The sequence below is a fragment of the Tachypleus tridentatus genome, chromosome 4 (genome assembly GCF_004210375.1).
Source record: "Tachypleus tridentatus isolate NWPU-2018 chromosome 4, ASM421037v1, whole genome shotgun sequence".
NCBI lineage: Eukaryota > Metazoa > Arthropoda > Merostomata > Xiphosura > Limulidae > Tachypleus > Tachypleus tridentatus.
Window position 1 is genome coordinate 61055683 of NC_134828.1, and position 144179 is coordinate 61199861.

General features: G+C 32.7%; 2 protein-coding genes across 13 annotated transcripts in view; both read right to left on the reverse strand.

The window, feature by feature from the left end:
• Nucleotides 1–333: 333 nt before the first annotated feature.
• LOC143249245 (photoreceptor-specific nuclear receptor-like) lies at nt 334–52578 on the reverse strand. The gene is made up of 8 exons (XM_076498748.1): nt 52133–52578; nt 28275–28620; nt 17771–17874; nt 11649–11828; nt 9466–9689; nt 8807–9053; nt 6999–7104; nt 334–1712 (listed from the first exon to the last, which is right to left on the reverse strand). Exons 1-8 carry the CDS (start codon nt 52200–52202, stop codon nt 1580–1582), a joined length of 1410 nt encoding a protein of 469 aa, XP_076354863.1. The 5' UTR covers nt 52203–52578; the 3' UTR covers nt 334–1579.
• A 75694-nt stretch (nt 52579–128272) lies between these two features.
• Nucleotides 128273–144179, reverse strand: part of LOC143249246 (homer protein homolog 2-like) — a 262984-nt gene continuing 247077 nt past the window's right edge. For all 12 annotated transcript variants that reach the window (XM_076498754.1, XM_076498753.1, XM_076498751.1 and 9 more), the window contains 2 exons: nt 136380–136451; nt 128273–128978 (listed from right to left, as the gene is read on the reverse strand). In XM_076498754.1, the coding sequence (XP_076354869.1) occupies nt 128793–128978; nt 136380–136451 (258 nt within the window). In that variant the 3' untranslated portion in view covers nt 128273–128792. The remainder of the gene's footprint in view (nt 128979–136379; nt 136452–144179) is intronic.

The window sequence follows — 144179 nt, forward strand, 5'->3', positions numbered from 1 at the left end:
CTGCAACAAAAAATGTTTAGCTTTTACTTTGTAAGTCAGTAATAAAACAACTGCTCGGTGTAAACAATAGATTTATAACCCAATTAACAAAAACACTCTCCCAGCTCCAATTATTTTTGTGTGTGTATGCGAGTGGGAGGAGATTAGGTGTATAGGCCAAATCTAAAATAAGTCTTAAAATTACATAAATAGACAGCATCTATTTGGGGGAGCCCATGACACTTGAGAGGACATGCTTCCCTAGGAGCAGGTCTAAAAAACGTAATCTCAAAAATGTGTTCAAGGTTTATACTCCCATGAAAACAATAAAATGACTCTAAACAAATACTGTACCATATATTTATTAAGCAGATAACCATAAAGGACAATATACAACGGTAATTTACACGTATAACACATTGAAGACACTCATTTGATTTACTTAAAGTAGGTTATATACGTACACGCAAAATGATGTAGTGTCAGACTATTTCATCAGCTCAAAACACATTTAAAATCCTAGTAAGTTAGATTAGTTCGAAAGAGCATGAGAACTTATATATACAGAAATATGCATACGTTTTAATTAACCAGAAATCTGAACACAGATTACTAAAAAAAACTCTTAATGCATTTAAACTTCTAAGTGTAAAAAGTTACGTCTAATGTCACATAAAGTTCACAAGACAAGTATTAACGTAAAAATGACCAGCAACAGTTTCTACCATGCCAACTTAGATACGCACTCTTCTAAGCCTGCTAAAGACTTTGCAAAAATAGTTACGATAAACCATATATGGTTGGTTTTTTTTCAAGAATGAAGTGTATTAGGAATGAATTAAATTCTCGAGCAGGCCAAAACACCAAATTTGCTTTAAGAGATTTACTTTTGACGGGATAGTTATGTTTGTGATCTATGGAGATGGGTCCAGATGATGGGATGAGAGTGTCTCAGTTCATCTTTACGATGAACTAACAAACAAAGTTACTCTTAAACCTAATGAAAGAAACGAATTTGTTTTTAAATGGATTTATGGAAACCTTTCCCAAGAAAAAATCTTGGATCCGTCCCTGCATATGTAACATCATTCAATATCTCACTGATCATAAATAGCATAAAATATACATGTAAATGAAATACCAAGCATTCAGTACTTTCAGATCTAAAGTAGATTTTCATGGTGAGGTATAGACTTCATACAAAACTGAGAATATTTAAAATCTGATCTCTTTACTAGTTTGTGTACAGTAAAATCAATATTCATTTTTAAAGAGTAGTGTATTCCAATTCAAATGTACAACTCCGGCGACTTATTTTATTTCTGGGTTGTATGGCTCCAGAACAGTCAATTATACAGTTTTCAACCAAAGAGGGTAGCAAAAAATCGTTATTTTATCTATAATTCATTGATGACGCTCTGTCTTGTGCGCGTGCTTAATAGTTTACTATTGGTAATATAACTTTCTTAAAACATTTGGTCTTTCACTTGCCCAAACAGTGATTATAATTAGGCCTAATATGTGTTAGTCATGCAGGAGACACATCAGAGAAGATGATTAACTGTCCATAATGACGTTAGACTATATAAAATTCCCGTGTTTAGCACTTGTACATGTCACACAGCAACTTCTCCATTGGGGTGTTGCCAATCGTCCTCTGGAAGAACAGTGTTTCTATTCTGTCTGCTGGAACGTACCGTAACGAGGGTAGCATCAACAGTAGCCTTCCAAATCTGAAAACATGGTTTTTATGGTTATTTTAAAACACTATGAAAATCTGCACAAACAGCTTCTATTTAATAATGGTGTGCATTCATTTGAATAGTTTCACAATGTTGTAGCTTATTCGGTTCTATAAAATCGTGTAACGTGTTTAGATAGTTGTTTATTTGTTGAGTTTCGCGCAGAACGACTTGAGAGCTATTTGTGTTAGTTGTGCATAATTTAGAAATGATATGCAGCGAGTCAATACCACCCACCCCAAACTCACGCCTACTATTTACCACCGAATGGTGACATTGACTGTCACATCATAACGCTCCCACGGCTGAAAGTGTGAGAATTTTCAGTGATGAGATTCGAACCTTTTTCATGCAGATTACGAGTTGAGTACCTTAACTGCTATATCATGCCAGGTCTCCGGGTGTAATAAAAGTGGTGTATATATATTTAAGATGTTCAAAACCGAGTTTTAGTGCTCTACAAGTGTAGAAAGTTAGTGTAAAACGGTAAATGTGAAACTCAGACTTCCAAACAATTTAAACACTACAAATCTCAAAATTTTCAAAACAGCATTAAATTCGACGAGCATTTCTCTGACTATTATGCACATTACTTAAAACAAATAAATATAAATAATGGCATTTTCAATGAATACTTTACGGTTCTGTGTATTTGAAGATAATGTACATGATGAATAAAAAGTTTCTTTAAATTACAAGCAGTTACTACCTACATATGGAAAATAATATTGTTATTCATAAATATGAAAAGGCTTGTATACAACCCATTTACTTTCTGTCTCTCTTCGAAATATGATATACTTATTCACAGTTACTTTATAATTAAAATAAACTGAAATATTAATAATTACGCTATAATTGGGTTGCATGCTGAATAATTAAACATCAGCTTAGATGCCGCCACATGCACCAAATAGGTAGAGAAGGAAATGGTAATAAAGAAATAGATAAAATATTAACACCTTTTTTTGTTTTTGTTTTTGAATTTCGCACAAAGATACACGAGGATTACCTGCGCTAGCCGTCCCTAATTTAGCAGTGTAAGACTAGGGAGAAGGCAGCTAGTTATCACCACCCACCGCCAAATCTTGTGCTACTCTTTTACCAACGAATAGTGGGATTGACCGTTACATTATAACGCCCCCACAGCTGAAATAGCAAGTATGTTTGGTGTAAAGGGGATTCGAACCCGCGATTCACACTGTGAAAAAATATATTGTTTAGGTCTCAAATATTATATCTGCAGTTATGAAATATTTCTAAACAAAAAAAAAGCTACTGTTATAATTGTTGAAGATAATTCGAGTTATAAGAAACAAAAATGTACAATTATGCAGGCATGTTAGAATCAATTGCTGGGTTGTGTCATGGCTTTGAAGCCTTATTCTATTCTGATCACAAGGTCCAACTAAAGTGACAAACTCCATCTAGCTGACCCATTTACAGTCAACCAAACTTATCAGCGACAAATCAGTCATCCATTAGAAACATGGATCAGTAACTTTCTGAGATCAACTTGTTGGCCATCACTGCAATTCAGATCCATGGAAATGCATTATAAAAACTTATAATTGAAAGTAAAGATGAATGTTGTAGGCCTACTAATATTTCAACACACCAAGTCTCTTGACACCAGAGTCGACGAAATCTTTCGCCCAGTACTAGAGCTTATCAGGCTAAAGTGGTATACGAAAGGCATAGTCATGGTCGAGACACTGATAACATAATCAATTATTTAAACAGGAGCTGTTTCAGTGTGAAATTAATTAAACTGGTGAACTGTACTTTTATCACATATATGTAAGACATCACACATCATAATTAAAAAGAAACAGCCTGGATTGTAAACAGCTAGTTAGATAAACTAATACTCATTTTTGTAGTTAGGTAATAACATATTCCTTAAATAAAATTCACGTTAAAAATTAAATTATTTTGCAAAACCTTTAGTGAATATAAATAATAGAGTGTGTGTTTTTTATAGCAAAACTACATGTAACTATCTGCTGTGTATACCGAGAGGAATCGAACTCCTAATTTTAGAGTTGTAAATACGTAGACTTACCACGAATCAAAATTATAGAAAAGTATATTTTAAGTGTTGTAGCGCAGTGATGATGTGTTTTGCACAGATACCTCATCTGTATAAATTCATAAAACAACCTCCGAGTGAGCAATTTTATCTTTTTTTTTTTTTGAAAATAGAAAATGCGTTTCTGGTCTCGTTTTTAAACTATCCCATTATATATTTTGTTACAATTTAATTATGACTGCAGACCTCAGATATCAACTCGTACTCTCTCGAGACTTGGGCGCTCTACGTTCTCTGAAGACTTGCGTATGATTCGCCTTACCTTTCCATCCATTTTCTGATGACGTGTATGTTGTTTGTGCCTAGACTTGTCAAATGTTCAACAAGATGAAAGATGTGTTGTTCAGTGCTATAATTCATTTGTGAAATACTTTCAAATTGGAATTGCTGTAATTCCAACAGCATTTCTTAAACGCAATTTAAAGGAATAGTGTTGTCTTTTACTCAGTAAAGTGAACCTATATTAATATAAAAATTTTGAAGAATACATAAGACTTATTCTACGAAATTGTTTTCATGATTTATTCACAGACATGCTGTTTAAGACACTTGCACGAATAGAAGCCCAAGTTTACTATAGGTGGCAGTGGTCACATAAATGTTGTACCTGATATGGTTATAATGGTTTTGTTTGTCTGTTGGTACAGCTTTCATCCCTTAGCATCAACGCAGCTCTCAAATTTACCTACTAATACAGGTTTGTGGTTGGAGTTATCCTTGGATCAAATACTTGGGAAGTAATCTAGGACACGTATGAAGGTCAATCTTATTGATAGCTCTTCTGGTAATTGACTGTTCTTCCTCTTGGAGTATATGTCTAGCTTTTCACAGTTCTACAACTCTTGAAAGCTGTCTGTCTATCTGTTTGTACTGTGATAGACACGTCTTCTACTGTTCTAGTGTTCAAATATAAAATTTGGTATTGAGACAATCCTGACAACGTTCAGGGACAATATTGAGCCTCGTTTTGTCCATTCTTTCTTCACGGCATAATTTTCCATTTTTTTATTTTCATCGGTTTATACTTCACTCTATTATTGTAAGATTTCCATAACGCGCTTTGTTTATTTTTACGGTTTCTAATATCTGCTTCAATTTTTAGTTCCACCCATGACTTTTTATGACATACGTTTTCCAGAAGAATTATTGCGTTTTTGTTGAATCCACCACAATAATAAACTGAAGTTTCACTGCTTTTCACATACAGAGAAATACAAGAAATACATGCAACACAACTATAAGTTAGACATAATTCTAATATAATTTTAACTGTAATTTAGGCTTAACTACGAGTTATATAACGTATATTCTTTTAGGAAACAAGTTGTCTCAAGTGACAAGATGTCTCTGGATATCTAGAGTTGTACAATTACTCATGCTAGTTTCTTTAACACATACACACAGGTCTCTATACATAAAGCAGATTTGTCTGTCTGATGTCTTACGTCACAATGTTGTGAGTAGCTGACCGACCTCAGTGGAAGAACATAAAATGAAGTTTAATTAAATGACCAATCGAAGAAACGTTTTATGTTTGGAAGCCTTTTCAATTTTTACGTGTAGCAAACGCCAAATGAAAGTAATGTTTAATCCTTCGAATAACACGAAAATTTTGAAGGGTGCCCGGCATGGCTAGGTAGTTAGGGCGTTTGATTCGGAGTCTGAGGGTCGTGGGTTCGAGCCCCCGTCCCATCATACTGCTCCCACTTTCATCCGTAGGGGCGTTATAACGTGACGGTCAATCTTACTATTCTTTGGTAAAAGAGTAGCTTAAGAGTTGGTAGTAGGTGGTGATGACTAGCCGCCTTTCGTTTAGTCTCACACTGCTAAAGTAAGGGCGACTAACGCAGATAGTTGCTTTGTGTGACGTTTAAAACAAACGTGGTGAAAGACGTACAAACGAGCTTGGCATATAACGTTCAAGAACGGCATCCATGAACTGAACATCGAATGTATATATCAATATATCTAAATATATTCATAAAAAATAAAGATAAATGATTAAGAAATATTAATGTAAAGATTTTAGTTCTGTTTAATATAATTATGTGATGATTAAATAAGAGGGTGGAGTTTGGAGTCTTGTAGGAATTGTAAGTATTTCTGTGCATCTAATAAAAAGGTGTAGGTTGGGAAACTTAAGTTCAATAAATTTAAAGTCGTTTATTTTACCTTTAAGGTTCTATCTAAATAATAAATGTCACTGTCTTCCCACACCTGGCTGCAGACAGCAAAACGCAGTAGGAATTCAAACGTTACGGGTTCAAGCATTCAACTCCTACGCCTTAACTAATTTTCCCCAGTTGCTATCTAGTTTGACATCGGCTTTTGAATATTGTCTGATAGATAGAATATCTCCAAAGTGTTTCAGGTGCTATGGCCACAGACTTTATCATTCCTAAGTTTTAATGATGACAACATGGTCATAGAAAATTAATTTTCATTTTTTACCCTGTTTTTAATGTTTTTGATTTATTATTGTTTTATAATGCTGGTTAAAAATTCTTCTACTTACAATTAATGTGCTTCAGAACTATTGACTTTTATATATGTACATATAAATATGCCATAAAATTTACGGCAAAATTCTGACATGAGAAACTAGAAAAAATATCTCACCCCAAAATGCCTTAACTGAATGTGTGTTTACATCATTCATAAACTATGTCAAACATCAGAATGTTGTGATTGTGGCTGAGAGCTGATTTGTCGCACGCAAGTTAAAAAACAACAACAAACAGCAAATAATTTGAAGATGGAGAAGAGAAGGGAAAGATATGGAAGTATAGTAAACGTGAAGGTACGTGAGAATCGCGGATAGTACTTAAATAAAATGGAATTGTACATTATAATTAAAAAAACACTTTCGAGGTTAGGCATAGAGAAGAGCCAACACCAAACTCTTCAAGCGTAAAATATTAGTGATAATGTTGTTCAAAGACTTATTTGCATTGAGTACCTGGTCTAGGTAATATAAATAAGTATAATGAAGACACTATCACACAATGTTTAATTACAATAAAAAGGTATAAAATAACAGTAATTGTTGCCGGTCGGTTGCCTCCTTTGTTGTCGGTGGTTCAGAATTAGTGACGTCACAACGCCACTTGTCTTGAGCAGTGACAAACATGAGGTGACATTATTCTCAATATGGTGTGCTACTGTACAAAAGTAACCAGTAATACCTGACTGGATGCGTAGGATGTTGTGTCTTGACGTGTTGCTGGAGCATCAGATGTGCTTGATCTTGCAGAACTTCCACCTGGTGAGCGTCTTTTAAACCACGAGAGTCTACGAATTGAAACAAAATATTCATAACATTACAAAACAAATAAAAGGGATAGTTGGATTATTCAAGATTGTTCCTGTATACTTAAAAGTAAAAACTTAAATCCATTTTTTTTTAGGAAATTGTCGTTACTGAACTGGTAGCCTATTATTATTGAACAAAACTTATTATTTAAACTAAGCTTAACATGTCTCTTTCCAAATCTTAAACTTGTGGGCTCTAGTTTTTTTCGCGTATGATACAGTCTTTATTACTTCGATCCACCAAATGATTTTGTAAACTTCAATAATACTACCTCTTACCTTTATTTTCCTTACTAGAAAATAAGTTAAGAAATCTTAACTTCTTCCTTATAAAATAATCCTTTCATTTCGGAATTCATCTTACTGAACTTCCTCTGAATTCTCTCCAGTAAGTAAATATTTTTTCTTCGACAAGAAGAACAAAATTACACACAGTATGCCAGGTGAAGCTAACTAATGATTTGTGTACAGAGATTTATATCTCTTATCATTACAAGAACACCCTAAAATCCTTTTAGCTTTGCTAATAGCGAAGAGCACTGCCTCAATAACTTAAGTGATTTAACCGCAACGAAGCCAAAATACATTTCCTCAGTTGAGTTAATCAAAGAGCTCCCATATATATTAAATATGGTGCAAAATTATGATAGCTCAAATGTATTATCTTACGCTTCTTATAACTAAAATCCATTTGCCAAATATCTTTCCAGTTAACCAGTTGATTCATTCCGTACAATCCCAACATCATCAATAGAACCAAAATACCCAAAAGTTTAATGTCGTAAACTTTACTAATTATGTCCTAAAATTTGAGACACTCCACTAGTTTGACTAAATTCCATTAATAAAAATCTTTGCTTTCTACCATGCAACCATTCCAAAATCCAGCTTAGTTCTCTTTTCCATTCCATATTGATGTGATTTTTTCAGCTAATCTATTAAGGAAAGGAATTCAGAAAATTAGTAAAGTTATTCTAGTTTAATTTACAAAACGGCGTTCCAAAAGATCGTTATATACGATGGAAAGTTTAGAAACAGGATGAAAAAACAAGAAAAGAAAGAGACAATTAATACAAACCTGCTCACGTTACAGTCCTAGCAAGAAGCTTTTTTAAAAACTGGAAAACTTATATTCTCAAAAGAAATACTCTAAGAAATACTGTGAATCTTTAATAAAAGAAATTGTTTGTGACCTAAGCATTGTTAGAATGTTCACGTTTATCCAGATTGGAGCAGTAAGAAGTTTCTTTTATTTATTTTTACATATTACCTTTGTTGTTTAAATGTCCAACGCGTGGCTGCATAGGAGGTTGTATAGGTTATGGAATTTTGGAAAGTCTGGGAATTTTTATGAATATTATTTCTAGTCATAACTTATCGAGTAAAAGTTACTGCAGAATATGCGATTGGACAATAGTTCTTGTTGGTGGTAAAATGTCATGGGCGTTAAAAAAACTATCATGAAAAATCATGGGATCGTTTTTGACCAAAGTGTAAACAAACCACGTGAGTAATCTGCAAAAAGAACGAAAAAAAAAACACGTGCACTTAGTTTATAACACACAACCTGTTCCTTGAATAAGTTCCTTTTCTTGAGACGTTTTATAGACATTCTAAATAACTGATGTCGTGGGATCAAACTCAGTCGAGAACAAGAAGAAACTCATTTCTTTTCACTAACCTGTTTTGAAAAGAACTATTGCTTTCAAGCAAGCAAACTCTGCAGGATCTACTCCAATCGCTTTGAATCTTGACATCACTTCTTGCAACGTGCGTAAATCCGCCAATGTTAGCGCTGCCTTTCCATTGGGCAAGCCTGCATGCACGTGCTCGCTGGACGTGAAGAGTGGGCTATGCTCAAGGGGCATACACCACTGAATGGCACACAGGAGAAAAAGCTCCGCCCATGACTCTTCCAAGAGAATAACCTGAGGGACAACAAATATCAAACATCTAGCTCATTCACCTGATGACAGTTGTTTTAAACATCAGGAATGGAATTCATATATTCTCATATTGCGGTAAAACATTCTGAATTTCATTATACTGTTCTTTCACACACACATATATAAATATCTATCTATAATATATGTATACATGTTATGCATATTTGCAATTAAATGAAGTTCACAAACTACTTCACTCAACACATTATGATTCAAGAAGCACATATTTTTATATGATGATGTATAACCATTAAATATCGGATTATGCCAAGTTAAAAATAAACTTAATTTATTACAAGTCTTATAATATTATAAACGTATGACATAAGACATTGATACACACACGCGAGGTATATATGGGTGTTATTTCCTTAAGTAATCACCATCACTTAACCTGATCTCGAAACGGTATGTTGGCAAACGAAGGAAGATTTTTGGCCCACTTTACTGCCACAAAAAGTAAGCGTGCTGAAGTTTCATATATCGTTTCCTGGCCAGGTGTCGGGCACGTGTAGAGTGGAACATCGCTATATGATGAGGTAGTTGATGCTACTGTAGCTACGCTGAGGGCGCTGGGCCTGCTTGATTCTTCTCTGCGATTTTCGGTCAAAGATTCGTCTGGTAAGAAAGATTACGAAAATTCATCTTAATAGCATGTCAACTTTGGAAGTTACACCTACAATATCTGATTAAGGAATTAAAGTACAAGACAGAGTTGAGTTGTAGGCACCATTACCACGCAAAATACCAAACATTCTGAAAGGCAAATAATTCGGTGTTACATGTTTATGGGACTGCGAACTAGGTGCGAAGAGCATACAAATAACTCCAATTAAAACAATGCAAATGTGGCCTAAAAGTCTTTCATTAGAAAAAAGACATATCTTATAGAATAACTCTTTGATGGTAAAAATAAAATTATATAGTGTTAATATTGGTACCTATCTCAGCTTTTGTACTTCAGCTAGCCAGCTTACAGTCACAAAGATACTATATATTAAATATTATGAAGTCTGGTGGGTACTAGTACGGTACTCAGTCATTTAGGATAGTTGAACAGCCCACCATTCGTCAAGTGTGCGAATTCTATTAATTTGATATGGATGGACAAGCAACTATAATTCAAAATTCCCATTATAAACTATCTTCAAATTTTGTACAATTTAATTAACACATAAAATAACTGTGAGTTAATCTACTGGACTAATGATGACCATATGCACAAGTTCTATTTAACATTCTTTAAGTTTTACGTATAATAATTTCGACATTTCATTCTGTTACGTCTGATTGTTATTATTATTTTTCTTTATACAAACAACAAAATACATTCTTGTTGCTATTAAAGTGGACATTGAACTTGGTCATAGGGACACATCCTTAGAAGAAAGACCATGCAAAACCATATTTTCTTATTTTAAAATTTTGTTACGCCATAATGAGCTCAAACCAGTTTAAACACCAGTTTACAATATACTTATGATCCGTATACGATACCTCATTTTTTAATTAATCATTTGTTTTAAAAATATTTCTAATACTTGTAATTTGTGATTGAAACATAAAAGATTGTTACCTTAAATGGTGAAACGGAAAAAAAAAATTGTAATTTTTCGACCGCTCAAATGAGTTTTGTTTATTGAAAGGAATTTTCCTTTTGTTCATTGACATTGTATAGCGATATATCATGAAAACAAAATATCCACCTTAACTTCGACTCTGGATGGAATAGCTTGATTTCATCTTTTTATACGTTTCATATCAGTAATTATGTTATAAGCTTTAACAGTTAGTGCTTTGAATCAATTTAAAAACACACATTCAAAACAGTATTATTTTTATAGTTTCACAAACGGAATTTTGTGAGACTTACCTGTCTGCATACTAAGCACCTTCAGAACAAATTTTACATAACGTATTCGGATATTATATTTTAAATACGTTGATGACTGAATATCGGTTTAGAGTTTAGCTATTTTTAAATTACACTCAAACATTTTATAAATAAGTAATAAGTTTTTTAACCTACATAGAATAACACGTCTAAAATCTTAGTTTATTCTTTCTGATAAGGGAAATAGTCTTACGCTTTGCTATTTAATATTCTACAACTTTGAGAGGTTTCAGTATTCTTACATATAAAAGGGAGTAATAATCATTTTGTTTTGAAATGTTATTTTTTTCTATATGTTTAAATCTATAAGTGTGATGCTTTGTAAAGAAAAGAAACGTTGGTTACGTCATCAATTTAAAAGCAAAACTCGGTGATCTACGAGTAAACGTGCGTATAACTTAGCTAATAATTTAAAGTTGTAAGTTGTTTGTGGTATGTGAAAGCCGCATTGTTTCATTACAACTGGATTACAGAAACTTTTATTTCTGATTACTTGTTGTTGTTTTTTACAATATCTTGGTTAACCAGTAAATCCAACAAACTTTCCCAGAGTCTAGTTGGCGAGTTGCACGAATTTCAAAGCTTTTTTTTTTTTCTTTCCAGTAAGAAAAACATGAAGATATGTGTTACATGTTTAAGCAGACGGGTATTGCTATTCTCACCTCCCAGCTTGTAACACTCACCGGAAACAGAGTGTGGGGTTATGCAGGATCCGGAGAGCGATGTCGTGATAGTAGGGGGGAAAACTCCTACAGCCACTGTTGCTGCCATACCCTCTCGGAACAAACGTTCATTGTTCATCTCTACCAGAGCCTCGGGCCGGATGGTGGCTGTATTGCGTGGTTGTCTTTCATTCTGGACCGCTGTGACACCAGCAACAGAAAATAGAGAGCAACATAATAACACACTGTTCATGGAAATATCAAATATCAGACTTATTGAGGTTGAAAACTAGCTAAGTTACGTAAATACATCCAGGAAAAACAAAGGGAATAGTAACTCACCATACTTCTTGCTCAGATATCGTCCAATACCTCCTGGTCTACAATGTCGATTAACTATGAAACCTCCTTTGTCTGATACAATACTGATTTATACATACATATTTATATTGTGATTTTTAACAGTATGCTAAACTAAACTATTTCGTGATTAACTGAAACTATCCTCTTTAGATCAAACCAGTTGAGCGGAGATTAATTACATTTTCTCACAAGCTCGTGTTTACTTGTAAAATCGATAAAGACTCAGAAAATTTGTCAAAATTGTAACAAAATGTACCATAATATGCTGATATTTGAACATAAAGACCTGTAAAGTTAAAAACAATTCCAAAAAATGTATATGGTGTTTCAAATATCACTTCTGCTGTTCAAAAGACTGTCTTAATGAAACCAATGGACCACACATTCTAAACTTCGATGTGTAGACCAGTGTCAAAGACAAAAAAACACAGCACACATGGGGGTGTGTTATAATAACACAGGATCACAATATGTGGTACCTATAGTTCACAGACTAAATGTATTTTTATAGCAGTTGATTGATATGGTTGCCATGATTATCATCTCCAAAGACTGTGGATGTTGTCTCTTGAATTGTTTACACATCAAATTTCAGAACATTAAGTCAGCCGACTTAGCGCAGCCGACTGAACACAGAAAGTGGCGTTTGAAGCAATCACCAGTTTACAGATTTAGACCGTTAGTAAACAATAGAAGCAGCATCTTTAAAGTAATATGAAAAACTGGTTGAGCTAATAGCTATTACATTTGTTAGAATGTAAATAAATAATATCCTTGGGTTTGTCTGTCAGAAACTTTTATTGTAAATTTCTGGACCAAGTGCTACAAATTTTATATTCTTAGAAAAGCTTTTTTCCTAGGAGTCTGGGTTATATATTAGCTATTCCGTTCAGAATAACCTTACGTGTGTTTTGTTTAGCCAAACTATGTAATGCAACAAGCATGCTACTCTACAGTACAATGTTGTTCTAATCACCTGACGACTGGCCTCGAGTTCAACTCTAGCTGATTTTTTTCTTTTCATTTGCAAAGTATTTCAAAGCTATACCACGTGCAAGCTTCTTAAAAAATAAAATATTACTCTAAATACAGTTTCTATGAGATTTCTCGACTAACCTAAGTCTAAAATATGCATGTGCAGTTCTGCAGTTTGTTCAAAACCATATGCTTACTAATTTATGAAACACGCATTCAGACGTTTCTGCATATCAGCCTCGTTTGCCTTCATTAGAACTCTACATTTACTTTACTTTGCAATAATATGATTTCGGTTCGTTTTATAGACTGCTATAAACACCTTTTCGCTTCTTTTGCACTTTTGCTACGGGTTTTATTTTTCGTTTTTATGAATTTCTTTGTTTTAACTTGTAAAACCGGTTCATACACTGAACGCTCATAACTGGTTCATGCCACGTACAATGTTATCAATACCATTGTATTTAAAGTTAAACTGAAGATAACCTATGAAGATCGAAACTTTATTTTAATTAGAGTTTTAATATCCATACCAGCCGTCTTAAGACTTCAAGTAGGTTTCTCGTCATCACGTATCAACACCATTACATTATTGTTTTTATTACGTGTATTATAATTAATCATGAGTAGTTTTATTAAATAAAGTCACGCTTAGGTCAATTTGTTTACCTGGCTGCCTAATGTTTTTGCAAATAAATAAATAAATCGTAGCTTGCAAAGCATGTGTGAAAATGACAGATTAAGAAAAAAATTCAATCGAAGAGCATGAAAAGTACCACAAATAATTTGTAGATCGAGGATAGTTATAATAACAAGTGTAAGAAGGTCAGATTTTAAAGTAAACGCTAGAAATACATAATTGATCAACCGATGAATGACTTTATTTATTTATCATAAAAATTAATATTAGCAAGTTATAGAAGGATAAGGTAATAAGGATAAAGGAGGTTCAGTAAAAGAAAAGAATATACCTTAAAAAAAAACCTATGTTGTGATCAAAACACGTTGATTGTAAATTAAAACTTAAGAATGAAAGTGGCTTAATAGAAGTAAAAACGTTCAAATTTTTGAGTGGCATAAGATACAGAAATTGTTTTAATATAACGACGTTTACAAAAAAAGCGAAGCGATACAAGTGTATCAAAATCGTGCGAGAAGAAATATATGTTCGAAATTACTAACAGCGGGAAGAAAAATAATTTAAGTTCTACACACTGTCATTGTTAACCAACAGAAAAAAATAGTTTATTTGTTTAAGAGTAAGGTTACACAACAGACTATATGTGTTCTGTCTATCGCGAGGAGTTGAACTCTGGATTTTAGCGTTGTAAGTTCATTGGTGATCCAACAAAGTACGCCACAAGGTGAAAGAGATGAACAATTTACGTAAACATTATGTTGAAATAATTAAGTATTATAAAAATTTGTGTTTGTCATCGTGTACTGTGGAGATAAAAAGGTTGAATTAACAGAGAAAAATCGAGAGGAATAGTAGCTTACCACACTTCATTTGTAAGTACAATTGTGTGAAAAATACTCAACTAGTTACTCGCATAACATCGATTCAAATGAAAGAATAAACTTTAGAAAACAATAAGTAACTAAGCTACAAAGTTCTGTGAGGTTAAATCCACGTTACAATCCCCTCACAAAGGCGTAAATTAAGAAGCGATCAAATGTTTCGTTGCTCAGTCTTTAACCTTAAACGAAAGCAACACGAGTCAGTTCCATGGGCTACAAATCATTAATTATTTTCGTATTCATCACCAATTATTAGTGGCTTTTAACCTAGAAAAATACAATTATATAGAGTTATATAAAAACATATATAGAACATATTTAACGAAAGATGATGACGCAACAGGATAAACTTAAAACATCAGTAAACGTTATTTCATCTCAGTAAACCAATTGCTGAGCTCAACTGTTCAATTATTGGTATGTATATAGAAATAGTTTTAATCTAGTTAGTTAAATGTATTTTAGGATCGCTACACATATTTTATTTTATGATTACAAGATGTAAGTCGTATCAAATGTTCAATTTGACTTCGTCGACAGATTTGAGATAAGATAAGCTTGCTTGTTTGTTGTTAAGCGCAAAGTCATACAGTGGGCTAACTGTACTTTACCCACAGCGGTTATGTAAACTTGATTATTAACGCTATAAGCCTTTAAACTTCTTGCTAAGGGACTGGAAAGAGGAAGGGCAACAAAAGCAAGAAATATATATGTCCAGTAAATGTAACACGTATTGTTCAATATGGTTTTCACTCAAGTGTTAAACAATCATATATACCGATGACGAGTGAATAAGCTATGGCATCCAACTTACACTTTTAACTGTATTTCGTTATAAAGTCACGAGGTTAACAAATTCGGTGTCAAGGTCACTTTTTAACAAGATCTAAGTTATTTTCTTCTTGAATGTATCCTAGTTATTTTGATACACCTGTACTAACTAGCAAACTTCATAGGTTGTATAATTCTTCTATTACTTATACGTTCTTCCAAAACTTATTTTACGCCAATTACATACATTATTTTAAGGATTTGTTGGTTTGTAAGATTTCACATAAAGCTACACAAGGAAATCTGCAGTTAGAACACGCTACCTTCCGCCAACTCTTCAGTTATTCTAGATATACCGAATAGTGGGACTTTACTATCACTTTTATAACGCATCCATGGCTCTGTACTGTGGGGTACGAATCCGTTTTAGTTTTAACAGAGCAGAAACTACATTATCTCAGGTTTGTATGGCACGCCAGTCATTTAAACATATTGTATGAAGAAATACTTTACTGTTACCTTTCTTCGTCTTTCAGCTATTGTATTTTATCTCTTACAGATTTTTAGACTGTAAGAAAATAAGAACAAGGGAAAACAATAACTAGTTGTTTCTTCAGTTGTTTAATATGCAAAGGGATATTCATAAAAATGTTCAACAGATACATCTTACATACAGTTAACGTGTTTTCGTATTTTGTCCACGTTCATTAGGAATCGTAATTGCATTTCTGAAAGCGTGCATCTCAACTAGAGGTTGTTTGTTTGCTAGAACGTTTCGCGCAAGGCCATCCCTAAGTTTGAGCAAATAGAGCAGACGGAATGCATCTACACAGCAGGGCCGAATTAACCAACAGGCAGAGTACACGGTTGCCTATTAACTTACGGAGTCAATATAACCACAATTATAACATCTTTTCTTTCCTTTTTTTTAAAATAATATATCACAGTTTATTTACGATGAAAAAGTTAGTATTTTAAAAGCATTATACCTGGTAAATGGATGTTTTGAGGGGTGAAATTTAAAGCATATAAAACGGGGGTTTGTGAAGAACTGATATTGTTTATGATCTTCCTGTATTGTTAATTTCATCATCTTAATCAGCAACATCAACCGCCAACTCTTAGGCTACTTTATCCAACTGAAGAATGTGATTTGATAGTTACTATTATAGAGCACTTAAGATCCAAACACATGGATCACGTTGTTCTTGTTGTTTTTCCGGTAACGGGATACGAACTTGAATCTACAAATTCATGATATAAGCACGCTAACCACTAGGTTACTTAACCCTATAAGTGTAGGCAATACCTATGTCAATGACATACATTTTGTTTTTATTTCATATGCCGTTTTTCATTACAAACCTAGGACTATAATTTCCGGGAAACAGTATTATTTTGTTATAATTCAGGTATAACTAATAAAAAGATAGAGTTTCTTCAGAAGATCAGGCTAAATCTTTGTTACTTGAAATGTGTCTTAGTGTGGTATTTACACAATTCAAAAGAGCCTCAAACCTCAAAATGATGATGGATAAAGGATAGAATTAGACGTTGAATTTTCATTTTTCCGCCTTTCATCTTTCATCTTGCATCATTAAAATAATACAGATATAATTTCAGAGACTATAGTTCAACACGTAAAAGATGTCAAAGGTTACCGTTTCGCGAAAGCAAGAAATATATTTTTCATTCAATCATATTTTCTGGAAACAGCATTGTTTTTCAGCAAAAATAATGATTAGCAAAATTCATTCAATAATAAAGTTATGTTATAGACATAAAATGTGCAAAACCAATGGCTAAACTAGAATAGACAAATTCAATGCATTCTACAAACAAAAACTTCACGTCCTTCCAGCCTTTACCACATCGAATGAGTTTCAGTAATTTATAAGATGTTTTTAGTTTTCAACGTATAATACTTATGATCAAAAGTTATCAATAACATTTAGCGGTATCAAAGGTATTTGTAGGCCTAGAAAGAATTCAACACTAAATCAGTTTTCTTTGAGCCTGTGTATCTTCAAACACGTAGTTGCTAATGATACGATACAAACAAGCTATAAATTTTCAAAAAAAACAAAAAAACTGAATAATTTCGATAATTCACAATTAACTAGCTCGTGCTTCTAAACAAAAACAAAATATCTTAATGACATTTTTGGTTGATGCGTTATATTTAATGTAACCCTAATATTTTTTAATATGATACATTAACTATACACGTATTTTTCCAGAAACTTCTACATCTCCGTAAAATTTTACTGATACATTTCTATAAAATATATACAAAACAGAGAGTATGCTTACTACATAGAAGAAACTCAAATGAACCTTAATAAAAAAAATAAAAAACTAATTTATATATTTCAGGACATTTATGCACTTTCATTGGCACATCTATTACCAACTATATCATTAACAAAGATGGCAGTTACTACACAATCCTATTTTAACAGTTCTTTCAGTTTTATACGGAAGACAACAAGTTTAATTCAAACTCTACCTACCATCTTTATTCATTCCCATTTGTAAACATTTCTTCAGCCGACATGCCTGACATTGGTTTCTGTGAGCCTTGTCCACCACACACGTTCCTGTACCTGCTTGGCATCTGGCAAGACGTCAGTTTAAAAAGTTATACTTGTTGCAAGTGTAACTAGGAACTTATCTATCATTGTGTCATTTGACATATGATAAAAGATATTTAGTACTTATATGGGAACAATAAAGCAGCACGTACACCCCTATATTAATTTCCTGCATATATACAAATAAAGTTAAATCAAAAACACACATAGAAATCTCATAGAAATAATACATAGTTCCTATTCTTACTGTATCGGACGATTTTGAACAAATGAGATAAACATCTGTATATATTTCCATAGTTATCTATTCACTAATAACTTAAATATCTTTCAGTTGTACATAAACTTATTGGTACTACACTAATTACGTTTTCGATTCTAATAACAAATTGCTTTACACGATCATTTCACCACTGAGAAATACTTATTTATCTTTGTGGTGTTTCTGGACTTAGAAGTATAAACATGTGCAAATAGTTCTCTCTCAAAGAAAACTTAGTGTTTAAAATAGAAGTTCTTACGAAATATTAAAGACTACTGCAGTTGACGCTCTGATGTTATTTTTAAAAAGTTTATTTGAAGTTTGGGCAAAGAACCTGTAGACAAACTCCCATATTCGTAAACGCGTTAAACGAGACTTATTATTTACCGCGTGCTTATCTAAGTTATGAGCTACATTTTAAAGTTTTCTATGCACATAATGTAATGCTTAGTTGTAAAAATTCAAAGAACAATCTACGTCTGCATGCGCCGTACTGCGCTTGCGTGAATCTTTTGTATCGTGCCCAAGTCAACAAAATTAAGAAGACAGTCGCGGACTGCCTATATGTTGATGAATTAACGTGTGAAGGAACGTTCCGTATTCCGTGGGTTCAGTTATAATGAAAAAGCACAAATACACTAAACATACCATGTGTATTGAATCTATCCTAAAGTGGACGACTTAAGGTAAAAATTGAGTTAGATAAAGTAATATATTTCTTTGATTTGTATCAACGCAAAACAAAAATAATTTGAAGAGTTCTAGTAAAATACAACAGAGAAAATGTTGGCGACGAGAAAAAAGAAGTCAAGCAACATATTGCTAACTTGAGCAACTGCATTTTTAAATATAAATATTTGAATATACCTACAGTCGAATGTTTATAAAACACTACAGTATTCTAATCACGAACAGTTTCAGTCGTTTTCAGATGGTAACTCTCAGAAGAAAGTTGGTTGGTTTGAAATTGTTCTTATGAAAGGATTTTAAAACATGCCCCCCAAAAAAGGAAAATAATCTTCAAAAACAGAGTAGAATAGTTACTAATAATTCGAGTTTATGTACTTGCTAACCCTAACGATTCACAGGATACGTTACCGATTTCAGACCATTTCTACCGCTTACCAATTTTAGGATAATCATTCTGCCTTATAAAATTTAATCCACGCCTTCCGTTGTTCCACAGTGGCTCAGCAGAAAGTCTCACTACCGACAACGTTAGAATACGAAGTTAGATATCCGTGGTAGACAGAGCATAGAGAGTCCATTGTGTACTTTTTTGCTTAGTACAGATAAAGATGAAACTTTTTTATTCGAATTATTTTTACTTAAATAATGTATTTTAGTCAATAAATTGGTGCGTATTAAGACAAACTGGTTGAGCTAATACAATTTCGTGCATTTTAGGTCACAGAACAACTGCAAACAAGGTTCATGGTCGCCCAATCAACTATGCTATTTTATCAATGAAAGCGGTTATTAATGATATATAAATAAAATAATGGCACACGTATGTTTATAGTTGATTGGGCGACCATGAACCTTGTTTGCAGTTGTTCTGTGACCTAAAATGCACGAAATTGTATTAGCTCAACTAGTTTGCCTTAATACGTACCAATTTATCGACGATAACACATTACTTAAGTAAAATAATTCGAATAAAATGTTTCATCTATATCTGTGAATTTAGATAAGTTTTATCAACTATGCACATACATGTTCCATTTTATCAATAACAATGGGCTAATTTCGTTGTGCCCATCACGGGAATGGAAACCCAGTTTTTAACATTACCTGCCACTGCTGAGCCACTTTGGGGCGATCGCTTTGGAAGTGTTAATCTATTTTGTGTATAGGATAGTATTATACTGTGTTGTAAATAGTTGTTTGCCACTGCCATTTAACTTAGTACCACAAATATAGAGATTAAGTATTGGGTCTCTTTCCACGTCAAGCCTTAAACCTAATAGAAACCGCTATGGCAAACACGGAGACAGTTACCACATGAATCAATCTCTTGATTTAACACACATCACTCTAGCTAGCAACTAACATTGAATCATTGTCTACATCAACTGTTTAGATCAACAAATATCACTCTACAACAAAATGGGTAGTCATTTACCATGTTTAGTTCACTATGTATCATAACGTATTTACTATGTTTCATTAAATACGCAATAAGATATCAACTAAACAGTATAGGTTGGCTACCACGTTTAGTTTACTACGCGCCATGATATATTTACTATTTATATTTCAACATGCAACATGATATCAACTAAACAGTGGATTACTTGCCGTTTTAAGTATCTTGAGAAAAAAAATACTGTCCAATGAATGTCGGCATTTACCCAGTGGTTAAATTGAAAATCTTGAACTGGAGAGTTAGTACCTAACTCACTACGTCATTTCTCTTACAAAACATTAACAAATCAATTCAACTATCCAGTGTAGTATTTTATAAACTTCTGTGTTACAGCAGAAAACGTCTCCACAGGTTTTGACGACAACTAGAAGCGTATATGACTTTTAATAATTTTGAGTGACAAGATAAAACCACGCCCATCTCTCGTGGATAGTTATCCACAGTTTTCAGTCCAATAGAAACGAGATTTCGCTTACAGCCGTAGGCTTCTTACTCTAGCGTTTCTACGATATTTCAGCTATTCTGTTGTCACATTTCAACTCTCCTTGTGCCATGTAACTAGAGAGAGCTTTCCATAACGGGTTTCTTAATTTCTTTGACCAATTGATTTACACTATTAAACTTTCTTTCACTATTCACCATTGTACTGACTAAACCCAATCATTTATAGCATCATTGTTTTAACATAAAATAGTACATACCACACCAATTCAGCGATTAAACATGCAAAAATTTCCACATCAAGTCTTTAGCAAAATATCCATTCTGTGATAGCGACTAACCGAAGAGCCAATTACTACACTTCAAGCACACCACTCAAGCATCTAAAAGATAGCAACTAAACATGAATCATGTATACGTCACATCAACCTGTTAGCGTTATGTACTATCCTAGCGACCTGTGTTGACTCAGCTCAAGTCCATAGGCTTATAACGCTAAATATCGGGGTTTGATACTCTCAATGGCTAGTTCATAAATACTCCAATATGTACCTTTTGGCTTAACAATAAAAATTATAATACTGATAATAAACACTAGAAATACTCAAGTATCACTTACTTCGTCAAGCGTTTAGCTTTTTAATGAACTTTACTCCAGCGATCTAAAATTAAGAAATTTTCCATGTTAAGTTATTATCACTACACGTCACAGAAACAATTATTCTACAATTAACAATTAACTTACCAAGTTACATCTTTAGCCCAATGCTCGCCTCTCTAGTGACTAAAACTTGGGGCTAAATGCCTGTTGCTCAAAATGCACCATGAGAGCGACTATACGTGGAACCATTTACGACTTCAAGTATTTATCACAACATGCAAGATTAATCCTTTAATTTAATAGTAGCCATCGTACTACCAACTCAACATGGAATCGTTTATTATATTAGATATTTAAATCAATGAACACGATTTTAGAGAATAAGCATTTACCCCAATACACGCCACTTTAGCGTTTAAACATTTATCATATCAACCCTTTAACGTAATTAACACGACCCTACGCTAGAGTGGATCTGAAGCTTTGTAGTTCGTGTTCTGTTACCGAGAAAGAAAAAGAAATCGTATTGCTCACACTGGACAGTGGCTGCCTTATAAAAGTGACAGTTAAATTCCCTGCTCCCTTAGAGTAACTTAAGAGTGGACGGTAGGTGGTGATAACTACCTGCCATCCTTCTAGTCTACCACTTCAAAATTAAGCATGGCTAACGCACAGTAGTTTTGTGCGAAATTCAACATGAAAAGCGACAAATAATTACTCATCTACTGATGCTTGCCGTTTCCTGAAACTTGACCAAAATAATGAAATATATTGACGTGTTCTAATTATGCAGGAGGTATATAATATTGATTATTTCGTACTGTTATATTGGTTTACTGTCGTTTTATACATAAGGGTCATTCCATGCCAATTCACCTAGGACTTCCCAGTTCATGTCATAGATTTCCTTGAAAACACTTAAGCAAAAACTTCATTTTGATTTATTCAGCCATGCAAAATCCTAAAGCTGTACTGCATGGCCGAATAAATCAAAATGAAGTTTTTGCTTGAATGTTTTCAAGAAAATCTATGACATGTATTGTGAAAAATTCTTTTTCCTGGGTGAGTTGGCATGGAATGACCCACATGTAAGATTGATGTGATGTTCTTCATGTTGAACTGAGGTATTGGTCTGATTAATGTGTTGCGGTTGTAGTACTGCGTATTCATATTACTGTGTTACGGTTGTGGTACTGCGTATTCATATTACTGTGTTGACATCAGATTCAGACCTAAAGGGTCCTATTCTTATCTCTGTGTGTTCAGTCGAATGTACAAACTACGTGTATTACAGATTAATCTGAGTGTGTTGGGTAATGTTTTACAATGTGCAAGTAACGGTTCTATGAAACATTTACTAATAGTAATTTTCAGTTTATCATATGTATATTTATTTTAAGGCTTAGTTTTCCGTGCTTCTGGTTTTAACCATGTTATTTCGTTTGCTGTAATGGAAATGTATTATTAGTGTTTTGTGTATTTCAGGTCACTTTGATTGCAGTTAAGAATAAAGTTACACACTTAGCTAACTGCATTGTGCTCACCACGACTGTGGAAACCTGTGTTTTTTAACATTACATATCTTAATATTCACCACTGAGCCACTTAGGACGAGCACTCTGGAAGTTTTCATCTATTTTATGTATAGGATAATTTGTTTGCTTGTTTATTTAGTCTTGTGCAACTTCACTCCTTGATATCAGTTTAGTATTAAAATATTTTTTCTTATCTTTGTGACTAGTGATACGTTTATGCATTACACCCTTATTACCTGGTAGCAAAATGTCCCTTTGAACGAAAGATAGACTCGTTGTTTTAGTTTTGAATTGAACATTCATGGTTAGCATAACAAATACAGAATCCACAATCGACAGTGCCTCTCTTTCCAAATTCAAACACTTGTCGTTGTCTCTAACTCAACTTTTGTTGTAATTTTAGAAATAGGCCTTACTATTCATTTCTTAAGGTCTTGGCTCATTTATACTATTTTTTTTTGCAAGTAATGAGCAATAGTAATACGTGTATATAAAAACAATATTTAGTTTTTATGAATGACAAGTTCAGGTACCCGTTCTTTGCCCGGGTTATGAACTGTAAAAAATTTGGGTGTGGATGTTATGGTAAATAATGTTAAAACCCCAACTTTTACACAATTTATTTGTGACACAACTCATTATTTAAGCATTCTTTATCGCCTCATTAAGGGTTTGGAAATTTTAATAATTTTTGTTTTGTTTTAGTTTGATGTCAGAACGTGGCGCTGTATACTAATGTATTTAACGTTAACTTACATAAAACATAATAAATGCTTAATAGTATCAGTAATAGCCGTGGGGGTTGTGAGCCTCCAATTAACACGCCCTTGTTCCAGACTATCATCTTACCAAGTTTCGTTGAGATTGGCTTAATGGCCTAGGAGCAGTTAGATATGGGACTAACAAATAGATAAATTTGTGTGCTTTATATATAGATAAATATTATAAGACAGTAATTTTAAATAATGGTTTATATATAACCTGTCTTTCAGTTGTGTATGTTATCAATAGCAGTGGCGTACAAAGATTCTTAAGGGCCCTAGGTTAAGATTTTTCTGTAAACTACAGCTTCATCCACTAATTCTTCCAGTCTAAATGGATAGGGCGCTCGATTTCAAACCTTCGAGAAATGGAATCGAAACTTGTTGCCAAACATGCCCGCCATTTCAGTAGTGGTGGCATTATAACGCTCTGGTTAATTCCACGACTCGTTGGTGAAAAGCAGACCGAAAACTGACGGCGGATGAAGGTAATTAACAGCCTTCTCTGTAGTTTATTAGATCAAAATTAGGGACGCCTCTCCAGATAGTTCTTGAATACTTTGCAGAAAATTCAGCAAATAAACAAACTAACTAACCTTTCTCTCATAGTCACATACGTAAAGTAAACCACCTCCTATATCTCCCGATTTTCTTTTATTAATTTATAGCTGACATGATTCTTGTTTTGTTTTCATTTTTGGTATCTACTTAACGGTTTATAAAAACGTAAACACATATTCAAGATGAAATCATAATCCAAACTTGAAAGCTAGTAATAATTTGTTACAGTTAACAGAACTAAATTATTAGTTCAGGAATATTAAAAAGGTGATCAATGAAAGTCTAATAATATCAACAAAGTTTGGTTTGGATTTCGCGAAAAGCTATACGAGGGCTTTCTGCGCCTGCCCCTCTTTTAGCATTAAGAGACTAGAGGGAAGGCAAATAGATAATACCCCCACCGCCGACTCTCAGATTACTCTTTTTCACCAACAATTCGGGATACTGATCGTAACTTTATAACGCCCACACGGCTGAAAGGATGAGCATGTTCGGTAACCAGGTCTGTCAGTAAAGTAGGAAAACGCAACATGTTCTATAGACAAAGAACGGTTGCTCGAGATACCCAGTAAAAGGTTTTGTTTTCCAAATCGGTGATATTTCGATTAATTTTCTATGGTTAAATCATATTAATCATTATTTCTAATGAAAAGTTATTTTCTTATAAAATACAATGCAACAACTGCCGCAACTTCTATATTGGAGAAACAAGCAGAAAAATGGAAACTAGATTCAAAGAACACGAAAAAAAACAACACCTACACACGTTTTTGAACACTGCAAATCAAATAAACATAACATAACAATAGAAAACTCCCACTAGAAAGTAAAAAAACAAATATAAACAAACACAAAATCAGAGAAGCCCTACTTATACAGCAACTAATATCAAAATTAAACCATTATCAAGGAACACCTTTATACCTATACTAATTAATAACCTAACATCTAACTGCAACTGCCCCTACAATTCCGTACCCGTTTATATTCTCGTCCCTAAGACATGTGTCCGGCAAAGGTCATTTGAAAACCCTCTTTGTTAACCTGAATATGACCTTGGAAGGTCGAAACGTTGTACTCTCTTTATCAATAAGTGTTAGTACCCATACCAGCTGTTCCGAGATACGAAAAGTTATTTTGATGAATATTACAAAACTGTAAAACAATTGTTAAAAACTTTCTTTTCAAGCAATGCCAGCTTATCTTGAGTGTACACAGTCGCTCTATTGGTTCCGACATAGAAGAGGGCAAAGCAGCAAAGACTAAATGACGAGGGATATATATATATATACACTATATTCTTACGCTAAAATCTAGGGTTCGATTCCCTGTGGTGTACGGAACCAAGATAGCCTATTGTGCACATACAGTTTTTGCGATAAAAATTATCTCAATACAACACTTACAAACGTGCATTAATTTCATAATTCGAATAAGTATAAAATTAATAATACACTTATTTAACAAGTATTGAGTTTATATACCCGTGGTGGGCAGAGCACAGATAGCCCATTGTGTAGTTTTGTGCTTAATTACATACAAACAAAAGATAAATATTTCAAGGTTTTTTGTTTTGTTTTTTCGAAATTGGCTTGTCTCTGAACGCATACAATAGGTCCGGCATAGCCAGGTGGATAAGGCACTCGACTCATAATGCGAGGGTCACGAATTCGAATCCCCGTCACACCCAACAAATTCGTCCTTTCAGCAGTGGGGGCGTTGTATGGGCGGTCAATCCCACTATTTGTTGGTAGCCCAAGAGTTAGCGGTGGGTAGCCTTCCCTCTAGTTTTTCACTGCCAAATTAGGGACGACTAGCGCAGACAGCTCTCGTGTAGCTTTGCGCGAAATTCAAAACAAACCAAATGTATACGATATTAAAAGAAAGGAAATTTTAATGTTTCTCAGTTGTTATAATTTTGTACATTATATTGTTCCTCCCTATTATTGCAATGATAGATAGTGTGTTATCATGTTTGTAAAAGAAAAATTTATCTCTATGCACTCATTACGGTAGCTTTGAGAAAATTTTATTTTTATTAGGTATACCATAACCAGCATGGAAATGAACCGAAAGTTTGTTCTATAAATGTACGAACCTGAAGAATAAAATCCCAGTTGTATTCTCATGTTTAGCCAAGTCCCACTTTGTTGTTTCTTTTATTTTTCTTTCTCCCATTCTACATAAAAATTAAAATAATTTTCGGTGGAACATGGGACAGTTATTCCACTGGAAGATATGATGAAGATTCTGGTTGTTTAGATTGGTGTATTTTATTTGTTCTAAACCGTAATGATGTTTGTTGAGTTATGCGGTTTCTTTTCCATCTCCGTTTTGTTTTATTCTGTGTTTGTCGTGTTCCTGTCACAAGAAATCCATGTCAGGTATCTTTCGTCTTCTGTAGTGTTAATATGTGCCAGTACTGTCTAAACAAACGTTGTGTAGTGACGTCTCGCATATGTCCATCCAGTATATCATCGTTTTTGCGTTTTCCATGACTGGAGTTCGGACGTGAATATCAAGTTCGCGTTTTAAGATTTTAATTTTAAAGTACAGTCAGCGTGAGATACAGAAATACAAAAGTTGTTGCATGAAATATTATCTGTGGAACTTCTTATAATTAAAAAACATTAAAACAAAAAATAAAACCATATAGCGCCTCGACATATAGACGTGACGTCATCATGTGAATGTCCACCTGTTGGTAGGGGTTAACTTTCTTTTGTGATATGAATTACGAGCATGTTTTAATCTTACGTTAACCTGTTTTACTGTTGCTACTGTATCTGTGTATAAAACCTTCGATTTCTTCATTTCTTTTTAAGTACTAGGAACATGATCGTCTGTTCTAAGCACAGTGTGTTAGGTACAGTTAAGTAGTGGTGTCCTCCCTCTAATGTTTACCCCTTGTACGAATGCGACAAGCAGGCAGAAAGATATTCGGGTCACATCCATTAAAAGTGCTTGAACTGAAAATGAATCCTAACTATGTTGGTGGATTCTGCGCTCTTCTTTGGTACATTTCTCAAACTCTACCATTAAAATCAAGGTATATACTTTTTTATCGGATGTTTTATATTAGATAACCATTAGGTTTATTTCAATCATAAGTTCAGTTCCCTTCAATTAATTTTAACTTTATGCAATAAAGTACGTGTATTTTACGTGTTTTACGTTTCGGCACGCAGTTTTGTCTGTTCATTTTGTTCGCTTAAACCTATGAATTACTCTTAGAAATTAAATTCATGATTCTCCAGTTTTGAATAACCTAAAAAGGCTGATTAATCTTATTCGGTACAGATTGTTTTGATGTCCATACCTGTGACCATGTATAACACATTAAGGTTTAAGGTAAACAAATCTAAGTCTACAGCTAATGTACGTAAAAGATTATATCTTATATACTTCAATATGAAATTGTTAACCTATCGTCAATATGCATCACGTTTTGCTGTTAAAGTATGATCATGTACAACATGGCTTTTGACCAATATACTTTATTCTAAGTACTATAAATATATTTTACGTCAAGCCATTGGTTCAGAAAACTTCATTACAGTGTTGCTATATTGTGCATCAAGTCTTTGAATTAGATTGTCTACACTCTAGTAGCTAGGTATAGGCCGTGCACCGAAAGCTCGCTCCAACGACTATGGTTATATAGCAAATAATTTTCTCAGAAAGTATGAAAACATTCTTTGGTTGGAAGTGACAGTTTGAATAACCACGTGACGACTCCGTGTTTATGTTACTGTATATAAATAAACATGAACGATTTATGTTTATTCTTAACTCGTACAATTACAAACTGAAAGTTGACAAAGTTTTTCTGGATTATGTATTCTAATAACTGTTAGTTGATTCATTACATCAGACCTTTTAACGTTGTTCAATGAGTAACAGTTACAAGTTATATTTTTCTAAGACCTTTCTGGTTCTGATATAATAATAATAAAAGTTAATTTTAATCTGATGTAAATATATACTGTTTAAATTTTAATTTGCTTATATCCTGAGAAAATAATACCTTAAAGAAACTATACAAAAGTCTTTAGTACTATTGATTGTCATGTATTTCTAACTTACTGTCTACGAAGCTATCGACTACCTCACCTATATATCAGTTTTCGACGAACACTACGTTTGAAAAAGCCACTGCATCCGTTACACGCCAGGATTCCGTAATGTTTTCCGCTTGAAGTATCTCCGCATACAACACAAGTTAAGCCAGGTGACCCTCGTTTAGCAGGCGGAGGGCTTCCGAGACTAACGTCTGGCTGCGTCGGTGTGTGATGATGTGAAATGTCCGTGGAAACCAACGTCGAAGCGTGAGAATGAAAGAAACTTTGCACCGACACGCTAGCGTGAACAGGCGAACACCTCGGCTCACGGATGTCAGGAGAGTGAACGTGCCTTTCGTCGCCAGCGGTAGGGCTGGAAACTGGAGAATTTAGGGAATCTGATGCGGCAATAAAAATCAGATTAGTTTTGTATAAAATGCAGTTGTGAATGAATAACATCGAAAAATTGCACGAAAAGCTAATATCCTTTAAAAAAAAGTTAATTGTCGGTCTCAACTTCTCGTCACATTTGAAAGGATTTCAAAGTTTTCTGTGCAGAGTTATTCCATCGTCTGCATCCTACGGACTTAACTATGACGAACTAATCTTACAAAAAAAATGGAGGTTTTGACTACAAATCATTATTTTTACTTCCTTAAGAGTTTATACTTGGTTTATTTTACATTTAAGCTTCCTGAAAAATTCACTATAACTAAAAACCTCTTTTTTTACAATATAATTCATTGGGAAAGACAATTGTTAAAAGCTTGCAATTGCCACGTATTCACGTGTTTTAAATGATCAAATTAATGTAGGTACAAGAACTAGTTCTGAGCGTCGTGTAAACGGTGTATATGCAATCCAATGGAAAATGAACGTTTCTTTAGAATCTCTGTTGCCAGCATGCCAATAACTTGATAGGAAAAACTAGACTGTGTTGTTGTCTAATCTTAATTTTTTCTTCGTTATTTTAATAACAACATTAAGAAAATTCTCTATTTGCTTAAGATGTGGAGTTTTGAACTCCTAAACTAAGAAGCACGTGATTTTTCACTTTTTGTAAATTCTTAATAATTTATGCAAGTTGTCTTAGACTGCAGTGTTTCTCAACTAGGTGAACTATTCACGAGATTTGGTATTTTTACTAAAATTCATGTCAGTATATACAAGATATTGCGAAGAACAATGGACATTGTCTGGAACAAATGATGGCCTCTTATTGATTGAGAGCCCCCAGCTAGTACAGCAGTAAGTCTACGGGTTTACAACGCTAAAATCAGGGGTTCGATTCCCCTCGGTGGGCTCAGCAGATAGTCCGATGTGGCTTTGCTATAAGAAACGCACACAATTATTGATTGATAAGTAAAAGTACATTGAATAACTTTTAAGCCTGGCAGTTCTAAACATCTTATACCACGTTCAAACAATACAACTTAACGATTCTCAATGTCCCCCTATTAAAGCGGTTTTAAAATTTAATCATTTGAAGTACGGCGATTTCGTTATAATAACCCAGCATACTTAGGGCCTAGTTCTAAATATTAATACCAGTTGTTATATTACCTATTCTGCAGGGGTTAAATGTTGACGAGGTTTGGGGTTTTATAAAATAATTATCATTTGTTCATACTTTTTTGTTTGTTTTTGAATATCGCGAAAAGCTACAAGAGGGCTATCTGCGCTACCCATCCCTAATTTAGCAGTGTGAGACTAGAGAGAAGGCAGCTAGTCGTCACCACCCACTGCCAACTCTTGGGCCACTCTTTTACCAACGAATAGTTGGATTGATCTTCACATTATAACGCCCCCACGGCTAAAAGGGCGAGCATGTTTGGTGTGACGGGGATTCGAACCCGCGACCCTCAGATTGCGAGTGGAACGCCTTAACCCACCTGGCCATGCTGGGTCCTTATTCATACTTGAGATTACAAGTCACTATGACGTGATAATAAAAAATTGTTATATTTCGTAACTTACTGTTCCGTAAAGTTCGAAAGTCGTAGTACAAATAAAATCCTTGATTTTTAAAAATATTGGAACATCTCTAAACGTCAATTACTTTCTCTAGCCCAGTCTCGAAAATCATCTTTGGTGTTCATCCATTATGCCACACAGAAAAAAATATTCACAATGCGTTTGAAAAACGTATTTATAACCTTGCTTCTGTAAACTTCAGTTTTAGATTGATCACTGTATTTCAAGACTTCCGCGCATGTCCAGCATCTGTAGATACCAACTACAGCAGAATATGAGCCCTGTGATAATTTTAAGATGTAACACAATATATAAACAAGATCTGAAGTACTTGACGCATTATCTTCAGATGTTTTAATCTTGTTTATTTGTAAAATTGAGGTACAGACGTTCTTTACATATTAAACCACACCGGTGTGGTAACTATCTTTTTTCATAGAAACCTTTCTGTCTGTCTGTTAGCGCATTTCCTTCTAAATGATTTAACCAATCCAGACTAAACATGCCTTGCTAACTTAATCAAAATCAAAATCAAAAGAAATTCATATTAAAAGTTCCCGTATATTACAAATATTTTATAGAAGAACCCGTATGTCGTTACTGTAGTAGCTATTGTGAATAGGAGAGTTTCAACAAAACTCACACCATAACAAATTATTTCAATTCTAATATTTGAAATAAAATTTTTGGCATTTTGGCTTTTTTGCCACAATAAACAAAATATACATTAATAAAAAATTAAGTTCCCTGCTAGTTTCTAATTCACACCATTTAACCTCCAATTTATATTAGAGCTAGAACAAGTGCTTAACTCGGAATTAGAGAAGTTTTTTATGATTAAAATGTTCCGAAAAATATTGGTTACTTCTTTATGTAAAATATAGTTTTCTGTAAAAACAAAATTCAAGTCTATTATTAAATTTAATGCAATAAATGTAAGAAGTTTAGAGAGTAGAAATCTCGACCACATCTCTACTGTAAAACTGGCTGCTTTAAACAAGAACTAAGGTAACTGAGTTACCATTTCCGCCAAATTTCTCGACTATACATCTACACTTCTGATCTACTTCCCCTGTCTTACAAAAATTTTATTATAGAATTAGAGCTACTGAACACCTTTGCAGAGATTTTGCTCATATTTAGCCATCTAGCGAGTGTTTTCAGCATTTTCAAGAGACAGAAAAGCAATGGAAGAGTGCAGTCTTCTTAATATGGCTTGAAAACCATTTAAGGTAAGACATTTAAAAGAAAACCCATTATGGACTAAGAGTTCAGTTTTACTTGTAGGCTTTCTATAGATCTGTTGGGTTTTAACCAAGAACAGAGCTGAGTATGTAATTTCCGTCTTAAAAATTAGTCAAGTGGCACATTGTTCTATAACCGTCTGATGCAGCTATGAAAACCTAGTTTTCTAGCGTCATCAGTAGAGTAAAGCAAGAGTATCGCGCTCTTCTGATATACTATACTTTTAACGGTATAGCTTATTCACTTTTTCTTATCTTTCTCTATTTTAACTAAGGAAATATTACAGTAGTAACACAAAATCACAGCTTCTTATTGAAGCAAACATTTAACTAACGAGTTCTGTTTGAGAGACCTACTATATCATTGTACCTAACATTTAATCTGGCCCAACTTGTTCTATGCAAGAGATCTAGTTCTATTATTGTACCTAAAATATGATCTGACCCAACGTGTTCCATGTGAGAGATCTACTCTGCTATTGTACCTGACATTTGATCTGACCCAACGTGTCCTACGTGAGAGAGGTACTTTAGCCGAAAAATGCAACTGAAGCTCAAATAAGGGTCGAATATATACGGATTATGCTAATACAATAAATATAAAAAAGGCTAATACCGCAGTACTTTATTAGTAATATATACATTAGTATTAATGACTTTCCAACGTTGCTCGGAAACTGAAATGATAAAAAGTTTAAAAGTTTTTGTGTATAAAACTAGCAGAATATCTAAAACGTACATATTATAATTCACTATCCGTCGTGTGATAGGTTCACCAATTACAACCGTCTCTTAAAACAATGTATGTTTAATAATTAACTGATAAGGAAAAACACTTCTCTAGCCTATGATATGGTTTCATGGAATTACAATATGACTTTCAGTAGCAGAAATGGTCCCTGATAGATAGAAAGACAGATTTATTCTCTGCTTCACTGATTAATGTATCATGATCCCATTAGCAGTGGGCGTATTATGCTGTCCACGTGACTGCTAAGGCTATAATGTCGATAGGGACTGATTAGAGGTTTTTTTGTTGTTTTCTTTTTTTGTATGCGTGTGCTCCCTTTTTGTAAGTTGGTTTATCTGGCATTCAGGGTTTTAGCTTCACTAATACGGTAATATCAGTTACTGACTGCCAGACGAGGGAGTACTCCTTTCCACCGAGGTAAAGCCATCACTTTCTATAATGCTCTGTCATCGTACAAAGGCGGAAGTTCCTGATCCCGTCGTGGCACGCACAAAGAAACAGCCGTGGTGCTCGTGCATTGACGTTTGAGAAGAGCGGATTTATCTCCGACATCCGCAGTCAGAGATTGAAAAGAAAAGTTTGTATTCAATTTCCGAATACGGATTTATTCCTGATCAAGTAGTATTAGACTGCTTTTGTGGATGTTCTATGTTGTGATCCCTTGCACCGGTAAAGTCGCGTGACACTTTGACAGCAATGCGCCACTGATTATATCGAAAACAAACTGTTCTAGGAGAGCTTACCGCTAACCATTTCTTAGGAAAAAACATAACTGTCTGGTACAATGTATTTTTCTTAATTTATGTCTTGTAAACCTGGACCGTTAAAAAATATTCAGTATCAGACCAGACAGAAGACTGAATATTGTTTGTGAGTTTGTAAATATTTTATATAAATTATTATTTGTAATAACTATTTGTAACAACCGTTAATATCAATTGTATTGTCATTTGAATATTAAAATATATTTGTGTCAAGAAAGAAAATCGCGTGTATCAGTATTGTTGGCAAAAATCATAAAGTTAATACACATTAAGTTATAAAATCAAATTTAAATTTCTTGTTATTTGAAGTCGTGATACATAACACACGTAACATAACAAGTCGAAAAATCATTAGAGATACATTATAACATGTAACAGGGTAAACTCAATTATTAATAATGTAGTTGACTTTGTCATTCGAATATATAATGTACAAATGTTCTTAAAATTGAATTTATCAAGAATTACTTAAGTGGGATGAAAACCATTTTATTGCTAGCTTTGAAATAAATGAAGATGACTTATTTAATCAAATGATGTGAAATTCTGTCTCATTTTGTCCTTAATTGTACACAAGAAATAAACATATTGACAGAATGTAAAATAAACAACACCTTCAGTGTTGGATATTTGATTTTCGAACTACCCACTGATGGAAAAAGATTTATTTGCAAAGCAAAGCAAAACTGTTTCAGAGATACTAACAGATAGGAAAGGGTAATACTTTCGCGCTGTAAGTAAAAATCATGTTCCTGTTCCAATATTCTTAGAATACTGACTAATTAAAGACATACTTAGACAAGAGAATTAAAAAAGTGTTTCTGTCCCGGTAATTCTATTTAGACGGAGAATAATTATATTTACACAATACAAGTAAAAAATGTTTCCGTTCCGATGTTTCAAGCACATGATTAAATGAAAAAATATATATGATAAGTACTTCTCGAGGAAAAATTAAGAGTTTTGCTGTTACAACAAGATAGCTAAATCAAAACAAGCTACATAAACATGAGATATAAACGTATGATTCATAGGTATATATATATCTAAATAGAGGAAGACTTGTTGAACAAAAGACGAGTAAAACGTTGTTTCTTTTCAAAACATACTGGCTGAAGAAAATAGAGTTACTTGTTTCAGGGAGGTAAATAAGCATTTATATTTCTGCTGCCTACATGCTGAAAGAATAGAGAAAAACTAACTTGTTCAAATGAAAAGTAGAAAATGTATTTATTTTTCAACCACTTGGACTCAACGATTTATATATATATATACACACAAGCGAGATGAAAAGTGTTTTTCTGTTCCAGTACTTCAAACATACTGGCTGAATAAAAGAATGGCATACTTGCATACACAAACACTGGTTGAATAGAAAAAGACATACCAACAATTGAGAGGTAAAAACTGTTTCTTTCACGTACAAATTGGTTGAATAGTAAAAGAGTTATACAGCAGAAGTAAATAAGTGTTTATTTTCTAAGCATACTGGCTGAGTAAAAAAAATATTATATTTACAAAATGTTGGTAAAATATTCCAATCATACTGGCTATCACAATATAATTAAAAATGTTTTATTGTGTACACATGAGCTTAACTGATAAAATATACTTTGTTGAACAAGAGATACAAAAGGGCATTTTTATTCTAAACATACTGATTGAGTGGAGAAAGAGCTACATGTACTTGCATAACAGAAGTAAAAAGTAAAGAAAATCATATGACATTTTTGTATGTATGTATGCATATATACATATATATATAAATAAACAGCGTAAGACAAGCGTATTAAGTTACGTGTGTGCCAGCGGCGTTTTAATTATTCGGGTGTTTATTATTGTACGTATGTATACAGCGATGAATGTCTCTGAGCATAGAAAATTATATTTACTAGAACTGATTGCAATTAAATTGGAAGTTCAAATACCACACACAGTTTTTAGACACCATTTATATCAACTGTATTTTATAGATTCTTCTTGACCATAGATAAAAACATGCTACGTTTGTTATGTTTTTAAAATCCTAATACAAGAAGACATCTTGTTAAGGGGTGAACTGATTAAACATGTTTTTCTCAACTTTATACACGAGAAGACATAATGTTTTTTTCAGTCCTTGTACATGGGAAAAACATCTTATCTAAAATTTGGCTGGTCAGTTATGAATGTTTTTACAACAAAAAAGGAAAATACTATTTAACAGATAGTATTACAGAGAAGGACTACGCAATAAAACTTACAAGATAATTAAATAATAGAAAAGGACTATGAAGGAGAAAACTTACAACATATTTATATTACAGGGAAAGACTGTAGAGTAGAAAACGTACAAGATATTGTAAATAAACAAATTGGCTAAAGGGCTTATGAACTCTTCTTGAAAATCTTAAATTCTCAGCCAGTATAGAAGAGTAATAGATAAAGGAAGACTTAGGTCAAGATAACAGGGAAGGACTGGAGGATAAAACAACATATCTATATAACAGAAAAGGACTAACTTATAACACTCTTAATGACGAGAAACCCACTTGAAATAAAAATGTATCTCAAAACATCTGGTATGGGTAATTAACACTTTTATTGATAAGGAGAGAACAACGTTTCGACCTTCCTAGGTCATCTTCAGGTTAACAACATATTTATGTTACAAAGAAAGACTATAAAGGAGAAAACTTACAACATGTTTATATTACAGGGAAGGGCTACGAAAGAGAAAACTTACAACATGTTTATATTACAGGGAAGGGCCATGAAGGAGAAAACTTACAAAAAAATATGTCACTTTTTATTTTATGTAAGCTTGCAGCCACATGGCCAAGAAGACTAAAGTACGCGGTATGGTTTGTACTAATGAGATTGAAATACAAAAAAATATTTTTGAATGAGGATTGAACAGCGTGCACGTGCGCCTGTGTAAATGTTTTTGCTGTTTGGCTCAGGAGATGTATAGAAAAATGGCATGTTTCGGTCAACACAAATATAACATTTCTACAACAAAATGTATAGGCCTATTCTTAGATTTGAATGTTAAGGTTATATTTTGTGAAATAATGAGATGCGTGTTCAGTAAAACTAGTTGACTTTCTTTTTAGAAATAATTTCGTAAATTGCGCAGTATGTTAGAGTTAAAGCTATAAAAATACTTAAACTTATATAACGTTGCCAATAAAAATACATAAAAAAGCATATCATTTGAAAATCAAAATAGAAACCGTGCAATTATGAGTTAGGGATAATTTGTTTATGAGAAAACGAATATCGTAATCCTGAAAAGCTCCAAATATGTATTGTAAAATCTCGCTATATATCACCAATATTGATGCACACGTTTCACATGAAGAATTAGGTTTCTGAAAAAAAAACATTTATGATAGAGACTTAATAATAAAATCTGTGACGATAGTGTGTCTTTTATATAAACATCAATATCATTTAAATCTTGCAAGTTACATTAAAATGTGCCTGACTAAATGTTTCACTCAATTTTTGCGAGCTTGTTCCATCTTGAAAACCTAACTGGTGACTGTTACAGCATCACGTTTCACAGATGATAAACTCCACCTTTACAAAATTCGTCATCCTATTACCAAAGATAATGTTTTACGTAACTGACATCCGAAAAGGTGCATATATTCTGACAAAAATCCTCAGAAGAGTAAAACGTTCTTAATATAAATAAGGTTTTTAAACTAAAAGATAAACCCAAATTGGCTGAAGGGCTTATGAACTCTTCTTGAAAATCTTAAATTCTCGGCCAGTATAGAAGAGTAATAGATAAACGAAGACATCTCGTTACATCCCGCTCGATCAGTGAAGTATCATTGGGAAATAGCAGGCCTTTGTAGCTGAAGGCTAAGACGGTTTTGGTGATAATAGTGTATTTAGTTTTAAGTTATTTTAGAATACTGATTAATTTTTAAGAATAAAAGATTAAGTTATGAGATTAAGGTAGAAACGACATATCCACTTAATAACTGATTTCAATCAAAGAATTAGAATAAACATGTCAAATCAACACAATCGAACGAAACAAGTGGGAGAATGTAGCTTAGTGGTTTAAGATCGTAATAGAGAGGCTGTGGATTCTAGGTTTGTCTGCAATATGGTGGTGTATCTTAGAGCAAGGCACTTTACTATAACTTGATCAGTAGCCCCAGTTGTATAAGAGGCACCAAAGGTTAACATGTGATATGCTGACCCCTTATTCAGGGGTGATGCGTCACCATTCCGATTCGCTTGTGGCACAGGAAACTTGTTCTAAGAGTCGGCTTTGTGTATCTTCCGAAGCTTGACAAGGATTAAATTACTTACTTAAATTAAATAAATGACGCTCCAAAACATTAAAGATGCCATTAATATAGAACCGTGCATCGTCATCTTAGGTCTATGATTCCTTGGTGATGATGAAAAACGAATATTACTAGGAATTTAATCAAACCTAATAATTACTAAAGGAGAGAGACACACAATTACAGCCGCCAGTAAAAATTATCATAATCTCCTAATCACTAATGTAGATAGTGATGAGTTCACACCCATTTCATGTAGATAGTGATGAGTTCCCACCCATTTCATGTAGATAGTGATGAGTTCACACCTATTTCATGTAGATAGTGATGAGTTCCCACCCATTTCATGTAGATAGTGATGAGTTTACACCCATTTCATGTAGATAGTGATGAGTTCACACCTATTTCATGTAGATAGTAATGAGTTCACACCTATTTCACGTAGATAGTGATGAGTTCACACCTATTTCACGTAGATAGTGATGAGTTCACACCTATTTCATTAGCATCTAACCTTGATTCCAGGAAAAAAGAAGGTACTTACATGTATTTATAAATAAGGGGTAAGTAATAACATGTGCTAATGTTGCCAAATTAGATTATTCTGACTAAGATTTTAAACTGAAATAAATAATCATAAGCCTAATATCGTACCTATTCTTTGTTTTCTCAGTTCACTTTTAAAGATTAAAAATAAATATATTTTTTTCACTGGAAATTGTGATATAAATGGAGTTAAACAGATTTTTTTAAATACAATTTTTTATGGAGCAGTTATAAAACTATTTGTATTTTCATAAACAGAGTAGAGATGAACGTACCAAATTCAAAACGTGAAATGCATTCGTTATGACTGTTTTGTTAATTCTTAAGTCGTCTCTGACATTTTGAGACAAAGTGTCAAATAAGATAACGTTATTGTGCTGAAATAACGATTCAAATATATTCGCTTCATTTAGCAACGAGTGAGGACTTGATTTAATCAGAGAAAGCATTAACTTCGTTAACCTCACCCGGAAGACTAGCTATGAGCACTCTGATATTTCACGCTCAAATTCTATACAACGTTAGAGATTTGGGTTCCCGCCGTCTTGTTAACTGCGCTATGAACAGATGGACACGTCGAATATAGGGAGAATCAGTTCACCAAATAAAGGATTCTCTGTAAAACTGCAAACATGTTTTGTATTTCTATTTTAAAATTATAATATTTCTATTCCTCTTTACATGAACACCGCGAAAACAGTCGTCTACACGTGTTGTCGGGTCAATAAGCAATCGATTTCAACTTAAGGCTATTACAATGTTACTTATATTCGAAAATTATTTTATTTTAATTTTAAAATGGACATTACTTAAAATAAAAGTGGAGAGTGATAATTCCATGCTGGGTTAGATATTCAGAAATATCCGAGATATAAGTAGAATGGTGGTCATTCCATTAATGGTTGAGTATTCAGAATTAGCAGAGATAAAAGGGAGACAGTGATCATTGTATTATGAGTCGGACTTTCACCTGAAAATAAAGTTGGAGAGTTATCACATCATTATGAGTTGGATATTTAGAATTAAATGAGATGAAAATGGGAAAGTGGTCATTCTGTTACAGTGTGGATACTCACAGTTAGTTGAGTTAAGAGTGGGAGAATGGTCATATCATTATGGATTGCATATTAAGATCTGCTTCCAAAGTTAAACACAGAAATTACTCACCCAAATCTGAAATGAATTTTAACAGATGAAGATCTTACTACCAACTTTTATTTGACAACATACAATGTAAGAGGGTTTATCACTAAGCACAGTAGTGCTCAGTATGTATGGATAGGCCGAGAAAATAACTGCCACAACATTTAGTCTATTACTTTATAATAGTAATGAATAATTGCTGAAGTTGGGTTATAGCCTTTTTTGAGCACTTAATTACCATTATCGAATGTTTCACAGCTTATATAACACTAATATTATTTTGTTCTTCTACCACACGTATTTCTGCTGGGAAATAATAAAAAGGAAAATTACTACTTAGCAGTGAGTTTAGTTTATAAGCATGCAATATTTCTGTTTAATATATAGCCGTATCATTTCTGGCCGCTAGATAGCAGAACAAACTGTTCTTATATAACGACCATTTGTAATTTTTCATTGAAGTTGGAAGGCGTAGGTTGTGTAAATATTTTCTTAACGTCGGTTTAGAGATCTTGAGTAATTGCGCCATCCTGGAGGAGCCATTGCAGCTTCACTGGTCCCAATGTAATTCAAATTTAAAGAAATTGACATAATATTAATTGTATTAATTGTATGTATTTTTACAGTTCAATGGAATTAATTGTTAAAATTGTTAAAAAATGAAAAAGGGAAGAAACAATTAATAGAAAATACGCAGAACTATTGAAGACAACTTGGCTAAACCACAGCCAAGGGAACCGACTTGGAGACGATTGCCATTGATTGTTTCTGAAATGTTACCTACAATAACATAGGTTTAAAAACTGAAGAAATTGAAACACGGCTTGAACAGTCGTGCCAAGTTGCTAGATTGTGAATATTTTATTTTTGGTACTTTGGTGTATGGAAATATGAAAATAAACATGGTAGCAATGAATATGCAAAATGTTTACATAACTAGCCAGTTAGCACTAAGTCAAACTTACCAGATTGTGGTTAACAACCACTGAGCTACTGTATTGCACTATTCAGGTTAAATGCTTTTATTCAAACCTAAGTTCACGCAACTGACAGAAATTCAACATTTAGTTGTAGGTAAAAGTTGTTCTTGGAAAGATTTGGCTACTTATTTTGTGTGGTTTTATGTTTTCATTCTTATCTTGTTTCTGAGCTTTCTAGCATGCCATCCCTACATAATACTTAATACTTGTAAGTTATTTTCATTGGTTGTAAAAACATCAAATAACTGACAATGGTAAAAGAAATTGACAGTAGTATTTTGTGCACTTGGCTTTAAATATTTGATGTTATGATATCGGGTAGACTCCATATGTATACAGGTACTACAAATACAGTACATTATATATGTAAGATTTACTATGGTAATGTATGCACAAATGCACCATTGTATTTTACTGTACAACTTACTACAAAGAGTTGTTAATGTCAGATAAGATACTTAAAGTAAAATCATGTTTGGTGAGCTGAACCTCAATAAACATAGCGACTTTCTTTAATTACATCTGATCCTTTAGTTCATTGCAAATATGGACGTTAACAGTTGATAACTTGTTCTTCATGTTATTTGGGTTTTCGACGTTTTTATTTCATGTTCTTGGGGTAATAACTAATGTGCTTTCTCATTTAACACCCATTCCTCAAAATTATCTCTGAACTATATTTTTGTATAATGCATAATATTGTTGGAAGTTTATTACTTATGCGTTGGAGACGATTGCCATTGATTGTTTCTGAAATGTTACCTACAATAACATAGGTTTAAAAACTGAAGAAATTGAAACACGGCTTGCACAGTCGTGCCAAATTGCTAGATTGTGAAAATTTTATTTTTGGAATTTGAAATAAAGTGAGTACCTGAAATGTTAGATATTTTACCAATACATTTAGATAAAAAAAAAAACAACCGTTACTCTTCACATAAGAAAAGACCAATTTTATTTCAGTTAATGTTTGCTACTGCGACTTGTATAGAGATAGTTCTACAACAACAAGTTATGAAGTTTGTTGTTGTTGACTGCGCGAAACTGTTCGCTGTAACAATACTCTGTACAGATTAAAAAGCAAAGACGAAACACCAGACCTTGTTTATACAGTGGATAAAACAATAGATCATGTAGATCTAATGGTATCACATGCATTCCACAACTCGTACAGATGTTTGCAATTGTTTGTGTTCCAATATAATTTATCTGCACCATGCTAGTATCACAATACAACATTCACAGACTGGGAAACAATGAAGGTCCATCTGGCTTCAGGCACATGTGTGTGTGTGAATGTTAGAAGTGGTCTTATTAAGGTCTTGTCAGGCACTTCGAAGTTCAAATAATAAGTGCTTGTTCCCCATCCCCGTCGTCTGTCAATTGAACAACACATGATTCCAAGTAATACAATGTAGAACTTGCACTGTAATCAATTTTTAAACAAATTATTGAAAGTAACGCCTTTAAAACTTATTCTTCTAAATTTTCATTGAACTATGCATACTGCCTACCGCTATTTGCCTCTTATATCAGTCAAAAAGTTGAGTTTATCCTTTGTTACAAATCATTGCATTACAATTTAAACTCGTAGAGAAAAATGTTTTTCCAGAAAACCAACCAGAGATACAAATTAGTAATTTACGTATCTCATACATTTGACTTTATATTTTATTATTCTTGACATAAACAATATACGTGTAGCAGATATACACTTTGTTATTTACATACTTTTAGTCATCATATACAAGTCAGGTCGTCATTACTGGACTAAACCAAAGCTAAGTGAGAGATCCAAGTCATATCAAAGTTTGCATAGCCTCAAACCATTATTTTTTGTGCTTCACAGTCTTTGAGAAATATATCAAATAATAGTTTGGTAAAAAACAATAACTTATTTGAAAAATGTTTACAATTTCTACAAACGTTCTCACAAGACGAATTGCCTGTTACAAAAGTCATCTCTAAGTCTTACGCAAGGTTAAAGTATTTAATATATCATGCATATATAACATAATCCATTTTCAGGTTTTATGAAAGGTTAAAGTAGGTAATATACAGTGCATATGACAGAATTCATCTTCAGGTTTTAAGAAAGATTAAAGTAGGTAGCATACCGCGCAAATCACGTAATTAATCTTCAGGCCTCATGAAAGATTAGACCATCGACTATACATGGACACTGCCCTGAAACGGGCCTGAGTACGGTATCATATTCTGGCCCAAAGTTATACCAAATACCACACCCTAACTATAAACGCCATCAAAGTACGGGATGAAGGAAGAGGTCTAGTGCACCTGACCCTCCAGGGTATTCCACATAATTACCCAAATACCAACACAGAGAAAGCGAAAGATTAGAGTATGGAATATACTGTTCACGTACAAAATCCGTCTTTAAATTTTCTGCTACAGCGAATTCATTATGAAATAACCAGGCGTTTAATTAATCAAATAATATATTTGTAATGGCAAACGCATCTATAGTATAAGTCAAACTTAACTTACTTTGGTGCTTACATTTTGTTATTATTTTACAGATGAAAACATACTACAATTCATTACTGTTTCCCGATTGTATTGTGAATTGCAATTCACAATATTCCATTCAAACAAGTTAAATGGATCAAATTCTTATACTAAATTAAACGTCTATAGAAGTTTATACATATTGTTTCAACTCATAAATTAAATGGTTATTTTGCATATGCTTCTCTGTTTCGTAATAAAATGTTTGTTTTTCACAAAAAATAAATAATGACTAACAAAGAAGAGGGAAGACTTATTTATTTGATTGAGCTGACAAGGAAGGTTATGGGTTTATAACTGGCAAGAAAGTGTTCGATCTGATGTTTATCTTTTTTACTTTTTTGTTCGAGGTGTGTGTTTTGTGTCGTAGATGTAGGTTTATAGATGGATTGCATTTAATAATGCGCGTGGGGTAATAGTAACACACAACAAACATCTGCCTCGTGTCATATGACTTGTTGGTGCACGTGTGGTTTAAGAGACGCGATGAAGCTTGCGAGTTTTGAAAAGGTGTTTTGTTTGTACGTGTGTAAGACACCTTATCATTACCACAAATATATACATGCTGGTTCAGTTTATTTTACAAGTCCTTGCTGTTTTACCATTCAGAGCTCGGTGTTGTGCAGTTTAAAAAAACAAAAAACTTCATCGTATGCGAATAACTGAAAAATGGTAATGTAGTACTTCACTGTAAGAGATCCACTTATTATAGCACCGTTACTTAGCTGAGTTCATACTTTGTTCGTCAACTAACAACACATTCTGTCATTTGCTATCGGGTTGAATAAGCGAAGCTGTGACAAAAATACGTAAGTGGAATATTACTCTTCCCGAAAATCTAAGGTTTATTTTAAACTTCAGGCAGTTTGCAGAAAGCAAACAAAAGAAACTACTTACGAAGCGTATATTATTATATTATCTCATGTTTGTGGTGGACCCTTCCTTTGAACATTTGCTTCCGAAGAAAAAAAAGTACTAGTCCCGATATCGATAGGGTTTGGGGTTTTTCTGTCTCTCTTACTGCTGGGACGATGCGTTGCAGTAAACAGCTACACATAAAGCTGTGCTAAAGGTAATTCTCACGGAGAGAAAAACAATGTGTTTAACAATTTTTAAATACTTTGTTTTTCTCGCACGAAAATCTTATAAGTGTTGGTGGAATTTATTTGTTATAACAACTTCGATTTTTCTATTAACTTCAACTACGTTGTCCACATACAGTGCTTACTCAGGTTTAGTATTCCAAGCGTACACCGATTTGTTCGACAGTTATTCTTAAATTGTCTTTTTGTTGTTGTTGTTAAGTAGTAATTCAGTAAACTAACTTCATCTAAATGCCACAGTTTTACAGATTTAGATTAACAAGGAAAAGGGAACGATTTGCATCAACTATTCTGTAAATAACTCAGCTTTATAAATTAATTAATATTTACGACGTAACCTAAAAATCACAATTTTTTTCTATCAGCATCACTATGATTATCAGCTACTTATTCTACTAATATTACCACAAATTTTGTTCCACTTAAGTTGATAAGAATATCAACATTTTTCTCTGTTTAATACGATAGAATATTTTGTTCCATATGCTATAGAACTGGCGGGAATTAGTCTTTGATTGTGCTATCATAAAATGCTATATTCAAATACAAAATCAACAATAATATTACAAATACAGTATTCATTTTTAGTAGAGAATTATACAGTCACTGTGCAGTTTTGTAATCATATGTCTATTTAGTCTATTTCAAGCCAGCAACTGATAGCGATGTTTAGAAACAAAATAAGAAGGATCCAAGTCTGTATTGATGCCAACGGGGGTTATTTTCAACATTGTTTATAATTGTCATTCATATTTACCTCCTGTATTCTATATTGAAACATGTCTGTTAATAAATATATAAGTGCACAGTGACTTTCCGAACACCCTGTATAAGACAAGTATATAATTGTTGTAATCCTTTTAACAATGCTACTTAGTTTATGAAAAACAATAGCTATAAATTATGTTAATAAGAATCAGAAATATGATTGAGTTTATATAATTAATTAACTTTGTTAATGTATAAATGTTATCCACATCTCATATTTATTTGTATTTATCTAGTAATGTGGCTTCATTTATTGTTACAGTTATGTTTAAAATCAAAACTCTTTTCTGGTTTCGATTTTCTTCGGCTTTGCGTAGTCTAATGGGTGTGCGTTAGATTAAAAGATCTAAGGTGTGAGCCTCGATATGCCGCTGTAAACGTTAGCCAGTTTCAGCCTTGCACGTACTATAACTATGACAGTCAACTCCAGTATGAAGTAAAAATAGCAGTGTAAAGGGAACGTTGTTGATTGGTTGCCATCTCTGTGGTCAGCAGCTCTAAATTATTGAAAGATATGTCTGACCTTTGGAATATCTTATCTGGCCGTTTAGTCTATGTGTCGCATAAAATGTCGTTCAGATTGAAAATACTAAACTTCTTTCTCAATTATTAACACTACTAAAGTAAGCAAAAGCCAACCAGTTACTGAACCTTAATTATAACTTGTGATTAATTGAAATTAATGTAGTAGCTACAATAAAAAGAATTGTTAGAGAACCCCGACACTGAGTGCTACGAATAGTTTAAGAAGTGGATTTTTCACAAAGACTATAATCAATAAAATTGTTGTTACACACAATATATTCTTAAGTATGTTTCTCGAACACTTTTATACTTTCTTGCTGGACTATTTACTTTCACAGAGTGTTCGCAAAAGCACACAGCCTAAGAGTGCCTCTATCTCTTAATTGGATGACTTTTTTTCACGTACAAAAGTATCGTCTGATAACAATATTATAAACAACAGAAAATCCATTACTTTCTGCATTTTTAGACTGATGGACAAAACCACTTACAAAAGTGTAGTGCAACAATTGGTCGAGCTCGTGTTTCCCGAAATTGGCTAAAAATAGAACATGAAATATTTCGAAGATAGATCAGTCCCCATGAGCATTTTTGGTTGATTAATACAACGTTTCGGTTCATTTATAAGACGTTGCATTGGCAAATTAAGTGCCTGAACCTATATTAAACTATAAATTTCAGCCAAAGGGTTACAACTGAACAATATACCACTGGCATTTTATGAAACTTTTGTCGCATTGAAGCCCCTCAGAGGCACAGCGATACGTCTGGGGACTCACACCGCTAGAAACCCGGTTTCAATATCCGTGATGGGCAGAGCACAGATAGCCCATTGTGTAGTTTGTGCTTTATTCAAAACAATCAAGAATAATCAATCAGTGTAGTGTGTTCCAACAAGTAATAAAGTGATTAGTTAGTATCGGACCTTCAGTTATGCTAATCGTTCACTTAGACGAACAGATCCGTTTAAGTTTAAATGAGACCTCTAGCAATTTTATTGTAAGTAAACTTTTTTTTAACCGTACCCTCAAGGATATTTACAGTTAGTAAACTGACCTAAGTCTGACCTCTACTGATGTGAACAACTAGAAAGCAGATCACTATTGACGTTAACAAACAGAAAACTTTATCTAAGTCTGACCTTTAGTGGCGTTACTGATCAGTAAGCGTCGTTTATGTCAGACTTTTACTAATGTTGATAATTAGGATCTTCGGGTAAGTCTCATCTATAATAACGTTACTAACCTGTAAATGTCTTCAATGTCCGACCTTTACTGGTGTTAACAATGAAGGAATTATGTGTAAGTTTGACCTCTAGTGGCATAAATAGTCAGAAATCTTCTTTTAAGTCTGATCAGTAGTGGTATAAATAGTTAATGAGTATTAAATATACATGTTTTTATAATGTTCTCCTCTTTTGTAAAATTAGATATCATTTTAAGTTTCATCTATTAATAAGTTTAACTGAAACAATTCTCTCATAAGGTTAATAGTTAATAAACTTGCCTCTAGTAGCATTCATGGCCCGGCATGGCCAAGCGTGTTAAGGCGTGCGACTCGTAATCTGAGGGTCGCGGGTTCGCATCCCGGTCGCGCCAAACATGCTCGCCCTTTCAGCCGTGGGGGCGATATAATATTACGGTCAATCCCACTATTCGTTGGTAAAAGAGTAGCCCAAGAGTTGGCGGTGGGTGGTGATGACTAGCTGCCTTCCCTCTAGTCTTACACTGCTAAATTAGGGACAGCTAGCACAGATAGCCCTCGAGTAGCTTTGTGCGAAATTCCAAAACAAACAAACAAACAAAGTAGCATTCATGTGCTTTAACTAATTCTAATATCCAGTTTGTTGTTCAGTTTTGGGTCAGTAATATTCATCTACATTATACAATTATATTAATTGTTTGCTAGGGAAGATATTTTGTATATTACATGTTTTAAAATTCTGTAAACATTATAGGGCATTCTTTTAGTTCATCTCTAAGGTAGATATTGTATCATCTTACTTTATAAACTACTTCATACACTGATGCAAATCATACCTATCACAAAACAGCTATTTCTACACTGAAATGTTGCAGATTTTATATTTATGTATAATTAGAAATATGAAGGATCAGAGGCCCTTTACTGAAATTATTTATAATGCTGATATTGTGGTACGTCATTGCAAATGTGAACTATGATGTTAGGGCTGGCATGTATATATAAACACACATAGATATACATATAGTTCTCGGTGAATTCCAGATCTTCTCTGGTGTCATGTCTTCACGGGCTGACAAACAGGTGAAAAGAAAGCCTTTCCGAAAAAAATATTTATACAGATAAATTATTGAATAACGAAGTGAAAGGATGCATTACTTTTTCGAAAGAAGGAAACCTTCAATACTTCACAGGAACAGGACTGACTCGCACAAAAGAAAGTTAGGGTAACAAGGGGCTACAAAACCATGCACCCAATCAATCGTGCGCAATCCCCTTCCCCTAATCCGCTAACTGAAGATTATGGTTACGTAGGAGCAACACTCGCTGACCAAGAAAAAAACAACTGTGACGAAACTGAGCGTACATCTAGGTACAGTGACAAGCTAATATACAAGGATTGTAGTTGACAAAGGAATACTAAAGTTCAATAAAAACAATTGTGACGAAATTGAGCGTATATCCAGGTACGGTGACAAGCTAATATACACGGATTTTAGTTGGCAAAGGTATATTAAAGTTCACAAGCCTCTAGAGTCTAGATATACCTCGAACGTCCATTTGACACCACACCTGTCAAGTTCTCCATACAGTGCAAATCCAATGAACTTCGTGTGCAGTGATGTGATATCTTGAAAATACGTTTACAATTGGCATCGCATTAAAAACCAATACAACCCAAGTACTCTCGACAGTTGGATCCATCTTCTTCAGTGGTAAAGCAAATTGACCTTGCCATACTTTGCAGATGTCTGTGAGTATGTAAATTGTGGTGATGAGCTTAGGGCGTAATAATGGCCATCAGATGGACCATGACAAACGGGATAGAGAACATCGACCTTATAAAATGATTAACCTCAATCATTATTAAAATCTCATTTAGACCATTCATTGGTTTTTACCTTTTCTAAAAGCAGACCTAAATGCGTTTATAAGTATTTACAAGTGAAGCTAGTCGAAATAACTGTTAAAGATTTTGGAGCCTGCTTAAAATGAAGTTATTAGGATAAATATGAATTTTACAATATCCGCTAACAATTATACTGCTAGAAGTATAAAGAATAATAAATTACCGAACAGATAATACAACACAGTAGAACACAGTATGTATTGACTTCAATAAAAATAAATTGAATTATTTTCTCTGTCCTTTGAAAATAAAAGAAGAGAAACATAAAATAAACTTACGTTTTTAAAATAATTAAGATGGAGCTATATATTTTATAATAATTTATTTTATATTCATAGATAACACCATCGTCAACAAAAAATTAACTGAAATATGAAGGTGTTACAACAACTTATGCGTGAAACTTAAAATAGAGTTCTAACTGTACATACTGGCATTTCTATCTAAATATCTTAGTTCCGCATTTCTAATTGTTACACTCGACACTTCAGTTTGCATTTATTTAGATAAATAAATAAGTTCTATTATTACACTTTAGGATAATTAATATATATTTTCAGTGATTTGTATTCGTTCGTTCTCTTGTATTGTCATAATATTTTGGTACCATTAATATGTTTCTTTACTACTTTTATCCTTGATGGCCTGTTGGAAGAGATAAAAGGTGTAATTTGAAATTCAAAATTATTTCGTTGTTTTAATTTATTCGTTGGAATGTATATAAAAATATTCTTTGGGTTACAAAACCAAAAGTTTAAATGTGATCATATGTTTTTAATTAGTTTTGTCAGCTACTACTTTTCTTTAATTGGTTATGTTTACAGAGTAAAATTTTATCTATAGTTTCATTCGTGATACTAAATTTATGGTATGCCTACAATTGCAGCGATTTTAAAGTATAAAAGCAACGGTTAGCTAAAGACAAAAATCAAATGAAAATCAAACAAATGAATGAAATTTGTGTTCGTACAGATAATTAATAAGTAAAAGTATATTATTATAAAAAAACAAAACAGGTACGTTATGTTAAGGTTACGTATTCATAATAAATTTATCCTATGCCGGAAGTTCAAACCGACAACTATATTCATATACAATGTAGTCTTCCTGTGATACCAAAGTAAAGCATGCTATATTATTTATTTATTGTTAGTTTCATTAACAGTAGCAGTTATACTATTTAGATTATTGAATGTTGTTATTTTTTCATTTATTATTATATTTTTAATATAAAAGTGGATTTGGATTGCTAGCTTAATATATATATTTAGGACTAACTTCAATCTTCTAAGACAGTCAAACGTTATGAGGTATTACTGGAACTATGGCCCAAAATACTGTTAACAGCAAGAGCGCCCAACTGAAGAAACATTGCATTCTAATCTCTATAACTAAAAACATAAAAATATTTTATTTAATTAGCTAGTAGTAAATTTCTAGGTTGATTTTTAAATTCGATCCAAGTACAAAACTTGCTTTAACCGAAAATTAATGTGAATATGTAATAAATATTTGCCATAAATTTTGAAATAATTTGAAGAAAATTCTCACAAGCAAAAATTATCAAATTGTCTTACCATTAAACCTTAACCGTATAACTCTGTCTGTAAAGTGCAAAACTACTCAATGGCCTATTGCGCCCAATACGGGTATCGAATCCCGGTTTTAAAGGTTATAAACTTTCAGAAGTACTGCTGAGCCACTAGAGGGTTCTAGTATAACTATTTCAGTTTGTGTGTTCTGCATTTGAATGTCTCTTTATGCACATAAAATAGGCTAAATGGCGAGATCAGAAACTCCCGTAGTTTGGCATAGTCATCCTTAAGTTTGAACTGGAGACCATACGGAAGGAAGCCAGCCAGCAGCACTCGCCGCCTTAAGCAGATACACGTAACCAAGTAAAATGTGAATAAACGCAGAATTCGTTTTGTTTATTTATGAATTATTTAAAAATGCTTACCGTAATTATATTCCTAAGTATGGAACGAAAACGGTATATGAAGGTAAAATACATTTCACTAACAAAAATAATTCTCACATTGGTGGCTGGGCGTGGCTTAGTGGTAGATTTATTCGGATTATTAACCCAAAGCATCATGGTAAAACCTCTCAATTCGCGTTTTAGAGCCTTGGTTACTCTATAAAAGTTAAATTCGAATCTCACTATTCGGTCAGCTAAAATAGTTTACCACGCGATGGGTGTAGTTAACTAGTTGTACTCCCTCTTCTATATCTTAAAAATGACGGGCATGCGCAGACAGCCCTTGGTATTGCTTTGCGAAAAATTTCTGGAACAGATTTAACTGAATAGCAACATTGATTGTCATTCTTATGAAGCACCCAAAACTGAAAGCGTGTTTGTTTTTTGTACTCCCACGTTCCAAACTTTGTCTCCTAGATCCGAAACGCTTGAATCTAGCTCTGAAATACAGGCCACACGAGCGTTTAAACACTTGAATAGAGATGAAATCGAATGACAAAGTAGCTGACAGGATTAAGTAATAATAACATTTGATGGTTTAGACTTATGTTTGATGTTATCACATTTGTTATTAGGTTTGGGATTGCAACATTGGCCTTTTATGCATAAGTTGTGTTAAAACATGTTTCATTTAGCAACGCTTGGAATGACCATTATGATTAAAATGAAGAAGAATGTGTAACAATGTGTCAATCACACGGTTTCTGCTATATCTTTTGTTCAATAACACAATCCATCAAGCCTGCCATAATACGCAAGACACTCCAGAAGTAGTTGAGACGGTTTTTTTAAATTATTTATTTCAATAATATCAACAAGGGTCTTTTTAACTGGGAAAAATTAGTTCAATTAGTACTTATGTGTAAGATACTGGGTAAATCATCAATATTTACTTCAATGTACGGGTTAATTGAACAAATGTTTATTTGAAGCTACTGTTATTTCAACCAACGTTTACTTCATAATACGAATTAAGTTAACCAGTGTTATCCTCAAGATACGAGTTATTACAAATAATGTTTACCTCATGGTACGGGTTAGTTGAGCTTTTCTCAAAATATGGGTTACTTCAACTAGTTATAAGATAATTATAAGATAAGTTATAAGATAATTCGACTAGGGTTTACTTCAAGATATGGATCAGTTCAACTACTATTAACCTTAAGATATGGATGAGCTCAACTACTATTAACCTCAAAATGTGAGTTTGTTCATCTGTTGTTAACCAGAAGACGTATAGGTATGTTCAAATAGTGTTCATCTCAAAGTAGGGTTAGTTCAACTAGTGTTATCCACAATAGAACACCTGATAAAATAATCACAGTGATGTCAAGAATGGTCATAGCGTTTTATAAAGTTTGAACTTTTTCAACTGAATGAAAACTTGAGACTGCTTAAGAAATACATGCACGTGAGAATACCCAAACTCTCAAATCTTTCTTTTCACCAGTTACTAAAAAATAACGTTCCAGCAGTAATTATTAGCCCCAAATTATTTATGGTCATTTTCTATTTGAAGTGATAAATCAAGATAAAAAGTATAGAGGTTTTAGAAATGGCACATCATCCTGAAAATTTGAAACTTTATCTCGAAAATAAAAACTAAGGTTAGAGAGGATTCGAACCCAAAGCTCTTCTTCACATGACAAGAGTTAAAGATTGGATCCTGAGAACACTTCAACCAACTTCTCATTAAAAAGTGAATAAGAATGAGAAGTTAGCTGGTTAACTTATCATTCTAAGAAACAAAGTAAGGAGTTAGAAGTTTGGTTTTACAGAAAGAAAACTTTAACATTGTTATGTAACTTCATAGCCAAACATATTATATTTGCTGAAAAAAGAAACTCTAAGATTCGACTTCAGGCTAGTGACAATTGTCAAAACATAGATCTGAGTCACGATTTTGACAAATCTGCTGTAGTTATTCTATGAACTTAAGAAAATTTCTAACTCTGTTATGTGCTTCTAAAAATAAGTCGTTAAAGATATTAGAATCAAAGTTTCGTAACAAGTAATTCAAACCTAAATTCAGCTATACACACACACACTCAAAATTTGGGGTGATTATGCCATATTTTTAACAATAAAGCAATTTCTTACAAGTAGAGAAAAAGCGACAAGAATCTTTGGCATAAACATATAAATCCAATACATTATCATAGAAAATTCGATGGCTTACGATGAAAAATTAGGCTTACCATCAGCAGAGGAGGAAGCTGCGCTGTAGGACCGAGGAAGATGCACCACGTTCCCTTCTGTATCTGTCATGATGACGTAAGTACGAAGGAAATAATATATATATATACGAGTGAAAGTCTATGTTATATTTTGTCCATCAGCTTTACTGATTCTCTAAATCGTTACAGTAGAAGTTTTGTTTTTGTGTTTGTGAAAAATTTCCGAAGAAGATTGATAAGTAGGTTTACTATGCTAAAATAAAATTAAAATACTTTAAGAAATGGCGACAGTTGAAGACAAAATCACTTCGACATTAAGTGTACATCATTTGCTGCTCATAAGTACCTGCTCGTGATATGAGTGTAGAGGAAAAGCAACAGTTGCTCCAACAGCTGCAAATAGACGACGGCCGATGAAAGAGGAACCGCGTTAAAAGATGAGACTATATACAGTCAGATATATGTCGTATAGACCCGCCCTACGACACTCGAGCTGAATAGCCGCTTCGTGAATGCTGGCGCCTGACTAGATGTTTCATTGGATGATCATAGTAATGCGTCGTTGGTGTCGCCCTATCGGCTTGCTTCGTCAGCAAACATCACAAGCTATAATTGAACTAGCTGGGACTTTTGTTTGATATAGGTGTCACATAAAAAATAAAAACTCTATGAGAAATACATTGCTGTAAATGACAATATTAACAAGCAAGACTTGTAAACATTTCCAAACTTTTATATATTTAAATTTAAGCATTAAGAGAATAACAAAGTAGGAACTTGCTCTCCTATCGAATATCACTATTTTATCTGTATGTTACGATAATCATACGCACAAAATGTGTTGTAACTAACCCATACTTTATTTACACTCAAGTATCTTAACTGGAAGAAAAGTGTGAAAATAAATTAAATCATGAAAAACCATGGCTTTCAATGCACAGATTACTCATAATATTATATTTAAGTAATTACCAGCTTAACAATAAATATCAACTACGTTTTCTGGATGTTTCAATGGTGATAAAACTTTCATAATGTTATATAACAAAACAAGTATCAAAATAAGTGTCAGCTACCTGCTATTAATGTTTCCTTTGTCATAGAATGTGTTTAATATTAGATCATAAAACAAACGTCACAACAAATATCAACCACGTTTTTTGGATGTTTTTTTATTTAATATAACTTGTTTGGTATCATATCATAAACGAAACGAGAGCTTTGAAAGAAAAGAAGTCCTTCATGCAGTGCTATCCAAGAAATGTGAAAGAAATTGTTATTGAAGTAAACAAAATAGTATGATAAAAATACTAATTTAAATTTTAACTCTTAACATCTTAAAAAGAGTAAATGTACAAATGTTCAGTTTTGGAAGCTTGTTATGAGAACATTTCAAACAGTTTGCAACAATTAACTAAAATCTGGACTGTTTATTCATCCAAAGATTTAGTGTTTAGAGAAAGTGGGAGTATGTTTTAGATGTGACAGATTTTCAACGGAGCCTTTTGCAATAAATACTACGATGCAGGACTATTGTCAAGATGCACGGTCGTCAGAAAGAATATCACAGTAAATAGTGCGATGGACGGTAACATGATAAGGCTCAAAACTTAGCTTTAATATACTGTACTCAATCCATGTAGTTTTATCGTCTGAAACAATTCATAGGCGAATGTCTAAAAAGAGAGAAACATGTTGTAAATGAAATGTACACGAATTTTTCAACTAAGCCTATCTTTAAACCTAACTCTTTCTTATCGCACACTGATATACCTAATATCCTAGTAAGCTACCTTTACACCAAATACTTTAATACTGCACACATGGCCAGGCGTTGCCTGATGATTAGAGTACTCGTATTGTGAATTTGAAAATTCATGGTTTGATGCTTATTGTTATAAAAATGTTCTGGGTGGGGTGTAGAAGGGACAGTACAATCCCAAGAGTTGAAAATAGGATTACAATCTCGAAGTCAGGGATAGCAAGGATCTCCTTATTCGAGTTTGCATAAAAATTTGAAAAAAGTTATTGCACAACGTATTTTCACGTTTACTTCTTCATAATCATTCATACTCTGAAATACTTTTGATGGTATAAAAATAAACATTTATTCCTTATTTCTTAACATAAAAATTAACATATGGACAAAATTGTTACTGTTGTAAATCTTGAAATATTCGTGTAGATGTAAAAACTGTGCCTTTAGCAAGAAAACCAATATTTTAAAATGCTTAAAAGTAGACTTGTACTTAAAACCAAAAATATCAATAATTCTTACATTCGTCTTATACGTAAGTTCGGATGAAACTTGCTTAACATTTACAAAGTGACTTTTTTCTGATTTAGTTGTAAAACATGATGCAATCAAAAATAATAATTTGATTAACTCATTTTATTAATCTTAAATTTATCGTAGCATTTTTCAAAAGTAAACAAAGAGATACGAAGTTAAACGTTTGTGCTGGGTGACCCTAAAAAAAGGAAAAACTGTAAACATGCAATTGCATTCAAATCAATGATCACTCAAATTTCAAATAATTACTTTTCTTACTCATTTAAAACAATTGATAAAGTGAAATATTTGGCAATTGATAAAGTGGAACTATTAGGCACTGGTTAAAATGCTGATGGGGCTAAAAAAACATTTTTTTGCTTGTCTGTTTTGGATAAAATTAAGAGGTACATATTTTCAATCGAAACAATTCTAATACTCTGCTTAAACACAACAAAATAAAAACAATGTAAAGTTACTTTGAAACGCCACAGATTTCAAGTCATAAGGATGGATATTCAAGTGTTTCTTAGTGTCTTATCAGCGGATAGAAACACTATCGTTTTATAACATTTTGTGTGATACATTCAACACGAGCTGTTTGGTACTGACATGTATAGAAAGTATAACCCCCACAGTGATTTTTAATTACAAGTACTGAAAGTTTCATCTGACACGGATATTTCAATAGGTATCGATTATATAGAGAAGAGATTTTGACACGCTGGCGAGGGTCCGTGACATGCTCGTTACGTATCTGGATATGTGATTGGTTTTGAGTTTTAGCGATATACATGATATACTTCCTACAGCTTCTGTCATGAAAACCTGTAAAAACATCGAATCTTTGCGAAAATACTTCATTTGTACCACCTATAGCGTTGTAAATAACTTTCCTAACGATTTCCCACCGCTCACTTCACGGTCTGGGAAGACGCGTTACGTTCGTCCATCATGATCCGAGTGCAAGCTGTCGCATGCAGGTGGCAGACAACCACAGGGTTTTCTGGTGTTTTATTGTTTTCTCTATAAACCGTCAGTTTGGTGATAAATAGCCTTGCACAGATATATGCAATCAGATTAAGCAGTTTCTTTTAGTGTACATTTTCATTTAACTGAAAAACTAATGACATATAATAAACGAAAGTTTCAAAACAATAGCAGGCAAAGATGACAATAACGATAAGGTATTCGATATTACAAACAAAAACTTCATCTACGTATGTAGTTGTTATAAACACATGTGATGATATACGTGCATTTTGACCAGTTATCGACTTTCTATAGTTTTGAATACGACTACCAAATCTTCTTCTGCTAAATTTTAAATTCTATGCTGACTTCTTTCACACATAGTCTGCTATTAGCTGGAACTTTGTCTTTTGTTACACTCACTTTGGCTATTGATAAAATATGTTAACACAATCGAAAAAAATCTATAACGACTGATAGCCAAAAGGAAAACATCACTAACAAAAGTGGTTACTAACAAAACACAATGATAAAACGTTGGACGGCTGAAAAAAACAACAGAGATTGTTAAAAGTTTGGTCATCAACTGGAATTATCAGAATCACCGATATCATTGGTTACTAACAACTCTGATAGGCAGCAGGAGTCTTTAGAGAGTCTAAGCCATGTTAAGTACTAGTTGATTTACCAGCAGGAGGAATTACTTACAAATCAAATCATGTACAGAAAACATTACTAATAAAGCTAATAATAGCAACATTCTTGTTCTATCGAATCTAATCACAAATAGGTAGAAATAAAAATAAAGATGTGACAGAAATAGTACACATTAATTAAGAGTCTAATAACAAAACGCTGTCTGAAATTCTAGCACCATTAAGAAAATCGTATTCTAAACAAAAGTCATAAATAATATTAAAATTCTAACAAAAACATACTAGCTATATTTCTGGTCGCCCACAAAAAACACTTGTTATAATTCTGATCCAACTAAACGAATATAACGAACAACACGGGACATAACTAACAATTTCATTTTCATTAAGATATATATGAAAATACAATAAGAAGAAAAGACTTCAAAGTATTATTTAATAGGAGGCATTAAAAAGAAAGTTTCAAACGCTGAACGTAAAAGGGACAACTTCAAACACTTTTAACAATCGTATTGATAAGAGAAATGCTTTACAGTAAACAGGAGACGTGCGTTGTAACAAGAAGTATAGCATAGTGAAACATACTTAATATCCAATAGACGGTTTACATTTAACTCACTTATAACACGATGTGTACTGTGAGAAATAGTTGGTGAAGTTAAATATATATATATATATGTATATATGTATAATTGATTAAAAGTGTATAACTGAATTAGAAATGTTACTGAATTTGGAAGTTTAGTAACTTTTGCCCAAAGATATATGAGATAAATGAATACATTTAATAATGTTATACATTCAGACTTTTCTGGCGTGATTTCATTTCAGATAAATCTCTGTAAACGTGCTACATGATCTTCATTTGCTTTCATTTTTGCTAAGTGCACAAGACTGTAAGGAATTCGCAAAATGATATCATAGTCAAATCTTCAATTATACATGTATAAACGACTTTGTTTCTCTCCAACATCTGTGAAAGGTTTTGTATAAATTATACAATATTAATTTCCCGCGGGTTAAAGCAGAATTTTATTTCACTATCAGCGGATTACCTTGGTTAAAAATCATATAGTATTTGTTGGAGAGCCGGGCATGGCCTGAGGGTTAACGTGTTTGGATTGTAGAATCCTGTTACTGTTAAAACTCCTAGGCCCTTTAGAACTACGAGAACTCTGTAAAAATAACGGATAAATATCTTATTGGATTACTAGCCCAAGCGTTGGCGACTAATACTGTTGTGTAGTTGCTTTACCTATGAAGTGTAGGTTTGAAATGAAAGACGGCCATGCGCAAATAACCCTTAGTGGAGTTTTTGCTCAAGACTGCTCAAACTAAGGAACAAAGTAATAGAATACATGAACATTGGAACTTACGTTATTATAAAATAAAAATATGTGATTAATTAGACAATTACTGTATTTCCCGGCGTCTAAAATGCACCTCCATTTTGATTAGCTAAATTTTGATAAAAAGGATAAACATAAGAATAACGTCACAACCACTTCCACCAATCTCACCAAGATGTTTAGTGACTTACGGTACATAAGTGCCCTCTTTGTTTTTTCTGAGCTATACGCTTATCATAACGTTATTCTAAACCAATTCTCTGTGTGCCTTTTTGTGTGTGTAGAAGTCATAATATGGGCTGCGTTAAAAACACTGATTCAGCTAAACTGTGACAGAGAACTACTACCGAAAACAGGTCTTTGTTTGAAATTGTTACACAACAACTGAACATAGTGGTCTGAACGGAACCAAAAACCAAAACTTACGACATTTTGCAAATGGCTGCTGTTACCAGGTGCTGTTTCCGTAATTTTAATTTTCATATGGTCTCATAATGTTGCCTTAACATCAAGATCGTTTTAGGTGAGTAAAAATGTCATCGTTTGATGGAAAACAGACAAATTAGACCATCGACTGGTTTATCTTAGCCTACTGCAGAAGCGCCAGTTAATTTTGTGATCAATTATGATTATATTTTTAGTTATTTGTTATTTAATACTAAGTAACTTATACATTTCATTCTGGGTCATAAAAAGAGGCTTGGATTACTATCTAATATCGAAACGCTTTCTCTAGGTTTAGGCCTATGAGTAACGTAACCTTTGGCCTGGAAGATGCATGGTAAATTTTTGAGACTTATTTTGGAGAAAAAAATAGCGTCTTCGACGCCGGGAAATACGGTACTACCCGTCTTATGATAACACAAGATGTACTTATTAAAAATATTTTTGCATGACTTTTATAACATGTATTATGTATTTTGATGTATTGTTATTCTTAAAATGGTGACTTTAAAGACGTATTAACTTTACTTACGATTTGTTTGACTTATCAAATGCTACGTGATTCTCTTACTATGTACAATTAGGGCTACGTTGTTTACAATTTTATGAAATAGCAAAAGTACCTGGCTATGACTTAAAAGTGAATTTTTAATTAGAGGCAGTAGCTTCTCCCTATATATTTTAAGTCATAGCTTATGAACCTAACCCTTCGTCGTATACAAATATACCAGTATTTTGTTCAGCACTATATGAAATATTCGTTTGTCGTTGGCTTCATGTATTTTGCTACTAGCCTCCTTGCTTAATTAAAACCCTGGTATTAAATATATAAAATCGAAATGGCTGCCAATAATCGAACCTTTCGCTCAATTGCTTTATACAATTTAATTATTTAGTTCCTAACTGCAACTTGTAATACTAGGTAGACAGACAATTCTACTTTATGTATTTATTGATATCAAGGTTTGGCGAAGCGTGTTTAATAAACGAATAATACTTTAATAATTATATAAACAAAACTTTAGTTTTCTTAGAGAATATAACATAAGGATTTTTTCTTTAAATGTTCCGTTAAATCATAATTTTTATGCAAGCATTACAATATTACAATCTTACTCAAATTTGAATAAAAAACTTTATTTTCTCTTTAACTCCTTCTAAGATATTGTACTTGGACTTGTCAAATATAGCTTAATCAATTAGGAACGATTCAGAATGAGTTAAGAAGTTATTTGTATTTTGAAATGGTTCCAATGAGAGCTTAGTATAAATTAGTCAGTAAGGACACTGATTGGATTTCTCCGCCTTCCTTGTTCAATACATGTGGTAATGAAAACTCACAATCATTAATGGCATATTTAGGACAGGGGACACAAGCATCCTTTATATTCATAGCTGATAAAACATTAATTCTTCTATTACATTTCATTTTCAAAGCCACTCAGTCATTTGAGAGACTTAGTTTAATTTAACGGTGACCACTCTCGCTCTTCCACCATTTGAAGTGGACTTCGATTTTTAGTTTGGTTTGGTTCGGAGTTCATGCAAAGCTACACGAGGGCTATCTGCGCTAGCCATCCCTAATTTAGCAGTGTAAGGCTAGAGGGAAGGCAGCTAGTCATTACCACCCAACGCCAAATCTTGGGCTACTCTTTAACCAACGAATAGTGGGATTGACCGTCACATTATAACGCCCCACAGCTGAAAGAGCGACCATGTTTGTTGTGACGGGGATTCGAACCCACGACCCTCGGATTATGAGTCGAGTGCCTTAACCGCCTGGTCATGCCGGGCCTGGACTCTGATACTACATCATCAGGACCACAATGGACGAATGGTTAAAAAGTGCTTCGAAAACTTCTTGGTAACATTAGATTTTAGAGAAAATAGAAAAAAAACAAACATCATGCTATTTGCATAATCGAGGATCAGCGACACACGACAACATTGAAACTAACAGATAGGGAAGGTGATGAAAGTTATATTACAATTATAGCCTTGTTCGTCACTCGAATAATGCAAAGTTTTTAGCCTAGAAGTTTCGAGAAGCACTTCAAGAAACAGGAGAAAATTAGTGAGAGATAGTACAGTGTATTGAGAAGCGAAATCTCTAATAATTCAAAACTGCACCTTAACACAGCCTCACAAGAACCTCTACTTAGTGTTAGTGAGCTCTTAGAAAAAAAAACAACTAGATGTATTGGAACAAAAACTGGATGAACTGGGATGACAATCAGGAGAGTAACAAAATGAAAGAATGCCAGAAAATTCCAAGAAGGCAAAAATAAAAGAGGCGACAAAAAAAAGAGTAAAACTTACTGACTAAACTACATTAAAACTTTCCAGAAAATGTGGGTAGGTGTCTAGTCTACCCATACTCCCGCAAATAATGAACTTATCCAGCGCCAAGAAAGCTGTGTCATAGCTGTGGAAAGAACAATCATTATGCACAATATTGCTAACCACATTCCACAGAAAGGGCGTAATAAGTAGGTTTAACAATATTTGGTTCATTCAACATAGCATGAGAGGACACTTTCAGAAACCCTAAAAGTTGTTTATTCTGCTCGTGTATAAAGCGATGACTAATTCGTCGTTTCCGTCAATCACAAAGATAAAATAGAATAGCACCGAGGAGAATCATGGTGATAGAAACTTGCACTTAAGACAGTGGAGCAACGGTTGACATTATTGATCTATAGGTTATAACAAATTATATTCATACGTCATAAATCAATGTTAAAAGTATATGCTTTTGGTTCAAGAAATTCAATATCACTAGCGGGATATTTTCAAGTGCCAATGTAACACCACAACGGTCTCTAAAGTAACACTTTAAATCACAAAATTGCATCGTAGATCGCTTCCGAGTTACGTAACGGCATCCGCTCTAGGGATTTTATCTATGGAAATTGTATTATCAATCCCAAATGACTCAGTAGTGGGTATGATAGCTTATAACTCTACAAATCAGGCTTCAATACCCGCGGTTTGTACAGCACAGATAGCCCATTAAGAGTTTTGTGCTTAATAACAAACAACTGTATTACATCACCTACATCTGGCAAGGACGCACTATGATACACCAACTTTGATAAACAAAAGATTAAAATTTCTATATCTTTTTTCTACAACAGAAATCTCAAAGATTCTCCCACGTTCAACTTAATGAAGAAATAAAAGCAAAAAAACTAGTGATTCGACTCCACAGGCGAATTTCATTCAACATTAGAAAATATGTAGAAAAGCATTGGCTTCATTAGAAATCCAATGAAATTTAAAACAGGTAGACTGACCAAGTCTAAAAACTCAAAAAATACCAAAATAAATTTTTATACAAATATCTTCCAAATCAATCCATTGAACGAGAGGGCATGCCACCCCAATAACTCATTAGATAGTACAACATGTAAAAGGAGTTCAAGTCTTTTAAAAAATATAGTTGACAATAAAATATCACCTACATCCTCACTTACGTAGGTCTCAGAAGATAAACCAGATAAATCATTGATATTATATCAGCTACAAAAGTTTTTAAAACGTCATACGCCAAGTTTTAGTTGGCATATTTAGCACCACAAACATTAAAGACGACATAGTAGTTGTACATTGTACTGATCTAACCACTGTTCAAAAGACCACGAAATAGTAACTCTTCTACAAGAAAATACAAGCTTACTAAATCTCTACTTGAATACTTTGAATACACATTCTTAGCAGAAGACATTTTCCATCCCTAACGCTTAAAAGATAAGAATTATTAAAGAAACATAATTTCCACTGGTTGCTTCTAAAATGCCAAGTATGTTTGGCCTTACAACCTATCGTGGATGTGTTGTACATAACAAATCTTACAAACATCACATATCCCCTGTGTGAGCTGACAAAAACAAATCGACAATTAATATGAAGAAGGGAACATAAGAATGTTAAAAAACATACAAGCGACAACATAGTGACATATTTTGATCTTAATCTACTCACAGAAGTAAATATTGACTCCTGTTCTATTGGACAACAAGTCATCTTAATGCAGAAAAATACACCAAATATAGAAGGTAAAATATTGGCCTATTACCGCAGAGTATTCAGTGATGTAGAACATATAAATTCACAGAGAGAAAATGAAAACTTTTGCCATAGTATACATGTGGACGTCACCAGCTCTACCTCTATAAATACCATTTAAGCTGATGACAAATTACAAAGTCTTGTAGTTCGTTTTCAGTACCCTAGATCCTGATCATCAGCATCGATTGAACGCTAGTAACTTTGACTACAACCCTACAACTTTCAAGTCATTCACATGCCAGGTAGGGACAAACCAGCTAAATGCGTGCCACAACATACAGTGACAGAAAGGGAATCTCTTAAGTTATTGGAATAGAAAAAGTCACAGAAGAATACATAGATGCCATTCTTCTTCACCGTAACGCTAAACAGCGAATTCATAGTCGTATGCAGTTAAAAAAAGTTAAAGAATAATCAAAGCGTCTCTTATAGTGGATAATTAGTTATCTAACCTATATAAAAGCCAGTGTATGTCACATCATGTCACGTTCGATTTCTCGAAATAGGAGGAATCACAAAACCCAAAATGCATTTATCCGGTTAGATCAGTTCGGTTACTGTCTGACCATTACGATTTTAATGACGGGGATAAAAGGGAGCAATGAAGGTGTGTGTATCGTGAAACATAATAAGTGTTGTTATAATGAGCCTGAAGTAAAGACACCCTATGGGATCACCTAGCCTAGAGCAAAGTGCACGAAATTTATCATGAAAGCAAAAATATCCATTCAGTTTTAAATTTTAATCGTTTCTAAATTAAGCTATTTTCTGTTATAGCACTAAAATTTTTCATAAAAACAAACCTCGTTAATCTCCAGTCTCCTTTTATTTATGATTCATTTTATACGTTCAGTATATAGACTAACAATGATGTTATACTTTGTTGTTGGGCAACGTGACATAAAAGCAATTGTTGGAACGTAGTGTTATAAAAATGCACTGGCTTTTCTGTATGTTAGAAATTCTTGATCTGATCTAATAATTATTCTATGAATACGCCACGAACTAATTTTATGAACGATCTTAATTTTGATTGACTTACAAGAGAATTTAGCGACGTTTGACTGTCTCAGTTGCAATTATTTACCTCTTTGCTGATTAAACTTGATTTCGCAAAAGTTATTGATTTCAGTCAGCTTTGAAATATGAAGTCATAGGATAACAATGGGGGGGGGTACTTGCCTGGTCATTTTTGCCGGGCTATATGCTGCTAGTATAAACATAATACTTGCAGATTGTTAACACTGAGTGGCGTATTAAAATTTGAATGTCATGTGGGTAAAATATAACTTCTTTTTAACGAATGAGAACTTTTGCAGAAAGACCCAGGTCCTGATCGCTACAAATGTGTAAGAAATATGCCATTAACAGACGCAAATTTCATTTTCACTTTACAGCTTACTAATGATGTGATTATTTGGAAGAGATCCCGCACCGTCTCCGTACATGTGATCACTACTTGATACAATAATTGAATACTGTAATACAAGGCAGGTTATAAAACATTGTGCCTAAAATACAAGCAATCTTATTCACAAAATCTATAGAACTAGCAAAGAGCCTAACGAACTACATTAAGATGAGGTTCTTCTCCAGGTAGCATAACGAGTGGATAGCTGTATGCTTACAGAATTACAGTGCTGAAATCCGACGTTCGATTCCCTGCGGTGGACGAAGCAGATATTCCGGTGTGGCTTTACTCTAAAAGAAACAAAGATAAAAAAAACACGAATCAACTAAATTATTAGGTACCACTAACAATTTGAAAGTTACACGGTTAAAATATACAAATAATAAAGCTTAAAATTTGTCGTACGTTAAGAGTCTCACTGGAAAAAAGCAGGGCACATCCACTCAAAATACATTCAAAATATACAAAACCTGCATACAACCAGTCATAGAATATGCATGTATGTATAAACACCGCACCATCAAAATACACCTACAAATCATTCAGAAGTCAGTATTAAGATTAATCCTTAAGAAAAAAATCTTATATATTACTGATAACTTTAAGGATGTCGCTACAAGGAACTGAATTCTGAAACCTTTGCTGTTCTACTCATGAGTGTCTTAGAAAATTCGAATCTTTTTTTTTTCTGCACATCTCCTGAAGCGTTGTTTCGCTACGTAGATGGAATTATGGTTTAGAATCTTGAAACAAGTTCCACAGATAATTATTTCCACTCCTCTGTAAAATTCAGGTTAGAATGCTATTTAACATGGGTAGAACCGTCCATTAATTTTCTTAACTCTACATTGACTTATGAAGTTCAAAACCTTAATATAAATATACAGAAAAAATATTGAAACAATAAGAACACACTTTTCATATCACTATACCCTACAAATAAAAAAGAGCCTAAACACTGACCAGCTATATCAAAAACAGATTTGAACCTCAGAACCTATTTTATAAAGTCGTTGTCCACCTCAGTTTGTAATACATATTCAACACTCTTTTGACCAAAAAAAAATTACTTCCACCATTTACGTTCCACAGTAAAATTAATTATTCTTTACATAAGCGAGAAGTTTGTTATCAGAATAATAAATTTAATAATGAAAACACATATGTATGCAATTAAGCCTAAAAAAAATACGAAGAATTTAGAACAATTGTTAATCCATACTTTATAAAATAATCCAGACCAGTATGTCTGCAAGCTTGGAACTCTAGAGTTCCAACTCTAGTTCCCCCGCTTGGGACAGCGATAAGTCTTCGGATTTACAACGCTAAAATCAGGGGTTCGATTTCCCTCGGTGGACATAGCAGATAGCCCCATGTGGCTTTGTTATAAGAAAACACACACACAGAGAACTCTAGAGACCAGGTTTCGATACTGCTGGGGGGCATATCACACATAGCCCATTGTGTAGCTTTGTGCTTAACTTCAAACAAACAAACTGAAATGAAAATTAATATATTCTGCAATAAAAATATTAACTCAACAATAGTATTTATCAAGAAATATATGATAAAAAACATCGCTTACTAATCGATAAATTTATGTAATATTTCGACTTTGTTCTTAAGCGCAAAGTTACAAAATGGGTTTTCTGTGCTCCCCCACCACGAGTATCGAAACCTGGTTTTTAGCGTTGTAAGTTCATACACATAGCGTTTTACCAATGGGGGATGCATGTTGGCTTCCACAAAATGATATCCACAGTACTGAAAATTATATTTTATCAGTTATTTTATATTTATTTCATGAAGATATTGCTATATCTTATTTGATTTTTCTGTTAGGATTAAGGTTTACTACTATATTTTTATTGAGTCATTTCTCCTTTGTTTGGTTTATAATAAACAGGGGCGTACTGTGATTTGTCCTGATGGGGAAGTTTGTGTTTGAATTTCTCGCAAAGTTACGCGAGGGCTATCTAAGCTAGCCGTCCCTAATTTAGCAGTGTAAGACTAGAGGGACGGCAGCTAGTCATCACCACCCGTTGTCAACTCTTGGGCTACTCTTTTACCAACAAATAGTAGGATTGACCATCACATTATAACACTCCCACGGCTGAAAGGGCGAGCATGTGTGGCATGATGGGGATTCGAACCCGCGACCCTCAGTTTATGAGTCGAGCGCCTTAACCCCTCGGCCATGCTGGGGAAGTAGAAACATTAAAGGTGGATTATAAAATAAAAAAAAAACGTACAGGATAGCTAATAGAAATAAAATTAATTATTTATGGTCATTAATCATATTTAAGATTAAGTAGTTCCAATTAACGATAAAAACAGGACATATTCAGCAACTTACTTTATTTATATGTTAATTCCATCCTTCTTTCCATTTGATTGAATAAATTTATTACATCTTCGTAGAAACTATGAGTCTTTAGTTCCTTAAAAATACTTTTTCTCAATCGTGATTAACGCTAAACTTGAAAGTCTTTCTTTTCGTTGTGCATTTCTGGTATAGCTGTGAATTCGTTTTAAATGAGAGAAAGAACGCTCGGGTGAGTAACTGGTTGCTAAAAGAGTCCGGATTAACTGACAACATTTGTAGGGCTGTATCCAACTTGCTATTTCGCAAAGAATAAAGTAATTGATTCACTGGTTTTTCCTTTCAAATCAGAGTCAGCGTATAAAACCGAAAGTTCATTTCGTGCATTTGCACATTTGTTTTATGTTGGCTATTTTGTTGGAATTCAATTCGTGATTTTTCAAATATAGCTAGGTTTAGAGCTGAAAATGTATTACTGGAGGAATTTCCATGTCTTTTAATTGCCTTATGTATACTACTTAAATAATTAAATCCGTTTGAGGTCCATGTCCTAAGTTCATTGTTAACTAATGAACACGGTCAAAAGAAAAGCTTCTTCAAGTTAGTGCAAGCAATTTACCAGGATGTCCTCTCATATTCGTTCACATGGAATCACTGCTTTTTTTCTTTCAGTGAGGCTTAGAACTGGCATCGGTCTACCATTTCTAATGATGCTTTGTTTTTCATTAAAACTCTTTGTACCAAACTTGTTCACTAATAAGCTTTAATTAATGCAATTACAATTTTTCCTATTATCCCTTGAATACATATTCAAATCTGAAGGATGACACTTCACAAAAAAGTATGCATACAAAAAATAATAGTATTATTTAATACAATGCTCGAAGCACCTGCGCATCACGTGACATTAGAGAGGTAACAAACAGTCACAAGCGTGAGGTGATGGTCATGAAAAAAACAAAGGTTTCCAAATATCGCAAGAAAAGTTACAATAAATTATCATTTATTTTTATATTATATTTTATTTTAATGTATATAATAGTACTTACGAAAATGCTAGCTTCTTTTTAAATTATTTATTTCGTTTAAATATTTAGTGACTTAAATAATTTCATATATAGACTATAAGTTGTCAACAAGTTCCCATTTTTCGTGTATTTGAAGTAATATGAACTAATAATTACTTGCTTCATGCCATATAAGGGGCCATTACAACATTTAAGATTTGTTGTTGTTTTTTAAACAAATAAAAGTATTAATTTGAATTTTTTTATTCAGAAAATTATTCATGTAAGAGGCATTTTATAGTTTAAAGAACATGTTATGTAACAAAATGTTTTTAATTAGAAATAAAGCCTTTTCTAGTAGGAAAAAAACAAACTAAAATCAACTGAAAAAGGAAAAATTTTGTGAGTTATAGTCCAGCTTTTTTGCAACAGTACTTTCGCCCGCATAAGGTGATTACTGATTATGTTCGGTATAATAGAGTGCTTCCGTATGAATCATTTGCTAGTTCGTAACTTCACATTTAGCTGATACTTAAAAAATAATATTTTAGCATATACTGGGGAAGTACTGCATCCCTTGCTTTCATGGACCTTACGACTTTGATAAGAAAAAACAACAAATACTCCCATTGTATTATAAATTTTCCTGCTCGTAAGGTTCTAATTTTCATTATTCTGGCATTTACCATTTGGTTACCCAGGTAACTTTTACATGGTTGAAACTGTTATCTCACTTAGTAAAATATTTTTTCTTAACTTTTTCATATGTTAATTATATAATGTATGCTTTGTTTCGAGTGTTGTTTTTATAGTCATTATTTGTAATAATCGATTTTGTCCCTAATGTTTAGAGTTAATATTCTTAATTATTTGAACGTCACTCTAACTTCGTACTAAAGCTATGTTGTCATTGGCTAAATAAAAGAAATATTTTGACCCAGTGATTTTTAAACTCCAACATGTTAATAACTGTTAATCACCTGTTTGTAAACATTATCTTTGTGTATAGAATTGCTATAGGAGACACCAGACTCGCTTTCAAAGACTCAATCTCAAAACGTCTATTTTCCGCAGTGGACACAGCAGATAGCTCAATGTGGCTTTGCTCTAAAGCAAACAAAAAAAACCAAAAAACGTCAGTTTCAAACTTAAAGTTTTCCTGGAATGTACGATCATATTTGACTTTACGGAATGCTTACAATATATTGTAGAAGAATCCACACACAAAACCATGACACTGGAGGAAACAACAAAAGACGAAATACCGCAATCAGTCATCACAGTCAATAGGCTTTTGCAAATGCAATGGGTCGTCAAAATTCCAACCGTACCTAAAGTACAAGAAAAACTAACTACCTATAAGGCATATGACAACAATTTGGAAGGTGCATGCATTGTTATATCTCTGGTTCATCGTATAATAAAACAAAGTCGCTAAGGTATTGTTACAACAAATAAAATCCTCTGAAAAAAAAAGTGTGTTTTCCCCTTTAGAAAAGCTCATGGAAGACGAAGTCTTAAAATATCTTGTTTTCGTTAGAAGTCTCGTTTTTCACCACACCGTTATCAGCGATGTTACCATTTCGTGGTGAACCGTGCACAGGGCTCAGTATCGACGGGAAAATACTTGCTTCTAATCTCACGGTATCCTGTCGTAGAAACTGTAACACCGACGTCAGCAAAAGCTGTTATATTAAGCCTAAATCACGTGCTAGCACTCTTCGGTATATCTCAAGTGCTAAAAATGGATAAAGGATCACCATTAAATATATGAGGCTTTAAAATATTCGACGAAATTCTAAGTTTTCAGCACAAGCAAAAATAAACCATATTAGTTCAGAGCTAATCTGAAGCAGAAAGATTTATGAGAAATCTTACGAAAGTATTTAGCATCGACATTTTACAGTAATACCCTGGCTACGAAACTACCAATTCATTCCACAACAGAGGGACTTAACAGCCACAACGCGCACGAAAATAAAAAGGGCAAATAACTTTACACCTACAATAATGTAGGTGCTGTCTAACTAGTGCAACACAAAGACTAACGAAACTCGTGTACTACCCTATTCGATCCAAAGCTTTGCACAGTCACATTTGATAATGAACTGCTCATCAATGTTGAGTGAAATACCACACAATCACTGGAAACTCGTCATTCTTTAAGCGTTCTTAAGAATCCACAGAAAACAAAATAATCACCATCACACAACTCTACTCCAACCAGTCCAAAACCGAAACATTAAACATAAGCAGTGTCCGTCGCTTATGTTTAATGTTTCGGTTTTAGATTTTTTTTACTTAAATATTGTACGTACACCTTAAGAAAAAAAGACAAACCTATGATCTCACAATTCAGTAGAACAATAAAACAGGAAAGGGAAGAAAGAGACAATAATTGATAAATATTTGTAATGTTCAAGTATCATGTGTGCTATGCCTTAACTTCTCAATTATTGCTTTCAGCGTTTAGTTCTATTCCTTATTTCAGACCGGTCGTCTAGTAAACTGTATCAAATAGTTTTGAGAAAAACGAAAAGAAAAAATATAATTTCATGTTTAACTGTACAGTTTTGGATTACAAACAAACTGCAATGCAGTACATATTTAACTGTTCGTTGGTCGAGAAAGGTCAGGAAACGGTCAAGGATTGTCTTTGTCAGATATAAATGTGGGAATAAACGTCTAGTATCTCGTGTATTTTAATTAATTATAAGAAGTCACAAAGACGTTACTACGTTATTTCAACAAGATAATGTACAATGCCGTAACTGTTTGTTAGATTTTTATAAATGTATGTACAAGGTGTGTATGTATTATTATACGCAAAACTAAATTCGTTCAGTACATCAAAAACGGATAATATAAATTGTAGATATTACAGAACACCAAAATATTAGAAAGATAACTGTGGCGATACCACTCAAACAGCGTGGGGAATATTCCATTTTCAATAATTTTTCAGTTTCTATGAGGGGGAAGACTAGTTACTAGAAACAGCTGGACAAGGAAGGGGTAAAACTAGAACGTTTAGAATAATATTTACAATTAGCAGAAGATATCCAGTAAATCCACTGTCGTGATAAACCTGTATTATAAAATGAATATAATGTAAAGTATTTACTGATATTTCATTGAAAAAAGAAAAAAATATCGACTTAAAAAAACTTACGGCATCTGATGATAAAGTAGAAAATAATATTGGTTTTATTTGTAAAACGTTTTATGATTAAATTTTTATGAATCAAAGTAATACTGATGACAACCTTTTAAAATACAATCTAAAATGGATAGCATTATCATTAATATATTTCAAGCCTCCAAAAAATGAATATTTCAGCTGATGAACATTTTCTAAGCTTCCTCTTCCTTTTGCAATCCAAAATTACTCTAAGTGCCAACTAAGTTCACATTATTGATTTTTGTATTTAATCAGATTTTGGATATTTTGTACGCAAAAATGATATTAACTGCAATACGTTTACTTTAAAAGGTTTTAGGATTATTCATAATAATAATACGATTCTAAAATGTTAAGCTTTGTAAATTAAAGTGGCTCTTCTTTACTAGTTTTTGATTTGACCACTTTATAAACTAAAGTAGCTTTGATTTGGTTAGAGGTTTCTATTTATCAGTATACTAGTTGTGGAAGACAATATTAAATTATCAAACTATAACTTCACTAGATATCTTTGGCTAGTTACTGTATTTTTGATACTGTATTGTTTTCAATAATAATATGTTTATGGCACACATTAAAACCCATGAGCGCCTATTTTACTACAAGTATTTGCTATTCTTCTATGATTTTATAATGAAGTATTAGTAGAGAAACAACAGTTTAATACTTACAATTTTAAATTTGCCTCTCGTATACTGATGATTTAGTTTCTATTAAGAATTTAATATTTAATTTCCTCAGCTAACTTCGAAATTCAGTGCAGCGATGGTTCCAGACATACTGCTAATTATTGTTTGTATATATTTGGATTTACAAATTATTTATCCGTCGTAATTTAGGAGTGATAGATAGAGGGAAGACAGCTAGTTAGCATTACCCACAATCTTGGACTATTCTTTACCAATGAATAGTGGGATTGATCGTAATAAAAGGACAGTATGCCCAGTGACATCATTCAGACCCACAAACATGAAATTGAGAATCCACTCCTAACCATCAGGCCATGCCAGGCCTTAGTGTTAAAACTAAATGGATATCATTGTTAAAATGTCGTGCTTTATTTAATATATAAAAATACTTCTTCTGTTTTTACAGGTAATGTTTTCCTTTTAAACGACAACTTAATCAGAAAGGTGATGGAACTGCTGATAAAAATAACTTTGTTATAATATGCAGTACCAGCAACGAACAATATGTCAGAATAGAAGAAACACTAGTGATAAAAACTCAAACTAAATTCATTTATATGTTTCAAGTGAGCGAATATGTCAACTTTATAAGCTTTTCCTTCTGGAATGAAAACAATAAAAAGTTTGTTCTGTATATTTCTTTAACTTTCATTTTCTCACAGTATTTTAAATGTCATTTCTTCCCAGGAGGAGTTTTTTATGGTTAACAACTAATAAAGCAATAAATCAAGCCTGAATGACTAACTTCAAGTAGCTAGCCTATTCTCACTATACCTCACTAGTGATATCAATAAATACAATTATATTGCAACATGACCTAAATGAGTTGTGGTTGGGTGATTACTTTGCATTTCATCGTAGTATAAATATAAGAGTAGTACTCTATGACTTTGCAATTTGGGCAGTATATTTACACACGTTTAAAAATTTAAAACCCTTGAGAAGAGGTGATTTCGTCGTACTCTTGAAAGGGTGTGTGTTTTCTTATAGCAAAATCACATCGGGCTAACAACTCAGCCCATCACGAGGAAACGAACCTTTAATTTTAGCGTTGTAAATGCGGAGAGGTACCGCTGTACTAGCAGGGAGCTATCGTTACATCAAGATACTGTAATTTCAATGTTAGAATATAACACTATTAGACTATCTCTTGTTAAGCTGTTATTCACAATTTTTTTTTTCCCCTGCACTGGAAAGATAACTGGAGAGAGAAGATATACCTAATAATCTAAGTTTTATATATGTGGATATATCCATTTTTTCACCGATAAATCATTTATAGTTTTGTTTTTATCATATTAGTACTATTCTTCTTTCTTCACTCTGTAATAAAGAACGTAAAATATTACAGTTAGTTAGATGTTTAATTAAACGCTTATAATAATGCAACACGTCATCTATAATACTAAAGTAAGTTCAGCTTAACGCATATGATTCTTAAGGTCATTAATATGTTATGCTGCACTTTAAATCTAGATCACGCAAACAGACGGATATTTTACAATTAATTTGTCGTTATTATTTTAAAATATTTATAGTTTACCTCTATATCTAATCCTTTTATTTTATGCTCAATACATTATTCATGTTTCTGTAAAAGTGTTCAGTGAATGTTATGTTCATTCTTAAGAATGTTTGTCACACTCTGCTTGTCAGTTCTTTATCTTTTACCACTAGATTTTTTAACATTTATTTCATTAACTTTCTTATGGTTGTTTTTGCTAAACGTAAAACAGAAAAGATAGAGTTTTTTTATTTCAATTCTACTGTTATGTTATTTTACTACTAAGTAATATTTTTTCATAAAAAAATTTGACTGGGTGCACTTAGAGCTGGAAAATACGCTCTTTGGAAATTTTCAGTTCGATTTTCAAACAATACAAACAAATAAATGATATCTCAAACATTTGATTTAAAACGTTTCTGTTTTGGTTTGGTTTGTTTTTTTTAATTTCACGCAAAGCTACACGAGGGCTATCTGCGCTAGTCGTCCCTAATTTAGCACTGTAAGACTAGAGAAAAGGAAGCTAGTCATCATGACACACCGCCAACTCTTGGGCTACTCTTTTACCAAAGAATAGTGGGACTGACCGCACATTATAACGGTCCCATGGCTGAAAGGGCGAGCATGTTTAATGTGACGTGGATTCGAACCCGCGACCCTTATATTACGAAAAGGTGTTTTCTTATAGCAAAGCCACTGCTGAGCCCACCGAGGGGAATCGAACCCCTGATTTTAACGTTGTAAAGTATTACGAAAAACGTTTCGGAGTTCCCCACACTTGGTAAAACAGTTTTACATTCTTAAAATAAATTATTCATATACCAAAGAACTTTAGGGACTTAATTGTATAGCAAATCTAAACTGAAATCGAAAACTACGACCAATTTGGGTTGTTTGAAAAGAGCTTGACAACGGTATTGTTTCTCGACGACAGTAAGAACAAAAATGTATTCTATTAAACTCTGTCACTTGTGTAAGCGAAAGAGTTAATGACTGTGATGTAGTTTGTATAAACATAAATTACTCGCGTATTGTAAGTCCATAATACGAATAACATAATGGGCACGTAAAAAACGAACAAATGCCAAATATATATGTATGAACAAGTTTGCTACACGACAATGTAATGCACTAGTTTTTATCTTGTTGAACGCTAAATACGCGAATAAACCGTCAAATCTTTGAATTTAAATATTAGATAAAAAAATAGAGATTTCTAAGAAAAAATATTCACTACTTTATACAAAGTTTCGAAAAATTAGATTAATATCAACATAAAAAGTAAAATTATGTTGTAATTATTGTATTTTTAATTCAAGCTTATTCACTACAATAAAACCAGTTTAAACTCTTTCTATGATAAGAAGTTAAAAAGGGTCCATAGTAATTGGTTTGTTTCTGAAATTTGCGCAGACCAACACACGTTATATTTATCTGTGCTCCTTGTATTTTATTTTGAACTAATAGATTATTAAAAGCAAACCCTAGAACCAGGTTTCGATACTCTTGATGAGAAGGGTACAAGTAGCTCATTGTGTAACTTTGTGCTTAATTCCAAAAAACAAACAAACTAATGATAAGTAGCAACAACACTCAACAAGACGCAAACCATGGATCTTCTGATTCACAGTCCGGTAAGCTACCTACTAGAGTAACTGGGCCAACCTCGCCCTTTCATGTTAATGAAAATAGTTCAAACTAAGTTGGTTCACAGTCATACTGTTAGTTCTTATCTTTTTTTAAGCTATAAGCCTGTGCCATAACTTCCATTCAGCTAATTTCAGTAAAGGTTGAACTAATTTTAGTTCCTATCAGGTACTTAGGCCCGGCATGGCCAGGTGCGTTAAGGCGTTCGACTCGTAATCCGAGGGTCGCGGGTTCGAATCCCCTTCGAACCAAACATGCTCGCCCTTTCAGCCGTGGGAGCGTTATAATGTGACGGTCGTTGGTAAAAGAGTAGCTCAAGAGTTGGCAGTGGGTGGTGATGACTAGCTGCCTTCCCTCTAGTCTTACACTGCTAAATTAGGGACGTCTAGTGCAGATAGCCTTTGAGTAGCTTTGCGCGAAATTCAAAAAACAAACAATAAGGTACTTAATAATTAGCTGCAACATTTAAATAAATAAACTGCAGCATTAAACAATGGAAATTTGTGTTGTTATTAACGTTACGAAATTTTAATATTACATAGAAATGAAATACGTGCATCTCAACATGAGAGACCTTTTTTTTACACCAATCAGGCTAACACCCACTAGCATTATTCGATTTCAACAAAGGTTTTGCACGTTCTAGTGGACTTAATGTGTTCAACTCATAATCTGAGAGCTACAGCAAGTATAGACTACTTTCTTAAAACTTCACGTAAAGCTTTGGATAACATCTGTAAACATATACGTGTATGTGTTTGTATCATGGACGCGTCACTAGTTACTCACTAAAATTACTAAAAACTGAACCGTTTTTCACTAGTTAATATACACAATGAAATTTTTGAAGCGGCATTGTTATCGATTGTACGGTAAACATAACACTAAAGCGCACAATCTTAGCAAAGTAAAGGTTGTGTATTAGGTTATTCTTGAGATAAGTGATCAGGCCTTTCCTCCATTCTAGATTACATAGTTCATGATTTCAATTAGGTTGTACAAACACTTGAATCGGAACGTTAACTTTTTCAGAGGATTCCGATGTTATTAAAACATCTGCTCCTCATTAAAATATTAACTATTCGTTGTTTTTAAACATCAAATACAGGTTTCTTTGCAATAACTAATGATTGAAGACTTTATCAAATGAAGTCATAAATTACTTTTCGCAGTAGTTTCAAAAGTCAAACGTGTTACGACGGAAAATCTTTGCAAAGAACAAAAACACTTTATCTCTGAGATTCATTGAAAAGCTTTCAAACCATTGATGGCCAACTGTACAAGCGTAACCTATCATAAAAACAACAATAACTACGAGTAAAAGAAATGGAAGGAAATGGACACACACCGATACCTTGAATGGGAATATTGTGCGGTTGTGGAACAGCAAATTAAATCCCAGCTTGTTTTGGAATGTTTTTTCTGTATTATGTTACTATGTCAATTAACGTCTAAATCAGTTACAAAAATAACGTATGCCTGTTTCACAAGTTTTTTTTGTTTTTTGTTTTTGTTCAATAAATAATGGTCATTGTCTTCTTGATGTTTGGGAAGGGAAAGTAACATCCACAGTTTTTGAATGTTTAATATTCTATAGGGTTTCTACATAACAGGCTGTTAAATCGAGCTCGAATATGACAGCTAAACTTAATTATGCAAACACCTTTCAATAATACTAAAATTTCACATCCTATTGTGAAGTGTACTCTTACTTGACTAAAGCTACATTAGTGGGCGGTAACAATATATAAATATTACTCCATGTCGTTACAAAGAAGCTAATATTGAGACGCTGTATAACGTTCCTTCTCCCTCACACATTATTGTCATAATAATTTCTTATTTTACTTGTTTTATAGAAGCAAAGAATCCCATTAAAGCTGATGATAAAATTTTGTCGCTTAATTTTCAAGTAAGATACATTTTTAGTGTTGTATTCACACCTCAATTCGTAATTTTGGTTTCCTGAATTAATAATTTATTAGATACTAAACCCAGCAAATTTCATATTTATTACAAAATAAACGAAAATTTTCATACTTCTTAAAAAAACTGTAATAATAAATACATATATATATATATATATCGATATGGCAAAAAATGCTACGGATAGTAATACAAATACGCATACCAATCAGCCGAAAGGGTCTAAACGCAGGTGTCATGTGAATAAAAATTAAAGGGTAAAAAGAAAAAAAATCTATGTTATACATTCTACTAAACTCTCAATGGCTGAGCGGTAACTTGATGGCTTATATCGTTAAAGTTCGGAGTTCGACCACTGGTAAAATTCGGATATGTAAAGTATTGCAGCATGAAAATTATTAACAGGTGTCAGTCTGCCCCAACAAAGCGTAGACCTAAAAGAAATAGCTCGCCTTGTCCCTGGTTTCTCTATTTGAATTCAAACATCAAAACACTATGATTAGTGCATCTTGTACAATCTGGTGTGCTTTTGATAACTTTTGTTTAATGTTCTTCACAAAATTGTTGGAAACAGAAAAATCAACATCAGGTAGATGAATGTTATAAGAAGGGTTTTGTAACGATTTTGAAGATTAGAACGAAATATCCAGAGTCTGCTTTTTCTAATGTAAGCTTGGAAGAGAAAATATTTTGTCCACTATTGTCAATAATAGTCTGAAGAAATCAATGTTAGAATAATTCCGTTATATTTTAACATGTACTTTTTTTTATACACTCTATTTGCACTGACACAAGAGCTAGAACTGGTGTGGTCCAGTAGTTAGCGTATAAGATGAGACCGGAAGGCCCAAGGTTCGACCTTAGATGTGTTGTTAATCGTGGTCCACATTGTCATCCGTGAAGAGATTACATTTGTGAGAGATAATGCTGCTACTCAGTTATAAATAGGAGTTAAGACAGTGAATGCTACTGACTGGTTCAATTTTCTCTAGTTAGCATTTCTAAATTTCGAAAGGTTTTATCTGAACCTTGTTGGGATTTGATCTGTCATTTCACCTCATGTGTTGCAAAAAGAACCTTTCAGGAAAAACTCCAAAACAATGTTACAAGGTATTTCGGCCATATGAGAATGAATTACATCTCCGTATAATTTCGTGTTTGTGCTGTAGGAAGTCGAGAAGGAAAAACTTTATTGCTTTGGTGTATATCTGTTAACAGACCTTGAATTATTCAAGCTGTAAATTATTAAATGTAAGGTTGTAATACGTTTCTATGAATCAAGCAGTTGTCGCATTTCTCAGTGTAATTATCTAGTTCCATTCAATAGACTAAAACTGCTTACAAACTCGCAGTGAAATGCTTATAATATCTATATGGCGATTGCGTGGCTTGTGGTCTGGTCATAAAACCCTTAGACACACTCTGATTTACGTTAAGTAATTGCTCTTCGTAATTGTGTTCCACAATTTCTCTTCATAATTTTATTCTATTCGTTTCCGTTTATAGTTATATGATATTATGTTCTTTTTCATGTTTCTGCTCTGTTTACGTGTATAAAGGTTATTCTCGTGTGTTTCTCTTTATAACTAATCCTGTTCTGTGTCTGTTCATGAATGGATTCACTTCTATATCTGCGTATAACGAATGCTACTGTGTCTTGTATATAACTATGTTATACTGGTTATGTTCCTAACTTTACTGTACAATTTCTGTTTATAACGGATTTGTACTCTATTTCTGTTTGTTTACAGTGAGTCAGTAAGATACTACAAATTAGGTACTCTAGCAAATAAAATTTAAAAGTTTATACACATCTACATTTTTTTTTTATTTCTTGTTTAATAACTTACACCAAGAGTAAACATATACTCTAACTGACCTTCACGTATTTGATATCTTACATCAAGAGCAGCCATACTCTTTAAATGATCTCCAAGTATTTTATAAGTTACAACAAGAATAATCATTCACTGTAACTGACTTTCAAGTTTTTTTGGTAATTTACATCAAAAATAGTCATACATTCTAATGAGCCTTTAAGTCTCTTGATAAGCTACATCAAGAGCAGTCATACATTTTAACTGGCTTTCAAGCAATTTGGTAACTTACACCAAAAGTAGTTATAACTTTAACTGACCTCCACGTCTCTTTCCTTCCTAAGCATAAAACCTTAGGCTATATTTTCCTTGCAGTTTTCCGGAAACAGGATCCTGAAATCTACATTTCTTTTCTGCTTCAGTAATGTTGACAGGGTATAAAATTTTATCTTGAAGAGAGATAAACTATACGTAACACCGCTTGCATTTTTAGAGAGAAGTAAAATAGTACTTAACGCTTGTGAGTATGAAGTTATGTGTTTTCTGAACGTCTGAAAGTGGAAGGCTGTTAGAGAAACAAAATTTCTAATTTTGTTCTTTAGAGTCGTATATGCAGAAACTTTCTATTCAAGTCCCGAGTAAAGTATCATTTGCCGTGATTCAAACCATTTCAGAAGATTAAACTCCGAGGTAGCGCGATCGATCCCGGCCTGTTATGCATGTAATCTCCGCCAACAAAACGCCGCCTCACTCCTTGGAATGGTAATAGGCTGAAGACTGTACAGTGGGACTAGGGTTCGAGGTGGCGGGTGACGTCTGTCGGGGGAGATATCACACTTAATCCCTTTGCTAGTCTCGCGTTTCATACACCACCTGAGACCAGCCGGGTCGTGACATTGGGAACGCCTTTTAGCTGCTTGACTAAACCCAGCCGCATCAGTTCCAGTCTGAACTGTTGTCTCTCGGGGATAGTTAAGACGCTCCCATCATTGGTCATTTGGGAAACCATGACGATAAGAACAGTTCGAGGATCTCACACTCTATACGGCTGCTATAGACTTTGAAAGTTCTGTTACTGTGTAAACTGCACTACTCTTGTATAAAAGGACTTTTATCTTTGTTCAGTTGTCCTAAATAATTACTTTATTGAGGTAGTTTTTATTTTCACTTTTGTAGTCAGTGTTGTACATATACCGCTGTTTAATACTAAAACGCCAAACATAATACAAACACCCAGGCACAATCTTCATATATTATGCTGGAGGATAGACTCTGTTAATAATACACAGTATTTCAGCTTTGCAAAAGTAATATGACACACTAAAGCTCGTCAGTAAATAATAATTGATAGAATGTTTCAAATGTTTAAACATGAAATATCTGCGAATGTTTGAAAAGCTAAATATAATGTTTTATCTACTACTGTGTCAAATGTTAATAGTTTAATTTACTTTTATTAAAACTTGAAGTTTGAAGCTTCAGTTCATGTTTTAAAAGTTGAAATATAATGATTTAACTAAATATTAAACATTCAAGTAGAAAGTTTTATATACTATATACTATGCTAAAAGTTGAAGTAAAGTGATACAGATAATGAAATAAAATTCAAAACGTGGAGTTTCTGCTCATGTATTAAAAAGTAAAACACAACACTTTGTATATTATTCTAAAAGCTGAGTAATAACTTTTATTTAATGCAGTAAAACTAGTATTATAACGCTATATTACTGAAGTAAAGACCAGTAGATGGATGATTTACCTTTCGTTACTTTAATACAACTATTATCAACAAGTTCCATTATACGTTTTAAGCCAGAAGTTCCTGCCACTGTGAATATAATTAGCACATGAACTTATCTTATCTTTAGATATCCTAAACCGGAAACATTGTCATATGTCACTCTAAGAGGAATTAATACCAACTGTTTGTTTGTTTTGAATTTCGCGCAAAGCTACTCGAGGGCAATCTGCGCTAGCCGTCCCTAATTTAGCAGTGTAAGACTAGAGAGAAGGCAGTTAGTCATCACCACCCACCGTCAACTCTTGGGCTAGTCTTTTACCAACGAATGGTGGGATTGATCGTCAAATTATCACGCCCTTACGGCTGAAAGGGCGAGCATGTTTGATGTGACGAGGATTACGAGTCGAGTGCCTTAACCACCTGACCATGCCGGACCTTTAATAACAAAATAGCTCGTCTTACAATTACATACTTTTCACCTGGAAGTTACTATCACCCTGAATGAAATTAGTAGAAAATTACTATGCATATTATCACGTAGAGCAGGAAACGTGTAACTTCATTTTCACTGAAATTAGGCGCATGATTGGAAGAAAGAAAAACACTACTTTAAATTGTATATCATGCTACTACTTCCTGTGAGAAACAACTTCAAATGATAAAGTTCTACTCTTTAAACAAACTTTGTTTAAACAGTATGAAACGAAACTTGATCTCTAAGACATGGACTACTATGCTTTAGATTTGTTCTTGTTTTGAGGTTTTTGTATACAGAATATTGTAAAATTAACGTTTACTCTATATACAATATCATGATAAGGTAATTTATATAAGAAGTAAATGATCGATAGAAAGTTAAGCTCCGAAGTAAACTGTTAAAATAAGTGTTTCACGATGAGACGAAGAAAGTATATCTCTGTGTTCGTGTATTAAACTGTCTCTAATTTTAAACTGACGTACTAGAAAAAAGGATAATTACTTAGTCAAAAGTACCCACAGCCAAATCATTGGCTATTCTAGTTGAACTGTGGGATTTGACGGTTGCCCTTACTAGTGCACCCATCGTCTCAACGTGCAGATCTCCAACAGTGGAGCCTCGGATTGGCCATCTAGCAGACTGATCATTGGGCCACAAGATAAAGAAACGTAACGTACGTGTATAAACTTCTGTTCTGGTACAGTTAACAAAAATAAATATCCGTTACATTTTGTAGTAATTAATAAAAAATGAAACTGAAATAATTTGATACGAAACTGAGTTGAAGTAAAGAGAGAAAGGTCAATTTAAGGTAGAAACAGGGCCGTAGGTTGATACATAAACAATGTAATCACAAGCCCAACAAAAAAGTCGAAGCAGTACCTGCAAAGGTAACCAGAATCAACCTAAAGAATGCATGTAGAACTACAGTCTAACCAATCAGTTCAGTTCATGTGTCTTTCCACCTGCATGTGAGAATGTCACAAGGAAGAGAATAAAATGTCCTGATGTTGTTTTTGAGTTGTTTGTTTGTTTTTAAATTTCGCACAAAGCTACTCGAGGGCTATCTGGGCCGCCGTCCCTAATTTGGCAGTGCAAGACTAGAGGGAAGGGAGCTAGTCATCACCACCCACCGCCAACTCTTGGGCTACTCTTTTACCAACAAATAGTGGGATTGACCGTCACTTTATAACGCCCCCACGGCTGAAGTGGCGAGCATGTTTGGCGCGACGGGGATGCGAACCCGCGACCCTCAGATTACGAGTCGCACGCCTTAACACGCTTGGCTATGCCGGGCCTGTTGTGTTTGAGATAGCGCTTGTTTGATACAACCATAAAACTTATAACCCTAGAACACTTTTTAAGAACAGGTTATTTAGATCCCACGACACAAGCAGCAACTGAAAAATTAAATCATTTGTACATCGGATTAATTTTGTGAAGGTATAGAGCTACGACTCAAACATACAACATTAATATAGAGGCCAACACGTGATATTAATATCACTTAATACAGAAATAAAAAAAAAAAAACTGGCTAAATTTTTGCTTTATTTTTGTTTCGTTGGGTTTAGAAAATACAGAAATATTTTTCTCAGTACACCATGTTTCAGAGAAAGCGATGAAATAAAAGTCAAAGCATATTACTGACTATCTTCAAAATGATTGAATCCCAGTAGCTCAACAGTAAGATTCAGGGCTTATAACGCTAACATTTGAAGTTCGATGCGGCTGACTTAACGCAGATATCCCATTGAATAGTTTTGCGCTAAATCAAACAATCGCCCTTCAAAATGATTGGAAATGTGAAACTATCAACAGTATGGAACTTAGTTTACCAGATCATTGTACAGTAATTACATTGATATCAGTACATTTTCTATCCCGTTTTGACACGCCACATTTTGCAACGACTGAAAACAATTCAATGTGTTTTGATCAGCTATGATTACAAGTCACATTTTTAAAGAGGTTATTTTTATTGAACTACGTTTTGAACTGTAAGCAAGTAAAATTACCTATTTTAAGTTAGCTATTAAATTGTCACACATTTTTATGAAACATTTAAAAACAAATACCCGTGTGTTTTAAAACGAACAAAATATGTATATGGTGGACTTTTTTAGTTAAAAGTTACTTTGTGAGCTACTGGAAAGTAATGATACTTGAAATGAATGAAGAATATTTACAAATCATAATGTAACGTAAAAGTGCTATAACATGATATAATAAAAAATTACATTAAGTAAAGACAAAAGGATGCTTAGATCGTAAGTAGGAAGACATCCCCGTTTTTAATGAAAATTACTAAATAACCTTCACTAATATATTAGTACTTTCAGCACATCAAACACGCATAATTCATATTAATATAATATGAAACATTGCGTCAAACACAGAAAATTCATGCTAATATAATAGTACTTTCATCACGTGAAACACAGAGAATGATACTAATATAATAGTACTTTCAACACATCAAACACAAATAATTCATACTAATATAATAGTACTTTCAGCACACCATACACCTAGAATTCAGTATGTGAAAACACTCTATACAACATTATTATTATTAAATAAATCTTTTACCAAATACAGGCATGACATTAAGATATCAAATATTTCAAAAACATTATGCATGTAACTCCAAACCAGTGGTTTTATATAATTAATTTTATACAATCTCATCAGGATGTTTAATTTTACATTATCTTTACTGTTTTCCAAAAACAACACACGGAACAATATATATGCAAAGGAATAAAATCGTGTACACTTAGTTTATTGTTGTTAAAGTTTGTAACACTAGAAAATAATTCAATAAGTCAACTAAAAAAATAAATACATTCAATAGATAAAATTATACAGTCTTGACAAATAGCATTTTCTCCTGGTGTTTCGGAATATTTTATTTTTCCCTCACTTATACCGATAAATAATCTTCACACTGTCGTTACTTAGTTTAAACTGTCTCTGGTGCCGTATCAAACCCAACACATTTGACTCCTCGTTTTCTAACTAATTCAGAATGTTATCAAGAAGACAAAACTCTGATAAGACCCATGAGGTGTAGCGGCAGGCTGTCTTAGAACCGCCCGAGTATTCGATGCCTATGTCAGCAAACCATGCGGGTTTTGAAAGAGCTCTTAACGGGGTGAGAAGATGAATGGCTCCCGGTAGCTGTGATTAGATGTAGTGGCTTCGAGAAAATTAATTGTTTCGGCAAACCGTCCATATCGTTGAGCTGAGAGCCTGCAGAAGGATCAGAGGCAGGCATCCTCATGTCAAACACTGGAATGATAGATTGGGACCCTAGAGATAGCTCGTTTATAACGTTCTTCCAATGTATTCATAAACCTGGCCTAAACTGCCAGCTACTTGCCGGAAATCGATTTTCAACTGACGGGCCATGACCTTATCGTCCTCCGAAGGGCTAAGAGAAGACACGTCGGAGAAATGCAAGCATGACATCCCTTCTTTGATTTGTGTTCATTTAGTTAATAGAGTGTGTCGGTGGCGCCTGTGGTCGGTCGGTAAACCTTTTTTTTTTTTTTTATATGAAACTCGTATTTTTTTGCAAAAACTTCACAACCACCATACAGAAATATAAACATAAATAGACAGCTATAATGAAAGACATTTCCTTTTGTTCTTAGAGCTATAGCAGCTTTAGTTCTTAGTGTGAAACCGTTTAATTACTTTTATTCGCTATGCAACTAGTATTGAATCACTTTAAATGAAACTACATGCTTCGGTTTTTATCAACCTGTCTATCTTTAAATCTTATTTATTTCTTTGTTCTTTATAGTTCACTATATTGTATTATTGTCGAAAAAAAAAAGAGAAATTGCGCTCCGCCTTTTGAAGTGGTTGATACGTTATAAGTGTGACAGTAAAATCCCATTAAGTGATTAGAGTATTCCATGAATTGGTAGTGGTGATGTTGACCCCTAGTTTTTTCACTTCAAAATTAAGGACGACTAGCGCAGATACATTTGTTTTAAATGTATCTTTATTCAAGCTTTTTTACCACTACTTTGCAGTCTCTTCGTACCTTATCTTTTAACCCGTTCCTCGTTTTTTTCCACTTTCACAGTCTTTCCGCAATCTCTTCTATCCTGCACACCCGTACTTTATTTTGTCTTTATTTACATTTGCTTTCATACATTTCTCTATTTCCATGTTCTCTCTATATATTCTTTGTCTGCCACTCCTTTTCTTAAATTTTTCTTTGAGTTTGCATTTTTCCCTTTCTTTAATTCTTTTCTTCATTTTCTTTATTAAATGTATTCTTTCTCGTGTGTACCATCTTACTTTCAATGTTTCTCCCGCACACTCGGCTTCTCTCTCTTTCTTTCTCAATCTAGTGGATTTCCAAGGTTCAATCTCCTCGTTGTGCTGTAGTTTCTCATAGATTAAGTCGGCATAGTAGCTATGACAGGTTTCACTGAATAACTATCAGTTCACTCGCTTCAATCCAACAGAGATTGGCCAAATCAATTAACGTTTTTGCTGGGTAAATGTCAGTGAATTAGCCACACGGGGTCTGGAGACCTACGTCTAAAGCCGGGGCATCAAGAGCACGCAATCCGCTTTCTTTAAAGCCTGGTAGGAAGCTGTTACATGCAAATAGCTTTCGGTCGCACCACTCGAGATAGATCGGTCCCCTGCCGTTTGACTGGGGATTCCACGCGTCGCGTAGTGCACGCTCACACAAGCAAAGGGATTAAGGATTTTAGGATAGGAATTAGATAAGAGAGCACAAAGACAGTGATTGCTACTATTGTTTAGACGTGCATAGAAAATCTCTCTTCTAACATCAAATAATCCGAAGTATCGTAAACCGTACCTGGATCGGATAATATTCATAGGTAAAGCGTGGACTCTATCGAGAGATTAATGTTCAGAAATTTCCACATCTGCTAATCCCAACCCATATTACTCCTTACAAAACTAGATCGCTGTAACTCCCTAAGTTATTAATATCTAGCGAATTTGAACTTGACGTACACGTTCACAACTTTTGTTAACATCGAATATTGACTGATAACAATTAACAAAAACATCAAAGTGTAAAAATTGGCGACTTATACGTAAACTTGTAGCTCAACAAACAGTATTGCAGCAATCACGTTTTGATCGATCTTTAGATACAGACAAAGGTGGACTGTAAAACTAGTAAAATCTAAAACTTGAAGTTCAATCAATTAAGATATAGTACAGCAGTGAAACAAAAACATCTTGGTTTAAACTGGTTATGGGTTTAAGCATGGATATCACCCATTGTTAAGGAGCACTAGTGATGTAGCGTTAAAAAAATGAATAATAATTACAGCCTAACGCCCCGCAGCTGTATCTCATGGAACATTTATAATGAAAATCTCGTAGCTTTACTTGTCAGGAAATAAGCATTGGTGAGGCATAGCCTAGTTGTCAAATGTAGCAAAACATTGGAACAGTTGAAGGTTGACTTACTTTTAGTTTCTAAGAAAACCACTGTAATTAAAAGTGAGGCATGTTGGAAGTTAGAAAATAGTCCAGTGACGACATATATATAATAAGAAAGGTTCAACCTACTGTTTACCAAACTAAGATAAAACTGTTTTAGAACTATTTTTGTCCTTGACTGTTATTTCTATCAAGACTCAAACTAATTTATAAAATTTAGATACAATCAACATTTTGTTTTGGTAATGATTACTAATGTTCCAAAGTAAGAACATCACAGTTTGTGTGGTATGCACGCACAGAAGGAACAACGGAAAGTACGTGTAATAAACAATATACATATTACTATAGAGAAAGAACTCGGAAGTAGAACATTTCAATAACAAACATTATTAGCTTACCATATGCTTCATATTTCACCACAATCCAAAGATTTACGCAAAGAAAATTTATTTCCGAAAATAGTTTATTAAACACGTAAAATACAATAAAATACAATGACTGAATGCAATTAAACATGATAGGCAATAAAAGAAAAATGTTCTAAAAACAGAAGATTTTTAAGTTATATGGATTAACCATTTCTTCACTATAGTTAACTGATGGAAATATTTAAGATACAACTTTCAAGCTTGGTATCAGACATTGGTATGAATCGTTAAAATCATAACGACGATTTATTTAACTTGTCAAACAGACACTGTTAAAACGAACTCTCTAATCGACTTTTAACCTATCTTTAAACTGACTCTGATTATGAAGATTCTTCAGGAAAACCTTACAATTCGAGTTCTGACTTGTTTCAAAATGCTGATTATGGAGATTGTTAAAGTGACCAAAAGAGCTTTAACTTGTCAGATGTTAATTATGTAGAATGTAAAGGTTAAGCTTATCCGTCGAATTTTATCTTAGCATCAAATATTGATTATAGAAACTAATGTGACCGATTGAGTTTTAACTTGTTATAAAGCAGGCAGTAATTATGGAGATTGTTGGAAAAGTGAAACCATAAGCAAAATGAACTTTAGTAGAGAAACCAAATATGAATAAATGACGTAGAACTAGGAACTACAACTCATTGTTATAAGTGAGGTAAATGGTAAAGCGAAACTCTAACCTTCTCCAGTTTTTTGCCCAAAGAAAGTAGAAGAGGCAATTGATAGGACAGATTCTGATCGTGAGTGTGAAGAAGCAAAACCACGTGAAATAAATCATATAACTGACACCCATTTTGAATTTCCATACGGACATATGCAAAATATTGGTTTGTGTCTATTCCTTTCCCTTTTCAATCATTTTAAAACAATCATGCTAATTCAGCCAAAATATTGGGATTCGTCAATTCTTAGTAAAATTTATTAGTAACATTTATGTAATGGCACTAACTGCAGAGAGCTGCATGCATTTTCAATTTGTTGAGACTGGTAAATATAAAGAAGAGGCTGTTCTGAAATTATTCTGTTACGTGTAAACGTTAAGAAAACATAACTTTCTGCCAGCCCCTAATATTTATAAATCTCTAATTTGATTGTGTAATATAAAGCTCATATCATGATCAAATTAATCCCGAAATTTTCGATTCCCCTGGATAATGGCTACAAAAATATTATTAAATGTCATATATGATATTACCAACTGTAGCTGGTGAACTTGGGAGGGCTTCCCTCACTAGGGAGATTTTAGTAAAACAGCTAATCTGCTTCATTGTTCTGGCTAGGTGTATTTTTAACCCATATATCTATTGTATATCTGTGTATAATCGGATATATTGATAGACGATGAGTGGAAGTCAGAGCTTGGTATGTAAAGTTTGAACGTAACCCTTTAATTTTATTTTTCAGTTAGGTTCAATTACGTTTATTCATATCTTGCAAATGGAAGGACTTTAATAGCCCGTCCACTTCTGTAATGTCATGTTGTGCTGTGTACACACTACACATATCTTCTTTGAGTGTAATATTTTACACTCTGTATAAAATTTTGACTTCGTAGGTGTGGATTTCTGTATAATCAAGTGATAATAATATTTTTTCAGGCCAAGTGTAAAGTGTAAGATGCATTTTTGGCAGCACTGCATATCAAACACTCGGTGTGTTACAAAGATACAGTACTGTTACTGTATGATCTACAGTTTACATCGCACTGGAATCCTCAACATTTAGAAGAGTGAAAACGATTTTTTCTTTCCTCAATAACTGCTGACAGTACAATAGTTTTAAAGCAATTTAAAATGTAAAATTTATTTATACCAACTACAAGAACAATTTTGTGACCACCTTGTCCAACTTAGAATCTCAGATATTGCTTACTATAATCGATTTTCGTACTTTCAAATCACCATCACTTAAGTACGCAGTAAAGTGTTTCTAAAATACTTTAAGTTGGTCATTTAACGGCTTAATTATATGTTAGTATAAATAAGAGTACTAGCATATGATCCATTTTATGTCAGTCACAAATATAAGTAATGAAGAAGCTACGAAAACCTGATTATTTTAATACGTTCAAAAAGTGACTATTACGCCTTTTCGCACGTCTTATTTTCCCTTCATTCTTCGTTCTTTTTCTTTTTACGTTAAGACGGCTTTATTATCAGCTTACGCTTTGACGAAATGTGCAGCGCATTCCTAAATTTATTTATTTGTAAAAATATGATAAAACTTAATGTACAAATACAGAGAGACAAAAAATGAGTTTTTATCTGCACTTTATTAACATATTTGTTATTATTATTATTTCTAACCTTTCAGAAAACAGACATTTCCAAAATATTTCCATTAGAAAGAAAATTGATTAAAAATAAACACCAAATAATCTCTCTTCAGCTAATGATAAGTTGATTCCTTGATAAATAGACTTTTATAAGTCAGGTGGAGTGAGACAGCGTTCTTACCTAATATCTTTATATATAGAAAAAGGATTATTAAACATGTCATGGCATAAGAGACTTGTGCTATTTTTCTACCATTATTATCAATAACAGAAGCACATTTTTAATACAAATAATATGTTTAGCGAATTCTAGTGAACCAAAATATGTACATGTGCCGGTTTAATAAAGTCAGCTTCGAAACGATCATTGTAAATCAAAGTTGTAGCAAAAATCGTAAACAAGTCAAAATATCTGTACAAATTAAGTAATTTTATCATACAGTGAAGAGGACATAATGAAAAAACCGAAAAACAACTCATACTAAAAGCAAATCAAATACTACTTTATAAGAAACAAAATAACGACACATACAAAAATATATTTAGCAACGGTTGTTTAAAGTGCAAAATACTGCACTAATAAGAAGTATTACCAAAGATAAGGCTACAGAATAAGCTTAGAAATTAAACTACGATAATTAAGATAATATTGCTTTATAGAGTTAGCCCCAGTCATATTAAATAATCTTATAAAGGTTTCTTTGTTTGTTGTTAAGCGCAAAGCTACATAAGGGGCTATTTACATATGTTGTGCCTATCACGGAAATAAAAACCCAACTTTTAGAGTTACAAGCTTTTATATTTACCGCTGAGTTGCTGTGTGTGTTTATATTGGCTCTTGCAAAATATTAGGGCTGTTGAATACCAGAGAAATAACATAAGCAAGCATTTTGAAATCCACATCTCAACAAAAATCAGGTACGTCGTAATACTAATGATAAATGCGAAATGAGAATGAATAATGTACAGGGGTGGACAAAATAAAGCGTCCCTCATGAAAATGTTGTTAACTTCTTGTATCTTCTATTACATCTCGACGAGATCTGTTCAAATATGATCTCAAAACATAATTTTAACATTGGCTTTCGTAAATACCTGGACTTTTCATGATTTTAGTTGCATGTTCTTATAAAAACGTTTTGTACATCTGCTGCAGTTTCTTATGTCTTCTTATTCCGATTAGCCTACAAAATGCAGATTTTGAATAATTTTTGGATGTTAATATAAACGAGAAAATGGTTATTAATGTTGTGCATAATTGAAGTTTGCTGTAGTTGTTGTTGTTTTTACAAGTGAACAAATGAAGTTAAAGTATACATTTGATAAGACTTTGAAAGTTAAACGTTCTATTCAGTAGATCCTAGTTTCCGGTATTGATAAGGTAGTTTTATTGAATCACTAGTGACCTGTAAGATTTTACTGCTGTGTGAATCTTACTCAAAATCTTGCACAAGATTCTGCTTTAATTTTCACGACTAACAAATAGGAGCATGGTAAAGAAATGTTACAATTATTATAAATGAATGCCCGTTCTTAGTTGGAGATTTAATATTTTCCTATATATTAGTATTCTAAGTAGATTTTGTCGAGGGGCTAAATTGGTATGGTAGAAAAGCACTCGATGCCTTTGGCAAGGATTGTATTTATTCGCGTTATTTCATCAACCAACAATCTTTTATTGGAATGACTAATAGTTGAAAAAAGTTTTTAAAAATGCGAGATTTAGTGGTAGAATCACAAACATATGAAAACTCCAGGTATCTGTTACAGAAGTTCATTTGGTCAATTGAGATAATCCAACATAAAAAAAAGCAACCCAGCCCAACATGAAAGTAGCTCCTAACCATCCATAAAATTATACAATAAAAACGTAACGGAGTTTAAACTATCAGCAAAAATTATATTATTTTATAACTATTCCACAAATTAATAATTCTAACAGGAAAACGATTGTGCCTAATAACCAGCCTGGATCATAGCTTCCATAACTAATAACCAGCCTGGATCGCAGCTTCCATAACTAATTCCTTTAATATTTATGTTTTTTTTTGTTTCTTAAAACAAAGCCACACTGAGCAAGTTACCGTCTCCACCGGGAGAAATCGAACCTCAGATTTTAACGTTGTAAGTCCGTATATTTACCGCTGTCCAACCGGGTTATTAATTATGAGGATAAAATAATAAAAGTATAAAAATTCAGCACAAACATCGAATTGAAACCTCACCAAATTTATGTACGAAGTGATTTTAGCATTCCTACTCCAGAACATAAACTTTCTGTAAAATAACAAATCTATGTGCTGTTAATTTTGGTTAAGATTATAAAGATATGAAATTATTTGTTTAAACGATGTAGCGTGTACTTTCAGTTTAAAATGATCTTAAACACCTGCTGAAGAGATATTTGAAAGGTTATAGCTAATCTGTGTACGTTTGTATATTAAATCACTTATGTCATATTGGGTGTGTATGTGTCACGACTGAAACAACTTGATTAGGTTAACTTAGCACCTTTGTGTCATCTAATACATACAAGGGGAGCAATGCACGCAGAATATTGTCTATTTATTTGTTGATTCGTTTTATAATTATTTCACAGGGTTATCCACAATCAGGTTATCTATGTGTATGTTCATACTTTTTTATTTTGCATATAATTTTTGTGTTTATATTTTATTTGGTGTTTATATGAAGAAACATACGGACAGAGTCAACATTTTAAACACAGTAATAATAATAATAATAATAATGAATAAGTAAATAAATAATAATAAACTGCCTCTCTTTTGGGATTTCAATCTTACCTCTGAGGTCATAGTCCTCCCCTTGTTGCACACACATCACCTCCTATATTTGTATTTGAATTTAACGTGACGATATTTAAAATTCAACTTATCTGGTTGTATCCGGTTTATGCACACCTACGAACTACAGGAATGCTTTAAATATACGTTAATCGCAAATGTAGTCATTTCTGTCTTAAGAATTAAACGTGTGGCGTAATGTAATTATCAAAGACATAATACTCACAAAATTGATCAGCTAATTATTAACTTTACGGTAAAAATGTAAAAAAACATTTCTTCATTCATTTGAGGTTTACGCTATGTTTTACGTATTAATCATTCGTATATTTTTAATATAAAACAACGTGCAGTTAGACAAAAATTACAAAAATATAATAATTTAACTTAAGTGAATATATTGATTGTGATTTCAATAATACTTAGATCGATCATGTGTGTATAGGATTCGTCCAATGCAATTGTTGCTGGATTTTTAGTGCAAAGCTGCACAACGGGTTGTCCACCGACAAATCGATCAGGACTCGTGAGTTGTAAGTTTCTAAACTTCACGCTAACCTGGTATTATACAAGCAAAGACGTTCACTGTAAAGATATTTAAAGATACATGTTGTTTTTGAAATTTTAATTTAAAATTATCAAATGATCTGAAGTTCCAGTCATAAGATGAAAAGGTTTTTGGTTTTGTTCCTAATCACCGATGTAATTTAAACACTTTAGTCGTGAATGAATGTGTTTACTATGTAAATTATGTAGTGTAACCTGAAACATATTTACCCATCTGTGTTTTCTCCTTACAACTGCCGAACCGATATATTGATTGTCACAAAACCTAGAATTTACCCTTAGGTCCTTCTAAAAAGTGACATAGAGGGTCAGTGTCTGAATATGAAAGCCCTGTATCACCCCCTGGTTCCTACATGTTTTCCTCTCTTATAACTGGCGAACCGCTAGACCGATTGGTATCATAACGGGCAAGTTGTTTCCTTAAACTTTCCCGAGAGTGACATAAGAATAGGGTCAACATTCGTATCTGATCTCCTTGTACTTTCACTCCAACTGTCACCGAATACTCTGTCTTCACTTCGTGTTGAACGACTACGTCAGATTGTAAACATTGAAACTAAACAGATGTGGTTAATACTAGAAAACGAAAAGACTAAAAGAAAAAATATTGCACTATCTTTCTGAGCGTTAGCTCTAAACCGATAATTACCACTGATCCACCAGCGAATTCATTTTTGGTGTATAATTAACCGTTAAAAGCCACATTTCTCTTTGTTTTCATACTTCGTATTATCATATACAGGAGGTCCAAAAACTCTGGAACCTTAGATGATTTTCTTTTTTTTTTAATTTCGAGTACATGAATAATCATGGTGCTGTCAAAGTATGAGAAGATCAAGCGAATCTTGCTTATAATCTACACTTGTTCCTAATTACAAGGACAGCAAGTGAAACACATTATGTAAAATCCGTTGAAGTGCCTACGGTTCCAGGCGTTTAACACCCTGTAATGTTATATTAGCACAATAATTGTCTAAAATAACTCAATTTTTATACTAGAAAATCAAGATCAGTTTAAAAAAATCAAAATTATTTACAAGCATATTCATTATTTATATCATTATGGAGTAAACAAGTTAAACTAAAGTTCTTATAGTAATTTACACCTTACTCTCTACAGAATTTGTCCTACATTTAAAATCTGTGGTTGTACACTACTTATTACCCCTTTAGGTTGTAAAGATTTAAGTAAAACGTTTAAAAAGGGTAAGGTTAGCATATAATGGAGTACGAAAAGGTTGATATTAAGTGTTAACTAAAGAGTAAGTACAAGTTAACTACTTCTGATGAATATAAAAACAAATATAGGTGTCTATACATTATCTGAGTCATTTAAAAATTAACAGTTTCAAAAACTATTATATACAGAACACTCAGGTTTTATTTAACTTGACAAACAACTCATAAAATTTTATTATTGTCTAAGTACACTTCTACCTGTGCACTGTTTCTTGTAGGAAGATTTGGTTTGTATTGAATTTCGCGCAAAGCTACATGAGGACTATCTGCGCTAGCCATCCCTAATTTTGCAGTGTAAGACTAAAGGGAAGGCAGCTAGTCATCACCACCCACCTCCAACTCTTGGGCTACTCTTTTACCAACGAATAGTGGGATTGACTGTAACATTATAACACCTCCACGGCTAAAAGGGCGAGCATGTTTGGTGTGATCGAGATTCGAACCCGCACTTGTAAGAAGAAGATCAAAGCGATACTCTAATGTTCTTCCAGGTGTTCGGGATCTCGGGAGTCACGTTCCTTATTGTATTGATTATTCTGTGGCGAAAATCCACGATATCATGCACAGGGGTCGAATATACTTGATCTTTCACGACACCCACCCACCAAATATATTCAATAGGATTATGGTTAGGGGAAAGGAGGGCCATCATGTTGGTTCACCTCTGCCAATCCATCTGTCTGGGAATGTGTTATTCAGGAACTCTCGAACGTCAAGAATCTAGTGTTCGTTAAGTTAAATAAAACCAGAGTACTCTACCTATGATATTTTTGAAGTAATTAATTTTTAAAATGGGTTTGATTTCTTGACCTTTTTTACAGTTAAGCGCAAATCAATACAAAGAGCTATCTATGCTCTGCCCACCACAGGTATCGAAACCCGGTTTTTAGCGTTGGAAGTCCGAAAAACACCGCCGTGTCACTGGGGTCTTTAAAATGGGTAAGATAGTTAATGGACACTTTGTACCAGGGAATAAATATTAATCTGACCCCCTCAGAATTCCATTTATTTTCCTCTGTAAAAGTGTAAATGTTGTGATTATATATTATTTTACTCCTTGGAAAGAAGGTGTAAGTACTGTTTCTGAAATAATTTTCGTAGCAAATAATACAAAATATTCTTAATATTTAAGTCTGACTACTACCATTTTGGAGAGGAAACACTTTACCAGTTATGCACGTGTAAACAGTTTAGTTATTGCATTTACCGTCACATTATGTACCTGCATACCTAAACAGAATGATTTGAGTTAGTTGTTAGCTTATGAAAAACAACTTAAAACCTTGAATTATGTTATGGGTATGAAGTCATAGATGTTTATCTTAAATAAAGGTACTATCACCTGTTCTAACAATGAGAGGAAAATGAACCCCTTTAACACACCTTAGCCTTGAATCCAAACTTCTTTACTACCTTATTTTACTACCGGAAAATTCAATTTAAAGGTTAATTAAACGACTATGTGTATTAAATTTAAGATATTTGCCAACGAGATTGATACAGTTTTTTTAACACAAATACATTTTAATATACAAACAACAATACCATTTATAATAACAATTATAACAAATAACTTATATACAAAAATTTTATAAACTCACAAACAATATTTAGTGTTCTATCTGGCCTGAAACTGAGTACTTTTTCCCTGGTTTAGGTCCACGACGGCCCCCCGCTAGTACAGCGGTATGTCTCCGGACTTATAACGCTAAAATCAGGGGTTCGATTCCCCTCAGTGGGCTGAGCAGATAGCCCGATGTGGCTTTGCTATAAGAAAAACACACAGGTCCACGACGAGCGAATTAATTTTGAGTTGATATTGGTACACTACCCTTAAGCTAGCTAGCTATCTATTCCTGGATGGACTAATGTCGCTTACAAGCTACTTCTTTACCGACGAAATTATTTAATGTGCTAGTAAAAAATATCAACGTTCGAAGTTAATTCACTGAAGTCTGTAGTGTTCGAAATCTATAAACGTTCCTGGTCAAATATATGTAGTTTTCCAATTAATAAGCGTTTGCCACAATTATGGTTTCCGAGGCTTATAGTACACGGACTGTGGCAATCAAACAGTATTCTAAAACTGACCCTTGGTGCGTCGATTTATAATCTTTAGACGAAGTTCTAGAAACTTCACTTGGCCCTACAATATTCGAAGATACGCTAGTGTTTTCGTGAAACATATATAGTTGATTTTTACGCTCGAGAATCTTCTACACATTTAAAGAACAGGTAGGACTTGCATAATACACATTTAACAATATACATTACATGCATTAAACTGAAACAAACGTAGATATTAAAATAAATGTATAACCATAAATCCGTTACAAGAGAAAGACTGTATTTGTAACTAAGCAGTCTTCATCCCTAAAATATCTTTAACTTCATTTTATCTTATTTATTGCCAATTTTCTAAATATGTTTGTTCATTTTCTAGCGTCCTAGTTGAATTAATATCAAGACGTAAGTTCAGTTTTATTTAAACGAGTATTTTCATGTGAAAATAATTACTCAAAGTTTTGCACACCTTTTTCTAAAGACAATTTTCATTTTTTAAGTAAATCCATATATCTAATCAAAACAGCCATAATGATTCTATTATGTCTAATTTTATCAGGTTCATTCATAATTCTTAAAATGTTTTCTTTACATATACAATGTCTTGTAAAAGTATTCACTCTTGACAACTAATATCGCATTTGGATAAAATACCAATAGTATAAACAGTTTTATTTCATAAACTTGTTTTTATTCGAAACTGTAATGACTAAGTTTAACAGTTATGAGTGAAGGAGGTTGAATGTCAGTAAAGAAAATATATAAACTGAAATTTTTGATTGCATAAGTATTCGGGCCCTAAGCCAGTACTTAGTGGAATTTAGCATCAATTATTGCTGCGAGTTTTTCTAGACAGATCTCTACCAGTTACGCATAATGGGATGATGTAACTTTTGCTCATTCTTTCTGGTAAAATTGCTCCAATTCTGACACATTCGTTGATGGACTGCAATCTTCAAGACTTGCCATAAATATTCCATTGGATTTAAGTCAGGACATTGACTGGGCTACTCCAGAACATTCATTTTATTCTTTTGGAACCACTCCAGTGTGGTTTTGTCCTTGTGCTTCGGGTCATTGTCCTGATGAAATTTGAATTTCTAACCCAATTTTAGGTTCTCCTCTAGGATTCGCCTGTACTTTGCACCATCCAAACTGTCAATCATAGTGGTGGGAGCATTATGTTATAGGGATGTTCCTCATCAGCAGGGACTGGGAAGCTTCTAGTGTAACCACAAAATCTTCTACCACATGTCTACAGTATCATTTACCTGCTTTGTTACAAACTCCAAACAAGATTTAAGATGATTATTTTTCAGTAATGGCTTCTCTCTTGCTACTCGCCCACACAGGCCAGCTTTATGTAAGGACCAGGATATTGTGGATGTATGAACACTGACTTCCATCTCCTACATGTACTTTACAAGTCTTTCAAAGTCACTGTTGACTTCACAGTGGCATCAATAACCAGTTTTCTGTTTGGAAGGGTGGCCTGATCTAAATAGTGCTTGGGTGGTATGACGCACATTCCACTTCTTAATGATGAACTTCACCGCAGTAAGAGGGATAACCAGTGACTTTGAAATTTTCTTGTAACCTTCTCCTGATGTGTGCTTCTCTATCACGTTATTCCCAACGTCTTTGGAAAGCTCCTTGGTCTTCATGGTTGGTTTGTCTTATCACTCTGTCTGTTGTGGCTTGAACAAACGCATTTATTATGAAGTCAAGTTAAACCACTTTGATTACACACAGACAGATACTATTACACTAATTTTGTGACCTTTCAAACTAACATTTTGCAACTGATTCATAATTCCCCTAGTAAAGAGTTTGAATACTTATGCAATTGCTAATATTCTAATTTACTTAAATAATAAAAGCAATTTTTAGCATTCTCACTTTGTAATAGATTGTTTAAATTCTAAATATAAAGTCACATTTAAAAATTTTATGATTGGAGACACAGACGGCAACAAAATGTGGACATTTTGCAGAGGGTGGATGCATTTGCAAGGCACTGTATTAGGTAATGACGAAAATCCTAAATACACATTTTCTAGTAGTTTTGCAAAAAATTGCAGAAAGAGTTAAAATATGTACATTAAAACGTACGTTTTAGAATTACTGTATAAATTGATTATCATGAAAGTATATATTTTTCCACTGATTGTCATGATATATAACCTCTCATTCCGGCGACGCACGATTTATGGGTCAGTGTTTCGTATGATATTATATCAAAATTAATTTATTAATATTCTTTGACAAATGTTTCTTTACAAGTCATACACGGGTTTCCAGAAAAGAGATCATAATGACGTCTAGTCTTCATACCTTGTGTGTTTCAAACTTTAGGCCTAACTGTTAATATAAGAACTAATCAAATCATGGTTATTGTCTTTATAACATTTGTGTTCTTCAAACAATGATGTATTTAATAATTATATAATCAAAGTGGAGTTTGCGTACAATTCAATAGCACCAACTATGATTCGGCATGGTCAGGCTGTTAGGGCGATTGACTGGTAGTCTCAGGATCGCAGTTTCCAATCAATGTCCCACCAAACATGCTCGCCATTTCAGCCGTGGAGGCGTTATAATGTGACGATTTATCCCACTATTCATTGGTAAAAGAGTAGCCCAAGAGTTGACAATGATTGATGATGATTAGTTGCCTTCCCTCTAGTTTTTCACTGTTAAATTAAGGACGGCTGGCGCATATAACTTTTGTATAGCTTTGTGTGAAATTCAAACCAAACGAAACACCAACTCGTTATATCTGTAATACAGCACTTTTCTTCGAATTGATACACTGTATGACTTGAATCAAACAATTTAGACATAGATGTTATATACACCCTAACGAAGGCACAATAACTACGTGTGTGTTTTTTTAATACTGTAATAACATTATATTTATTTGTAGATACTATAATATAGTACAGTAAGCAGTATAATTTCTATGTCTTATCAAGTGGTACGCTTTCAGTAACAGTTACTGTTCGATCTAACCGTCCAGAATGATTGATTTCAGTCGTTTTATTGATGCTCCAAAGTAATGTTGGCTTAATACTGACAGATTTTTTTTTCATTATGCAATTTCTTGTTTATAAACAAATGCGATGAATAATTACAATGTCAGAAAATTGTTCTAACAATTTTTATTGTTGGGCGAGTTCTGTTGAATTACTGGATAGAAAGAAGACTTGATAAATGTAGCTCACTTAATGATAACGAAACTTATTAATGGCCAGGTGGTTACAGCGCTTGACTCGTAATATGAGGGTCGCGGGTTCGAATCCCCGTCGCACCAGACGTGTTCGTCCTTTCACCCGTGGGGGCGTTATAATGTAATAGTAAATCCCACTATTAGTTGGTAAAAGAGAAGCTTAAGAGTTCCCTCTAGTCTTACACTGTTAAATTAGGGACGACTAGCGCAGATAGCCGTCGTATAGCTTTGCGCGAAATTCAAACCAACCTCTTAATTCTTCAGTTACCAGTTCTATACTCAGGCCCGGCATGGCCAAGCGTGTTAAGGCGTGCGACTCGTAATCTGAGGGTCGCGGGTTCGCATCTCCATCACGCCAAACATGCTCGCCCTTTCAGTCGTGGGGGCGTTATAATGTTACGGTCAATCCCACTATTCGTTGGTAAAATAGTAGCCCAAGAGTTGGCAGTGGGTGGTAATGACTAGCTGCCTTCCCTCTAGTCTTACACTGCTAAATTAGGGACGGCTAGCACAGATAGCCCTCGAGTAGCTTTGTGCGAAATTATAAACAAACAAACAAAAGAAATCTATACAAATTAACTTAAGTCATGTTTAAGTACACAGTAGACGCTAATTCAACGGTTTTATTTTTTTGCTAATTCACTCATTTCTTCGTCGGAAACCGAACTCAATAATCAGTGTTAAACTAACTAATTAATTATGAAACCTCAATCAAGTAATATCTTATTTTTGTGATAGATTTAGTGATCACTTTTCATTTACTGTAGCTTATCTCTCCATTTACTACTCAGCTATTCTAAAAGTTTGAAGAAAATTTCAAACGCAAAGCAACAACTTCGTTATGTGATGTCAAACCTCCCTGTGGCCAAATAATACTTTATTTGTTTGTTTTTGAATTTCACGCAAAGCTACACGAGGGCTATCTGCGCTAGTAGTTCCTAATCTAGCAGCGTAAGACTAGAGAGAAGGCAGCTAGTCATCACCGCCCACCGCCAATTCTTGGGCTACTCTTTTACCAACAAATAATGGTATTGACCGTCACTTTTTAAACGTCCACACGGCTGAAAGGGAGAGCATGTTTGGTACGAAGGGGATTCGAACCCGTGATCCTCAGATTACGAGTCGAACACCTTAACCCACCTGGCCATGCCGGGCCTTGGCCAAATAATAATACAGACATTTTAATAAAAATAATTAAAAACATAACTTACTGCAAAAAGATTTGTTACTCGCTTTGAAATCGTAATGAAAGCAGTGGGTTAGGTTTATGCCTTATGATAAAAAGCTTAGAATATCATAAAGGCTCGCGTGAAATATGTGTATTTTATACACATTTTAATAATAACTGTAAGTAAATTGTTTTCGTCTATCATTTTTCTGACCTTGCCATTAATAATATATATATTGCAATCTAAAGACTAGATATCCATTGTAACTGAAAAACGAAATTCTAACTCGAAAATTACATGGTGGCTAAGCGAGAATTACCGATTTCCAAACGAGTGTTGGGGAATCGATCATTCGGGATTTTTCTTTACATGTCACCAGGCCAACTCATCTTCTCGCACTTCTTCGGACAGTTGATGATTAACACCACTTCAGCACCGGTCGTGCTGATCTCGGTATTCTCGAACCGTAAACTCCGCTAGACAGTTGCTATCGTAACGTGATGGTTATTCGGAAGCAAGATACCACTTAACGCTTATTTCATGCATAATTCACCAGCTATAAAGTTGCCATTTGGCACGTTGCTTGTGGCCTGTACGGCTAAAAGCTGAAATTAATCATCTAGTTCCTTGACGCCACAGTCAGTAAGGGTTTTCAGACAAAGTTACTTTGTTACATTAGATAGCGCTGCTGTCTGGCCGATGGAAAGGGAAGAGGTTGGGAGGGTGTGTCAGTGTGTGGAGTTGTAGGGGAATCGGCTCCGTGATAGAGTAATTAATGTAATGTGTCTCGCAGAATTAACAGGATAACGACTGAAATAGACGAGATACGATCCAATCATTACGTAATGAAATATTTACGTTTGACGGGGTAAGGGCACTGGCAGCTCTAAAACTATGATTTCGGAAGAAAGACAGTGAGATTAACTTAGTACAGTAAAGCGTTCTTGTATTGTTGGAATTCAGGTCGTATACTGGTTCTCACCACAACTCATCGTTGTTTGATTAACTTATTCTACGGCATTTAGAAGGAAGAAAAAATTATGATGATAAGAAAAAGGAAAGTTAGCTTTTACTAGCGACAACACAGTAATTAAAATGAATCCATGCTATTCACTGTTATTCTTTCTTAAGGATTAGGCTTCACGTATTTTACTTTCTTTGAATATTGTTAACCCAAAGGTGAGGATGTTTGATTAATATTGAGTAATACTTCTTATCTTAAGAGTGTTATCATCATTTGTTGGTGATATAATTTTGGTTTGTTTGTAGTTAGACATAAAATTTCACAGTTGGCTACGTGTAATGTGCTGAAACCCGAATTTTAGGTTATTAACCACTTAACCTAAAAGGTGTTTAAAGAAGGCGTTAAAATAATGACCAAGTATCTATCATTTGTAGGAAACAAGTTTACTTTTCTTTCATTAACTATTGATTGTACTATGTTAAAACACATATAATATCATAAGCGTTTTGTTTATACATACTTTGTGGTCAGTAGTAAGTGAGGAGGATATTATATCTCTCGTTATCGAGGATCTATACAACGTGATACTGTGCTCATAATACAGATATTTTATAACGTTTGATGAATACAAAATGTGTACTTCTTACTGAAAAACGTCCCCCGCTAGTTCAGCGGTAGTTCTACGGATTTACAACGCTAAAATCAGGTGTTCGATTCTTCTCGGTCGACTCAGCAGATAGCCTGATGTGGCTTTGCTATAAGAAAAATACGCACACAAAACAGACATACTGAAAAAACACAAGCTTAAAGAGAAGATGGGTATACATGTATACATTATGTAATATACACACACGCATTGTACATACAGTTTATTCTTCAAATAAAATTATCACTGGCGCTAGCTCCATAAGATTGTGCTATTTTGAAATGTACGATTTGCACTGACCGTATAATAAACGGCCTTTTATACTTGTTTTATAAAAGCTTTCAGTTATCTAATTCTTCACTTATTAAGATACGAAGGAAAACTTTTTATAAGTCTAAATGAACATCCATAAATTATAGAGGGCGGCTTTTAGAATATATGACAACCAGTTCTCTAAGTATATATGATTCTACGAGCGAAATTAACCTAGAAAAAAAATAGGTGGTGCAGTGTTTCATTCAACCATAACGACCCTTTTCCATCAACAATAAATAACATACTGTTTTAAACGTAATTTTCAACATAATATATTATAATATATTGTTATGTATAATAATATTTCTCGAAGCCCAGACAAATAACGTTTTTTGTTGTTTTTTTTTCAGTTTAAACACTAAATGTTGATAAAGCACTGGAAACCAAAATGTCTGATTCTCTGGTTTCCAGATTTTGTTTGTAATTTAATTTATCTGTGTTTTACCATTGTATCATAGGTGAAGCCTAGAAATTTTCCTGATGTAGCGGTCTAGAAGAGGGTTTCATGGAGATAAATTTCAGAATCGTTTCAATGAACTTTTTAAACACTATAAGCACCAGTACTTGTGTTTTTGGTATACTAGTGTTTATAATTTTCCTTTAGCAGTATTCTACTACATCGTCCAATGCAGGTTCCAAGTTTGTGGCTGCTGTGGAAATCGTCTGGGAACGTGCTACAGCATCCGTATACCGTGAGATATAATAAGAATTTCTGTTGGTCAGTGACATGTCGTTTCTTACATGATGAAGAGTATGAGGCTAAATATCCCTCCTTGAGGGATACCTACATCAGAAGTAAAGTATTCTGAGTAGGTGCCTTCAAGGTCTTATGTTATCAAGGAAGTTTGGTAGCATTCAGACCACTAGACAAAAGTGCAAGAATATATCTAAAACGTTCTTTTTTTGTAAATTCACACTATGTATTACGTTTCGGTTAGTCCAATTAAATTATTTAGTTTTTGTTGACATTTCCTGAAATCATTATGCACTTCTGGTAATTTCGAATTTATTTCCATACATATATTTAATTTGTTACTTGTTACTTACTCTATGCAGCTGGTCAGGCTGATTGGTCTGTAGCTCTGTGGTTTACTTGTAGGTTTCCCTTCCTTTAAAAATATGAGAATATTATTTTGCTTCCAAGAGATAGGGATGTGCTCTGATGTCAGAGAAAGATTGAAAAGTAGCTTTGGATGTTCTATTAACAGGTGAGTGCCTTTCTTTAGTAATATGGCAGAGACTTTGTTTATGATACGTTTTATTTATAAGCTCTGAGTTGTTATTTCGAAAACTCGTGATGTTTACGCGCAATGTGTCTGTACCTCTCGTTACGGTCCTTTGGTTTGATGAACTTAATGGAAAATAGAGCCGAAGATTTTGTTCAATGATATTAATTACGTAGTTTTGGAGGTGGTCGTCTTTATCTGGATGGTTCTGTGTTTTAATGACGTTGTGGGGTGTTCTTTGAATACTTCTGCGTCTTATGTGTTAGTATATACGGTTTTGTTACAGTAAACTAGTGTTAAGTACGTTTTTGATAATTTGTGATTTTGTATTATTTTAAATGTTTATAGAAGTTTTTGGGGTCGTCCTATTCATTTAGTTTATAGGAGAATGAGTCCCAGCTTTCTTGTTTTAAGTGTTTGGTTTCATTTCTTATTTTATTTCTGAGTGTATTGATTTATGATTTCAGATTTATATTACTTGTGTTTATATATAATCATCACAGTATGTGTCCTCTTTAATAATTTGTATTATGTTTGTATGTGATTTCCAGGCGATTGTTCGTGTGTGCTGTTTGTGTTTTAATATTATAATTTTTGCGGGTTTGGTATTGCACTCAGCTATCTTTTGACAATATTTGTCTATTTCGGACGGCGCGCGAATCACTTATCTTAATTAAATTCGGTAACATTTTATTTAGTAGTTTGTATTTTAGCTAATCGGTTTTACTATAGTTGTAATTTTGATGAATGATCGGTTTATTTCGGTGGGAGATGAGATCGAAGATGTTCCATAGTAGGAAATGATCACAATTTAACTTTTGTCTTACATGAAATTGTACACATTTTAGGCTTTATTCACCTGATTTTAAGCATAAATGAAGTATATCACATGTTACCGTACAAAAGTGTGCAGGCGTTTAATCATTTAATGGTACATAACTGATATTATTTATAAGGTCGAATAGTCCATTGCCATTTGCTGTACAGTAAAACCTATTTAAGCCGGAAACTGCATAAGGCGGAAACCTGTACAAGCCGGATATATCAAAATTTTGCAGCATTATCTTAAGATTTCTCTTATAAAATGCCCTCTATAGGGCGGAACCTGCATAACGCGGAAGGGTGTGTGTTTGTTTTTCTTATAGCAAAGCCACATCGGGCTATCTGCTGAGCCCACCGAGGGGAATCGAATTCCTAATTTTAGCGTTGTGAACGCGGACGGAAAACTATCTTTCACCTACCTCATCTATCACGAAGTAAGATTAGAACCTTGAATAAGACGGAAAAATGTTTTTGATTAAATATTAATTTCTTATTTAATTAATAATTTCTTTAAATATTGATACACTTTTGTTTAATTAATAATTGTTTAAATATTAATAAATTATTGTTTAATTAATATTTTTTAAATATTAATAAATTCTCAGACATTTTGTTACAGTAAGTATTGGTTAAATATATTCTGTTCTTTTTTCTGCTGCCATTATTTTTGCAGTTCAATTAAACAAAAGAAAAAAACAAGAAAATAGGAATATTCTACTTTTCCTAGATAATGCAACTTGTCACCCAAAAGTTTAACTTTCAAATGTTCGTTTAGTCTTTCTACCACCATGTACAACATCAGTTCCACAGCCACTAGATAATGGAATTATACAGTGTATAAAATTGAAATACAGAAAATTGATTTTTCAGCATATTATTGCAAACATGGACGACTGTGAGAGAGCATTTGAAATGACCATGAAAACTGATGTGTTAGATGCAGTTGCATTTTTAAGTCATTCAATCAAATGTGTAAAAGATGAATGCGTGATAAAATGATTTCCAAACTGTGGATTTATTCTTGATAAAGACTGAGATTGTGAAGTTGTTTGTTATGATGATTCTTGTGAAATCAAAACTGTGACTGAGAAGATTGAGGCAGGTGATTCTGTGAACGCGGAAAGTTTTGTGAACGTTGACAAGAACGTTTTAATAGCAACTGATGAAATTGATTTAAAATCTATAATAGAATTGCACGATGGTAACATTGTGAAAGGTTCAGGAGATGAACAAAATGGAAAAGACAGTGAGGAAATAGAAATTCCTACTTCATCGCAAGTGTTAAGTTATATTAACGCTGTCAAATTGTATCCAAAAATGAAGGGGAAAAATGAACTTCATGAAAAGACCATAGAACTGGCGTTCTGTTTTAGCCACATGAGAAAGCCTATTAAAAAAAACGAAAAAGTTGAAATTGGACACTTTCTTTAAATAAATTTGATTAAGATTTTGTGTACTTATGCATATTTTGAATGTCTGTTTTAGTTCTCATTCTAATAAATATAGTATAAACAGTATAATAACTTTAATAACAAAGTTTTTCTTCCCTTGAGTTAAGCAAGTATAACGTTCCGCTCAAAAATTACATATAATTATGGAAATACATATTCACTGTGTAAGCCGGAAAACCTGCTTAAGCCAGAAATTTTACTTGGTCCCGTGCGATTCCGCCTTAGACAGATTTTACCTCAGTAACATTACATCCAAGATTTTTATTTGCTATTTAAATATCCTACCACTATATACACTGTATTTTATGTTATTTTTAACAATATTTATCAATGGGCTTGTATCTAATATTTCCGTCGGAAAACAATAGATTCCGGCCACTGTTATGGCTATATTGTTTGAGGAACACCAGATACCTGTTACCTTTATGACTGTGTTATTTGTAAAAGTCACGTCAGTTACCATGCGCTCATTTGCGCTCGTGTAGTTATGACCAAGGCCAAGAGTTAGCGGTGGGTGGTGTTGACACAGAGCCGACCCTGGACAAAATTTAGCCCTGTGTGAACTTTGTATGCGGCGCCCCTACCCCTATAATTTTAAAGAAATGCAATCGCAATTTCGATTTGGGAGCCCCTTGCGGAATCTCACGTCAGGCACTCCAAGGTCCGACCTTATACAGTTCAGTAGCTGTCTTCCCTGTAGTCTATCACAACTACATTAGGGTGGCTAGGTATGACCAATTAATTAGGGCGCTTGCCTCGCAATAAGTTTGTCGCGGGTTCGATTCCTCGTCACCAAACATGCTCACCAATTCAGTCATGGAGTGTTATATCTCTTTATATATATATATATATATATATAGAGAGAGAGAGAGAGAAATATTGGTTTCATACATTAGCTTAGTATATTTAATTAATTTTGAATAATTAATAAAGTTACGATCAATCCCTCCATTCATTGATGAAAGTGTAGCCCAAAAGTTGGCGGTGGATGGACTAGCTGCCTTTCCTCTGTTTTATCACTGTTAGTGCAAATAGCCTTCAAGACAAGCAAAACTATAAAAAAACATAAAGGCTATTCCCATTTCTTCTTACTAAACTTAAAACAGCTTCAATTAATGTCTGTTAGTTTTCGTTCAGCGAAGGAGACAATTTGTGAACACGAAGCTTTTAAACTAGAAACGTTTATTTCCATTTTTGTGTGTTTTACAAAACACTGAATTCGTCCGCCTAAATCAGAACTCTAATTGAACTATTCTCAAACTGAACTAAAATTAGACTTGTTCTGACCTTACACTATAAATGAGCTCTCTAAACGTTAACTGATTTGTACAACGGTTTATTTATACTTATAACATTAAAAAATAGTTCGAGACATTACTGAAGACATCCTCAAGCCTTGTCGAAACTACTTATTGATAATTCAGTATTACCAATATTTTCAAATGATTTTACTATGTTACAGCTTACCTTAGCGATTTCAAACGCTACTGCCAAGAGAACATTTTTCTGGTTTGAAACCTATAAGAACTACCTTCGTAACATAACGTCATCAAGACCACTATATATTGCCCTGACTGTGCTCTCAGATGCAAGGGAACGTACTGTTACGTAAGTTGTCGAAGTTTAATTGAGGTGATGTGTGCCACTAAAAAAATCAAGAGAGCAAATTTTATGAGTTATATACTGTCACAATTGTATATTTACAAGCAAGTAGGAAAATGTTTTAAAAGTTAATATTACAATAGTACATTTATAAACAAAAAAGAGGAATACACGATGAAGCAATGGTAACACTTTTGAATTTGAATTTTTTTTTAATGTGGTTCTTCAAAATGTTTTGGATCTAAGGCCTCAGATAGTTAATTCGCAGTTCTTTGGGAAAACATCTGAAATTCTTCTATATTACAAGATTTTCAGCTGAAAACTCTAAAACTGCCTTCTCGACTTGGAATAAGGTTATTGTACAAGGAACAAAAACAACTAGACTAATACACATTAAGGTATTAATTAGACTAATACACATTAAGGTATTAATGGTTATTAAAACCATCTATAATAGGAAATATCTTAAATATTAAAATAAGTTAAAATAAAATTCTGAAGAACTCTTTCACTTTAGTTTAGTTCCTTTAGAAATCTCTACTAGTTAACCATTTTAACATTTCAGTTGTACGCGAGTAAAACTAATGAGAAAACAAGTACAAAAAGATTGAACTTGAAAGAGTAATAATTTCTGTAGGAAATTGTTTCTTATATTCATTTAACATTTTGCATGGGCAATTTCACTAATAGCTAGCTCTGTGATAATACACACATACACACACACACACACACACATATATATATATATATATACACACATATACGCACCAAATGTGTATGATAGGGGACTTTTGTACTCAAAATGTTTTAAAATGTAAACTCGTACGGACTGCTACCTTTTGGTTACAAGTAACCAACTTTTTACCTTTAAGTATACTGCTTTGAGAAATATATGCAGATATCACAGTAACTTGTGTAACAAATAAGTATACTTGTCACAAGACGTTAATATTAAGGTTATATAATTTTTTCAAACACTTCTTGTGTCTGTCGATTTTCTGACATTTGAGTTCAAAGGTAAGATATGTTACAATAACATTCCACATATATCAATTTAATTTTAAATATACATAGATGGAAGAGCTTAAGCTTTTTTTATTTGCTAAATTAAAGTTTACGTCTTTGAAATTAATGATTGTTCGTAAAGTCATTCGTATATATGAAATAAAGTAATCTGAGTGATGCAGATGTTTGTTAGAAACCGTTAGATTGATAATTTTGTCATACAAGTTTTATTACGGAAGTGAATGTTGTTAATCCAGCTATCAGTGTAACGCGCGGAAGTATACGACAATGAAAATGAGCAGTTGTTATTGGTCGGCTTGTGAGGCCAAATAGATCTGATCTAGAATGAAAAGATGGCAAAGTTGAAACTTTATGGGAATGAATCTATTTCCTAGTAAGCCCACACTGGAAAATTGTAGCCATTAAAGTTGAGTCCTGTCCATTTCTGTCTTTTTTCACCGATGTTCCACCATTAAACTTGCACATGAGACAATCACGATGGCTTTTTGCCGGAAAAGTCTGACTGGAGGACGTGAGCTTGTGTAAACATCGTGCACTAGCTATTTATATAAATATGTGTGATTTGCTACTTTCTGTAAGTCGGAAAGCTCGCCTAGAGCCGTTTTCTGGAGCAAATTACCCAGGGACTGAATTACGGCTAGAGTGTGATGGCTGTTCAGGAGAGAGAAAGAGGCTTAAGCGAAATAGTATGGACTCTCTCTTTTCGTGATTGGAGTGCCATCGGCGTCTGACTGCTGTCGTAAACGGTAAAAACATTTAGGCAACTTATGGGCTCATCTTATAGCAATTTGCTCTGATAAGAGCACTGACGGGTTAGCGTTTCTGGCACATAAAAAGTCCTCTTTTTTAACCGTTTATATGTCAAGGGAATTGATTTGGGAAAATTGACAAAGAATTGGAAAAAAAAAAGTTTTCAAAAACCAAGAAACAACCTAACGAACTTTTAAGTATTTCGAGTAAACACCCTTAACATTTATCTTGCGAGAGGTGACGGTTTAAATCTGGAAAAAGTAGATCTATACAGAATCTCTTTAATGAAAACAAAATTTTATTGTTTATAAGTTTCAATACGCAGTATATATATATATATATATATTAAACAGTCAGATAAAAGTAGTTAATACCTTCATATTAAAGGTTTATTATATAGTTATTGTTTCGAAATTCACAATTTGTTTAAAGAATTAAAAAGTGTTAAGATTTATTCGAATATTTCGTATATGACATTACTTCAAAAAAAAACAACACACTATATTTAAATAATGATGAATTTTCATGTTCAGATCAAATATATGTTTAGTATGCATGTTTGAAAATCATTTTTTAAATTTCCTCTTCTTTGTTTTAGTCCTCACTATTTTTCTTTTTATATCGGTCTTATATATAAAAAAAAAAAGGTTGTTGGTGGTCGGGTAATTCGATTATTTAGTAGTTTAGTGTCAGGATTAATTTCGGAAGTCCTGAGACCACATTTAGAAAAGCCGGTTTCGTGTGGAGTGTTGGACCACTAAAGGTTCTTCGCCCAAATGTGCTTAAAAATATCGGTATGATTTTTATTTCTTTGTTAAACTTCGCGCAAAGCTCCTCTTAAATTTAATCAATTTTAAGAATTTTACTTTAAATGCTTACAAATCTCACTTTGGTACAAACTTTCACAATGGATCATGTGTCTCTGGCAGTAATTGTAATAAAATGTCGGAATAACATTGAGCTGTACACTGTCTAGTGATACTGATACCTAATACTGGAATTTAACGATGAAAAGAGTGAAACTAGTCCAGAAAAGATATCAATTTTCAATCTGTTTGAGTGATAAAACGTAATGTTGTGAAAGAAACCTCCAAAGCTGAAAAACCAAATTTGTCATTTCTAAACACTGTAATAAAACAATGTTTTAGTTAATATCCTGCAGATTTCAAGTTAGAGGTATATACAAATGGTGTTTCGGATATATTGTTTCTAACTAAATAACATACGATATTATCTACGTACACGAATGCTTTAACAATTAAATGCGTGTGTCAGAAATACAAACTGTGACATTCGTTTATATGAATCGAAAACTAGGTCTTGACAAGTTTCGGTGACTGGAGAAAAAAAAATCAACTCTTATCTTTCCCGCGCGATGAAATATTTCAAACAGATTTCACTGTGAAATCGAACATCGATACAACGTAAGTTTCTCAAGTCTTAAGTTAGTCAGCTCGTGAACACACATAAAATATCAATATGTATGGGTTCCGAAACAAATGATTTAATATATTTTTAAATAAAAATTCAAAGAAACTAAACCTCAGTGTTTAATGTCGTTGCATTCAGTTTTCTAGCGAGTCAATTTTAAAAAGCTAGAGTTAACATGAAATGCGTATTATTATCGTTTCTCACAAGCATTCCTTCCTCCATGTTGTACGTGATGGGCAGAGCTCAGACAGCCCGTTGCGTTGATTTGTGCTTAACTTCAAACAAAACAAAACCCATGCTGTAGATTTTACAGTAAAAACATAAATTTATTAATTTGCTATTTTAGTAATATTTGTTTACAGTTTTATCGTTACGGAGAATGAAAACGTTAAGTTAATCGTGTTTCCCAACTGTTATTACAGTAAACCAGGGAAGAAAACCCGAAGCTACAGGTGTTTTCCTCGTTACAACGTATTGTGATATTAGTATTAAATATTATTTTTTAATCTCTAGAAAGGAAAAATAACACACGAAAGTCTCCAGTAAAAGTATCAACTCAGTTTTTTGCGTTCTTGTTTTATTTACTTGGCGACGTCTGTTTTTAATGTAATCGTAAAAACATAGTCCAAGCAACAAAATTGCTCCATATTAACTGTAAGTATGCCTATTAGAACTCTGAATACAGTTCAATAGACATAAAAAGATTAAGTGAGGTAACTCTGTATGACAAGACTTTTAGACGGTCATCTAAACAATTACATATGTTGTCAAACTTCTTCAAGACAAACAACGCACCCTAAGCACGCCTTACTCATTAACGTGTATCCTTTGACCTGTTCATCATGCCTCCCCGTGGTTCCAGTTAAAACTTATCGAGAAACAATCACGTTGACAAGTCTAACTAGACGCGTTAGCAGCTTAGCTTTGCAAGCCGCTCTCTTTCGAAATGGCAAAATCACTGGAGCCAGCGCGCGTGACAAACTCAATAGAGTGTTAGCATCACACGCAGCTAGCACGGCGTAAGGCACGTGCTCCTATAAACACAGCAGGAGACGTTGATTGCTTTGGGTTAAGGCGTGTAACCCGCAATTTGATTAGCGAATGTGATTTGTCTCGGTTAATGGCTCCGCCTCGACTCTACGAACAGACTCGCGCGTGTCCACGACCTGTCATTCTCGTCCTCTTTAAGTTTGTTAGAGGAAATTGCTTTTGTTTAGTGACTTCCCATCTAGTGCATTAATGCTACCCCGAGTTGCTTATTACATCAACTACTGCAATTGTCACTCGCTCGGTAAACTAGTTAGAACTTTGAGAACAAACACCAGCTGAAGGAGAACATGTTTAGTGCGTTGAAAGAATCTACAGAACGAATATCTGCTTTTCTCCTTTATTGTTAATTGACGAAGTTTCTAGAGTCATCACTTGATTAGCAGCATAACATGAAAACAAATTTGTACAAACATCTCTTTAGTTTATTTTGTGGTAGTTTTCGTGTTGACACATATATATATATATATGAAACATTAAAGTTACGTTTTTCTAAATAGTATTTCCATTGTAAAATTAAGACATCAAAGATTTCTGATTAAAAATGACAAATATTTTTTTACTTTTTGAAATTTCTTTTTTTTCTTAAACATTTTATATTGGGTTAATTGAATGGATATCTGTTTGTTTGTGAATTGTCTTTTTTTTTATTCTGAGCCCAACACATTTGCATAAACGTTTGTTTGACAGTGATAACTGATGAAAAACTCGTGATTTTGTGTAATATAGTATAATAAACAAAATTAATACCAATTCTAATTCTTAAGTTATCAGTGATCCAGAAATAGTTAACACTTCAAAGTATTTATTGGAAACTTGAAAATAAATTATCTTTAAGCCTTTTAATTAATCACTTTTTCTGATCGAATTGTTTGTTAATTGTCACTCGAATGCTTTCGTTCCAAATTAAATTAGGTGTCAGCAGATAGTAGTGGTGAGGGACATGTCAAGGGTGTTCGTATTTTTAACTCCCTTCCCTGCTAGCGCAGGCTCTGAAACAATTTGAATCATTTGACAATATCAGTTCTTTAACTGCATATTTGCGATATATATATATATATATATATATATGTAATAATGTTACTACCGACTATTAAACATACTTTGTTCTTTGGATTGTCCATTAAAGAAGCATTTTACACACATTGTGGACTTAATTTATCATAATGTTATTACACTCTTTACAATAAAACCTAAAGATAATTAGCATAATTTATGCGATATATTCTGTTTATATTTGGCACACATATTCCTTAGGATGATCTCAAGATTAAAGCGGGTCTCGCATGGTCAGGTGGTTAGGGACATCGACTCGTAATATGAGAGACGCTGGTTCGAATCCCCGTCCCATCAAACGTGCTCGCTCTTTCTCTCGTGGCGGCATTATAAGTCACGGTAAATCCAACTATTCGTTGGCAAAAGAGTAGTTCAAGAGTTGACAGTGGGTGGTGATGACCTTACCTACACTGCTAAATTAGGGACGGCTAGTGTAGTTAGCCCTTGTATAGTTTTACACGAAATCCAAAACAAACCAAACCTTAAGATTCGATAGAAAGTTATATATTTTATGTACATACTTTACTGCAACGTAAGGTACTATAGAAAATATTGTATTTACATTTTATACCAATCGTAAGTGGTTTATAATAAAATAAGCAGCTGATGGTTTTGAAGTGAATCAAGATTTTAGAAGTCATAATATTTCTAACAACTTTGAATTATTTGGCTAATGAAAGTGATTTTTGATAATAAAGGTTTGAAAAATTTCAGATCATTTTTGCGAAGAGAGAGAAAAATATACTAATATCGCAATTTTCCTACCAAAATAATTTATGATCTATAGAATTAAAATTTGCTATGAATTGAGTTTCTCATTATGTAGCCATTTTTCTAAAACATATTTAAGATCTCACAATCAGGTTCGTAACGTACCTCCAAACTAAAGGACCGCGTGTTCGAATCCCCTTAACACCAAACATATTCGCCCTTTCAGCCGTAGGGGCGTCATAATGTGACGGCCAATATCACTATTTGTTGGTAAAAGAGTAGCCCAAAAGTTGGAGGTGGGTAATGATGACTAGCTGCCTTCTCTCTAGTCTTACACTGCAAAATTATGAACGTCTAGCGCAGATAGCCCTCGTGTGTTTTGCGCGAAATTCAAAACCAAATCTTACGCACTGAAAATATAAACATCAAACAGTATCATAATCATAAAAGCCAAGTTTCGGTCGGTCACGCTAGATTTCTCCGAATTTCATGTGTTACACGAGTCCAAATTCACTTGTTCTTCTTTGATACGTTCCTGTTTTCATTGTCCTTTCCAATTTTAGTTGCATTCAATCACTAACTTAGACGTAAGTGGCTCCTAAATTTCTGCACTTTTTTTGCTGTATATTAAATCCTCTCAACGATAGAGTTTTTACACCAAGGATTTATTTGGTACCAAGTGAAATTAATTTGTTGTTTGTTATGAAAAGAAGTTTTGAACGATGATCAACTATTTACAGGAAATGTGGTTTTAAGAGAACTATTGCAATAATGCAATTAATGTGATTAGAAAATAACTGTAAGCAATGAATGCTGGGAAGAAACATTCTTTAGGTAAAGAAGATACTACTCATGATAAGCCCTGGTTTTCCGAAGTTAGAAAGCCCGTTATTTTTCTCACGTCTGTTTACGGATGACAACAATGTAAATATATATGGGAGGATTCATATTTGGCAGGCTTTCGTTCGCGACATTTTTGACAGGCTTTGGTACTAGTTGAATAATATTTACTTTTACAAGCATTCCGAATATATATGCCCCCAAGCGACTCAGCTTTAAACTTAAGAACCTAAAAAGCCAAAAATTAAGGGTTCGTGATGAACACCACGCAAATTGCTCACTATGTAGCTCTTTGTTTAAACGCGAACAAACACTCTGAATTTGTACGTGTCAAGCGCGGCAATGAATAAAAAAATCAATTCGTTTTATCAATACAAGAAACTGTACTTTGATTTTGGTCAACATTTTTATTACATTACTACTAGAAAAAAACACTCGATCTAGCCATGTGCGAGATTTATTTTTGTCACATTGATGGTGGGACGGTGTGCGTATGCATCATTCATCAGTACTAAGGTAACGATAGTAATGAATAAAATTCAGATAGCTGTCGAACATGTAACAACGAGAAAGAAAACACACAAAAAGAATAAAGTAATATGTTTTAGAATTTCTCTAGGACATTCCCTTGAACTCTTGAACGCTTCGACGGTGTAGTGCCGCCACTGATAGACATATGAAGAAATAATGCATAGGAATTTTATAGGACGAATACTCAGATAGAGGTTCTTAAGTAAGGTTGAGCCACACAATATTTCTGTCCAATGGTAAGGTTGTGTCATACTCGCCGATTGTCAACTGGAAGCTTTTGCTTAATACTTCTTAACAGTATAAATATATACTGTGTTGTTTTTGGGTTTAGGATCCTTATGCGGTAGGTGTTAGTGAGTTAATATATATATAATCGAACTAGTTAAACGAATGTACAACAAATTATTTACACTATAGAGATCATAGGCATGCTATTAACACTATATATAATTTTATTATTCTTGAAACAGTTCACTTAAGCCTATTCAATTACTTTAAAATTTCAGTTTACAAGCCGAACTATCTTTATATTTTTCTATCTCACTGTTATTCTGTGTATAATTCACTTACAGGTTTGGCACTAGTTATTAACGCAGTCGTATACTATTCTTCCACTAATCGTATGGTCTTCTTTTTTCAAAATTTCCTCTGTTCCTTTTGTCAAAGCACACCAAAGTGATTAAATTATTTTAGAACTACACATTGATAAAATAAATTATTCTTCATTTTCTACTGTTAGTCACACTCTCACATACTAAATATTAGGCCTACGTTAATCGTTAGGCCTGTCACTTCTACGGCGAACTATTCCTTGGCTGTAATTTTACTCTTCTCTGCTATTGCCTTTGTCTGTCTGCTGTTCCTCGCTCATTTCATGCTACTTATATGTTTATTACTAAATCGTCTGCTCGTTATATTCTCTACATCAACAAGTTACAAGCATAACTTCTAATAATCATCTGCTTTAACTCTCTTATAATAATAAAAAACAATAATAAAATATTTATTCAAAAAATAAACAAATGAATAATATCTATACTAAACAGTCTGTTACACCATGACAATTTCAAAGAAGAGCACCTTTCCTGTTCTCCATGAAAGCAGACACAAACCACAAAGCGGAGCGTTTACAGTAGGAAAGACTTTTTAAACAACACTCGATCAAATTGAAAATTGTAAGTTATAGTAACTAAAAATAGCTCTTGGACCTAAAGAAGCTGGACGTATCTCCCAGTGTCAATAACAAATTAATAAACAATAAATTGAAGTCCACAGAGGCTTACAAACAAAAAACACAAATTTCCAGCCACATCTTAAAATCAACAGTTGTTTCATAACAAGTATGGCTAAAGAAATTGGGAATACACCATTCCCCAGCTCAATGATCTAATGCACTTTTGTGTCTTTGGTTTGTATTGGGAAATCTTTGGAAACCTTTCCAAGATGTATAGTTTAAGAATAACCTTACTGTCCTTCGCAGAAGCTTGTTACTGTATCGGGCGATGGCAGCAAATGTGGACATCAGAGTGGGTGTGATAAACGGTGAAGAAAGTAGTTCCGAGAGTGGAATGAGATGTGGAAAGGCAAATTTTTTATAAAGCTCTATTAGGTATCAGAATGTATAAGGGAATACGGTAAAAATATTTATAGCTATGACCACGGGTTTTCGAACAAAATATGTTTCGTACACCATGCAGTTATAAATCTAGTTAAATGTGATCTCAGAAACAGTTTAATTTATTTGCGGCGTTAATCTGTTGGTCAAGAAACTCTTTTAAGAACCGACTTCTCTCGTTATTTGTCTTTAATAGTACCTTCAATGTTCTATGTATCATCACGTCACATTCACTAGTAGCTTGATTGCTTATGTTGGATTGATTTCTTGCCAGAAATCTCGTATCTTCAGATATCTGATAGTTAGCCCAAAGTACTTAGAACTGAGTAGCACGTGTTGTGATATAGCTAGTAGTATATCCAATATATCCAGAACATAATCCAGAACGTTTTAATTAGAAAACAACATCATATTTTATCAACGGCGATGCTCTTAACATTTTTGTAATTATGTTACATTCAGATTTACATTTAACACCTAAGTATATCTGTGGATAAGCTCTACTCAAACAATTTACTCACACACATACAATATATAGCCAATACAGGGCAATATTGTTGATGCAAGTTGTTTTTTAACATTTAAATTTAGTTGTTTAGAGGTATTGAATTTCCCTCAAAATCATGTATAACGTTGTCTATGATACATTTAGGAAAGCCTTTTTTTTTCTTAAAAAAGTTCTCGACAGACATTTTCAATTCATTATGTACACGTTGCTACGTGCTGGTAGTTTATAAACACAATGAATCAAGATCTCAACTAAATTTTTCTTAAATGCGTTTAGTAAATGTTTTCTTACCATTTCAACTATTGATATACTCCTAAGACTATTTTACATGTTTAGAATAATCAAATGTGGCAAAATGACTATAAAGTGCCTATAGTAGTTTAAACTTTAAAGGACAGTCCTTCAACAATTATTTTTCATGGTAACAAGTGACGACGCTAATTTCGAAGACATCACTACATGGTAATAAAATATTAAACATTACTTCATCAGAATGCTCTATAGATATTTTACATTTTCTTTTCATTGATTCAATTTATTCAGTTGCTTTTGAAGTAATATTTAATTTTGCTGCTGCATTTAAAACTTAAACTTGAAAATCATATCTTGCTTGGGTTAAACAGATATTACAGCAATTATGTAAAAAGAAAATATGGTCTTATAGTCATGAAATGTTTGATGGTATTAGAAACATAGTTATTGATTTTGCTCTTTCTATCTTCAACGGTACTAATTTTTTATCTAAAATGATGGTGTAGCTTTGGTTTCGAGATCATCAACTCATTTCTTTCACTATGAAAACAATGGCCGAAGAATTGTACTTCTTGTGGTAAATCTATTTATTTTTATCAGTATGTTGATGACATTCTTGTAGTTTTGATGGTTGTAAACGAATGAGTCGGTTATTAGAAATATTTCAATAGTCAATATGATAGTATAAAGCCCACTGTAGGAAATCAAATGTATCATCAACATGCTGTCATGGATACATTAGTGCCTAACAATGAAGGCAAATTTAAATGTGAAGTCATAAAAAGACATTTTTTGGTTTATATTTTAACTTTGGTAGCTCTGTTTTGATTAGTCATAGTTATAATATCACTAGCAAGTAACATTATTACCATAAATAACTTGGAAATATCATTTTTTTAAAACTAAAATAGCTTTCGTCAAAATATTTCAGACAACATTATACATGATTAATTAGTGAAGTCAATGTCTCTAAATAACAATTCTTTCAAACCAACTAGTATTAATGACACTGCATAGACAACTACAAACGTATCCCATTTGTATATATTTTTGGCTTACTCAATTTTTGATCAAAATTGTTGTCATTTTTTTCAAAATTTTCTATAAATTTTATCCTCCTTCTTTTAAATTCCACCCTTTTTTCTTTACATTTTGTAACATTCTTTCTGAACTTTATTTTTCTTTACATTTGTAACATTCTTTCTGAACTTTACGTTTTTACTTGTATCCTCCAATTGATTTTCTGTATTTTTCTTGTTTCAACTATTTCACCATTTCCATTTAATATTTTATCTATCTGTGAGCGGTTATCGTCATCTTGAAATTCAGTCTAGATTTTATTTTTACTAAAATAATCCCACTCCTTACATAAAGGTTGTTAGACATTCTGTTATTGTTCGGATTCCTTTGGATTTTTCAGGTAGTTACAGTTGTTTTTAGATAAAAATCTACATAATGTGTTGTCCTTTCTGTGTCCATCAAAGATAAAAAAAAATGCAGTTTTTAGCATTATAAGCTCACAGACCCACCATCGGGACATTGGGAGCAGAATTAGCAGTAGAAAATGCAAAATCCTGTCCACCTAATGATAATGAAAATATTTTATCTCTGCAGTTATAAGTTCCACAAGTCAGTTTAAATAACGTTTTGTGACAAGTATATTTTCACAAAACTGCAGTTGACGCTAACATAACAATTTGCTTGATAATTTCTCTCATACGTTACGACACTTCTTGTATTTTTCTTCGTTGAAACACACAGAATTTTACAGAAGCGACATAACTGTATAGCTAACTGACAGAAACAAACTACTGAATAACAAACTTGCTAACTCAGTACTCGATTATCAACTGTAATAGACTCATAAATCAATAACATCTGTAATCTAATTCGCGTTTTACATTGTCCAAATCGTTTCCCACACTCCTGTGAAAATTCACTATAAGTCACACATTTGTGATGCCATATAAAAGAAACTCTCTTTAACAAAATAAAAATAACGGAAAATAAGTCTGAATTAATATCCATAACCTGCAAGAAATTGTCTATTATGTTCACAGCAAAATCTAATCTTAGACGCTATGGAGTTTCACAAGGGGACATCAACTGGAAAATTTTAAGTTAATAAGTTAAGATTATTTATTACAAAGTAATTAATTTAAAAATTAAGAAACCTTTTGATCAAACACAGGTTATAATTGTGTGGTCCAGGTTCTTTCAGTTTTAAGTTATAGTTTTTGTGAAGAAGGTATTTTAATAAATATTGGTTAGTCGTTCACCTTCGCACCCCGCTAGTACAGCTGTATGTCTCCGGATTTACAACGCTAAAATCAGGGGTTCGATTCCCCTCGGTGGGCTCCACAGATAGCCCGATGTTGCTTTGCTATAAGAAAAACACACAAACATTCTCGTTAACCTTCTGCCATTTTTATCAACTTTGTTATCGAAGGTGTAACAGTGGTTCTTCTTGCTCTAACTTTTGTTTTTTAAATAATTTGTAATTGGTTCCTGGCTTAGACTCAAGTAGGTTTTATGATACCTTTCGAGTTTAAGCAAAGTTGTGATTTTTTTCAAAGTTCAATGACACAGTCATTGAAATTTCTTGATTAGTTATTTGTATGGGCTGTTACTTTGATATATTCAATTCGGCAGTTGTAGTTGTTGTTTGTGCACAAAGCTGCACGATGGGCTATATATACCCTGCCCACCACTGGTATCGAAACCCGTTTTTAGAGTATTAAGTTCGTAGAAATCCCGCTAAAATTGTATTAAAATTTCTTAAAGCTGAATCTAATAATAGGGGTTTGATACCATTATCAAATTTTAGTATTTAAACAAATAAAAGCAGGATTAAAATATCTTACTTCGAAGGAAGTGACACAGTGAACAATATTACCAACACACTTCGTCTAATTATGTTTAATATTATCAAAATAAGTTCATTAATACTTTTTTTTTAATCAACATCGAAACATTTCTTTTATAATTTCGAGTTACTTTTTTTTTTAATTTCGCGCAGAGCTACACAAGGTTTATCCGCGCTATATGTCCCTAATTTAGCAGTTTAAGACTAGAGGGAAGGCAACTAGTCATCACCACTCAACGCCAACTCTCGGGCTACTCTTTTATCAACAAATAGTGGAATTGACCGTCACATTATAACAACCCCACGGCTGAAAGGGCGAGCATGTTTGATGCGACGGGGATACGAAATTGCGACCCTCAGATTACAAGTCGAACGTCTTAACGCACCTGGCCATGCGGGCCTTCGATTTCCTAACGTCTAATCAATCACTTTATCTGGTAAATCGGGAGCAAATTACAGGCCTGGCAACGCCACGTGGGTTAGGGCATTTGACTTGTAATGTGAGGGTCGCGGGTTCGAATCCCCATCGCACCACTCCCCTCTTCGTTGGTGAAAGAGTCGCCCAAGAATTGGTGGTGGGTGGTAATGACTAACTGCCCTTTCGTCTTACACTGCTAAATTAGGGACGGCTAGCGCAGATAGTCCTTGTGTAGCTTTCCGCAAAAATCAAAAACAAAAAATAGAATTAAAGAATATTTCTGAAATAAAGAACCCCTATATGTTACTGTCATCTAGTGGCCAGTACATTTCCTCGTTAATTTATTAAAAATGTAGTACTCTTTAAAGTTGAAACTACTTACTGAATACATCGATAAAGAGTAACATCAAAATTGATAAAAAGTAAACTAGATCTTAATAGATACACACAACTACTTTTATTTATACTGTTAAAACTGCACGGCATACAAGTGATACAAGCACGCTGAGATTTGAAAGTACATAAATGGTAAAAACATTTTCATATAATTGCAAGTTTTGTTTCGAAGTTTCTTTCGTCCCTGTGAAGATGATAAACAGTTTAATCTTGTCATTATAAATAAAGTAATCTAAATAGAATCGTTTAAAATTAAGTTTTGAGGGTTTCGTTTAATAGATATTTATGTAAGATTATACACACACACAACTACTAACCAAATACAGTTTACTTTCACATAATGTGGTGTTTTACCTGATGTTATCCAATTATTCATGTGGAATTTCAAATTAATTGGTTAAATTTTTAAAAATTAAATTGGGATGCTTTAGGTGTATCGTATTTATTCGATTATACGTTTATCAAATATACGAGTTTAATTGTTCTATTAGTTACGAGTTATTTCCTCCAGATGAGTTTTCTCTTTTCAGAGGCAAGCTGTTTTAAGTTTTTGCTTTGTTTCTGAAAGTTTGGCTGAAACAATCAAGAATAGAAGGTATGAATAACATTTGTTACAGGCTTTATTGAAAGACTTAATTGCACTCCATTCGAAGATTTGCATGTGCACAAAATAATGCTAGTTTAATTACTTATGCAATTTTCGTTTACTTTTATTTTTGCTATATCTGCAATCGTAAATAGTAGCAACAAAGAGATATAGCTGTCCCCACCTACCGTCACACATTCAAAATATGTTGTAAATAATGAAATTGTGGTTAAACACCCCTTTTTTAAACAAAAATCAACAACAAAAAATCTTAATTTAAGAAATGGAGATATAAAATATATGCCGAGTAATGAATAATATTTCCAAGCATATGATATAGAAAACCAAACACCTGGTAAATAAAACTATTATCAATTCACATATTAGACGTATTAAATACTTATCAAATAAAACATTATAATATTTAACATATCAGGTATTAGATGAACAAACAATTCTATTTCAAACGTACAACATTAGATAAATTACTTAAATAAAATATTATGATAGATGAAATATTCATTAATATACACTCAAACGACACAATAAAGCAGGTGAAACCTTCAGTAACCACCTGAAACAACAACAAAAACATTAGATGATAATTCAGAATAAAGAATTTTAACATGCATGGTCACAGTGTTTACCAACTGCTTCCATTCCCATAAAATAAAGTTTAAGAACGTACAGTGTAACTGTTTGAGAACCCATCATGAGAAACGCCGCATGGCAGTATAATAAAGAAACACTTGCCGCATGATAATATAAAAAGTAAACAAAGTCGTGCTGATTCTTCTCATGCATTTTTATGGTCCATTACTTCAATGAGAATAATGTTTATCATAGGACGAAATATAGGACTATATTATTATCAAGTTCACATAATCAAGATTTAAAGATCCCAGATCTGACAAAGTACACTGATAAGATGTTTTTTTCAACAACTTTCGAATTTATTGTTATTATGCAGTTTATTGTGTATAATTACTAAATATGGCTAAGTTGATAGTGAAAGACAACTCTTACCCTTTGGTAACACAAGTCTAAGAAAGGGAGGATGGCATAAATTACAAGAAAGAAACTGTGTAAAAACTATAAGCAGAAAGTACAAGCAAATATGTAAGTTTCTGTTCGTTATCTGAACCCATTTCATACTAGTTCGGTCGCTAGATGTACATTCATATTACTGAGATCTTTGTTTGTAAAATAGAAAAAATAAATAAATTATCCACCATCACCTGTTAGTCACAAAATAAAAACTTTTGGAACACTTTGTGTTTACAATAATGTTTTATTTTCCTTATACCATTAACTTGGATGACAATTCATGAACGAATTGTTAAACTAATTTTACTATTTAATAGCATATCAACGTTATAGTAATTACAACCACAACATTTGATTTTCTGTTTGTACAGCATAGAAGTTTTAATTCTTGGTAACTTGTTTAAAATCAAAATATTTTTCATGCTTTTTAATGTTTAATTTTTTGTGTTTCTTTCCCATTTTAAGTAAGAAATATAATATAGAGTAATTGTTAAAATATTTTTAAAAACAACAAACAAATAATACATGTTTGATGAATATCCTGGATTAAACTAATCATAGGAAATAAATAAATGAAGGGACAACTAAACCCCACTTTCTATTATTATAAGCAATACAACTATCATTTACACAAAATAAAATTACTCCATTTATTTTCAAAAATAATTGTACCTAAAAACATCTGTATCACAGAAAGCAAGTAATACTTAAAAATCTTTAAAAGATAGAAAAACATATTTACAGGAAGCAAATAATTTTACCTTAACAAATTAATGAAATATAATGAAAGCCAAGAATGTGATTTATATAACAATAAAAAATTCCAAAAGCAAATAAATTATCCTTGAGGAAATTAAAACCAATTCTGGTAGTCATTCTGTGCATGTTCTAAAACAACAGTTTATCTCTTATGAAGTTAGAGATTCTGTATTTCCTCTAATTTCTAATCTAAAATAATATGATAATTCATCATATTGAAGTGGAGAAACAAGGCATGAAAACCAACTGGTATTACATTGTGTCAGTGACATAGTGGATCATCATTCTGAATCACGTTTGCAGACTTTAAATCCTTAACATATTAACTATGAAAAATGTGTAAACATATAAACTACACCAACCTCAGTTTCTTTGTTTATGAACATGAGGTTAAATAATGATAAACACTGAAGAATAAACAGGAAAAAAAGCAGCATGTCATTTGAGATGATAAAAGAGAAGAATGATTTAAATCTTCATTGATTCTATACCTAATGTAGTTTTAATGTTAACTTATGAACCAACATTTTCTGATATAAACAAAATATATAAAAATTTCTCAATTTCTGTTGAGCTTAGTTATTTTCACTTAAAAATCTAATAATATTAGAGGCTGAGAATTCAGATTTTTCATCACTCAAGTTCTGTTTAAACAACGTATTTTGTTGATTATTAAATGCAGACTGTTGTTTACTCATCATCGTTTCTAAAGCACCATTTGGTGGCCTTACTGTTGCTCTTACTTATTTGTTTGAAGTTTTACCCAAAGGTAAAAAGAACAATTTTCAAGAATTTGTCAACAGGTTGAAATACAAAAACATTAACTAAAGTTAGTGAAATGTATTACTCAAACCATTTTCTGATAAACATAGACAACTTAAAAAATGTTGGAAATGACCTTTTGCTTTAGAAAACTTGTTTAAAACCTGTACAGTTGGACCTCAGGGGTTAATATAATTGAAAACTTATGTAGAAGATTATTCCTTCTGAAACATAAAGATATACAATTTAATGTAAAATTATCTTAAATCAGAGAATATTTTTTGTTGTTAAGTTCCTGGTTACATTCAAATTCTATGAATAAAGAAGAATTAAAAATACTGAATGTAAGATTCTTCTCATAAGTTAAATGTTTATTCATTGGTAAGCACAGGCGCTTAGTTTTAACTGTATTTTACTTGATCTTATCCATGTTGGTTGGTACACAATACTTTAATAAAATATCATACTTGTTTTAACAAAGTTTGAAGAACTCTCTTTTTTATCCCATTAGTTTTTTTTTCAACTTGAAGAAAAAATTACCACCTTCATTCTAATACATTAAATTCAAAGTATCAAGTCCTTCAGTTTTAAAGCATCATTACAAGTAATTCAATATGGTATACCAATAAGAGGAATCATTTAGAGGCCTTTAGGAGTCACACATAATTTGGTGAGCATCATTTTTTGTTTTTAAAGAAAAAGATTATATATATTTATTTAAAACATTTTCGTGCTGCTGCATTAATACTGACTGTTATAAAAATAATTATTTAACAAATACTTTTGTGATATACATTTTCTTAAGGTTTAGCTGGATAAAATAGTATAACTTAACAGTAGTTTGTAATAGCATACATTTAAATCACATAAGGAGTTTATTTGGTATTCTTTATTAAATAAAATATGTCTCAGTATAATAGTGCCATTAAGAAGTTTAGTTTATGCAAAGTTATATATAGTGGAAATAGTAAATATGCAAAATAAAAAGGAAACTTAATATCATCATGTGTAAGTGAGCGAAAGTGTCAGCAACCACAAAACAATGAAATGAAAATATTTTAAAATGTACAAAGGTAAGAAATGTGAAAAAAACAAAGTAAAAAACCTTTATAGCCATGAGTTATATAACTTCATGACTATATAACTTTTTAACATTTGTTTACAGCATGTTTAATCTTGTGTATTTTTGTATTATGTTTTAAAATATATATATATATATAAAGCTGTGAAAAGAATAATACCAGCACACACATTAACTTATGGCATGATTTTCTTCAGCAGAAGTTATAAAAAAAACATGCTTTTAAATGGATGGATAGTTAGAAGAATGGGCAGATAGATGGGTGAGTAGGCAGGTAAGTAGATATAATTACAGTTGACTTTAGAGGTAGGAGGATCTGCTCACCTAAAGTATTTTGGTAATGTTAGATTTCTTGACATCTATTTTTTTATCCAACATATCATATAAGAACCATAAATACACATAAACACACACACACACACACACACACACACATATACATATATATACATGCATACACATTTATCCTAAAAATTCATGGATGTGACATACATCTGAATGAGCTACATGACATCACTTGCTTAATACTAGATTAATCTGTTTTAAGGATAGGATGAAGTTAGCTTACAATATATCAGAGGCATTGCTAAGTGTTTAAAATATCTGAGACTTGGGTTCATAGGTGCAGGAAACTTTGGCATTTTAATGTGATACTAATCATGAATTTCTATTATAATTTAGCTTGACACCAACTGGGTATCTGGAGCACTGTCAAATAGAATTGGTGCATGAGTCTCATGTGCCAGTGCTTAGTGCACTTCTGCAACACATGTTCTTTTAACACAACTTATAACTGCCATAGAATACACTGAAACACATCACTTAACCTACTTTGATTTTGATAAAATATTCAGCTGTCAGGCTTAATAACTTAACCTTCTGCAACAACATTTTAACACACAGAAAGAGAATAAATAAAATTTTCAAAAACCTTTCTGGACAAAGAGAAAATTACTTGCATGTTAAATAATATATGTTTATGTTCTGGTGCTCATAATGTACATGACAATTTCAGAGTAAATTTCATACACAATATTTTACACTTATTTAAACAGAGGATGAAAACATTCATTGTTAACATAGATTTTATTATCTATAGATGAAATGTGAAAAGATGTAGGATTTATTTGCCCAGAACTTTGGAATGATTTAAATTGGCTTTCATATTTTTAGAAGTTCAGCCAAATAAATTCAAAACACAGTCCATAGAAATTTCAGTTCACTTAAACCAGGACCCCTTTCCAATGTTTTAACAAGAGATATGTTTGGTTTATGAAAATAACAGATTGATAAAAAACTTTAAAAAAATGCCAAACTAAAGATGTTGACCTTATTATATGTTTGATGCAAACAATAAGTCAATGAATTAGAAGGTTTATGTTAAGTACTCATCTTCTTAAAAGAATAAAGCATTCTTATTAATGAACAAAGCCTAGATAAATACAGAAATATGAAAGAAGAAATACATCCTGGAAGTTAAAAGGACTAGAATTAATATAATTATTATATGGTAAACTATCATAATATACATATATAAAGCACTCCGCAATAAGTTATTTTTACTAAAATAGTTAGAATTTTACATCAAAGAAATAAATTTTTCAGAAAATTTCTTACACTATTGTCGGTTAGAAATCTTAGATATTACTTCAATAATTCAGTTCAGAATTTACAGTGACTAGCTGCAATATATATATTAACATATAAGTATTTTTTAATTCTTACATACTTTTAGTTCAGTGCTATATATAACTTTAATATAGTTTATCTTAAGCATTAATCAGTAAGATAAAAATTTATAAAGTATTCATTAATGGAGGTTAACTTTCATTAGGTTCTTTCTTTTGTCTAATTAAAAAAACTCATATTACACTGATAAATAAGGCACATATAATTACATCTGCAAAGTAGAAGAAAACAAATAACTAAATGATTAAAAATATGTGCATCAAAACAGTCTATAAAACAATAAATATCTTGTTGGCTAACAGTGATAGAAAAATTATTACAAGTTGAATAATACTTTAATTTTTGGACCATAATGCTGTAGTATAGTGCTGTTTGTACATGTAAATACAGCATACTGCATGTTTAACATAAATTTATATTAGAGCCAAAAAATAAGTTTTTCATTATTGTTATAAAAACACCTTTCTTAAGGAAGATCACAGTGCTGCCCATATCATGTCCTCTTACAGCTACATTTTTAAAAGGTAAAATAGTTCAGAATCTTTTAAAATATTCTATTTTATCCACTATCAACCAGATATAGATGAAAATGTTTTCATATCTCAAACCTTAATTAAAAACCTATCTAATAGTTGTTCTTAAGTATGCCAAGATGATTAAAAAAAGTTTGAAATTTTCATATTTTTTAAAGACTGAAATTTAATAAGAGTACCTAAATAATGAAAAAGCTTATAATTTATTTAAGTAAATTTTCTTACTGAAAATAAGTCTACATACATCTATGTAGTAGGTGTCCAGCCAAGACGAGTTATTTTATAATGAATAGTTTTCAGATTTTGCAGAGTACAGTTTTTTTTCCAAATATTTAAACTGTTCAATCAGAGTAGAATATAGCTAACCAAATGTAATTAAAAATGCATTATACAGAACAAAATGTGTTTAATATTTTTAAAAGTTAATTTCCCAATCAGAAAATTAACATATAACCAATTTTCATTTAAATTTACCATTCTGTTACTGTGGATTAAATACATGTACCTGTTGTTCTACTATAATCTAATATTTTGTGTTTTCATTTAGTTTATGTTGAAACTCTTCTTAAAACATATTAATTTAGAAGTAAAATATGATTTGATTCTGGAGTGTCTAAAAATGTATAAATTCATATTAGAACCAATGATTACTAGATACATAACTCTACAACCAGCTTCGAAATAACTCTTGACACAATGGCAGAAGATCTTAATTACTATATTGCCCCTAATTACTACCTTGGAGGTATTGCAAACTGCAAAGGAAGTCTGTGGTAGTAATAGTATTTGTGTATTTCTGGATTCTATTTCTTCATGTGATTTGTTGATTTCAATGCTAATAAGTGCATTTGTTTTTCATTTCTTCTAAATTAAAAGTATTTTAATAAAAGTGGGTTATATGTTGTATTACTATTGCTGTCAGAGAAGGTAAACTTTATAAAAAATACTAGGGAAATTGGATAATTAGGGTGGGGGTATTGATTTGGGGCAATATAGTAGTTCATTTTTGTGTTGAATGATTAATTAATAATGATACTATTTTTTGTCTTTATAAAGTAAACCTTCAGCCAGCTGCATGTTTAAAGGCACAACCATCTTCTGTTTGGTCTCTGCTTACATTTTATAAACCCATTTCATTCACTCATTGATTAGATATTAAGGTAATTAAAAGAGAAAATAAATTAAAACGTTGTTATTATTACTTTATATTATTTACTTTATAAAAAGAGATTAAGAAGGTGGAAAATTATTTACATTACAGTTCATCCATACTTTATGCCTCTCCAACGCTTGAGTGAAAAATAGATCCATTCATCTAACTCAAACAGTTGTGTTCTAGCATGTGTTAAGTCTGTTAGGGTTAAGCATGAATATGGTTGTTGACTTTATAATTTTTTTTTTACTGATATCACTGAAAGAAAAATTTTGTTTTATTTACACGTTTACAAACCAATGGTCTATTTGTACTGACATTCATTTTTATAGATCATTAAAACAAAACTTTATTTTTCTAATTACTTGTTCACAAACAATATTAAAACGTCTTTCTGTATTGATTGTCTGTAAACTTAAACTGCTGCATGAGTAACACGATCATAATAATATCTTGTAAGTAAGCAGGAAAATCATTAAAAGGTCCTTAAATATTTGAAGGAGCAATACAGTCAAGATTATTTAATTTATGTGGGTAGTACAATCAAGATAATTTATGTGGGTAGTACAATCAAGATAATTTATGTGGGTAGTACAATCAAGATAATTTATGGGTAGTATCAAGATAATTTATGTGGGTAGTACAATCAATGTGGGTAGTAATCAAGATAATTTATGTGGGTAGTACAATCAAGATAATTTATGTGGGTAGTACAATCAAGATAATTTATGTGGGTAGTACAATCAAGATAATTTATGTGGGTAGTACAATCAAAATAATTTACATGGGTAGTACAATCAAAATAATTTATATGGGTAGTACAATCAAGATAATTTATATGGATAGTACAATCAAGTAAATTTATGTGGGTAGTACAATCAAAATAATTTATATGGGTAGTACAATCAAAATAATTTATGTGGGTAGTACAATCCAAGATTATGTCAATTACATGAGCAATATAATTATGGTCACGCAATTTATGTAAAAAGTACAATCAAAGTCAGGTCACTTATATAGATAATGGTTAGAGTCTATGTGAGCAATAATATCGAAATTTGAGGCTTTATATGATTATATATATGACCACAGTAATTAGTGTTCAGGGTTTTTAAAATATTGAGTGATTGCTTGTTTCATTTAATTATAACTATTAATACAGTTTCCACCCAACACTAAGATTTTTCAAGACAAAATCTCTTTTAGTTACAGTATTCTAACAACTAATGACACAGTATTTAAATAATATCTCTGGATAGTAGGAATTCACATACTTAAAATTTTGTTAAATAGAATAATGTTACATTATTATAATTTGTTGGAGCTAGATGACTGAATTAGTCACAGGCAGTAAAAAAATTATATTATTATATTTATATAAAACTTTTTAGGCAAAATCATGTATTTCTAGAGCTTAGAAAAAAACAGCTAACTTCAAACAATGATCCAGTCACTCAATGCTTTTTAACTTGATATACACAATTCCTAATTTAAGTACAATAAATATCATTCAATATTAAACCATACTTAAATTACCATCTACATGCTGAAAATTACATTTTGATGGTGTTTCACAATTCATAAGTTATACTAAAATAAAATACACAATTTTTGTTCAAATTATCATTAACTGTTTCAAATACCATTTAACCTATAAAATCCACAATGACTGGCAATTTGATGCAGACAAAAACACTTTCCCTAAGATTCATATGTCTTATTCTCTTACAACACATATAAAGTTTTAAATTTCATTTCATTAACAAACAGTGATTGCACTGCAGTGTTCAGAAAAAAAGAACTGAATACCAAAAGTAAATGGTATGATACTACAAAGTTGAAACACTTCTGGACTAAAATCCTGAAGATAATATATCAAGAATACAGAAAACTAGCCAATTCCTGTTGAATATCTTGGAATTCTTGAAGAGTCTGAGCAAGATGCTGGCTCAGTTGTTCAAGTGTTCCTCTTTTGGAGCTATTGGTAGCTTTAGTAGTATTAATTTGTTCTTGTAGTTTTGCAATTCTTGTTTTGAGTCCTTCATTTTCAAGAAGCAATACCTAAATATACAAACATAATTAATACGTTGTGAGTTTAATGCATTTTGCTTTTGGAAGAAAACAAAATATTACAACAATAAACATTTAAAATGGTTCTAAAGAACGTTTTAAATAAGAATTTATTGATACTTTGTTATATTAATTACTTAAACATATACCTCTGATAAAATAATTTGGATGGACTTGAAAACTTACCTTTTTTAAGCAATATTTTGTGTAATTTCTTGATAATATTCATAGGAGATTTATCACTTACAGTCATAGGTATAAAAGTACTTATAATAGAATCTGGTTAACCATTTACAATCACCATTCAGATTAGGAAATTGTATACTATAAAATATTTATGTTTGAAAAGTTATAAATTTTGGAACTGGTAAACATTCTATAACTTGCCTCACAATCTTAGCCTTTTAGTTAATCAAAGGTTGAACATTTCAAATATATTATGATCTTACTATAAATTAAAAACTCATGAAAAACCTAAAAATGGAAACTTTGTACATAAATACTGAAGCCAAATCTTTCCATAAAAAATGTTTTTGTTACTATTCTTCATATTCATCACATAAACTAACAGAATAGAAATATATATATATATCATTATGATCTTTCAAGATTTAATAGTCTCTGTTGATTAAATCATAAATTAACACTGTGCATATTTGGGTTTCAGACAATGTGGTAAAATTAACTTTAATTTCAGAATTTATATTAATAATTATATAAAATTCTTTGATGATATTAGCATCCCACTCATTTTAAAAAATAGATCTATGAAAAAGCAGTTTTGTTCAGAAGTACCATTTTGCAAAAGGCCTGGGGAGGACAAAGAAGGGTGATCTCATATTGCTCTCCCCAATTCAGTTGGTAAACCTACCCTGTGGAGCAACTTACATACATATGTGTTAATCTGGCTTGACTAGAAACTGCAATCTAGGGCTCTTCCTGAGTTTTAGGAGGGAGTCATCACACCTCACAAAATGACATCTCTGGGTTTTAAACTAAAATTTAGCTTTGAGTTAAATTTTAGAACAATTAAACTGTTGAATACTTTCAGACACAAAGTCTTGTAAGTTATTTTATTAATTCTGATTATTTTGTTATTCTTCTGAATATTTGTTAATAACTTGTTTAAAGATGAGTATTATGGAAATACTGTTAAAGGTAGTTTAAAACTAGTCCCAAATTTAAAAAATTTAAATAAGCTGGTGTGATGGGAGTTTAATTTTTCTAAAAATTACAGAGGATCAGTAAGATTGGTCAAACAGGAAATTAGGACATCAAAAAAGGAGGTGTGAAGAATGATTTGATGAAAATGTAAAAATTAACAGTAAGAATTTCTTTAAATACATTAATGGTAATCAAAATGTTTGGATGGAGGTATTACATTTGAGGGATGATAGAGGAAGGCTAATATCTGATGATCATGAGATGGCTGGGTTAATAAATTTTGCTTTTTGTTGAGTTTTTACTAATGATGAATTAAGTAGTATTCTTCATTTTGAACAGTTGACAGATGTAAGCAAGATTGTACAAGATGATCACATGAATTCTGGGCTTGGGAAACTTAAAAGAAGGATAAGACTCCAGGATCAGATTATATTTCCCAAGGTGATGTTACACATTGGATATGTGAGCTACCTCCTATAATTTTTTGTAAGTTCTTGAATAGTTGGCACATGCCAGAGGATTGAAAGTTGGTTAATGTTATTCCTCTTTTCAAGGGAGGTGATAAAAACTGTCCAAATAATTATAGGCTATTAACTTACATCACTGGTGGGAAAAGTTCTGTAATGTCTGATGAAAGATACAGGGTGTTCGGAAAGTCACTGTGCACTTATATATTTATTAACAGACAAAACTGCACAGTGACTTTCTGAACACCCTGTACTTTGTAAAGACATTTAACAAAATATAGAATTTTATTGAATTATCAATATGATTTCAATAAAGAAAAATCTTATTTTATAAATCTTTTGATATTCTTAGAACAGGTTACTAGTTATGTAGATCAGGGTAAGAGTATATATGTGGTGTATATAGATTTGCAGAAAGCAGTTGACAAAGTGCCACATAAAAGGCTTGTAAGAAAAGTTAGCTAATTGTATAGAAGAATGGTTGGATGGAAAAAAGTAGGAGGTTGTTATAAATAGAGTTCAGTCAAACTGGATTAATGTTAAAAGTTGGTACCTCAAGACTCAGTCTTAGGACTTGCACTATCTTTGATTTACATCAATGGCATAGATGGAGCAATGGTCAATAATTACTAAAAGTTACTGGTCATGAAGAAGATGCTTCTGCTTTATAAGATAATTTAGATCATTTAGTGAGTTGGACAAATGGGTTTTAATTATAATAAATGCAAGATAATGCATGTGAGTTATCATAATTTAAATTATAAGTATAATTTGGATGGGAATAACCTTAACAGTATTGAGAAAGAAAGGGATTTTGATGTAGTGATTGATCAGTCTCTTAAACCATCCAGGCAGTGTGCTGTTGTTAGTGCTAGAACAAGTAGGATTTAATGTTGTCTGTACAGAAATACTGAATACAAGTCTAAAGAGGTTATAATTTCATTGCATAAGTTACTAAGATGGAACGATGAACTAAAAGTTCCATGGAACATAGATGTAAAGGAGAAGGTAGAGTTTGATTGCTCTTGGTGTCAAAGAAAATCTCCAAATATACTAAATATTAGGTTGGTCAAAGGGCTTACTTCTCCAATTTGATTAACCAGCCTACTTGAGCTGCTACAAAAAGGAGCTGTTGAGTGTGAGTGATTGACTTCTGCTCAGAACGAGCTAAAAGTAGCCAGTCATCCATGTAATGGTGAAATACCTTCCATAAAGACATGAACAATGTATCAAAACATATTTGTGGCCAAGGCAAGCCTGAAGAGGAATGTCAAAAATTGGTAAACTATTCTGAAATGAACAAACTGAAGATAAGGTTGAAATTGAACTGTAATTAGGATTTGGAAGTAAGCATTGTAATCATCGATTTTTGTCATCCATGACCCTGGAGAAAATGCCTACCTCAGGGAGAGAAATGACTTCATAGTGAACTTAGGTAGTGTGATGAAGTGATTAAGGTATGATAAATTGATGACTGGTCTCCAATCAACAATTTTCTTTGGAATGATGAAAAGATGTTAAACAAAAACCTTCTGAGGAATGGGAAACCAATTCCATAGCCTGTTGCTAAAGTAATTTGAGAACCATCTCTGACAGATGCAGGTTAAGGAGAAATGGGAGGTGGGAAAGGAACTTGATAGTGAAATTCTCCAAAAGAACCTGAGTTACCCATTGATCATCGATAAAGGAAAGCCAGCAAGGAAGAAAATCCAATGGTTGAGCACTGTTGGTGATGGGTGGTATGTCACTGAGGGCCCTGACAAAAAGAAGTACCATGAGTCAAAGCAACAGGTAATGGGTGGGATGATGAAGAGCAAGAAACAGGAATGGGTGGCATAGAAGTCTTTCACCAAGATAAACAGGCCACAAAATTAGAAGGGGTGGACTTTTGGTGAGTTGATGTTACTCACAGCTTGATACTGTCAGTGATAGTATCGAAGTCATAACATCTAAGAAAAGAAATAAGAAATAAGTCACTAAGAAAAATGGATGGTAAATTGACAAGCCAAAATTAAGTCCTGACCTATAAGATCCAAACAACAAAGAGACCACAAATATAATGTGAGTGCTGAGGACAATATGCAGGCTAATGTGAAGGGTCTTAGTAGAAAATCCCTCAAGAGTTCTGTGCAGGGCCTCCAAAAGTAGACACTTGGAAGAAAAATATATGAGAAGGGTGTTAAGGGTAAGACAAGGTGAGAATATTGGACATGTGTGAAATTAATGTTAGATTCTGGAGCCATCTCCTAAAGAGGAACCCAACAGCTGTTGATTCAGAAACAAAACATCTACAAGGTGGTAAGAAAGAACATATTGGTCAGAGGCTCTAGGAAGTGTAACATACTGATTCCTTCACTTAACTGGAAGAGAAGGTGATCCATATTGACCCAAGTATCAGGAAAGGAAAGAAATACTCAATATATAGCTGAGAAGAATGCTCATGCAAGAAGGAAGAATGAGGGGAGTAAGGTATATTGGGAAAGAGATAAAATATCACAAATCTGAAATACAAAGTTTGTGAAGCCGTAGGGAAATTTTAAGGCTGGAATTGGAAAAGAACAACAAACTCTGACAGAGGAAAAAGATTATCAAAATCTTTGTCATCCTGAATGATTTCAGCAGAATCATGAGGATCATGGGCAATGTCAGGGGATAAAGGGTAGTCCCATGTAATCTTCAATCTCCTGACATATAAAAGAAGAAAGATCCATCATCAGGTTGCCTGCAGCTGATGTCTGAGACAAAACACTGGTCAGTGATGTGACACCTGAAGTAGTACCCTTGAATTTGGAATCCATAACTCACAAAATCCACATTAAATGGTTTAGTGCAATAATAGAACAACAATAAATTGGGTTTAAAGTGTATAAAAAGGGAACAACATCAAGTGAAAATTAAATGAAGTGTTGCATGAAAAGTGTGAAACAAAAAATAAAATGTCTGTATTCAACAGCTGCCAAACAAGAAGTGATGGTTCGATAGAGGAGTGTAGAAAAAGCCATATGTGTCACATGAATGACCATGCTCCTATTGGTTAAGAAGTGATGTATTATGATTTGCATGGCAGACATATTAAAATTTTCCAATTATAAAGTGGAAAATTTGTGGCATGCATAAAAGAAATGTTTGAATACAGAGAGCAGCACTGAACAATAATGCCTAATCTTGTGACAGAAATAATGAAGGAACTTGTTTTCATGGATTTATTCTATCCAATCTGACTTCAAAATGCTTCTCTTTTTCCCTATTGATCCTTGTGGTGCTACTATCTTGCCTTATTTGTCCTTGAATTGCTACTATTTTGTCCAATCAGCATACTAATTATTTATAAATGTTCATCACATTTTTACTGTTTATATACACGATGATGTACATGCAACAACTTTAACTACATCTAAAAAATTGGGTTAAATACTTGTATTATGTTTTTCATGTGACATTTGGTATGTTTGTCTGTTTTATTTATGTTATTGTTTTTAATTTAAGAATGTTTGTTCCAGACCTTGTCCTTGGGTTCTTTTATAGGAAGTCTTGGCCACAGTTGGAGTTCCTCTTTATATAATTCTACAAGGATTCTTTTAAGAGTTAATAGAATGTCATAGCAATATTAAACTTTCAAAGGTCTGGAGGTATATAAGTATTTAAATTCTCTAAAAGGTTTAGACCTCGACAAATTTAATAGAATTCTGATCTCTCTCATGGGTGCTTGGTTTTCTTCCTTGGAATTCAGCATTTCAGTTGTTAATTATGCATAATGTGTCCTACAGTTTTGGGATTTTGTCTGAAAATGCACCTTGCTTTGATTTAACTACTGTTCAGTAATGATACTGTGATTGCATTATTATTATTTCAGTATTGGAGTGTTTACTAACTCCTTTCTCAGAGATAATATTTCTTCAGTACTGTTAACAATGTTAATAAAGAGCTCATAACTTATCCTGCCTTCACCTTAATTACATTACATATACATATATATATGTGTGTGTGTGTGTGCATGTATGTATGTATAAAGAAAATATCTAGGCTAGTCTTAAAAACCACAGAGAAAAAAGCATAACATGTTATGTTTCAATCTAGATTTCTATATTTTAATTTCAATTATTAATTCTAATTCTTTGCTTTTCTGCTTCATTAAGAACATATTCCTACAAGCAGTTATAGATTTTAATATGAAATTAACATATACCTATATTGTAGATGGAGTTGTCAAATTTGTTTGTTTGCAATTAAGCATAAAGTTACATGAAGGGCTATCTGTGCTCTGCCTACTATAAGTATTGAAACCTGGTTTCTTGCATTGTAGGTTTGCAGACATAGTGCTGTGCCACTAGGGGGTGAGTTAATCATATTTAGTATGTTAACTCTTGAGTTCATAAAATTCACAATCAACATTTCCAAATCACTTGAAAATTTTCTAGATGTTAATAAAAATTCAGGCAGAACTTCATTTAGTGATAAACACTAATTGAATAAACACTTTCTTCCCAATAGGTGTCATCCTCTATGTTGTACTAAAAACCTACCATATAGTTTTCATGAAAAACAAAATTTAAGATCTTTCAGCTGTAACTTTCAAATCTCCATTAAGTTTATGAGACCTACTTGATTTAAAGTGATAGGATATAAATCTACTTGCAATTATACTACTAAACATGTTGTTTTGTGTTTATATAATATATGACTATAATAGAAGACTTTATATAAAAAACAACCTCCCAATTATTGATGCTATATCATTTGTCACTAAGATACCTAGATGAGGCTTACAGTATGATGGGGAAGTAGAACAAACATTAAGTTCATGAATCAAGACACACAGTTCAGATAATGCACACAACAGATAAGAACTCCCTGGGTCTGAACACTTATACCAAGCTAGTCATAGTATTTTGGATATGATGATTTCCAAACACTAAGTTCATAAGTAAGTAAACAGACACAAACTTCCTCCAAGTGGAAGCTTTGATCAGGAATAAATAAATTGAACAGCACTTGTGCACAGAATTTTTTTTTTAAACATGCAACACCAAATTGTATAGCAATAAAATTAGCTTTGTTGAAAATGGGGTACAGTCTTTAAAAAAATTATATTTTTGGCAGCACGCTATGCTACCATCATCAGAAGTAAGAGTTAAAATCAGATACTGACCAATATACCTATATCATTTACAACTTTACCTCTCAATGGTATCTTGACTATGAACACAATTCCAAGTTTAGCTCTTTTATTAAAGAGATTTTGTTCTGAACAAATGAGGCACAAGGAACTAAAAGCCAACTTTGTATAAAAAAATATAATGGAATGCGATACTGTAATCAAATCAAAGGAATTAAACAGATTTGAAGGGAAAAAAACCTTAGTGAACAAATAATAAAAAAATGTATAGAAAAAGTGACAATTTTCACATGTTAGGTTTACAGATCAGTAACACAGCTCAGACAGAAGAAACAAGAGATGCATACACTGTATAAATAATTCCTGTATGTAAAAGCTTTAAGTAAACCAATCATACCATCTGAGATATGAATTGAAAAAATGAAGGATATGTATCACTAATAAGAAGTGGTGTGGAATATTAGGCTTAGTACTTTTACACCATAAAAACATTCACTTCCTTCTGTGCTTCCCAAGAAAAAAAAACTGTTTTCATTTTTCAGAAAACTAATTTGTTCCTTTCTTAATTTTGTTCTAGAGCAAAGCCACTTTCTAAGGAACGTTGTCCTCTCCTTAACCAAGAATCTGAAAATAAAAAAAAAATACCTTAAGTTTTTCTTCTGCCTTTATATTTAATGCTGGAGACCCATCTAATTTCTTCCTTAAGCATTCCAGTTCCTGGAAGATTAAAACATGTTGATATCAGACGTGCAAGTTAAATTCTATAATACAGCATAAAGTTTCTATCAAAACTGTATGAAAAACTTAGTTTAGGCAATCAAAAGCTAACATCATGTAAAAGAACTAAAATTTTCATAGTATATTTATAGCTTCTGTGAAAATTATCTGAAACTCATAAGTTGAGAAACAAATTATATTATGTGAGGAGAATAAAATAATACAGTTACCATAAAGTTTCCATCAAAATTATTTAGTAAGCTTAAATTTGGCAGTCCATTAAAGGATGTTCAGAGAAAAATATCATGATACAACAGAATTTCATATGTCAGTCCAGTAATTTTAACTTTAGTAAACAAATAACTAATATTTTTTGAGCAAAACTAAATTTTTAAATTTATCAAGATGATCATATGAAAACTTTTAGAGACTTAACTTGACACAAGGCACATAAAAAAAATTAAAGTGTATTAAGAACAGCTCCTGGCATGGACTTCAAGCAAAATAAGCATAATGCAAAAATTGTCATCAGGTGCAAAAATTGAAATCTAAAAATATACCAAGAGTTGACACATACTTCAATGTACTAATGTGCAAACAAGTTAGATAAGCCATTAACCTGCTGTTGTAGGCCAATAGATATATTTAAAATTACATCATCCTCAGGTAAATATAAATTAGTTAACTCATAAGCCAATTTTGGTGGTGTAGACCAATAAAAATATTTCAGATTGCATCATCCTCAGGCAAAAATAAATTATAAAACCTATTAGCTGATGACTTCAGTGTTGCAGATAAACACATGTATTTGTAAGAAATCCACTGGCACAAAAACACACAAGTAACCCACTATCTCACTTCAGCAATATACATCAAAATTAACAGGGATATCTTCATGGTTATATGAAGTTTTTTACTTAGATTTAATATTAGCATACCAGTAATTGTTGTTCCATATAAAGAACAAGATATATAATAAGAAATCTCTAAGCTTCTGTCACATAAACTAATTTCTGTATGAGAATCAATCAAATTATCAACATAAAACATTAAGATCCAGTAAAGATTTTTATAACTTACCTAGAAAATGAGTAATAACTAACCAACTGTAGAGTTAGTGGTACTATTTAACTATAAGAAAATGTATTGGTAACCTCTACTGGATAATGAACGCTTGAAGAATGCAGAAAAAAAATTAAACAAGTAAATCTTGGATCAACTAATTTTTTTCTTAAGCATCTGTTGATTTTACATTTAGTGCTAGCAGATGTCCTATCCTGTAATAGTTATTACAAAGTTATTAACTAAAAGTAATCTTAATGTTATTATGAATAAGTGTTAAAACTAATGTATGTTTTGTAACTGATGAACAAATACACTGTACTGTTTAAAAAATCTTCACGTTTTCATGGAAAGAAGTCTCAATTGTTGCCGTTTTATAACAGTGTTTTACCATACTTAACCTATTCTGAAAGGAATAATCTATTCTAAGTTTTAATACATATGGGGAAATTTGTCCCCACTTCATTCCCAAAGCTTGACTACTTGATGAAAATTGGAAAGTTGTATTTTAATCATTCAAATAAACTCATCCAGATAGATTGAAAGACAGTTTAATATTTTTGCTCTGGGTAAGTCATTCCAAAATTCTAATACTAATTCTTTGAAATCTGAAATGGGTCGTTCATACTTGGAGCAGGGAGTGCTATCTTATTAGAATAGATAAGCTTATTAAGTAGTTATCTGTCATGGTTCTGGATGGTGTTCAGTTAGATCTGTAAATATGGATACAAAACACTGGACAAGCCCAATTTAAAGATCAAATCAATATTGTAACACCCCAACTACAGTTCTTCACAATTCTCACACAGAACAACTGGCATATTTGCTTATTGGCCTCATTCAATACGATATTCCATCATCAAGTCAAAACTAGTGAAAGTTTTAGTGCCAATATATGTTTTACACCAATCAATATAGTGCAAATTATTTTGGTATGATATAGTTCTTGTATTACAGCTTTCCCAAAGTATTCATAATCATGTAGAGTTTACATACAACAGCCCTTCATTTGTATGACTACAGTTAATATAGATAATTGAGTATATTATATTAAAAAAAATTGAAACCTGTTCACATTATTAGTCTATGTTGCTACATCTACTCATGCTCTATCTGATTACTGTACATTTTTACTATAGCCTTGTAGCATAGTTTCCATTACAAAAGGCTCAGTCATAAGTGTGTTAAGTCTAATGTACACCATTCTTCTTTGCTCAATTTTTGGCATTTATGTAGAGTATTATTATAATGGATTCCTAGCAGGTGTTTCAACAGTCCAGTTACACAGAAATTCACAAACACTGCATTTGGCAATGTGACTGATATGTCTTCATATGGAGTAGCACAAATGCTTGTTTCATTCTCCAGCTGCTTGAGGTATGAGATGGCTAAATGGGATATATGATTGAAAACTTTATCATGGTGAACCTATACCTTGTTGATCTTATTTGCTTACAAAACTGGTACTTCTGTGGTAAATAACAAGGGTCAATTGAACATTGGGCTGACAGTAATCAGACTTCATCTTGAACTTTGTATCCATTCTCCAAATCATTAATTTGTCATTTGCATAATATTCAGACATGATAATAAATCCATTTGAAACATTTCTCAACATATGTCATAGAACTTTTAAGACTTTCTTTCACTCACTGACCACTAGAAAATGACACAAGATTTGTTATGGTTTTCAAGGTACACATACAGTTTGTCAAGTGTCTCTATATACTGTCATTTTTCCCTCATCAGGTACTGTTTATACATTTTTCTATAGTTGGTCTTCCTTTCTTGAATATGTCAAGGAAGCAACTTGTGCTACATTTCCAAACACAGAACCTTTTTATCATGTTTGTTACTGCTGCCTTGCTGTGGAACATAAAGAGCTTTGACCTTTGTGTTTTTGAATCATCATCTGTTACAAAACAATGTACTTTGCTTACCACAACTTGTTGAAGGTCTCTTTTTGGAGGCTCTTGGTGCTGCAATTTGATCACTATTTGTTTTCTAAAGTCATTTGGTACAAAGCATATTCCTGTCTTTAAGATGCAAATGTATGAAAACTGTGAGTTAGAAATAGTTATTTCATACCCTTCCCAAATGCAACCAATTTTTCACGATATTGTACTACTTACAAACTGCATATGATCAGATGTTATTCTGATACATGCCATTTTACATTGGTTACAGCTATCATGTAACTTGTGGTTTTGCATATTTAAAATTATTTTAACATAACATTCTCAACTATCTGTACAGTAGTCAGTATAAAGTTGATAAAGTAAATTTTTGTGATAACTTTAGGCCATTTGATGTTTGTTAAATGTTTTTTTTACAGAAGTCAACCTGTTAAGTTCTTGATACTGTTGAATGGTCTCTTCAAGTTAGATCTTATTTGATCAAAAACTGACTTTTTCAAGTATTAATTTTTGATACTTACAGAAACCTATAATTTATCTTTTGTGAAATTAAGATAATTCACAAGATTTGTGCATCATGCTGAAACTTTGACTAACGAGTTTACTTAATTAATGACGTTTTATTTCTACTCATTGGGCTAGTTTTTAAAGTTTGATTGATGCGGCATGTAGCATGTTCAAGGATCTTTGAACACTTCTGGCAGATTATTATTTTTTTAAGTATCATTGTAATGATAAACTTACAAAGCTTGTTATTTGTTCTGTTGAAAGTGATGTTATAGTTATGTATTTTATAAGTGAATGTTTGCTTTCAAATGGTGTTTTAATGAAATGCTAGAATTATTTAATTTAGTAACTGGATTGTACATAAAGTAATAATAGAAATCATGGATAAACTATATCAAGAATAAAGCAGTAATGTAAAAAAAGGACTTTTGATATCTTCAAAACTGATGCAATTTAACAAACAAGTAAATTAGTATTATTAAAAATATTAAAACAGATGTTTGTGAATCAAGAGTTGCATTGTCAAAAATAATGAACAATGTGCATTTTAAAAACAAAGTAGTAAGATTGAAAAGAAACAGTCAGTAGTATTTCCAATAAAACCACAATATAAAAAATAATAAAGTGCTATGTCTTAAATGAAATCATATGATTAGAAGTAATGAAGTGGTTACTAAAAATATTCTCATTTAGAAGATAAAGCAGTAATGTAAGAAATAAAGAATCAGCTGGGTCTTCAATAAAGCTGTAGCACAAGATACAATGAAAATGTTTTGTAATTAGCAAAGTTGGAGTGTGAAAAATAATAACTACAAGTGTTTCTAAAAGGGTTTAAAGTAAAAAATAATGAAACAGCTGCATATTCAATTAAACACATATGTCTTTGATAATACTCTAAAGTAATGTAAAAAAGAAATTAATTGTATTTTTAAGAGGACATAATGCATTAATAAAAAAATAGCTACTTCCAGAAAACTGGAATATAAAAATATATTAACTACCTGTATTTACATTAATAGTATTGTAAAAAATACTAAACTATGTGTGTCTTCTCCAAAACTGTAATATTAGTAAAAATGAATATTTTCTGTCTTCAATAATGCTGTGTAAAAGTAATGAATATTCAACTAACTGAATACTTAATAGGAAACAGTAAAACATAAGTGTCTTCAATAAAGGTATAATATAATAAAAAAAGATAACAGGTATGAGTATAGTTTAGTATAGAAATCAGTAAAACATTTGTGTCTTTAATATAGTTGTAATACAGGGTGTTCGGAAAGTCACTGTGCACTTATATAATTATTAACAGACATGTTTCAATACAGAATACAGGAGGTAAATATGAATGACAATTATAAATAATGTTGAAAGTGACCCCCGTTGGCATCAATACAGGCTTGGATCCTTCTTATTTTGTTTCTAAACACTGCTATCAGTTGCTGGCTTGAAATAGACTGAATAGACATATGATTACAAAACTGCACAGTGACTTTCCGAACACCCTGTAGAATAACAAAATGAATATGTCCTGAATAAGAACAAAAGGTAAGAAATAAAGAGCTAAAATTATTTTTAATAGTGTTTCAGGCTCTGTTTTTATTCTAGGGTTTTTTTAGAAACTTATGTTGTTGTTTGGCTGGAAAGGAGTAAGATACAGGATCATACAGCAGCATGATGAACATGGATTAATGATTAATATTCTCCAAAGCAGTTACAAAAAAAGACAAAAATTTTAAAAACAAAACAAGAGACAGGAAGTTAAGAAAGGAATTAAAAGACTGATATTGATTTACAGAAAAATTACAAATGTAAAAAGCAATTGAAACAAAGGAAAAAATAAAATAAATCATAAAAAATGTACAGACAGAATTTGAGAAAGCCGTAAGAGATGTACAGAAAGATTTTAACAAAAATATCTAATAAGTATGAAAGGATATTAGTGAAGTACAGAAGAACTATAACAAGACCCAAGAAACCATGGAAAATTTAAATATTCAAATTAAAATACTATATGAGATGTATGAAAAGATTATAAAACAAGATGTAGTGAGTATAAAAAATATCAATGAAGCACAAAAGAATTATAACAACAAAGTTGAAGAAATTCTGGGAAATATATAAAAATACATCAAGGTCAATCTAGTAACCAAACTGGATAACACAAGGATTAAAATGCTATGCCACTATCTGTATTAACTCAAAATTTCTGACCACAAACTTAATTTGCTATTTCATATGGGATGGGAGAGCCCATCAGATCTGCTCCTACTTTTACTTCTCTGTAAATGCAGGGTCTTCCTAGACTAATCCACCTCTACAAATACTTAATCAATTTAAGGGATCTAAAAAGGCAATTCAATAACATTACTTTATCAAGAAACCAATGGATTATGATGTAAAGGTTTCATGTTGGACACATTGGATACAGTTTGGAATAAGTTCCAAAGTGAATAAATGGAACAATGAAAGGCAAGTTCTTCTTCTTACTGATTATTGAAATGGACCAACCTTAACAACATTAAGAAATATTCCAATAAAGACAGAGAAGTAATATATATATAACAATTATTAGCCATTAGTGATTGCTTAAATAAACAGATTTGAGGCACCACATCAGAAATAAGTTTCTAAAGTAAAATTTGGAAGCAAAATAAGGAGAAAATACAAGACCTGATTTGAACTTCCTGATGATGCAGAAAGACTTTCCTAGTCATCTTATCCAGATGCTCCATATGAAATGGCAGATTTGCTTGTATGCAACCAATTTATGGATGCCATGGTGGATGAAGATTTAAAACAAATAACGAAAGCAAAATAAATGTGCATCCTTATAAAGCAAGTCATTCAGCTAGCAATGGAACCTGAATCAATTAAAGTCATAGATCAATAGCTTAAACACCATTAAAACTTACTGGGTCACCAAACCAAATAGCATAGTCTAGAAAGACTCAAATAATTAATTAAACAATTGTTTACTGAGAATGAAAATGTAAACCATAAAGGCAAAAACAGGTGTTTCAACTGTAATATATAGGCACATTACATATTTTCTATCCTTTATTTAATACAAAATCTGGTGAGTCCCTTGTTATGTTACAGCTCCTACCTTATTATCCTAAGAGAATTTTACACAACTGAAACTTGAAAAGGACACATTGTCAAGAATTGTATCCAAAAGTCTATAAGAAATAAATAAACTGCTCCAAAAGTATAACAGAGAAAGGAAACTTCTCTAAGTGTGGAAATCTTGGAAATTATAACCAAGGCTGTCATGAATATGAATTAGCAGATGATAATAAACCAAGAAAACAATACCCTGAAGATAAATTCTAGATTCCAAACAGATCAAAGGAACAAGAAAAGCTAACTAGATATTGAAAAATAGGAATAAGAGCTGGAATTAAAGGAAAAAGTTCAATTTAATATACAAAATTTTGCACAAACTAAGGTAATGTGTACATTATTTAAAGAAACTAGCCCATGAGCTGATGGATTCACTGACAGGTAGCCTTCCAACATGTTTAACTACAAAAATTCTACAGCTATAACTATTTGACCTGATAATTATTATAATGTTTAGATTTATTAATAGTAATACTAGTAATTCTTAAGACTCATTTTATTGCTAATTATGAGAACTAAAGTTTAATTGGTTCCTTTGTTTAATGAGACTGTTCAAACGATTTCACAACAAGGGATTGAGGAGAGTTATAGATTATGTATCATTTTCAACATTGTTTGATTGGAAGGAGATTTTACATAAGTATGGCTTAACATCTGAAACTTTTTCTAAATTTTATGAAAACATTTAAGTTTTGTTTTAATTAAGAGTAAAAATATAGTAAATGAATCCATTCTTGAGTATTATTGAGATGTTTAGTTAGTAAGTTTGGTGGTTTTGTTTAGTTTCAATGGTACAAACGTTAATTTTAGTGTTTTAATAAAAACATAGCAATACAAAAGAACTGGAAAGTAATTAGAATTTTTATTTGAATTAGATGTAGTTTTAATTATTTGTTAAGGCTAATGATGAAGGGTGATTACATAAAACAGTGGAACTTCTAACTGTAGAAGTAATATGCTTTTGTTTTATTCAAGTAGATTGAATTTTACATTCTTCTTTTTACTGAATAATACAAGAGTAATCACCCAATAACAGAAAACAATACAACAAAGTTCAATGTAGAAAAATGATACATTTTTGTTCTGCAACAAAACAAATGTTTGGAATAGAAAAGGA

Coding starts and splice junctions, on each gene's coding strand:
- LOC143249245 (XM_076498748.1), bottom strand. CDS start 52,202: ATGACAGATACAGAAGGGAACGTGGTGCATCTTCCTCGGTCCTACAGC. Junction 9,054..9,465: donor ACATACCGTTTCGAGATCAG/GTTAAGTGATGG, acceptor GTTGTCCCTCAG/GTTATTCTCTTGGAAGAGTC. Junction 1,713..6,998: donor CATCCTACGCATCCAGTCAG/GTATTACTGGTT, acceptor CCATGTTTTCAG/ATTTGGAAGGCTACTGTTGA.